At 46.0% G+C, this 122,004-nt stretch overlaps 3 protein-coding genes and 2 pseudogenes across 9 annotated transcripts; 3 read left to right on the top strand and 2 right to left on the bottom strand.

The window, feature by feature from the left end:
- The first annotated feature begins 9,302 nt into the window (after positions 1–9,302).
- Positions 9,303–95,117, top strand: THRAP3 (thyroid hormone receptor associated protein 3). Of its 2 annotated transcripts, none has more exons than XM_003937501.4 (12): positions 9,303–9,408; positions 42,271–42,373; positions 70,570–70,737; positions 74,648–75,550; positions 77,335–78,039; positions 80,269–80,441; positions 81,160–81,271; positions 82,708–82,792; positions 85,289–85,476; positions 90,766–90,964; positions 91,419–91,562; positions 93,553–95,117. In XM_003937501.4, the coding sequence occupies exons 3-12, from the start codon at positions 70,601–70,603 to the stop codon at positions 93,772–93,774; spliced, it is 2,868 nt and encodes a 955-aa protein (XP_003937550.2). In that variant the 5' UTR covers positions 9,303–9,408; positions 42,271–42,373; positions 70,570–70,600; the 3' UTR covers positions 93,775–95,117. The 2 variants fall into 2 exon arrangements, with proteins under 2 accessions (XP_003937550.2, XP_010346382.2); XM_010348080.3 differs by having other exon boundaries at positions 91,422–91,562.
- On the bottom strand, positions 31,324–43,207 carry LOC104652848 (elongin-B pseudogene; annotated as a pseudogene).
- On the top strand, positions 50,262–51,133 carry LOC104652835 (small ribosomal subunit protein uS5 pseudogene; annotated as a pseudogene).
- A 71-nt stretch (positions 95,118–95,188) lies between the features above and the next one.
- SH3D21 (SH3 domain containing 21) lies at positions 95,189–111,473 on the top strand. 4 transcript variants are annotated; one of them, XM_010348077.3, is made up of 16 exons: positions 95,189–96,196; positions 96,369–96,526; positions 96,610–96,673; positions 96,939–97,057; positions 97,286–97,376; positions 97,544–97,599; positions 97,692–97,737; positions 97,882–97,982; positions 98,161–98,247; positions 98,908–98,950; positions 109,367–109,460; positions 109,553–109,605; positions 109,734–109,828; positions 109,967–111,075; positions 111,165–111,228; positions 111,305–111,473. In XM_010348077.3, exons 1-16 carry the CDS (start codon positions 96,193–96,195, stop codon positions 111,371–111,373), a joined length of 2,253 nt encoding a protein of 750 aa, XP_010346379.3. In that variant the 5' UTR covers positions 95,189–96,192; the 3' UTR covers positions 111,374–111,473. The 4 variants fall into 4 exon arrangements, with proteins under 4 accessions (XP_010346379.3, XP_010346380.1, XP_010346381.1 ...); XM_010348078.2 differs by having other exon boundaries at positions 96,369–96,445; XM_010348079.3 differs by lacking the exon at positions 95,189–96,196 and adding an exon at positions 96,209–96,244.
- A 792-nt stretch (positions 111,474–112,265) lies between these two features.
- On the bottom strand, positions 112,266–113,906 carry EVA1B (eva-1 homolog B). 3 transcript variants are annotated; one of them, XM_003937502.3, is made up of 3 exons: positions 113,672–113,906; positions 113,195–113,291; positions 112,266–112,950 (listed from the first exon to the last, which is right to left on the bottom strand). In XM_003937502.3, exons 2-3 carry the CDS (start codon positions 113,259–113,261, stop codon positions 112,514–112,516), a joined length of 504 nt encoding a protein of 167 aa, XP_003937551.1. In that variant the 5' UTR covers positions 113,262–113,291; positions 113,672–113,906; the 3' UTR covers positions 112,266–112,513. The 3 variants fall into 3 exon arrangements, with proteins under 3 accessions (XP_003937551.1, XP_010346378.1, XP_010346377.1); XM_010348076.3 differs by having other exon boundaries at positions 113,195–113,326; positions 113,672–113,905; XM_010348075.3 differs by having other exon boundaries at positions 113,195–113,373; positions 113,672–113,905.
- Positions 113,907–122,004: the final 8,098 nt, after the last annotated feature.

The raw sequence follows: 122,004 nt of genomic DNA on the forward strand, positions 1-122,004 counted from the left end.
GGCAGTGGTTCCCAAATTCATCTGTGTGTTGGAATCACCTGAGTCAACTTCAGAAACATAGTGATGCCCGTGATCCATCCAGAGACTGTAATTTGCTTGGTTTGAGATGTGGTATAAGTGTTGGAATTTTATTTCATTTTATTTATTATTTTTTTTTGAGACGGAGTTTCGCTCTTGTTACCCAGGCTGGAGTGCAATGGCGCGATCTCGGCTCACCGCAACCTCCGCCTCCTGGGTTCAGGCAATTCTCCTGCCTCAGCCTCCTGAGTAGCTGGGATCACAGGCATGCGCCACTATGCCCAGCTAATTTTTTGTATTTTTAGTAGAGACGGGGTTTCACCATGTTGACCAGGTTGGTCTCGATCTCTCGACCTTGTGATCCACCCGCCTCGGCCTCCCAAAGTGCTGGGATTACAGGCTTGAGCCACCGCGCCCGGCCTAGTGTTGGAATTTTAAAAACATCTTGAGATGGGCTGGGTGTGGTGGCACATGCTGGCACTCCAGAGGGCCAAGGAAGGAGGACTGCTTGAACCGAGGAGTTTGAAACCAGCCTGGACAACAAAGTGAGATCCTGTCTCTACAAAAACATTTAAAAGCTGAGCATAGTGGTATGCTCCTATAATCCTAACCCTTTGGGAGACTAAGGCAGGAGGATCACTTGAGCCCAGATTGAGCTCAGGAGTTTGAGACCAGCCTGGGAAGCATAGGGAGACTCTGTCTCTATTAAAAAAAAAAAAAAAAAAAAAAAAAAATGGTGGGACGTGGTGGCTCAAGCCTGTAATCCCAGCACTTTGGGAGGCCGAGGCGGGTGGATCACGAGGTCAAGAGATCAAGACCATCCTGGTCAACATGGTGAAACCCCTTCTCTACTAAAAATACAAAAAATTAGCTAGGCATGGTGGCACGTGCCTGTAATCCCAGCTACTCAGGAGGCTGAGGCAGGAGAATTGCCTGAACCCAGGAGGCAGAGGTTGCAGTGAGCTGAAATCGCGCCATTGCACTCCAGCCTGGGTAACAAGAGTGAAACTCCGCGTCAAAAAAAAAAAAAAAAATTAGCTGGGCATGGTGGCATGTGCCTGTGGTCCTAGCTATTTGGGAGCCTGAGAGGTCGAGGCTGCAGTGAATTGTGACCACATCACTGTACTCCAGCCTAGATGACAAAGTGAGATTGTGTCTTGGAAAGAAAAAAAAAATCAAAGTCTGGCGCGGTGGCGCACGTCTGTAATCCCAGCACTTTGGGAGGCCAAGGCGGGTGAATCACGAGGTCAAGAGATCGAGACCATCCTGGCCAACATGGTGAAACCCCGTATCTACTAAAAATACAAAAATTAGCTAGGTGTGGTGGTGTGTGCCTGTAGTTCCAGCTACTCAGGAGGCTGAGGCAGGAGAATTGCTTGAACCCGGGAGGCAGAGGTTGCAGTGAGCCGAGATTGCGCCACTGCACTCCAGCCTGGCGCCTGGCGACACAGCGAGACTAATGTCTCAAAAAAAAAAAAAAGAAAAAAATCATAAATTAGCAGAGCTTGGTGGTGCATGCCCGTACTATCAGCTACTGGGGGGACTAAGGTGGGAGGATCTCTTGAACTAAGGAGGTGGAGGCTGCAGTTAGCCATGTTCATACTACTTCATTAAAGCTGGGGTAACAGAGCCAGATCCTGTCTCAAAACAAGCAACAAAAAAGCAAACATCCTGAGATGATTCCAATACCCAAACAAGATTGGGAACCACTAGACTAGAGTATTCTTGAGGGCAGATGCTCACTGTCTGGTGAGGGAGTAACCATTTTCTGCTCAACCTTAGCAATAAGGGGCCGCTCTTGCCAATGAGCAACAGCAAACAAGGCACTGTTCCCTTGACTAGAATATTTGGTTTGCTTCTGGAAAGCAGAGATGGAGGTGAAGCTCTTGGTTAGTCTGAGCAATAACAAAGGTAATTGCTCCTGTCTGCCACAGGTGGCCCTTTCAAGCGCAGAGGGTCAGATAATTCTGCTGGTTCCAGTCTCTACTGATTTCCCTTCCTGTCCTGAGAGCCTCTTGTACACAAGAGATAGCTCTAACAGCTCCTCTCTTAGTCATGACTTCAGTGTAGAAGAAACCCAACCCAAACGAACTCATTTATTGGCTCAAGGCATGGAAAAGTCCATAGGGGCTGCTAATATCAGGCATGGCTGAATCCAAGAGTTTAACTGGTATATCCTGGGTGTGGTGACATGTGCCTGTAATCTCAGCTACTCAGGAGGCTAAGGCAGGAGAATTGCTTGAACCTGGAGGGCGGAGGTTGCAGGGAGCTGAGATTGTGCCACTGTACTTCAGCCTGGGTGACAGAGCGAGACTCTGTCTCAAAAAAAAAAAAAAAACCGAGGCCGGGCGCGGTGGCTCAAGCCTGTAATCCCAGCACTTTGGGAGGCCGAGGCGGGTGGATCACGAGGTCGAGAGATCAAGACCATCCTGGTCAACATGGTGAAACCCCGTCTCTACTAAAAGTGCAAAAAATTAGCTGGGCATGGTGGCACGTGCCTGTAATCCCAGCTACTCAGGAGGCTGAGGCAGGAGAATTGCCTGAGCCCAGGAGGCGGAGGTTGCAGTGAGCCGAGATCGCGCCATTGCACTCCAGCCTGGGTAACAAGGGCGAAACTCCGTCTCAAAAAAAAAAAAAAAAAAAAAAACCTGGGCATTGTGGTGCATGCCTGTGGTCCCAGCTACTTTGGGGGCTAAGGTGGAAGGATCGTTTGAGCCCAGGAGGTCAAGGCTGCAGTAAGATGTGATTGCACCACTGCACTCCAGCCTGGAGGACAGAACCAGATCTTGTCTCAGAAACAAATAAATAGGCTGGGCTCGCTGGCTCATGACTGTAATCCCAGCACTTTGGGAGGCCGAGGTGGGTGGATCATGAGGTCAGGAGATTGAGACCATCTTGGCTAACATGGCGAAACCCTGTCTTCACTAAAAATACAAAAAAAATTTAGCTGGGTGTGGTGGCACGCGCCTATAGTCCCAGCTACTAGAGAGGCTGAGGCAGGAGAATCGCTTGAACCCAGGAGGTGGAGGTTGCAAGCCGAGATTGTGCCACTGCACTCCAGCCTGGGTGACAGAGTGAGACTATGTCTCAAAAAACAAACAAACAAACAAAAACAAATAAGTAAATAAAAATGTAAAAACAGGCTGGGTGCCGTAGCTCACACCTGCAATCCCAGCACTTTGGGAGGCCAAGATGGGCAGATCACCTGAGGTCGGGAGTTCAAGACAAGTTTGACCAACAAGGAGAACCCCGTCTCTACCTAAAATACAAAATTAGCCGGGCATGGTGGTGCATGCCTGTAATCCCAGCTACTCAGGAGGGTAAGGCAGGAGAATCACTTGAACCTGGGAGGCAGAGGCTGCAGTGAGCCAAGATTTCGCCATTGCACCCAGTCTGGGCAACAAGAGTAAAACTCTGTCTCGAAAAAAAAGTAAAACTAATCCTAGTTTCTGGCCATATGAAAACAGGAAATGGGCCAGAATTGGCCCATAGGTGGTTGTTCTCTGACCTCTATTCTGTGCTATCATAGCATACACCACATACTCTTCCTGCATTGCACTCATCCCATTAGTAATTACTTATGCATTCAATAGCCCTTTTTTTTTTTTGAGACAGAGTCTCACTCTGTCGCTAGGCACCAGGCTGGAGTGCAGTGGCACAATCTCGGCCCACTGCAACCTCCATCTCCCAGGTTCAAGCAGTTCTCCTGACTTAGCCTCCCAAGTTGCTGGGACTACAGGCGAGTGCCACCACACCCAGCTAATTTTTGTATTTTCTAGTAGAGACGGGGTTTCACATTGTTGGCCAGGATGGTCTTGATCTCTTGACCTCATAATCAGCCCGCCTCGGCCTCTCAAAGTGCTGGGATTACAGGCGTGAGCCACCGTGCCCGGCTGGTGATAGACTTCTTAATACAATCTCCCCAGTTGGAGGTAAGCTCTGTGAGAGAAGGGATCACATCTGATTTGTTAACTCTTTTTTTCCTGAGCATCATAATACAGGCCTGACCACCAAATGAATGAAGTGATACAGTTTTCTTTGCTTTCAGGGGAACTCAAAGCCTCGTGGAGAATGCAGACATACAAACAATTAACTACACACGTACCTAGGTAATACTGCATTGGAGGGAAGAAGAGTTCCGTTTCTGGCAGGATGAACTTGAGATACCAGTGGGAAATCAGGGTATGGTGGCTCCTATATATCTGGAATTAAGTGAGTTGAGTCTAAGATGTAGATAAGGGAATAAGATGCTTAAAAGAGATGTTAAAAGCTATCTGAGTATATCAGCTCATTCAAGGAGAGAGGTGACTCAGGGAGAGAGGCTGAATGAGGAGAGGAGAGAGCAGAGACTGGAAACTTGGGGTGAGTTTCTGGGCCAGGGAAGGGGCAGAGGTTGGAAGAGAGATTAGAAGAGATCCAAGATAGATCTTGTTTTATTGTGCTTTACAGATATGGCATTTATTTTTTTATAAACTGTGAGTCTGTGGCAACCCTTTGTCAAACATGTCTATTGGCACCATTTTTCCAATACAGTATTACCCAGGTACGTGTGTAGTTAATTGTTTGTATGTCTGCATTCTCCACGAGGCTTTGAGTTCCCCTGAAAGCAAAGAAAACTGCTCACTTTGTGTCCCTGTCACAGTTTGGTAATTCTTGCAGTACTTCAAACTTTTTCACTATTATTATATATTATGGTGATCAGTGACATTCCTATCACTTAACATCAGTTATGTTACTATTGTAATTGTTTGGAGATGCCACACACTGCACCCATATAAATGGTGAACTTAATAAATGTTGTGTACTGACTGCTCCACCAACTGGCCATTCCATTTCTCTCCTCCTTCAGCCTCCCTGTTCCTTGAGACACAGCAATATTAACATTAGGCCAATGAAGAACCTTACAATGGCCTCTAAGTGTTCAAGTAAAAGGGAGAGAGAGTTGCATATCTTTCACTTTAAATCAAAAGCTAGAAATGATTAAGCTTAGTGAAGAAGGCACATCAAAAGCCAGACAGGCAGAAAGCTAGTCCTCTTGTGCCAATCAGCCAAGTTGCGAATACAAAGAAAAAGTTCTTGAAAGACATTAGGCTGGGCACAGTGGCTCATGCCTGCAATGCCAGCATTTTGGGATGCCAAAGCGGGCAGATCACTTGAGGTCAGGAGTTCGAGACCAGCTTGGCCAATGTAGTGAAACCCATTTCTACTAAAAAAATAGAAAAATTAGCCAGGCACGGTGGTGGGTGCCTGTATCCCAGCTACTCGGGAGGCTGAGGCAGGAGAATTGCTTGAACTCAGGAGGTAGAGGCTGCAGTAAGCAGTGATCACATCCCTGTACTCCAGACTGGGCAAGACAGTGAGACTCTGTCTCAAAAAAAAAAAAAAAAAAAAATGCCAGGTGCAGTGGCTCATACCTGTAATCCGAGCACTTTGGGAGGCCAAGGCAGGTGGATCACGAGGTCAGGAGTTTGAAATCAGCCTGGCCGAAATGGTAAAACCCTGTCCCTACTAAAAAAACACAAAAATTAGCCGGGAGTGGTGGCAGGTGCCTATAATTCCAGCTACTCAGGAGGCTGAGGCAGGAGAATCGCTTGAACCTGGGAGGCAGTGAGCTGAGATCCCCCCACTGCACTCTGGCCTGGGTGACAGAGCAAGACTCCATCTCAAAAAAGAAAAAGAAAAAAAAAAAGTGCATCTCTAGGGAATAAATGAATGACAAGAAAGCAAAAGAGCCTTATTGCTGATATGGAGAAAGTTTTAGTAGAGAAAGTTTTAGTGACCTAGAAAGAAGTTCAGATCAGTCATTTGCATTCCCCTAAACAAAAGCCTAATCTAGAGCAAGGCTCCAATTCTTGTCAATTCCATGAAGATAGAAAGAATTGAGGAAGCTGCAGAAAAAAAGTTTCAAGCTAGCAGAGGTTGGTTCTGAGGTTTGAGGAAAGATGCCAGCTCCCTTACATAAAAGTACTAGGTAAAACAGCAAGTGCTGATGTAGAAACTGCAGCAAATTTTGCAGAAGATCTAGCTAAAATAATTGATGGAAGTGGCTAAACAACAGACTTTCTTTTTCTTTTTCTTTTTTTTGAGACAAAGTTTTGTTCTTGTTGTCCAGGCTGGAATGCAGTGGCGCCATCTCAGTTCACTGTAACCTCTGCCTCCCAGGTTCAAGCGATTCTCCTGCCTCAGCCTCCTGAGTAGCTGGGATTATAAGCGACCACACCATGCCTGGCTAGTTTTTTGTATTTTTAGTAGAGACAAGGTTTCATCATGTTGTCCAGGTTGGTCTTGAACTCCTGATCTCAGGTGGTACACCCGCCTCGGCCTCCCAAAGTGCAGGGATTACAGGCATGAACCACCACACCCAGCCTTGGTCTTGAACTTCTGAGCTCAGGTGATCCACCCGCCTTGGCCTCCAAAGTGCTGGGGATACAGGTGTAAGCCACCACACCAGGCTGACAGTTACCATTTTTAAGTAATATTCTTTTTTTTTTTCCCGGCCACACCCCTAGTAATATTCTTTATAAAAGTTTTTTTGGGGGGGCGACATAACACTAGTGCGTGCAATAGACTACAGTATAACGTAAACATACTATAACACTTTTATATCAACTGGGAAACTTTTACTAACTTTACTGCAATATTTGCTTTATTGTGGTGTTCTGGAACTGAACTTGTGATGTCTGAGATATACGTGTATTTCTTAAAAGGGGAACCAAAATTTATGTATTTTGGTATCCAGCTAGTTTACTACCGTGTTCCCAGTATTTTACATTGGGCATGGTATACGGTAGATACCTAGAAAAATCTTTGAATTTAAAATTAAATTGGCTGGGCGCCGTGGTTCACGCCTGTAATCCCAGCACTTTGTGAGGCCGAGGCAGGTGGATCACTTGAGGTCAGGAGTCTGAGACCAGCTTGGCCAACATGGTGGAAACTCCGTATCCACAAAAAGTACAAAAATTAGCCGGGTGGTGGCATATGCCTGTGAAATCAGCTACTCAGGAGACTGAGCCAGGATTATCACTTGAACTTGGGAGGCAGAGGTTGCAGTGAGCCGAGATTGCACCACTGCGCACCAACTTGGGTGACACAGGGAGACTCAAAAAAACAATTAAAAAGAAATAAATTAAATTAGAACGTTTTAAGAAGCACTACGCAGTACGTGGACCACAGGAAGTGCTCAGAGAAGGAAGAAAAGAGTAAGCAGTGTGGAAAAAATGCTGAAGTCACCGAGGGCAAGGGCTGATGTGACATAGTCTGCAACTTCAGTTGAGCCTTGCAGCATTTCTTTTTTTTTTTTTTTCTTTTTTGAGACGGAGTTTCGCTCTTGTTACCCAGGCTGGAGTGCAATGGCGCGATCTCGGCTCACTGCAACCTCCGCCTCCTGAGTTCAGGCAATTCTCCTGCCTCAGCCTCCTGAGTAGCTGGGATTACAGGCACGTGCCACTATGCCCAGCTAATTTTTTGTATTTTTTTTTTTTTTTTTTTTTTTTTTTGAGATGGAGTTTCGCTCTTGTTACCCAGGCTGGAGTGCAATGGCGCGATCTCGGCTCACCGCAACCTCCGCCTCCTGGGCTCAGGCAATTCTCCTGCCTCAGCCTCCTAAGTAGCTGGGATTACAGGCACGCGCCACCATGCCCAGCTAGTTTTTTGTATTTTTAGTAGAGACGGGGTTTCACCATGTTGACCAGGATGGTCTCGATCTCTTGACCTCGTGATCCACCCGCCTCAGCCTCCCAAAGTGCTGGGATTACAGGCTTGAGCCACCGCGCCCGGCTCAATTTTTTGTATTTTTAGTAGAGACGGGGTTTCACCATGTTGACCAGGATGGTCTCGATCTCTTGACCTCGTGATCCACCGGCCTCGGCCTCCCAAAGTGCTGAGATTACAGGCGTGAGCCACCACACCCGGCCCTTGCAGCTTTTCTCTCAGGAAGACCATTAGAATTCTTTATTCATTGATGTGTATTTTGTCTACTTTTCTTTGGGGTGCAGAAATCCAGCAACTCATCTCGGCTCTCAAAGAGCTCACAGTCTGGTGGGGAAGGCCCCGATACTTAGAACCTAAGATGCAAACTTACTGTGGGAACACAGACATAGGAGGAGCTAGTCAACTCTGAAAGTATCACAGGTGCAATAAAGTTGGGTCTTTTTTTTTTTTTTGAGACCGAGTTTCGCTCTTGTTACCCAGGCTGGAGTGCAATGGCACGATCTCGGCTCACCGCAACCTCCGCCTCCTGGGTTCAGGCAATTCTCCTGCCTCAGCCTCCTGAGTAGCTGGGATTACAGGCATGCGCCACTATGCCCAGCTGATTTTTTGTATTTTTAGTAGAGACGGGGTTTCACCATGTTGACCAGGATGGTCTCGATCTCTCGACCTCGTGATCCACCCGCCTCGGCCTCCCAAAGTGCTGGGATTACAGGCTTGAGCCACCGCGCCCGGCAAAGTTGGGTCTTAAATGTTCAAAGGCACTAGATCAGAATTCCAAAGGAAACCAGCCTGTGCAAAAGTGATAAACCCAGGATTCTCAAACTTGTAGGTGGATAAGAACCGGTTTAAAATGTAGATTCCAAGGATACCCTCCCCAGGAAACTTCTGGTTCAATACCCAAGTAGCACCCATTTTAGCAAACTTCCCAGGACGATAGTCAGAAAATCATAGTCATAGAAGGCGGGCGCGGGGAGCGGCGGCTTCTGGGTCTCCGAATGAGGTCACACTGTTAAAATTAAAAAACGAAACCAAACCAACCCTCCATTTGCGTTGCGCTTTCAGGGTGCTTGAGGGTTTCCTGTGCCTTTGTCGGAGCCTCGCAACAACGCAGTGGGTTGGAAATTATAAGTCTCATTTCACAGGGGAGGAAACAGGTTCAGAGAGGAGGGATAAATTTGCTCAAGGTCACAAAGCGGAAGGAGGTACCGCAGAGACCGAAGCTCTGAAGACTGGACTCCCAGCTCAGAGGCTTATTCGACGAGACAAGCTGGTCGGGAGTGGGTGGGGCTGAGACTCTCCCTCCAGGCTGGTTCCAAAATGGTGGGGGCAGTGGCGTCAGCAACGCCCCCGCCCCTTCCGTCCACCGCCCTCCTTCATCTCCAGGCCACCCAGGCGGGGGGAGGGGATGGACTCAAGCAACCCACGTGACTGCCGACAACCCAGCGCGTGACGCAAGGCGGCGGGACCAACGCTCGCCTTGTCTTGTGGGAAACGTAGTTCCTTTGGCAGCCAACTCGGCCGGGAGAGGCGGGCGTAGGACTACATTTTCCAGGAGGTCGCGGGTCTACGCCTTCGCCGCCGTCGGAGAGCGGAGACGCTGGGCGCGCTGTCGGGCGGGGGCGAGGTTCGGGCTGGTTGTGCCGTTGCGAGCTACAGCTGCGATCGCTGCGGTAGGCCCAGGTGAGTGAGCGCGTCTGATGGAAGTTAGGGCAAGTTAACCGGCTCCAGTGGTTTCTTCTCTTCTCTTTTTTCTTCAGCTGCTGGGTCAGGGGCTCGGGGAAGGCCTGGCGCGGGGTCGCTTCCCCGCGCTTACACCCTGGCCTCTTCCGAGCGGGCTCCGCTCTCTCCGGCTCCTCCCCCTCCCCGCCCTTCAGGGCTTCCCCTGGCCCGGGCCTAGCTCCGGAGGCTCTGGGTCGGCTTCTCTCCCGAGCAGCTCCTACGCCGCTTCTTCTTGCAGTCGGCCTGGGGGTGGCATCCACTCCCTACTCTGGGTAGTATGAACCCTATTATTTGGATTTATTTTCCCGGAACTCCTGAGTGCCCTTCCCCCCACCCAGTCCCCATTGGCCTGGTTCTGTCCTCTCCTAGGGCGCATGTGGCTGGCGCTCAGCAAATGTTAGTGCCGCTTCCGTTCTCTCCTGCCTGGTGGCCAAAAAAGGGACGGTCCAAATTTGTCTCCTACGGGAATATTAAAGTTCTCACTTTTTTCTTGGGCTGGAGCTGAGGCCGATTTTGCCTTCCAGTGGCAGTCGGCGTGAGTTCTGCTTACATGAGGCGACTTATTTTTGCTTCTCTTAGGACCTCACTAACTTTTATGAACTGTGTTCTTTTGTGGCTTTCCAAATCTTAGGGGTGGAGCATGGCGGCAGAAGCTGGCGAGCGGCAGTGTTCTACAGAAGTTGGAAGCCGTCAGTGGCAGTACCGTGTTTACTGGGAGTTTGTTAATTGCATTGAAGGGAAAGCTGCTGAGAGTATGGCAGGGCCTGGCAGAACAGACAGTGCAGCTTCTGTTGGGTGTATAACAGAAGTACCCTGAGGCCAGTCTGCCTGGGTTCAAATCTTGGTCCGCTATCTTTTGATCTTAGATCGAGTCTTCATTTCCAAGTGCCTCAGTTTTCTTATCACTAAAACAGTAGTAAATAACGGTGGCCCCTTTAAAGGGTTATTGTGGAGACTAAATGAGATAAAAATCACGTAGCCAGTGTTATAACTGTCATCGTTTATAGGATTTCTAGAGCGTGCGCCCAGAGAGAAAAGGCATGTGTCACAAGATGATTTTTTTCTCTTTCAGATGACCCTGCCTTTTTTCGTTTGTGGAAGTACTGTTGTAGTCTGTCCTGTTACTGTAGACAGCGTGACGTGTGTATTATGATATAGAAGCATGTTAAATAGCCAAAACTGGCTGCTGCCGTGAACAACTTGTAGAGCAAATCGGGCTTAGTTTGTTCTTTGCCGGGAGATGTATTTTGTGAACTAGTGTTCATATTTTTTTTTTTTTTTTTTGAGACGGAGTTTCGCTCTTGTTGCCCAGGCTGGAGTGCAATGGCGCGATCTCGGCTCACCGCAACCTCCGCCTCCTGGGTTCAGGCAATTCTCCTGCCTCAGCCTCCTGAGTAGCTGGGATTACAGGCACGTGCCACCATGTCCAGATATTTTTTTTGTATCTTTAGTAGAGACGGGGTTTCACCATGTTGACCAGAATGGTCTCGATCTCTTGACCTCGTGATCCACCCGCCTCAGCCTCCCAAAGTGCTGGGATTACAGGCTTGAGCCACCGCGCCCGGCCTAGTGTTCATATGTTAATGATACCAAAGTAAGTTCTACTGTAGCCATTTGGGTTTAATTGCATTTTGTAAGAGAGTTGTATTGAGGTTTCTGTAAGAAGTGATTTGATCAGAAACCTCTATGTCCAGTGTAATTCCATCTCTTTGTTTTTTTGTTTTTTTTTTGTTTGATTTGAGATGGAGTTTCGCTCGTTACCCAGGCTGGAGTGCAATGGTGCGATCTTGGCTCACCGCAACCTCCGCCTCCTGGGTTCAGGCAATTCTCCTGCCTCAGCCTCCTGAGTAGCTGGGATTACAGGCACGCACCACCATGCCCAGTTAGTTTTTTGTATTTTTAGTAGAGGCGGGGTTTCACCATGTTGACCAGGATGGTCTCGATCTCTTGACCTCGTGATCCACCCGCCTCGGCCTCCCAAAGTGCTGGGATTACTGGCTTAAGCCACTGCACCCGGCCCATCTCTTTGTTTTTTTTTTTTTTTGAGACGGAGTTTCGCTCTTGTTACCCAGGCTGGAGTGCAATAGCACGATCTCGGCTCACTGCAGCCTCCTCCTGGGTTCAGGCAATTCTCCTGCCTCAGCCTCCTGAGTAGCTGAGATTACAGACATGTGCCACCATGCCCAGCTACTTTTTTTTTTTTTTGTATTTTTAGTAGAGATGGGGTTTCACCATGTTGACCAGGATGGTCTCGATCTCTTGACCTCGTGATCCACCCGCCTCGGCCTCCCAAAGTGCTGGGATTATAGGCTTGAGCCACCGCGCCCGGCCATCTCTGTTTTTTAAACTTTTTAGCACCAGAGAAAGATCTCCAGTTTTGGAGATTGATGTTAGTTTTGCAGACTAGGTACAGTTCAGTTTTAGCAGTGGTGGTGATAGTAGTAGTACCACCTTTGTGTATTTATGTAATACCAAGTATATAGGTACTTTTGAATTTGGTTTAGCTTGTAAAATATGGATTACAAAAAAAGCGATCTATTTTGTTCTGAGGAATTGGAGGGAGGAAGCTTGGAATATTTCTAAGATTAGCACAGAGCTGGGGAATGATGATGACTGGGAGGGCACACAGACATACAATTTATTATTTTTAGAAAGGATAGTCCTAATCACTAAGCATTTCAGGGTGCTACCCTGTTTCTGTAGGACATAGTGACATCCTGAATGGAAGGAAGTGTGGTTAATGCTATTCTCTCAAATACAGGGTTTTAGTGGATTTTTTTTTCACACATTCATTCCATAAACATCTACGATCTGTTCACTGTTTGACTCTAGTTCATTGGGTAATTTATTCAACAACTAGTGCTTGAAAGCCTATCATTTACCAGCTCCTGTTGTGGGCCTTTGAATATATTGGGGTGTGGTGACAGATGAGGTCTTGGCTTTTGGAAACTTAACAGGATTGTTGAGGGTGGACACAAAAGGTAAGCAAATGAACTACAAATTGAGAAAAGTAACATAGAGGTGTCAGTTTCAGGACTCTTGACAGACACTGAAAAGGGGGAGACCTAAGGGTGGTCAGTGAAGTTTGTTTGGGGAGAGTGAGGAGTCAGTTTGTAGGATGTCAAGGAGAGAGTATTCAGGTAGAGGAAACAGCACTTGCCCAAACAGGCAGATGGGAAGAATTTAGTGTGCTTTCAGAACTGAAAGGAGGCGGATTGTGTTTGACACTTAGGAGAGTGATTACAGATGAGTTGGAGAGAGAAGGTTATTAGGGAAGCCATTGAAGCCTTCTGATGGGTAGGAAGGATTGCCCTCTTTTTTCTGTCTAATATATACACATATATACATAAGTAAAATTAATTACAACATGTGTTGAATAGTACACATGAAGGAAGGAGGAAGGAAGGGATTTAAAGGGTGATTTATGTTTTAAAATCATTTCATGGAAGTATAGGAAATGGATTGTGAAGTTATGTTAAGAGGCTGAAGATGGTAGTTACCTGACAGCAAGGGTATAGAGATGGAACAGCAAGAAGCAGCAGAGATTGGAGAGTAAGTAGATTTAATAGTCTCTGTAGGCTGCAGTGAACCATGATCATGCTAATTCATGCCAGCCTGGGCAACAGAGTGATACCTGAACTCAAAACAAGTAAACATATTCTCCATGGCAGGACATTCTTTTTCTGTGTGTGTGAGATGGAGTCTCACTCTGTCACTAGGCTGAGGTGCAGTGGAGCAATCTCTGCTCACTCTGTCACCAGGCTGGCTTGCTAGTGTATTAGTCTCAGCTCACTGCAACCTCTGTCTCCTGAGTTCAAGCGATTCTCATGTGTCAGCCTCCCAAGTAACTGAGATTACAGGCACGCACCACCACAATCAGCTAATTTTTGTATTTTTAGTAGAGATGGGGTTTCACCATCTTGACTAGGGTGGTTTTGATCTCATCTCCTGACCTTATGATCCGCCTGCCTCCGTTTCCCAAAGTGCTGGGATTACAGGTGTGACCCACCGCACCCAGCCTTTTTTTTCTTTCTTTCTTTCTTTCTTTCTTTTTTTTTTTTTAAACAAGACGGGGTTTCACCATGTTGGTCAGGCTGGTCTTGAACTCCCGACCTCAGGTGATCCGCCTCTAAAGTGCTTGGATTACAGCCGTGAGCCACTACACCCGGCCTCTTTTTTTTTTTTTTTTTCCGTTCTGTTCCCCAGGCTGTAGTGCAGTGGCATGATCTCAGCTCACTGTGACCTCTCTCTCCTGGGTTCAAGTGATTTTCCTGTCTCAGCCTCCTGAGTAGCTGGGATTACGCTACTATGTGCCTGGCCTCTTTCTTTTTTTTTTTTTTTTTTTTGGAGGCAAGTCTCCCTCTGTTGCCCAGACTGGAGTGGAGTGGCACTATCTTGGCTCACTGCAACCTCACCTCCCGGGATCAAGCAATCCTCCCTGCCTCAGCCTTCTGAGTAGCTAGGATTACAGCCGCCTGCCACCATGCCTGGCTAATTTTTGTATTTTTTAGTAGAGACAAGGTTTTGCCAGGTTGGCCAGGCAGGTCTTGAACTCCAGACCTCAGGTGCTCTGCCTGCCTTGGCCTCCTAAAGTGCTGGGATTACAGGTGTGAGCCACTGCACCCAACCTGGGAGCAGGACATTCTTAATCTATGGTCTGTGGACTCCAGGGAGCCCTTGAATTCTAAAGTTTTTGTGATTGGGGGTGCATTTTTCTGAAGGAAAGTGTGTTCACCTTCTGCCATATTCATTAGAGTTTCAAAGAAGGTTAAGAACCACTGCTATAGATCCTATAATGCAGCTTTATAATTCATAAAAATGTACGCTGGGCATGGTGGCTCATGTTTATAATCCCAGCAGTTCCAGAGGCTAAGGCAGGAGGATCCCTTGTGCCCAGGAGTTCAAGGTAACAGTGAGCTATGATTGCACCACTACCCTTCAGCCTGGGTGATAGCCAGACCTTGGCTCTAAGAAAAAAGGTAGTTGCTCAAGGCTTACCAAGGCAGTAAGAGACACGGTTGGCCTTTCTAAAAGATTGACTTCATTAGTTTTTCAAGGGAACTAATTTTTTTTGAGGATAGATAGTATATTTTAATGATGTGCTATAGAAATCTTACTTTTTTTTTTTTTTTTGTCTATGAGATAGGGGCTGGTTTTGCTTATAGTAAAGAAGCTGAAATTTGGTGAGCCCAATTTAACAAGTAATCATTTCCTAATATTTTCTTCCATTGAATTTTGTTTACAGTATGTATTTTAGGTGCTCCAGAAATGGAACATTTTAAGTGTGCTTTCCTAAAATGATTAAGAGTGTCATATGTATACTCATGCCTTTAGTAGCGTATTTTCAGGTAATAGTGTTTTTTGGAAGTGTAGAGTGTGCTTTCTGCCACAGAGTTGAGTTCTACCACTGAAAGAAGCATGTATTTAGGTAGATGTTTTCAGCCTCTGCCTAAAAAGTTTTAGGGACTAAATCCAATCTGCAGATATATTTTCTTTGGCTCATACAGTGTTATAAATTTGAATTAGTTGTTAACATTTAAAAGAGATTTTGTGTAAAAATCTGGATTCAGGTTTTGAAAAATAAGATCTGGCAGCTATGAACCTGCTTTTCTGCATTGCAGCAAATATCTTTTATAGCTGGGGCGTGTCATCTCGTTTGCCCTAGACCCTACCGACAGTGACATGTGGCCCTGACATGGAGCAGGGTGTCAGTTGGTATTTACTATTTTGTATGTTTATATTACTAGTCTATTTTACATCTTTATATTACCTGTTCTGGATATATGATAGAAGTCTCTGATACCCCCATTCAAAGTCACCTTGCTGTTTTACATCACCAGTTACCATTTTTTCTGTCTTGGTACTTTATTTCCTTCCTTTGTTCTTTTAAAAAAAAAAAAAAGTTTAGGAAACGTTAAAAGATGGAGTTGAAGCAATGGAGGGGAACCCCCAAAACACTGAATTATGTTGTTTTCACACTGAAGAAACCCAGACTTTTGGAAAGCATAGAGGCATTGGTCTGACCCTTGCCTGTACCTTCTTTAGCTGGTATGTGTTCAGTGTCCTCACTTTTGTTCTGCTTGGTTTGCTTTATAGCATTTGGAATGTTGTCACTGCATAGCTTGGCCTGTCTCAGAAGATAGAATGCCACGAAGAATTGTCTAATGTCTCATAAGACTTTTGACCCTTGTCCTGAGACATAACAACTAAGGTTATTTTATTTTTTTAAAAATAATGTACACAACTATGAAGTCCATTGCATTGTTTTCAGTAATGCCATGATTTGTGTGTGTGTGTGTGTGTGTGTGTGTGTGTGTGAGGTTAACAACTCAATTTCCTTTTTCTCTGTGTTAGTAAAAAGAATGGCATAAATAAAGGATTGACAGAGGAATGCATAGAGGTGACACTATTGTAAAGTTAAGGAGGAATTTTCTTTACTCAAGGGCTCTCCTTTACATCAGGGGTTCATAAAAGATGGTCCCAGTTTATCTAAAGAATATGACCTAGAGGCCGGGCGCGTTGGCTCACGCCTGTAATCCAGCACTTTGGGAGGTGGGCGGATCACGAGGTCAGGAGATTGAGATCATCTTGGCTAGCACAGTGAAACCCTGTCTCTACTAAAAATACAAAAATGAGCTGGGCATGGTAGCGTGCACCTGTAGTCCCAGCTACTTGGGAGGCTGAGGCAGGAGAATCACTTGAACACGGGAGGCGGAGGTTGCAGTGAGCTGAGATTGTGCCACTGAGCTCTAGCCTGGGTGACAGAGTGAGACTCTGACTCAAAAAAAAAAAAAGTATATGTCCTGGAATTTTTTGACTAATTCCTTTGGCTTGCAAGACTATTGGCTATCAGAAAAAAACTTTTAAAATGAAGGTGATTGCCGGGCGCGGTGGCTCAAGCCTGTAATCCCAGCACTTTGGGAGGCCGAGGCAGGTGGATCACGAGGTCGAGAGATCGAGACCATCCTGGTCAACATGGTGAAACCCCGTCTCTACTAAAAATACAGAAAACTAGCTGGGCATGGTGGCGCGTGCCTGTAATCCCAGCTACTTAGGAGGCTGAGGCAGGAGAATTGCCTGAGCCCAGGAGGCGGAGGTTGCGGTGAGCCGAGATCGCGCCATTGCACTCCAGCCTGGGTAACAAGAGCAAAAACTCTTGTCTCAAAAATAAATAAATAAATAAATAAATAAAAAATAAAATAAAGGTGATTGGGGAATTGGTCAGATTCCATTGTTGGGTTGCCCAACAGAAGAAGAGAACTCCACTTTGGGAGGCCAAGGCAGGTGGATCACCTGAAGTCAGGAGTTCAGGACCCGCCTGGCCACCATGGTGAAACCCCATCTCTAATAAAAATAGAAGAAAATTGCCGGGCGCGGTGGCTCAAGCCTGTAATCCCAGCACTTTGGGAGGCTGGGGCGGGTGGATCACGAGGTCAAGAGATCGAGACCATTCTGGTCAACATGGTGAAACCCCGTCTCTACTAAAGATACAAAAAAAATAGCTGGACATGGTGGCACGTGCCTGTAATCCCAGCTACTCAGGAGGCTGAGGCAGGAGAATTGCCTGAACCCAGGAGGCGGAGGTTGCGGTGAGCCGAGATCGCTCCATTGCACTCCAGCCTGGGTAACAAGAGCGAAACTTCGTCTCAAAAAAAAAAAAAAAAAAAAAAAGAAGAAAATTAGTTGTGTGTGGTGGTGCACACCTGTAATTCCAGTTATTCAGGAGGCTGAGGCAGGAGAATCAACGTGAACTTGGGAGGCGAGGTTGCAGTGAGCTGAGTTCCTGCCACTGTACTTCAGCCTGGGCAATAAGAGTGTGTCTCAAAAATCAAAACAAAACAAAACATTATTAGTGGCAGGGTACAGTGGCTCATGCCTGTAATCTAATTCTAACACATTGGAAGACTGAGGTGGGTGGATCACTTGAGGTTAGGAGTTTGAAACTAGCCTGACTAACATGGTGAAACCCCGTCTCTATTAAAAATACAAAAATTAAACAGTCATGGTGGTGTGTGCCTGCAGTCCCAGCTACTCAGGGGACTGAGGCAGGAGAATGACTTATCACTTGAATCCAGGAGGTGGAGGTTGCAGTAAGCTGAGATTGTGCTACTGCACTCCATCCTGGGCAACAGAGATGACCCCGTGTCAAAAAAAAAAAAAAGAAAAAAAAAATGAAAAATTTCAGTATAAGAAATTCTTGTCTGGGGGATAAGATGACCCTTTACGTAGCTTTGCTTTATATACTCATGTAAGTTCTTAATACTTAAGTGTTAAGGAGTTGCTGTATCATATTGCTTTGGCAGTTTGGATATGTCTTTGTACACATGTATCTGTTGTACTTTTTTTCTTTTTTAGATGGAGTTTCACTCTTGTTACCCAGGCTGGAATGCAATGGCGTGATCTCGACTCACCGCAACCTCCGCCTCCTGGGTTCAGGCAACTCTCCTGCCTCAGCCTCCTGAGTAGCTGGGATTACAGGCATGCGCCACCATGCCCAGCTAATATTTTTGTATTTTTAGTAGAGACGGGGTTTCACCATGTTGACCAGGATGGTCTCGATCTCTTTATCTTCGTGATCCACCCGCCTCGGCCTCCCAAAGTGCTGGGATTACAGGATTGAGCCACTGTGCCCGGCCTTGTACTTTTTTTTTTTTTACAGTGTTCTGAAAGAGGCCTTTCTTGACTTCTCTGTAACAGTACTCCTCTTCAAAAACTGTTATGTTTCTCTCCCCAACCCTGCATTATTACCAGATAACATTTATTTTAATCTATTTTGTTTCATCCTTTACCTCTTCAGAGAGTAATCAGGGATTTGTTTGATACGGTGTTGAATTCAATCCCTACCTAGAACATTCAGTCAAGTAAAAGAGGCATAGTAAATATTGAAAAAGGGATGAGTTAATGTGGAAATAACTGACTTGGTGGCAATCTCTGAAAGTGCTTTAAGTCCTAGTTCACTCAAGATTCTGTTAAGTTAGTAGTGGAAAAGAATTTGTGCGGTGGTAGGTGAGTAAATTGCCAAGGGACACGAGGTCCGGAGTGATGGAAATAGTCTCTAATTTGGTTGTGGTGGTGGTTACTCAAACTGTATCCTTTTTTTTTTTTTAAAGACAAAATCTCTCTCTGTTCAGGCTGAAGTGATTCAATGTGGTCTTGGCTCACTGCACCCTCTGTCTCCCAGGTTCAGGTGGGCAGGTACCACCACACCCAGTTAATTTTTGTATTTTTTTTTTTTTTTTGAGACGGAGTTTCGCTCTTGTTAACCCAGGCTGGAGTGCAATGGCACGATCTCGGCTCACCGCAACCTCCGCCTCCTGGGTTCAGGCAATTCTCCTGCCTCAGCCTCCTGAGTAGCTGGGATTACAGGCACACGCCACCATGCCCAGCTAATTTTTTGTATTTTTAGTAGAGACGGGGTTTTACCATGTTGACCAGGATGGTCTCGATCTCTTGACCTCGTGATCCACCCACCTCGGCCTCCCAAAGTGCTGGGATTACAGGCTTGAGCCACCGCGCCCGGCCTAGTTTTTGTATTTTTAGTAGCAGGATTTCCCCCATGTTGGCCAGGCTGGTCTTGGACTCCTGACCTCAGGTGATCTGCCCGCCTTGACCTTCCAAAGTGCTGGGATTATGGGTGTGAGCCACGGCACCTGGCCATTGAATTGTGCTGGAATTATAGGTGTGAGCTACCACACCCAGCCAGCATTTTATTTTTAAAAAGGTAAAACTGATAAGCCCCCTAATACTATGCTACCCCTACTCCTGGGTTTATTAAAGGAGAGCACACATTTTATGAAACCCTTGGAAGGGGCAGGGAAGTGTCTTGACTTTTTTTTCTTCCCTGCTCACAAACAGATGGTGGTTGAAAAAATTCAGGCGTTACAGAAATAGGTAATGTAGAAAGTAAAAATTTCTCATAATGTCAGGCCAGTGTTTAGATATATAGAAGAGATTTTTACTGTTTTGGTTTGTCATATGTATATATATTTTTTCCTTTGGTACTAGGTGAAGGTGTTTCTGAATAGTAATGGTAAATAGGAACCATGGAAGAGAAACCATGGTTAAATATTAAACCATAATATTTAGCATCTTGCTTCAGAAGAAACTAAATTGTAAAAGCCTGTTCTGACATTCTTTTTTTCTTTGGAAATTTAGAAGGTGACATTCTTGGGTTAATGGTGAATGTTTTATCTTACTCATAATGTAGAACCTTGCTTGACTCTTCTCTTCTTTTATTTGTCTTTTTTTGGGGGGTGGGTAGGTCAAGTTTTTTATTTCAGGGAAAGGGCAGGGGAGGGGAGCTCAGTCTTTCTTGGCAGCAGCTTTCCTCATGTCGGCCAGGACATTGCTTAGCTCCTCCCACTTACTCTTGGCTCACATGTGTGTCTCCACCCTTTTCTTGATGAGCTTGAGGACATGTTTGTCCTTGGAGACCTTAAGTAACTCCATGGCGCTCTGCTTGTATGGGGCAAAGCCACACCTCCCGGATTATGTCCCGCATGAAGTTGGTGTGTTTGTTTGGTTAGATGCCTGTGGTGGCAGCTGTGCCTGGGCTTGCTCGAGTTCTTGGTTGCCTTGTGACCCTTATTGAGGCCCACGGCCATAGAGTATCGAAGAGCCATGGCTGCTGCTCTCCAATGGCAGCTGTGTCCTTTTTTTTTTTTTTTTTTTTTTGATATGGAGTCGCCCTCTGTCACCCAGTCTGGATGGAGTGCAGTGGTACAATCTCAGCCTCTGTGGCTGGCCCATATTTTCTTTTTCTATGAAGATTTTGACACCATAGGTTTTTGTATGTGGAAACAAGAACATGGGTTATTTGTTAGCTATTTGGAAAAGGAAGGTATTCATAAGAAGTTAAATCTGAAAGGACAATGGGAAACACTCAGAACTCTCAACCCACGGCAGTTGGGAAGAACAAAGGATATCAAAAGGCAATATTTTAAGGTAGTGAAGGAAGGATGGTGTAATTATTCAATAAATGGTTCTAGAAAAATTGGTTGACCATTTTGAAAATTAGATTATTAAAAAAAAAAAGAAAATTAGATTATTGGGGCTGGGTGAGGTGGCTCACGCCTGTAAGCCCAACACTTTGGGAGGCCGAGGCAGGCGGATCGTCTGAGGTCGGGAGTTCAAGACCAGCTTGACTAACATGGAGAAACTTTGTCTGTAATAAAAGTATAAAACTAGTGGCCGGGCTTGGTGGCTCAAGCCTGTAATCCCAGCACTTTGGGAGGCCGAGGCGGGTGGATCACAAGGTCGAGAGATCGAGACCAACCTGGTCAACATGGTGAAACCCCGTCTCTACTAAAAATACAAAAAATTAGCTGGGCATGGTGGCACGTGCCTATAATCCCAGCTACTCAGGAGGCTGAGGCAGGAGAATTGCCTGAACCCAGGAGGCGGAGGTTGCGGTGAGCCGAGATCGCGCCATTGCACTCCAGCCTGGGTAACAAGAGTGAAACTCCGTCTCAAAAAAAAAAAAAAAAAAAAAAAAGTATAAAACTTAGCTGGGCGTGGTGGCTCTTGCCTGTAATCCCAGCTACTTGTGAGTCTAAGGCAGGAGAAGCCGGGCTCGGTGGCTCAAGCCTGTAATCCCAGCACTTTGGGAGGCCGAGGCGGGTGGATCACGAGGTCGAGAGATCGAGACCATCTTGGTCAACATAGTGAAACCCCGTCTCTACTAAAAATACAAAAAACTAGCTGGGCGTGGTGGCGCGTGCCTGTAATCCCAGCTACTTAGGAGGCTGAGGCAGGAGAATTGCCTGAACCCAGGAGGCGGAGGTTGCGGTGAGCCGAGATGGCGCCATTGCACTCCAGCCTGGGTAACAAGAGCGAAACTCCGTCTCAAAAAAAAAAAAAAAAAAAAAAGGCAGGAGAATTGGTTGAACACAGGAGGCGGAGGTCATCATGAGCTGAGATCGCACCACTGCACTCCAGCCTGGGCAACAAGAGCGAAACTCCGTCTCCAAAAAAAAAAAAAAAAAAAAAAGATGGTTATTGTTACTGAAGGTTTGAGGAAATTCTCAAACTGCTGGTAGCAATATAAATTGCTGTAGCCTTTTCTAGAGGACAGTAGTATGTATCTGTACTTTGAGGAACATACCTTAAGGATTTCCTGTTGGACAGGTCCTTAAAGATAAGAATAATCACAGTATTATTTATGTAAGTGAAAAATTGATAGCAACCTAAGTGTATGCCACCATGGGACTGCTTATGGTACATTTATATAGCTGAATGCTAGGTAGAAAAGAGATGTAGCCTGGAAAGTCTTTTTTATTGACATTATACAGTGAGTTAAAAAAAAAAGTCCAGGCTCATGCCTGTAATCCAAACACTTTGGAGGCCAAGGCAGGCGGATCACCTGAGGCGAGGCGTTCAAGACCAGCCTGACCAATATGGTGAAATCCCGTCTTGTAAAAAAATAAATAAATAAATAAATAACCTTTATGTCAGTCAGGTGCTGTGGCTCACACCTGTAATCCTAGCACTTTGGGAGGCCAAGATGGGCAGATTGCCTGAGCTCTGGAGTTTGAGTCTCTACAAAAGTACAAAAAAATAAAAAATAAAAATCAGGCAGATGTGGTGGTGGGCGCCTGTAATCTTAGCTACTTGGGAGGCTGAGGCAGGAGAATTGCTTGAACCTGGAAGGTGGAGGTTGAAGTGGGTCAAGACCGTGCCACTGTACTCCAGCCTGGACAACTAAGTGAAATTCTGTCTCAAAAAAAAAAACCAAAAAAAAAAAAAAACAACTGCCAAAACCTTTATGTTGGCTGAGTGCAGTGGCTCACTCCTATAATCCCAGCACTTTGGGAGGCCAAGGCAGGCTGATCACGTGGTCAGGAGTTCGAGATCAGCCTGGCCAACACGGTGAAACCCTGTCTCTACTAAAAATACAAAAATTAGCTGGACGTGGTGACAGATGCCTATAGTCCCAGTTACTCTGGAGGCTGAGGCAGGAAAACCGCTTGAACTCATTAGGTGGAGGTTGCAGTGAGCCAAGACTGTACTGCTGCACTCCAGCCTGGGTGACAGAGTGAGACTTTGTCTCAAAAAAAAAGAAAAAACCCTTTATGTCAGGGTTTTGAGACCTGCCTGGTGAGCATGGTGAAACCCTGTCTTACTAAAAATACGAAAAATAAGCTGGGCGTGGTAGCAGGCGTCTGTAGTCCCAGCTACTCAGGAGACTGAGACAGGAGAATCACTTTAACCTGAGAAGCAGAGGTTGCAGTTAGCCAAGATGGTGCCTCTGCACTCCAGCCTGGGTGAAAGAGTGAGATTCTTTTGCAAAAACAAAAAACAAAACCAGGTTTGATGTGATGGATCACGCCTGTAATCCCAGCACTGTGGGAGGCTGAGGCAGGCGGATCACCTGAGGTTAGGAGTTCGAGACCAGCCTGGCGAACATGGTGAAACCTCGTCTCTATTAAAAATACAAAAGTTAGCCAGATATGATGTCCGGGCTCCTGCAATCCCAGCTGCTGGGGAAGTGGAGGCAGGAGAATTGCTTGAACCTGGGAGTTGGAGATTGCAGTAAGCCGAGATGGTGGCACTGCGCTCCAGCCTGGGTGACAAAATGAGACTGTCAGAGAAAAAAAAAAAAGAAAAATCAACAACTAGGTAGGAACTGGATTCTTTCCTTTTCTTTTTCTTTTTGTTTTCTTTAGTCTTGATTTGTTGCTTAGGCCTCAGAGCAGTGGCATGATCATAGCTCACTGTAGCCTCGAACTCTGGAGCACCAAGTGATCTTCCTGCATCAGACTCCTGAGTAACTGGGACTGCAGGTGTGTACTACCATGCAAGGCGATTTTTCAGATTTTTTCTGGAGACAGGGTCTTGTTTTGTTGCCCAGGATAGTCTTAAACTCCTGGCCTCCAGCCATCTGCCCACCTCAGCTTCCTCAAAGTACTGGGATTATAGGGGTGAAACATTGTGCCCCGCCTGAACTAGAATTTAGATTGATGTAAGCACCACATTTGATGTTACTTGATTTTTCTGTTTGTGGGAAATTGGGAAATTAGGCATTAACTGCTTGCCTATGAGTGTTACACGTTTATTGGAATGGAAATATGTGGCGTGAAAAATCTTTTTTGATTGGTGTCGTTTTTAGATTTCCTATCCAGATTTTTTTTTTTTAGGGGTAGACTAATTTATTGCTTAGATTGGGGTTTCAAGTGTTATCTTCAGGATACTGGGTATTTATGATGAGTGAGCTAAAGCTTGTTTAGTGTCTATTTTGGGGGATGTGGTAGGCAGATCTCTTCCCACTGGTTCGTGTTATTACAGCTGTTGTGATGATCTCATTGAATGTAGCTAAAATGGACTTTTAGTCAGCAACACTTTTGGATTTAGTGTAATAAGCTGGCTTTTTTTTTTTTTTTTTTTTTTTTTTTTTTTTTTTGAGACAAGGTCTCACTTTATTGCCTAGGCTGGAATGCAGAGGTGCAGTCACAGCATACTGCAGCTCCTTGAATTTCTGGGCTCCAGAGGTGACTCCTGAGTGATCCTTCCACTTCAGCTTCACAAGTAGCTGGGACTATAGGTGCATGCCACCATGCCCGGCTGTTTTTTATTTTTTGTAGAGACAGGGTCTTTCTGTGTTGCCAGGCTGGTCTATTTTTTTTCCCTTTTTTATAGAGATGGGGTTTCACCATGGCCAGGATGGTCTTGATCTCTTGACCTAGTGATTCACCTGCCTTGGTCTCCCAAAGTGCTGGGATTACAGATGTGAGCCACTGCGCCCGGCCTTACTAATTTTTTATATTTTTTCAAACAGTCTCACTGTGTCACCCAGGCTGGAGTGCAATGGTGTGGTCTCAGCTCACTGCAACGTCCGCCTCCCAGGTTCAAGCGATTCTCCTGCCTCAGCCTCCAGAATAGCTAGGATTACAGGTGTGGGCTACCACACCTGGCTAATTTGTATAATTTTAGTAGGGACAGGGTTTCACTGTGTTGGCCAGGCTGGTCTTGAACTTTTGACCTCATGATCCACCTGCCTCGGCCTCCTACCCAAAGTGCTGGGATTACAGGCATGAGCCATAGCCCCCGGCCTGGTCTTTTTTTTTTTTTTTTTTTTTTTTTTGAGACGGAGTTTCGCTCTTGTTACCCAGGCTGGAGTGCAATGGCGCGATCTCGGCTCACCGCAACCTCTGCCTCCTGGGTTCAGGCAGTTCTCCTGCCTCAGCCTCCTGAGTAGCTGGGACTACAGGCACACACCACCATGCCCAGCTAATGTTTTGTATTTTTAGTAGAGACAGGGTTTCACCGTGTTGACCAGGATGGTCTCGATCTCTCGACCTCGTGATCCACCTGCCTTGGCCTCCCAAAGTGCTGGGATTACAGGCTTGAGCCACCACGCCCGACCAGTGCTGGGATTACAGGCTTGAGCCACCGCGCCCGGCCTGGTCTTTTTTTTTTTTTTTGAGGCAGAGTCTTGCTCTGTCACCCAGGCGGGAGTGCAGTGGTGCGATTTCAGCTCACTGCAACAGCCACCCCTGAGTTCTAGCAATTCTCCTTCACCCTCTCAAGTAGCTGGGATTACAGGTTTCTGCCACCATGCCCAGTTAATTTTTATATTTTTAGTAGAGATGACTTTTCACCATGTTGCCCAGACTGGTCTGGAATGCCTGTGCTCAAGTAATCCTCCCACCTTGGCCTCCCAAAATTCTGGGTTTACAGGCATGAGCCACCTTACATAGCCAAACTGGCTTTTGCATTTCTTCATCCCTGTAAGGCCTTTGTTTCTCTGGTTCTGGGTAACTTAATCACTCTGCATCAAGTGTATTATTCTAGAAGGGATGGCAACATCTTTGATTTATTTTTTCCTTTTAACATTTTATTATGAAAGATTTTAGGCATACAAAAAGTTGACCAGTTGTACAGTACAGTGAGACCTATATATCTGTCACCTAGATTTTACATTTGTTAGCATTTGCTTAATTGTCTTGTCACTTCTTTCCACGAATCAATTCATTTTACAATTTTTGTGGCAAAATATGTATAACATACAATTCTATCATCTTAACCATTTGTTTTTGTGGATATGTTTCACATTTTATTTACATTTTAAGACTAACTTAGTTCTCAAAATCACATACCCCTATACATGATTTTTTTGGTTGTTGTTAACTTCACATAAACACATGGTTTGTTACACACAGAATATAAACAAATATTTACCATGTCTGTTACATGTAACACATAAGAACAGCTTGTTACAGAAATTAATCAGCCCTCCTATATTAAGGTTCTCCAGAGGGACTGAGATGCACGTGTGTGTGTGTGTGTGTGTGTGTGTGTGTGTATGTATGGGAGTTTATTAGGGAGAATTGCCTCTCACGATAACAAGGTGAAGTTCCTTGATGGACTGTCTGCAAGCTGGGGAAAGAGAGAAGCTGGTTTCGTGGCTCAGTCCAAGTCCAAAAGCCTCAAAACCAGGAAGCCAACAGTGCAGCCCTCAGTTTGAGGTGAAAGGCCTGAGAGCCCCTGCGAGGCCTCTAGTGCAAGTCCTAGAGTCCAAAGGCTGAAGAACCTGGAGTTTGATGTGTAAGGGCAGGAGAGGAAGCCAAGCATCTGGCACAGCATGAGAGAGTGAGCACGCTCAGCAAGCAGTCTGCTTATCCCTCTTCCGCCTGCTTTGTTTAGCTGTGCTTGGAGCTGATTGAATGGTACACCATCCACATTGAGGGTCCTGCTGAACATGTAGACTAGTTCCTCTCACAGTCCACTCACTCACATGTCAGGCTTCTCTGGCACCACCCTCACAGACATACCCAGGAACAGTGCCTCAGCAGCCATCTAGCCATCCCTCTGTCCAGTCGACACTTAATATTAACCATCACAACCCTCACCATTTTATTGATGTAAATGCAGGTATCAAGATAATTCTGGACATATTTTGGATTTTTGTTTTTGTTTTTTAATATTTTTTTGTAACATATTTTGGATGCTACTAAAAGCACCTGCACCACTTCAGAAATTAACATAATTTGTGATAATATTCATTGTACCTGCTACTTTAAACAGTTTTGTCTGCAGCTCTTTTACTAAGCAAAATGGATAAAGCATGCCATTTCTGTTTTTACTCAAGATTTTTACTTTTCAGAAATACATTCCGCTGCCATCTCATACTTCTAGCCATGCTTTCATCTTGTAAACCTGAATTCTGTCTCCAGGTTTATGTTTAAATGACAGTGCCCTAACAAGAGAAAAAAAAAATTGTGCTGTATTTTTCCCATTACCTGAAAACATTATATATATATACATATATATATATATATGTATATATATATACACACACACACCCCACCACACATATATAATGTATACTACGTTTATATAAATAACATATATATGAAATATATTCTTGCAAATGTCCAGGTCATGTTTATAAGCAGAAATTCTTTTACTTTATGTGGGTATTTTGCATTGTGATATTTAATTAAAACATTAACATGAGTAGAAAGTTGACTTAAGTTTAAAATTCGCTGTATTTTTCTTTCTTTTTTTTTTTTTTTTTTTTGAGATGGAATCTTGCTCTCTCGCCCAGGTGGGAATGCACTGGTGCTATCTCGGCTCACTGCAGTCTCTAATCTCTGCCTCCTGGGTTCAAGTGATTTTCCTGCCTCAGCCTCCAGAGTAGCTAGGAGTACAGGCACCCACCATCATGCCCAGCTAATTTTAATATTTTTAGTGGAGACGGGGTTTCACCATGTTGGCCACGCTGGCCTGGAACTCCAGACCTCAGGCAATCCGTCCACCTCAGCCTCCCAGAGTGCTGGAATTATAGGCGTGAGCCACTGCAGCTGGCCAAGATATGCTAAAATTAATTGTCATGGTTTTACTTCTGGTGGCTGTGGAAGCTGCTTATTTTCTTTGGATGTCATTAGATGTCTTAGCTCTTAAAGTACAACTTTAATGCTGTAGGGATTTTGCCATTTTGCTAACATTGATATGCTCCATGCATCCACCAGTCCACTGGAATTATTTATTCCATTCATAATAATTTTTGTTATAAACCTAATTGATGGAGCTTCTGGGTATTTAGGTCTACATTCTACTTTGAGGTTATATATTCTGCTTTCATTTTTTGTTTGTTCATTTGTTTTTGTTGTTTTGTTGTTGTTGTTGTTGTTGTTTTGAGACAGAGTCTTGTTCTGTTGCCAGGCTGGAGTGCAGTGGTGCAATCTCAGTTCACTGCAACCTCTGCCTCCCGGGTTTAAGCAATTCTCCTGTCTCAGCCTCCGGAGTAACTGGGACTACAGGTGCACGCCACCACTCCCAGCTAATTTTTGTACTTTTTAAATAGAGACGGGGTTTCACCATGTTAGCCAGGATGGTCTTGATCTCTTGACCTCATGATCTGCCCACCTCGGCCTCCCAAAGTGCTGAGATTACAGGCGTGAGCCACCGCGCCCGGCCCATTTATTTGTTTTTTGAGACAAGTTCTCAACTGTCACACAGGCTGGGTCGCAGTGGCATGAACATAGTTCATTGCAGCTTCAAACTCCTGGGCCCAAATGATCCTCCCGCTTCAGCCTCTGGAATAGCTGGGACCACAGGTGTGTGCCATGATACCTGGTTGATTTTATGTTTTGTAGAGACCGAGTCTTTCCATGTTTCCCTGGCTGATCTTGAACTCCTGGGCTCAAGCTATCTTCCTACCTCAGCCTCTCAGAGTGCTAGGATTATAGGTGCAAGCCATCTGTTTTGATTTTCTAAGGCATATAGATGGATTTGTCAATCTTTACCTTTATGGTTTATACTTATAAAATTTTGTTTGAAGCCCGGTGTGGTGGCTTACGCTTGTAATCCCAGCACTGAGGCTGAGTTGGGCAGACCACCTGAGTTCAGGAGTTTGAAACCAGCCTAATCAACATCGGGAAGCCCCGTCTACTGAAAATACAAAATTAGCCGGATGTGGTGTTACATGCCTATAATCTCGGCTACTTGGGAGGCTGAGCCAGGACAAGCACTTGAACCTGGGAGGTGGAAGTTGCAGTGAGCTGAGATCGCGCCATTGCACTCCAGCCGGGGCAACAAGGACGAAACTCCATCTGAAAAAAAAAAAAATTGTTTGAAATCCTTCCTCACCCTGAATTCATAACAGATATTCTCCTCTATTTTTTTCTAAAAAGTTAAAGCTTTTGACAGTTAGTGTTTATTTTTTTAATTTCTTATTTTATTTTGAGACCATCTAGGCGTGGTGGCTTGCACATGTAATCCCACCACTTTGGGAGGCTGAGGCAGGAGGATTGCTATTATCATGCCACTGTACTCCAGCATAGGTGACAGTAAGACCCCATCTCAAAAACAAAAACAGAAGGCTGATTGTGGTAAGCTGTTAACGTTGCTTATAAATGCTTTGGAAATGTGTTTTGTGAGGAACTGTCGAGTGACCAGAAGGCCTTGGGATTAATGTTTTGTGGGAAGGAAGAAGGGTTGCCATTTGTTAATGGTGTTTGTAATTGCTACTGAATTAATATCAGCTGCAAAGCAGCTGCTAATTTATTTTCTAGAACTAGGAGAATCAGATAAGATGGACGTTTTAGATAGGCATGTTTTTAATTTTCTTTTTTTTTTTTTTTTTTTGAGACAGAGTTTCGCTCTTGTTACCCAGGCTGGAGTGCAATGGCGCGATCTCGGCTCACCACAACCTCCGCCTCCTGGGTTCAGGCAATTCTCCTGCCTCAGCCTCCTGAGTAGCTGGGATTACAGGCACGCACCACCATGCCCAGCTATTTTTTTTTGTATTTTTAGTAGAGACGGGGTTTCACCATGTTGACCAGGATGGTCTCGATCTCTTGACCTTGTGATCCACCCGCCTCGGCCTCCCAAAGTGCTGGGATTACAGGCTTGAGCCACCGCGCCCGGCCGCATGTTTTTAATTTTCTAAAGATTTCCAAAATTGGTAAGATTATTTCTAATTAGGAAGTTTGGTTGAAAATAAGTTTCTGAACTCTCAAATCTAGTATCTACTTCCAATTTGTGATTAAAAAAAGAAATCTTCAAAGGTTGAATGTGGTGGCTTCATGGATTCTCTAGCATGAGCAGACTAATGTATCCAAAACTGAATTCAAACTTTCATCTAAATTATTTATACTTTCTTCTTAGCTTTGCTATACTTAGTGTTAGACTGATTTCTTAGTTTTGAAACCTTGATTCCTTTTCTCTTTGTCACTTCTAAGTCTAGTCAGTTATTTGTTGAATGCCATATATGTGTAAAGCAGTTTCAGATTTCACTCCTGTGAGTTGTCATTTCTCTTGCCTTTGGATGCCTAGTTAGGAAAGCTCCTTTCTCATTTCTTTTTTTTTTTTTTTTTTTTTTTTTTTGAGATGGAGTTTCGCTCTTGTTACCCAGGCTGGAGTGCAATGGCGCCATCTCGGCTCACCGCAACCTCCGCCTCCTGGGTTCAGGCAATTCTCCTGCCTCAGCCTCCTGAGTAGCTGGGATTACAGGCACGTGCCACCATGCCCAGCTAATTTTTTATATTTATAGTAGAGACGGGGTTTCACCATGTTGACCAGGATGGTCTCGATCTCTTGACCTTGTGATCCACCTGCCTCAGCCTCCCAAAGTGCTGGGATTACAGGCTTGAGCCACCGCGCCCGGCCTCTCATTTCTAACTATACAAATTTTTTGTGTTCTTTAAGAGCCAGGTTAACTACTGAGTCTTCCTCTTGAAACCTTACTTTGTTCCTCTAGTTGTAAGTGGCCTTTGCCACTGTACCTCTCTAGTGATGCTCAATTCCGGCATGTATTATATATATCTCTGTGTGTGATGCCCCTCCCCAATCTTTTTTTTTTTTTTTCTTTGAGACTGAGTCTTGCTCTGTTGCCCAGGTTGGAGTGCAGTGGCGTGATCTTGGCTCACTGCAACCTCCACCTCCTGGGTTCTTGCAGTCAGCCTCCTGAGTAGCTGGGACTACAGGTGCACGCCGCCACACCCGGCTAATTTTTTTGTATTTTAGTAGAAACTCGAACTCCTGAGCTCAGGCAGTCTGCCTGACTCAGCCTCCCAAAGTGCTAGGATTATAGGCGTGAGCCACCATGCCTGGCCTCCAGCTAGGATTTTAAAAATATTTTTCTGCCTCTTCCCTGCCCCAACCAAGAGCACATATCTTTCAGTCAGTAACAATTTTGAATAAGATTATAGCGCATCTGATAATAAGTGGTAATGTGAGTACATACTTGTGTTTACAGTCGTTTTGAGTACTTTCCATGTATTAACCATTTAATTCCCTGTAATCCTAGGGAAAGGTTGATTACAGTCTGCATATTACAGATGGAAGTGAGGCAAAGAATGATGAAATCAGATCCAGGATTGCACAGCTAATAAAGGGGGTAGAGCTGGATTCAGTCCCAGAGTCTGGTTCTAGAGCATGTAAATCTTTGTCCCTTTTCTTTCATTTTTTTTTTCCTAGACTGACCAAGATTTGTCCCTTTTTTCATTGAACTCCAAGGCAACTGGGGCAGGCAGACTGGTGCATTAAAGGATAAACAATATTATATCTGAAAATTTCAAGCATGGTATATAGGAATATGTATAGAGTGTCATTGAAGAAAAGTGGAGTGATTTTGGCTAATTGCAACCGCTGCCTCCTGGGTTCAAGTGATTCTCCTGCCTAAGCCTCCTGAGTAGCTGGGACTACAGGTACATACCACCACGCCCAGCTAATTTTTGTGTTTTAGTAGAGATGACATTTCACCATGTTTGCCAGGCTTGTCCCAAACTCCTGATCTCAAGTTACCTCTTTGCCTTGGTGTCCTAAAGTGCTGGGATTACAGATGTGAGCCACCTCCCCCAGCCTTTTTCTTTCTCTTTCTTTCTTTGACTCCCAAATCTCTTTTATTGGGGGAAATGGGCCTTTTGGGAGTCCTCACTGCACGCCTTGTTCATTGGCACTGCTTCTTGAGTCCTGCAACTTCATCACATCGGGCAGCTCTGGTGGGCTGGAGAACAGCTCGATGCACAGGGCCTCAAAAGTGTCATCTGCCTGGAAGGCCAACCCCACACTTGCTGGGGGCTGTGGCTGTGCTGTTTGACTGGCGAAGCCACACTTGCCCATTGCCTTGCCATCATCCAAAGAGTTGGTCGTTCTTGTACAGCTGCTGCTTGTCAGGTGGCCGCTTGGGAATGCCCTCGATGATGCACTTCAGCTCGAATCTGATGCTGGACGCCTTGGTGTCTGTGAAGATGGTGGTCTTGTGGCACTGGACGTGAGGAACATATCCTGGGGGCGGTGGGCTGGTGTGAGGGTGAAGCCTGGGCCCCACCTTGTGGCCCAGCTGCCTCTGGCCCAGCCTGCAGCCTTTTTCTTTTTTAGAAATAAATAAAGTTGGCCTGGCATGATGGCTCATGCCTGTAATCCCGTACTTTGGGAAGCTGAGGCGGGTGGATCACAAGGTCAGGAGATCGAGACCATCCTGGCCAACACAGTGAAACCCCCATCTCTACTAAAAATACAGAAAAATTAGCTGGGTATGGTATCACACACCTGTAGTCCCAGCTACTCAGGAAGCTGATGCAGGAGAATTGCTTGAATGGAAGTGGAGGTTGTAGTGTGCTGAGTGAGATCCAGCCACTGCACTCCAGCCTTGGCAACAGGGCAAGACTCTGCCTCAAAATAAATAAATAAATAAATAACATTACAGGCATCACACTGCATATTTATTAAAATTGTATCAATGGTTCTTTATTTTTAAAATTTTTCTAATTTTCTGAAAAAATTGTTTGATAACATACATTGTTCACATTGTATCTTTTGCAAAAATACTGAGGTCTTCGGTTTTCTCAGTGGCCTTAGTATTTTTTTGGTTTTGTTTTTTTTCGAGTTGGAATCTAGCTTTGTCGACCAGGCTGGAGTGCAGTGGTGCGATCTTGGCTCACTGCAATCCCTGCCTCCTGGATTCAGGCTCTTTTCCTGCCTCAGCTTCCTGAGTAACTGGGATTACAAGTGTGGATCATCATACCCCACTAATTTTTTTGTTATGTTTAGTGAAGATGTGGTTTCGCCATGTTGGCCAGGCTGGTCTTGAACTCTTGACCTCACATGATCCACCCGCCTTACCCTTCCAAAGCCTTAAAAATTAACTTTTAATTGACAAGTAAAATGGTATATATTTATGATATGCAACATGATGTTTTTGAAATATATGTACATTGTGGAATGATTAAATCTAGCTAGTCAAGATATGCATTACCTCATTTTTTTTTGTGGTGAGAACACTTGAAATGTCTCAGCGATCTTCAGATAAAGAAGTTATCTGAAGATAACTTCCGATAATTATTATTAACTGTAGTTACCATGTTGCCCAACTTATTGCTTTTAATTGAAACTTTGTATCCTGTAACCAACATCTCCTACCTTCATCTTTTATTTTTCCTTTTTTTTTTTGAGATGGAGTCTTCCTCTGTTGCCCAGGCTGTAGGACAGTGGTGCAGTCTTAGCTCACTGCAACGTCTGCCTCCTGGGTTCAGGTAGTATTCCTGCCTCTGCCTTCCAAGTAGCTGAGATTATACGTATGTGCTACCACACCCAGCTAATTGTTGTATTTTTAGTAGAGATGGATTCACCATGTTGGCCAAGCCAGTCTTGAACTTCTGACCTCAGGTGATCCGCCCACCTTGGCCTCCCAAAGTGCTGGGATTACAGATAAGACTATGCCTAGTCTCCTTCATCTTTTAGGTTTTTTTTTTTTTTTTTTTTTTTCCAATTCTTTTCTGTCAGGCTTTCATTTTTGTTAATCTCCTCAGTTGTTAACTGGTCTGACCCTGCCATATCTTTATTTATTTATTTTTTTTTTGAGACGGAGTTTCGCTCTTGTTACCCAGGCTGGAGTGCAATGGCGCGATCTCGGCTCACCGCAACCTCCGCCTTCTGGGCTCAGGCAATTCTCCTGCCTCAGCCTCCTAAGTAGCTGGGATTACAGGCACGCACCACCATGCCCAGCTAACTTTTTGTATTTTTAGTAGAGACGTGGTTTCACCTTGTTGACCAGGATGGTCTCGATCTCTCGACCTCATGATCCACCCGCCTTGGCCTCCCAAAGTGCTGGGATTACAGGCTTGAGCCACCGCGCCCGGCCCAACCCTGCCATATCTTTATTTGTTGGTGGCTTTGACTGTGTTTTGAAAACTTTTTTGAGACAGGGTCTTGCTCCATTGCCCACCCCGGCGTATAGTAATGGAATCATAGCTCACTGCAGTGTCAAATTTTTGTAGAGATGGGGGTTTTGCTTTGTTGCCCAGGCTGATGTTGAACTCCTGGCCTCAAGTTTTCCTTCCGCCTTGACCTTCCAAAAATGTTGGATTGCAGGCCTGAACCATCACACCCAGCCTCCGCCTCTTTTTTTTTTTTTTTTTTTTTTTTTTTTTTGAGATGGCGTCTTTCTGTGTCTCCCAGGCTGGAGTGTAGTGGTGAGATCTCAGCTCCCTCCAACCTCCGACTCCCAGGTTCAAACAATTCTCCTGCCTTAGATTCGTGAGTATCCAGGACTGCAGATACGTATATGCTACTGCCTCCCTGGTTCAAGCAGTTCTTCTGCCTCAGACTCCTGAGTAGCCAGTACTATAGGTACATGCCACAACGCCAGCTAATTTTTTGTATTTTTAGTGGAGACAGGGTTTCATCATGTTGGCCAGGCTGGTCTTGAACTCCTGACCCCAGGTGAGCCACCGCACCTGGCCTGGATGTTCTTAATGTCACTGAACTGTACATATAAAACTGTTTAAAATAGTCAATTGTATGTTATATTTTACTGTGGAGTGGGGAACTGTGTAAGTCAGTCATATTCATTCACTCGTTTTTATCTAGACACTGGAGATAGAAAAAGGAATTAGATCTGGTACCTGCCCTCAAGGAGTACTTTAGTAATAGTGCATGACTGCTGGTTTTCAAGGAAATAGAGGCTCAAGTGGTAAGGAAATGCTGGTAGCTTATGCAAGTTTTGTAATGTGATAAAAAGATAAGTTCTGGGAAAGTAGTTATGAGTTCTTGACCATTCAGTCTGATCTGCTGGGCGGGGAGAACTCAGATGAGAAAGTTACTTTGCCCCAACATCTCTGCACAGCCTGAGACTGAGTTTAAAAACCACTGGTCTAGGTAGAAGCATTCAGGTTCATCAGTTGGCGTGTTTGATCCCTCTCTCCCTCTATCCCTCTCTCCCTCTCTCCCTCTGCCTCTCCCTCTCTTCCTCTCTCTCTCTCTCTCTCTCTCTCTCTCTCTCTCTCTCTCTCTCTCCTCTCTCTCTCTCTCTCTCTGTGTAGTGTTGAGAAACGAGGCACAGAATGATAGGGTTATTTAGGGGGCAGACTCATTCAACTTGGAATCAGACATAGGCTTGGGTTTGTTGCTGAAAAAGCATACAGCTCTTTTTACCGGGTTTTTTTTTTTTTTTTTTATGAGGTGGAGTCTCACTCTGTCGCCCAGGCTAGAGTGCAATGGCGCGATCTCTGCTCACTGCAGCCTGCAACTCCCAGGTTCAATATCGAACAACTGCACTCCAGCCTGGGAAATAAGACAAGAGTACTATTCTCCTGTCTCAGCCTCTTGAGTAGCTGGGATTACAGGCACATGTTGTGATGCCCAGCTAATTTTTTGTATTTTAAGAGATGGGGTTTCACTGTGTTTCCCAGGCTGGTCTCAAACTCCTGAACTCAAGCAATCCACCCGCCTCGGCCTTCCAAAGTGCTAGAATTACAGTTGTGAGTCACCATGCCCGTCCTTCTTATTACAGGTTTTGTAGATGGAATTAGTGTCTTACATTCTAAGTTTGCCATAAGGCTAAATTCTTAATTCTCATGAGAATGTAGTTGTTTAATGGCCACGTGTCTACTCATACCAGCTTGTTGAAGTCTTACCTTTTCACTGTCCTTTTGATACGGGCTCAATTAACAATATTTATTGAGTAGTCCTTTGTGCCAGGCAGTTTTTCAAGAACCGTACACATATATTATCCAGTGTTCAACAACACTGTGAAGTAGGAACAGTTTTACAGATAAGGGACCACAGATGGTGAGATTAACTTATCTAGGGTCTCACAACTAGTAGTTGGTGGAGTTGGGAATCAAACCTAGGCTTCAGAGCCAGATGTGCTCATATTATTTATTGAGCATCTGCTTTGGAAAATACTTTGGGATGACTACTGACTTTCATTTGCCTTACTCTGAATTGCTGGGCATAAATACTAAAAAATATCCGTTTCTACCAGTTGGGAGCCTTATAGTTTTGAGAATTACTGTTCATTAGGGTTTATTTATTTATTTTTTGAGATGGAGTTTTGCTCTTATTGCCCAGGCTGGAGTGCAGTGGCACAATATCGGCTCACTGCAACCTCCACCTCCTGGGTTCAAGTGATTCTCTTGCCTCAGCCTCCAAGCAGCTGGGATTACAGGCACCCACCACCGCACCTGGCTAATTTTGTGTTTTTAGTAGAGACAGGGTTTCACCATGTTTGGTCAGGCTGATCTCAAACGCCTGACCTCAAGTGATCCACCTGCCTCAGCCCCCTGAAGTATGGAATTACAGGTGTGAGCTACCGTGCCCAGCCAGCGTTTATTCTTAATGGCCGTCTGCACTAAATGCATGTTAGACAAATTATGAAGAAAGGGGGTTGGCAGCCTTTCTCTCCAAAGGATCAGATGCTTTAGGCTTTGCTGCCCAAGAGACAAAGTTGAGGCTACTATGTGGGCACTTACATGACAAGAGCGAAAACAAATTTGCACAAAGTTTTTATTAGTAGAATTCAAAATATAATGATGAGGCCGGGCATGCTGCCTCACACCTGTAATCGCAACACTTTGGGAGGCCGAGGCAGGCAGATCCCCTGAGGTCAGTTCGAGACCAGCCTGGCCGATGTGGCGAAACCCCATCTCTCCTAAAAACATTTTAAAAATTAAAGCCAGGCATGGTGGTTCAAGCCTATAATCCCAGAACTTTGGGAGGCCGAGGAGGGTAGATCACCTGAGGTCAGGAGTTCAAGACTACTCTGACCAACAAGGTGAAACCCCATCTCTATAAAAATTAAAAAATAATTAGGGCCGGGTGCGATGGCTCAAGCCTGTAATCCCAGCACTTTGGGAGGCCGAGGCAGGTGGATCACGAGGTCAAGAGATCGAGACCATCCTGGTCAACATGGTGAAACCCCGTCTCTACTAAAAATACAAAAAATTAGCTGGGCATGGTGGCACGTGCCTGTAATCCCAGCTACTCAGGAGGCTGAGGCAGGAGAATTGCCTGAACCCAGGAGGAGGAGGTTGCGGTGAGCCGAGATCGCGCCATTGCACTCCAGCCTAGGTAACAATAGCAAAACTCCGTCTCAAAAAAAAATAATAATAATTAAAAAATAATTAAAAAATAAAGAAATTAGCTATGCATAGTGGTGCATGCCTGTAATTGGAAGACTGAGGCACAAGAACTTGGAGGGCAGAGGTTTGCACGGAACCAAGACTGCGCCACTGCATGCCAGCCTGGGTGACAGTGAGATTCTGTCTCAAATTGTGTGTGTGTGTGTGTGTGTGTGTATCTAAATACAAGTAATGAGTTCAATTGTTATAATAACAAGTCTAAAAGAATGGAATTCTGATTTTGGGGAGTACAGTTTCACTTATTTGGGGCTCAAAGTTAGCATTGCCTTTCAAAATTGGTGGCAAATACTTACGTGTTAATGCTGATCTACAGCAAAATTTTATGTATGTCATCTTTGAAAATATCTTTTCACACAGATAGGTACTGCCAAATACTTATATTAATCAATGAGCATGTGATTTTAATTCAACAGATTTATCTTTTGGAAGGCACAGAAGTGTGTTAGATTCCTTTTTCTTTTATTAGATTCTTGATATTTGTCTTTTAGCATACCATAACATTGCCGATAAATTGCTTCCAACTGAAGATTACATGGAAGCTCCTTAGTTGCACAGTTAGACGGATTTTGAAATATGGAGATTTACTTTTACACATACATTCATTGAGGTTGGAAATATGCTGGAACTATAGTTTGAGGTCAGAAAATGTATCTGCTTCATATGTATATGGGAATGGAGATGCCACTTCTTGTTCAACTTTTGACAGTATGAGAAGTAAATAAAGTTATTTGACATTTCTTAAAATTTAAACACTTACTGTCATTAGTATTATTTTATCACAGTATGTGTTTCCCATACAAGAGTTGTTTTGACTTCTAATTTTATTTCTTTGAGACAGAGTGTCCTTCTGTCACATAGTCTAGAGTGCAGTGGTGAGATCATAGCTCACTGCAACTTCGAACTCCTGGACTTAAGAGAGCCTCCTGCCCCAGAATCCTGAATAGCTGAGACCACAGGTGTACACCATTGAGTGAGGCTAATTTTTTTTTCTTTCAGTTTTTGTAGAGATGGGTCTTGCTGTGTTAACTAGGCAGGTCTCAAACATCTGACGTCAAGCTGTTGTCCCACCTCGGTCTCCCAAAGTGTCGTGAGCTACTGTGCCAGGTCCTTGTAATTTTAAATTGAATTCGTTAAGAATCATCAAGTCTGCAGCAAAAGCTAATTTTCAAAGCTATTTGGTGTCCACAATAATAATAGTGGTTAAGGGTGGTTTTTCTTGTTCAGAAAAATTTCATACTCAGCCTTGAGCTTTTCAAAAAATACAGTTTTCCTCCTTCTGATTCATCCAGCTGCCATATAGTAAGGCAAGTCAGGGTATTCACCTTCTTTTTCTTATCATTGCACTCCAGCCTAGGTGACAGACCATGTCTCAAGAAAAAAAAATCTGCAAAGAAACTGCTAAATAACTATATTTTCACAATGTTTGTAAATTTTTCCAACTAAGTCCTTTTCTTCTCCGCACATATTTTTACCATCATTTGCTTTCCCATAAGTTGGGAATCTTGTGATGAGTGCTTAGTTTGGTGGTATCATTGTATGTTGTATTCTTGGCATATCTGTGGTGTCATTTCATAATAATCACAAGGATATGCCATCAAATTCAATAGCAAAACTATCCATACTTCACACTGTGCCTTAAAAGGGTAACATCAAAGTTTACTTTTCTTGTTTTGATATGATGGTTATGCACAGATAATTAAAAATAATAATAAAATGTGGGTCGGGCACAATGGCTTACGCCTGTAATCCCAATACATTGGGAGGCCGAGGCAGGTGGATCACGAGGTCGGGCATTTGAGACCACCCTGGCCAACGTAGTGAAACCCGGTCTCTACGAAAAAAATACAAAAAATTAGCTGGATGTGGTGGCCGACGCCTGTAATCCCAGCTACTTGGAAAGCTGAGGCAGGAGAATTGCTTGGACCTGGGAGGCGGAGGTTGCAGTGAACTGAGATCGCACCACTGCACTCCAGGCCAGGCAACAGTGTGAGACTCAGATAGATAGGCAGACAGACAGACAGACAGATAGAGATACTGCCCTCATTATCCAGAGGAAAATCAAAGCCCTTAATGATGCCTTTCAAGGCCCTGTTCATTCAGCCATGTTTCTGACCTGATCTACCAACAGTCCCCTTGGTAACTTTTTGCATTGCAGACATTCTTATTTTTGTTTCTTCCTCAGACAGCCAGGCATGTTTCCTCCCCAGCGTCTTTGCATTTGCTGTTCCCTCAGATAAGGCCCAGTTATACTCTTTTTCTTCCAGTCTCTGCTCAGCTGTCTCATTAGAGAGGCCTTCCCTCAATACTTGATATAAAATTGTATAACTCTTACTCCTCCATGTACCCCCATCCACTCCCTAGAATGTCAGTTCCAGGCATAAAGGGACTTTTAAACCATTGAACCTCCAGTTCCTGGAATAGTGCCTGGCGTGTAGTCAGTACGTAATAAATTATTTGTTGAACAAGTGGACAATTAGTAATGTGTAGAAGGGAAGAGGGTCTATTGTGGAGTCTCCTTGCTAATACACTGTTGTTTGGCCAAAGGAAAGGTTCAGAAGATAGAGGGTGACAAGTGTGCTTGTGCCTGGCCAGGTAACATGCAGGACAGGCTCCATCGGAGGAGGGCAACTGTGGTGGCAGGGGTGACTCAGAGTTTTAGGTGTCTCTTCGCTGTCACAGAGAACTAAAGGCCAGAGCCTCAGATCTGCTTCTTTACTCGTCGCAACAATGGGAAATTGAAGATTTGTTGGAGTGATAAAATTCTTGCCAATATCCAAGAAGAGGTTAATTAATAGGAAGGAAATATGATGGAGTAATAAAATGGGAGATTTAGGCCGAGCATGGTGGCCCATGCCTGTAATCCCAGTATTTTGGGAGGCCGAGGCAGGTGAATCACGAGGTCAGGAGTTTGAGACCAGCCTGGCTAACGTGGTGAAACCTGTCTCTACTAAAAATACAAAAAAAAAAAAAAAAAAAAAAAATCAGCTGGCCGTGGTGGTGGGCATCTGTATTCCCAACTACTCGGAAGGCTGAGGCAGGAGAATTGCTTGAACCTGAAAGGCAGAGGTTGCAGTGAGCCGAGATCACGCCACTGCATTCCAGTCCAGGTGACTGCATGAGACTGCATCTCAAAAATAAATAAATAAAATGAAATGGGAGATTTGTGTGTGTGTGTACTTTTGACATCTGGTTAGAATTGGATGGATGTATTGGAGTAGACTGTTTTTTAATTCAGTATGTTAGAGCAGTTTTTAATTTTAAAATTTAGCATGTAAGAGCAGTTTTCAGTCCTGTAGCAGTCATGGGATTTCCCTCACTAGCTTGGCAGAGCTGACTGATGTGATCCCCTTGTGCTTCTGGAGTGAAGAATTGAGGGAAAGAAGTTTTGGCTAATGTAACCTAGGATGAATTAGAAGAATAAATAGTGAGAATACATGAAAAAGTATTTTGAATGAATTTTTGAAAGTGCTGATTTATACTTAAATCAACTATGTAAGTACATGTCAATATTAATTTGGCAAAGGGTCTGAATACGAGCCTTATCTGGATAAAACAGTCTTATCCTTTTAACAATTTTTTAAGATTTTTTTTTTTGGCTCTTTGTGATGTTATTACCTTTGATATAGGTGAAGAATTTATTGCTTAGGTATTTGGTTTACACGGTAAAAGCACATGTCAGTGTTAGGTATTTATAGAGTTTACAGCCTAATGAGAGAGTGTAAGGAGAGACATGTCCGGGGTAACACAAAAGGCAGTAACTAACCCAGCCTAGTAGATCCAGGGACAGCTTGCTATGGAGGGAAGGAGATCCTCATAGGAATGAGTAAGTTTGGCAAAAGAGAAGGAGGCATTCTAGTCTGAGGATTCTGCATGTCTAAGGAGTTAGGAGGCCATAGCTTAAGAAGTACACTGCTTTCTTCCTAGCTAAGTAGGCAAGGATTCAGCCGTGTGTAAACTGCAGGGTTCAGAGAAAGCTAAGGTGGACAGCCTGCCCTGACTTGATTGAGGGAATGCTGAGAAAGTGGGAGGAAAAAAAGATAAATGTTGAGACTTCATCTCTTCAGATTATTTGGATCTTTTTTTTTTTTTTTTTTTTTTTTTTTTGAGACGGAGTTTCGCTCTTGTTACCCAGGCTGGAGTGCAATGGCGTGATCTCGGCTCACTGCAACCTCCGCCTCCCGGGTTCAGGCAATTCTCCTGCCTCAGCCTCCTGAGTAGCTGGGATTACAGGCACGTACCACCATGCCCAGCTAGTTTTTTGTATTTTTGGTAGAGACGGGGTTTCGCCATGTTGACCAGGATGGTCTCGATCTCTCGACCTCGTGATCCACCCGCCTCGGCCTCCCAAAGTGCTGGGATTACAGACTTGAGCCACCGCCCCCGGCCAGATTATTTGGATCTTATGTGCCTTCTTTATTTTTTTTCCAGACGGAATTTTGCTCTTGTTGCCCAGGCTGGAGTGCAATGGCACGATCTCAGCTCACTGCAACCTCCGCCTCCTGGGTTCAGGCAATTCTCCTGCCTCAGCCTCCTGAGTAGCTGGGATTACAGGCATGCGCCACCATGCCCAGCTAATTTTTTTTGTATTTTTAGTAGAGACGGGGTTTCACCATGTTGACCAGGATGGTCTCGATCTGTTGACCTCGTGATCCACCCGCCTCAGCCTCCCAAAGTGCTGGGATTACAGGCGTGAGCCACCGTGCCCGGCCTAATTTTTTATTTTTATTAGAGACAGGGTTTCACCATGTTGGCCAGGCTGCTCTTGAACTCCTGACCTCAGGTGATCCACCTGCCTCGCCTCTCAAAATGCTGAGATTACAGGCATGAGCCATTGTACTTGGCCTTTCTTTATAGTAATATGAATAACAACAAGGCTTTGATAAACCAGAGGTGAGGACATCTAATTACTTACATGAGCTTGCTGGTCTTGGAACTTGGCTTTCCTATTTGTTTTGGAAAACGCTCTACACAGCTATTTGATGTATGATCATGTTCATAGGTCTGGGAGTATTTAGACAACTGGAGCAGAAATGTGCTTTTATGGGTGGGTATGGGGAGTTATTTTATCTTGAAATGCATTTTAAAAAATCATTTTAGCATACCTCTGTTCGTTTCTTTCTTATTTCGAACATCTGATTCTTCTCAGGTTCACCAGGTTGAGGTTTATGGAGATTGTAAATTAGTCTTGCATAATGAAAACCTTAGCCCTTGAAATACTGCCAATGAAAGTATCAGGTTACAGGAAGGAAGGTTTTTGCTTTCCATACTGTAGAAGGTTGGATGGATGAAAACATGTCAGACAGAGGCAGACCATCTCATACTTTGAGAGAATAGCTTGGGACCACTTGGAGTAAAGCTGAGGGCTAAAGTAGGGTTTGTATTTATAGATTTCAAGCATCAGTAACAGAATCTGCATTCGGGTAGCCATTTTCTCACTACTTATTTTCTCTCATTTCAGAAGTGTATCCTGACTTGTAAATTGAAGAAGCCAGTGGTGCTGCAGGTGTTATTTTGGGGTAGTGTCTGGGATCCAGTGCAAGTCGAACCATTGTTCAAATAAGGTAAATGCATGGTGGTAAAAGAAACTAATAACTTCACTAATTTATAAAACCCGTCTTATGTTAAGAATTGATTATTTTGAGACCAGCCTGTACAACATGGTGAAATCCTATCTCTACAAATAATTAAAAAAATTAACCAGGCATGGTGGCATGCATCTGTGGTTCCAGCTACTTGGGAGGCTGAGGCAGGAGGATAGCTTGAGCTCAGACTGCAGTGTACCATGTTCATGCTACTACACTCCAGCCTGGGTGACCGTATCTCAAAAAAAAAAAAAAAAAAAGGAAAAAGAACTGATTATCCAGAAGCTTCTTTAATGGAAATTCTGGGTTCTTATGAAACAGTATTTGTTTGAAAAAGGTTGTCTATAAACTTGACATCTGTAATCACTGTTAATATTTTGGGGAGCAGTCCCTTTACATGTTTATGTTGCTTGTATGTATATGTGTTTAATCAAAATTGGGGGCCGAGTGTGATGGCTCACAGCACTTTGGGAGGCCAAGGTGGGTGATCACCTGAGGTCAGGAATTAAAGACTAGCCTGGCCAACATAGTGAAACCCTATCTCTACTAAAAATACAAAATTAGTGGGGCGTGGTGATGCATGCCTGTAATCTAGCTACTTGGGAGGCTGAGGCAGGAGAATCACTTGAACATCACAGAAGGTAGAGGTTACAGTGAGCCGAGATTGGGCCACTGCCCTCCAGCCTGGGCAACAGAGCGAGACCCTGTCTCAGAAAAACAAAAACAAACAAAACTTTTGTGCATGTAGACATAGCAGGCTATCGGTTCCTTAAGGCTTTTGATGAAAAACAGCAGTCCCTCCCCACTCGCCATCCCAGTCATTAGAAGCAGTTATTTTAAACTCTGCTGTTCCTTTTGGTATATCTCTCTCAGTAATAAACTGCTTTTGCTTGACGGTGTTTGTTATTATTTATTAACTTCACTTCTTAGATAGTGGTAGTTTCTGGTAGGCTTACCTGAGAACCTCACATGCCAACATTAATTGTGACTCTGGTTATAATGTAATTTTAGTCATGGTAGTATCATGGTTTACAATATTATTATGATTACATAGAGCTTATTCACAGCCCATTTTATATGTTATATTTACTTTTCCTTTCTTGTACAACTGTTTGTTTTCTGTTTCTAATAGTCATCTTTTTGTCTATTTTGCTTAGTTTCTATGTCTTTATCAGTAATTTCTCTCTAAACGCTAACCGGAAGTGTAAATCTTGCTCAATACATTTAAGCATTTTTTTGGCTGTATTATAAATTGTATCTTGGGCCTAGCCCAGTAACTCACACCTGTAAGCCTAGCACTTTGGGAGGCTGAGGAGGGCAGATCACTTGAGGCCAGGAGTTCGAGACCAGCTTGGCAAACATGGTGAAACCCCATCTCTACTAAAAATGCAAAATTATCTGGGTGTGGTGGTGGACATCTGTAATCCCAGCTACTCGGGAGGCTGAGGCAGGAGAATCACTTGAACCCGAGAGGCAGAGGCTGCAGTAAGCCCAGATCACACCACTGCCCTCCAGTCTGGGCAACAGAGCAAGACTCCATCTCAAAAATATAAATAAAATTAGATAAGTTTTATCTTGGAGATACCATCTGATCTGCTTCATTCTATCTGTGTGCTCTAGGCTCTTACGCCTGGGCCATTATTATGATGATTTTGCCTACTCCTTTGGACTGGATCCTGTTATCTTTTCCCATTTCTTTCTCTTTCTCTTTTTTTCTCATTTCTTTTTCTTTCTTGATTGAGTCCCTTGTTTTACAGAATAACCTATTTTTTTTAGCTTCCTGAGAAAAGAATACTGAAAAGGTAGGTTTTTTAGAAATTACATGTTTCAAAACGCATTTGTTCTGCCCTCATACTGATTATTGGTTTGACCAGGTAAATAGAATTCTAGTTTGGAAACAATTTTCCTTTGGAATCTAAAAATGCTGCTATATTGTCTTTGGCTTCTACTGTTGGTGAGATGTCAGTTGCCTTTGCATATTACTTGCATATAATCTGAAACTTTTAGACCTTTTTGTCCAAAAGTATTCTGAAATTTCATAATGATGTTACTGGTATGGCTGTTTCCAGCCAGTGTGCTGACCACTCAGTGGACTGAAACTTCAGTTAAAAATAAATAAATAAATAAATAAATAAATAAATAAATTCTTGGCCAGGCCTGGTGGCTCATGCCTGTAATCCCAGCACTTTGGGAGGCTGAGGCAGGCTGATCATGAGGTTTGGCGTTCAAGACCAGCCTGGCCAACATAGTGAAAACCCATCTCTACTAAAAATACGAAAATCAGTCAGGCATGGTGGTATGCGCCTGTAATCCCAGCTACTTAGGAGGCTGAGGCAGGAGAATTGTTTGAACACAGGAGGCAGAGGTTGCAGTGAGTCGAAATTGTGCCACTGCACTCCAACTTGGATGACAGAGGGAGACTGTCTCAAAAAAAAAAAAAAATCCTTAGTAACTGTTTACTGTTATCTCTACTTAAACATTATGCTTCTGTTTTTGTGTTTGTTTTTTGTTTTGTTTTGTTTTTGAGAAGGAGTCTTGCTCCATCACCCAGGATGGAGGGAAGTCCTGTGATCTCAGCTCACTGCACCCTCTGCTTGCCAGGTTCAAGTAATTCTCCTGCCTCAGCCTCCTGAGTAGCTGCGATTACAGGTGCTCACCACCACACCCAGCTAATTTTTGTATTTTTATTAGACATTGGGTTTCACCATGTTGGGTAGGCTGGTCTCTTAACTCCTGACGTCAGATGATCTGCCCACCTCCCAAAGTATTAGGATTACAGATGTGAGCGGCTGCCCCCGGCCTGTTTTTGTTTTTCTTTCTTTTCTTTTTTTTTCTTTTTTCTTTTTTTTTTTGAGACAGAGTCTGGCTCTGTTGCCCAGGCTAGAGTTCGGTGGTATGATCTAGGCTCACTGCAACCTCCACCTCCCACATTCAAGTGATTCTCCTGCCTCAGCCTCTCGAGTAGCTGGGACTATAGGCAGGTGCCACCATGCCCTGCTAATTTTTATATTTAGAGTAGAGACAGGGTTTCACCATGTTGGCCAGGCAGAACTCCTGACCTGAGGTGATCTGCCTGCTTCTGTTTCCCAAAGTGCTGGGATTACAGGAATGAGCCACCATGCCTGGCCTGGTTTTGATTTTTTCTAAATTTACTCAGTCAGTAGGTGCTTGAGTGCTTGTTTTTTGTAATAGGGATACCAGTAGTAAGCAAGACAGAATCCTTGTTCTTTTTTTTTTTTCCATGAGATGGAGTCTTGCTCTGTCGCCCAGTCTGGAGTGTAGTGGTGGGGTCTCTGCTTACTGCAACCTCTACCTCCTGTGTTCAAGCAGTTATTCTGCTTCAGCCTCCTGATTAGCTGGGATTACAGGCACGTACCATCATGCCTGGCTGAGTTGTGTATTATTAGTAGAGACGGGGTTTCACCGTATTGGCCAGGCTGTTTGTGTTTTGTTTTGTTTTGTTTTTTATTTTTTTTTATTTTTGAGATGGAGTTTCGCTCTTGTTACCCAGGCTGGAGTGCAATGGCGCGATCTTGGCTCACCGCAACCTCCGCTTCCTGGGTTCAAGCAATTTTCCTGCCTCAGCCTCCTGAGTAGCTGGGATTACAGGCACGCACCACCATGCCCAGCTAATTTTTTGTATTTTTAGTAGAGACGGGGTTTCACCATGTTGATCAGGATGGTCTCGATCTGTTGACCTCGTGATCCACCCGCCTCGGCCTCCCAAAGTGCTGGGATTACAGGCTTGAGCCACCGTGCCCGGCCTGGCCAGGCTGTTTTTGAACTCCTGACCTCATGATCCACCCACCTTGGCTTCCCAAAGTGCTGGGATTACAGGCGTGAGCCACTGCACCCAGCCAGGATCCTTGCTCTTGGAGTGTTTAACATTCTAGTTGGGGGATACAGACAAGACTATTTCAGGTTTTCCTAAGTGCTGGGAAAGGAATAGGACTGTAAGATAACTTAGGGGAGGTTTCGTAGATGTTTGCTAAAGGAAGACTCTTCCTTTCAAGTAGGCGACGAGCTGAGATCTGAAGGATGAGAAACGGGTCAGCCACACAGTGAGTGAGGCCAAGGAAGAATATTCATGTTGAAGGAGCAGCAAGTGTAAAGGTGCTTAGATGAACATCTGGCTTGTTCAAAAACAGAAAACTGTTTTTGGCCGGGACAGAGAGACTGAATGAGGGAGGGAGTGGTTTGAGATGATGCCAGAGAAGTAGGCAGGGGCCGAATAATTTAGAATCCTTTGAGTATGGCTGGCTAGAGCTTTCATATATACATCTGAGAAGTTGAATCTTGTTTCTTTTAAAAAACCAAATACAAGATGTTCTGGGAAAAACGAGAGCCATTTCTGTAGGCATACATGTGCTTTTCCAGAAAGAAATCCCAGAGAGAGGAGCTGCACTGATCACATGTATCTGGACTAAGTTCTGCTTGAGTGTGTGGATCTGCCTGAGGTGGAGTTGGCGTCTCTATATAGATAGCTTTGAGTAGTATTTTATTTTGTTTTGTTTTATTTTTTGAGACATAGTCTGTCTCTGTTGCCCAGGCTGGAGTGCAGTGATATGATCTCTATTCACTGAAACCTCTGCCTCCCAGGTTCAAGCAGTTCTCTGCCTCAGACTCCCGAGTAACTGGGATTATAGTTGCCTGTCACTACGCCTGGCTAATATTTTGTTTTTTTAGTAGAGACAGGGTTTCACCATCTTGGCCAGGCTGGTCTTGAACTCCTGACCTCATGATCCACCTGCCTTGGCCTCCCACAGTGTTGGGATTATAGGCATAAGCCACCACACCTGGCCAAGTAGTGTTTTTTGTTTTTTTTTTTTGTTTTTTTTTTTTTTTTGGAGACAGAGTTTTGCTCTTGTTACCCAGGCTGGAGTGCAATGGCACGATCTCGGCTCACCGCAACCTCCACCTCCTGGGTTCAGGCAGTTCTCCTGCCTCAGCCTCCTGAGTAGCTGGGATTACAGGCACGTGTCACCATGCCCAGCTAATTTTTTGTATTTTTAGTAGAGACGGCGTTTCACCATGTTGACCAGGATGGTCTCGATCTCTCGACCTCGTGATCCACCCGCCTCGGCCTCCCAAAGTGCTGGGATTACAGGCTTGAGCCACCGCGTCCGGCCCAAGTAGTGTTTTAAATAATTTTAAATGGAAGCAACAGGTCGAGTTCTCTTTGATTTTTTTTTTTTCTTTTTTGTAGATTTAGATGATTTGATCCAAAATGGTAGTAGATCTTTAAATTATTTTTGATCTCTTACATAGATGTTGTTTTTGTATTTAAGACATCTCAGCCTGCTTCCCTAAACTCATGTGGAGAGACATGAGGTAGTCACTGCAATGGGAAAGGCTTAGTGGGTAGTGACTAGAAATGGCAAATATAAATGACAAATCTAAAAGTGACTGGACAGTACTAGATTGGGTTCTCAATTTGATAAAATTGAGAAGATAAAGATCAAAGATAAAATCATTGTTCTCAAGGACAGTGCTGTCCAATAGAAGTAGAATGTGAGCCATATGTAATTTAATATTTGTTAGTAATCACATTTTAAAAAATGATGAAATAATTTTTTTTTGAGACCAAGTCTCAGTCTGTCACCCAGATTGGAGTGCAGTACGATCACAGCTCACTGCAACCTCTGACTCCCAGATTTCAGCAGTTCTCCTGCCTCAGCCTCCCTTTTGAGTAGCTGGGATTACAGATATGCACCACCACGCCCAGCTAATTTTTTTTTTTTTTTTTTTTTTGAAAGGGAGTCTTGCATTGTCACCTGGGCTCGAGTACAATGGCATGATCTCGGCTCACTGCAACCTCCGCCTCCCAGGTTCACACGATTCTCCAGTCTCAGCCTCCTGAGTAGCTGGGATTACAGGCGCACACCACCACACTTGGCTAGTTTTTTTGTACTTTTAGTAGAGACGGGGTTTCACTATGTTGGGCAGAATGGTCTTGAACTCCCTCATGATCTGCCCGCCTCGGCCTCCCAAATTGCTGGGATTACAGTCATGAGCCACTGCATCTGGCCTGCTCATTTTTGTATTTGTAATAGAGATGGGGTTTCATCATGCTGGCCAGGATGGTCTCAATCTCCTGACCTCATGATCTGCCTGCCTCTGCCTCCCAAAATGCTGCGATTACAGGTGTGAGCCACCGTGCCTGGCCAATGAAATACATTTTAACATGATATGTTTTATATGATTCAGTGTATTCAATACATTATCATTTCAATACCTAACTGATATAAAGAATAGTTAGTGAGATATTTGACTTTCTGCTTATACCAAGCCTTAGAAATCCCATGTTTATTTCATACCTGTAGCTGATCTTGATTCAGATCAGCCACATTTCATGTGTTCAGTCTACATGTGTATTGGATGGTACAGTTGTAAGAGTTCATATTTCTGAAGGAACAGATAAATGAGTATGATTAAGTTATTGAATAATGGCTTGCCATATTCCAAACATAATACAAAACAGTGATATACTGACAGAAAACAAAATACATCTAACACATACTTTTTTTTCTCCTCTAAACCTCCATGTTATCATCTTTGGGAGGATGATTTGATCTTAAAAAGACCAGTGTCTGTGCCGGGCACAGTGGCTCAAGCCTGTAATCCCAGCACTTTGGGAGGCCGAGGCGGGTGGATCACAAGGTCAAGAGATCGAGACCATCCTGGTCAACGTGGTGAAACCCTGTCTCTATTAAAAAAAAAAAATACAAAAATTAGCTGGGCATGGTGGCACGTGCCTGTAATCCCAGCTACTCAGGAGGCTGAGGCAGGAGAATTGCCTGAACCCAGGAGGCGGAGGTTGCGGTGAGCCGAGATCGCGCCATTGCACTCCAGCCTGGTAACAAGAGCGAAACTCCGTCTCAAAAAACAAAACAAAACAAAACACCAGTGTCTGTAAAAGCTGTCAGATAATTTATTTCTTCTACTATAGTTCTATACAGGCTTTACGTAGAACTCTTTGGAAACAGTGGATGTCAGTATGGAGGTGATCTGCAAAGAATGTCATGGCCCATTGGTTCTGAATCTTTTTCTAGGTTTTTCAATTAGAGTCTTGATGGATGGACATTTTTTTAAAAGTTCTGTAGGTGATTACAGTACATACCAGTGTTTAGCCCAAGGCTTTAATAGTAATACTTCCATTTTATTTTATTATTTTTTTTTGGAGGCTCTGTTGCCAAAGCTGGAGTGCAGTGACTTGATCACAGCTCACTGCAACCTCAATCTCCCAGGCTCAGGTGATCATCCTGCTTCATCCTTCTGAGTAGTTGAGACCATAGGCACATGCCGCCATGCCCAGTTAATTTTTGCATTTCTTGTAGAGTTGAGGTCTCACTATGTTGCCCAGCCTGGTCTCTAACTTCTAGGTTCAGTCAGTCCACTCGCCGTGAGCTCCCAAAGTGCTAGGATTTCAGGGGTGAGCCAATGCACCTGGCCAATAATTCCTTTTTTTTTTTTTTTTTAAATGTTGTTGCCCAGGCTAGAGTGCAGTGTAACCTCTGCCTCCTGGGTTCAAGCAATTCTCCTGCCTCAGCCTCCCGAGTAGCTGGGATTACAGGCACGAGCCACCATGCCCAGCTGATTTTTTGTATTTTTAGTAGAGACAGGGTTTCACCATGTTGACCAGGATGGTCTCGATCTCTCGACCTCGTGATCCACCCGCCTCGGCCTCCCAAAGTGCTGGGATTACAGGCTTGAGCCACCGCGCCCGGCTAGTTCAATTTTTAAAAATAGTTGTGTCATGTTTGGCAGCTTAATTTAGCTTAAAAAAGATTTATCACTTCTCTGATAAAACACCAAATGGCAGGGTGGGGGTGGGGGGTGGGGGCAGGGCCAGAGGCCCTGGGGGCCCTGGGGTGGGGAACTGTGGTGGCTTCTGTGGAGGTTTTGGCAGTGGCATCCAGGGCCGGGGTTGAGGCCGTGGAGCTCTCAGAGGCAAGGCCAAGGATAAGGAGTGGATGTGTGTCACCAAGTTGGGCCACCTGGTCAACTTGAAGATCAGGTCCCTGGAGGGGATCTGTCTCTTCTCTCTGCCCATCAAGGAATCTGAGATCATTGACTTTTTCCTGGGGGCCTCTCTCAAGGATGAGGTTTTGAGGATTATGCCGGTGCGGAAGCAGACCTGTGCTGGCCAGTGTACCAGGTTCAAGGCGTTTGTTGCTGTTGGGAACTACAATGACCATATCGGTCTGGGTGTTACATGTTCCAAGGAGGTGGCCACTGCCATCCATGGGTCCATCATCCTGGCCAAACTCTCACTCCATTGTCCTCGTGTGCAGAGGCTACTAGGGGAACAGATCAGCAAGCCCCACACCATCCCTTGCAAGGTGACAGGCCACTGTGGCTCTGTGCTGGTGTGCCTCTTCTCCACGCCCAGGGGCACTGGCATCATCTCAGCACCTGTGCCCAAGAAGCTGCTCATGATGGCTGGTATTGATAACTGCTACACCTCAGCTAGGGGCTGCACTGCCACCCTGGGCAACTTCACCAAGGCCACCTTTGATGCCATCTCTAAGACTTAGAGCTACCTGACCCCCGACCTCTGGAAGGAGATTATGTTTACCAAGTCTCCCTATCAGGAATTCACTGACCACCTTGTCAAGACCCACACCAGTCTCCATGCAGAGGACCCAAGCTCCATCTGTGACTACAACATAGGGTTTTTATACAAGAAAAATAAAGTGAATTAACCCTGCAAAAAAAAAAAAAAAAAAAAAAAAAGATGTATCATAATAAGAGCTAGAAGGAAACCACAGGTTGTTAGTTAGTATAGATTATAGTGTCTTTATTAAGTTAAGAAAGCTGAGAATTTCTCTAAGGAATGAGAAGAAAATATTCCCCAATGGTAACACATACTCATTTAAAATGGGGATTAAAATTGCTTCTACCCTCCCTAAGAGACATAGGAGAGGAGCCCCTGGGGTGAATTGAAGATTTTTTTTTAAGCCGCCAGCTGTACTCTTCATTTTTTTTTCTGCTATGATTAATTGCATAGATGATTCTGAGCTTTATAGACACCATTGAATGAATTCTCAGAGGAGCATCTCAAGTTGCCTACGCTGGGGATATTTTGATGAAAAAGTTCTAAATGAACTTTTAGCTTGCTGTTGATTTTTCCTGCAAACATTCAGCATCAAAGAGATTTGTCTTTCAGAGGTGAATGTGGCCATTTGAATTGTCTTTTCTGATAGTATGACCTTTCCTTCTAGCACACCTCTTCAGTGTGACACATGCTAATTTAACCAGTAAAAATATAAAATGCTGTATTGCTGTCTAGGAAGATATCTGATTACTTATTACTTGTAGGCAAGTATTAAGTAAGAAATAGTAAGAAAATAGAATCCGTTATGAAATCTGTTTACTCCAAGGGAAGTTCCTAAATACCTCCCTCCAACCACTTTGGTTCCGTGGCTAAATATAGCTTAAGATGTTTACTCACATGTTATATGTCAAGTACTTTGTATGTACTTCCTTAATTCTCACAGCAGTTCTGTAAGTGGTAGGTCACATTTGGAAGAAGGAGAGAATAAGTATTTTGTCCAGGAAAGGGTGGCAGAGCCAAGATGGAACCCAGTTCATTTTTGCTGCCAAAGCCTCTACTTATTGCAGAACCTGGCCCAGTATTATAAAGTGGCTTGTCCAGAGACTCTTCTTACTGCAGAACCTTGCCCAGTATTATAAAGTAACTTGTCCATTTAGGACTGAGCATTTTAGATTGATAATTTGCTTTAGTATATGTCCTCACCTAACATCCACCTTAATGCACCTCTTGAAGTAATATTGCATTATGGGCATATGGACAACCTGAATGGAACATGGATTCTAGTCTCAACTTAATTACTTACTGTCTGTTGAGATTATGCAGAGATTTGGTCTTAACTGTGAAATGTGGGTAACATTACCCTTATCTTTTTTTAAAATCTGTTTGAGAATAGTTGAAGATTTATTGAAAATTGTGAAGATATATGGAGTTTCTGTATTTGCTAGAGCTGCTATAATAAAGTACCACAAATGGGAGGTTTCAGCAACAGCAGTTTTATTGTCTCACAGTTCTGGAGGCTAGAAATTCAAAATAAAGATGTCGGCAGGATTGGTTCTTCCAGAGAGCTATGACAGAAGGATCTGTTCCAGGCCTCTCTCCTTGGCTTCTAGAGGGCCAGTCTTTTCCCTGTGTCTCTGTTGTCTTCACCCTACAAGGTTCCAAATTTCCCCTTTTTATAAGCATCATATACCTCAGTAAAGACTCTTAACTCCAAACGAGGTTACATTCTGAGGTACCAGGGGTTAGGACTTCCGATATATGATTTGGATGGGCAGATAGGTCACAACTGGACCCGTAACAGTTCCTATGTACCCCATGCCACTTCCACTCTAATTAACATCTTACATTAGTATGGTATATTTGTCACAATTAATGAACCAGTATGAAACATTATTATTAGCTAAAGTGTCATCCTTTTTAGCACATAAGAAAACTGTAGTTCAAAGAGAAGCAACTTGGAAAAGATCTTACTACTAGTGATCTTTTCAACTTTACTCTGGTGCTTTTTACACTGTTAACCAATGCAAACGAAAACCTCCAAAGTCCCATTATGAACCTGAAAAGATTAAAAAATAATTTTCTACTTAGGTACAGCAAGACAGGAAACTTATTTAGTTTTTCTGCACAGGAAATTTACTAGTTTTTCTAGTGCACATGCCATGCGTGGCATGGTAAGTGTTCAATAAATCTTGATAAGATGAACAGATGAATGCTCTTGGTATTTTTTGGGCCATATTTTTGAAGCATAGACTCCAGTCTTAATAACTGTAAAGTATAGTAATTGTGAAATCTGCTTTAATGAGAAAGCAAAAATTATTTTTATTTTTTTATTTTACTTAAATTCCAGGATACATGTGCAGAACATGCAGGTTTGTTACATAGGTATACGTGTGCCATGGTGGTTTGCTGCACCTATCAATTTGTCATCTAGGTTTTAACCCCTGCATGCATTAGCTGTTTGTCCTAATGCTCTCCCTTCCCTTGCTCCCTACCCCCCCAAAAATTATTTTTACAGTTGTGAAATGGTCCAGACTTCGTGGCTCACGCCTGTAATCTAGCTCTTTGGGAAGATGAGGCAGGCAGATCATTTGAGGTCAGGAGTTCGAGACTGACTTGGCCAAGATGGTGAGACCTCCATCTCTACTAAAAATACAAAGATTAGCCAGGCATGATGACTCGCACCTGTAATCCCAGCTACTCGGAAGGCTCAGATAGAATTGCTTGAACCCGGGAGGCAGAGGTTGCAGTGAGCTGAGATTGCGTCACTGCACTTCAGCCTGGGGTACGTCTAAAAAAAAAAAAAAAAAAAAAAAAAAAAAAACTTTAGCCAAGCATGGTGGCACACCTGTAGTCCCAGTTACTCAGGAGGCTGAGGTAGGATTGCTTGAGCCCAGGAGGCAGAGGTTGCAGTGACCTGAAATTGAGCTACTGCACTCCAGCTTGGGCAACAGAGCCAGACTCTGTCTCAAAAAACAACAACAGGCCGGGCGCGGTGGCTCAAGCCTGTAATCCCAGCACTTTGGGAGGCCGAGGCGGGTGGATCACAAGGTTGAGAGATCGAGACCATCCTGGTCAACATGGTGAAACCCCGTCTCTACTAAAAGTGCAAAAAAATTAGCTGGGCATGGTGGCACGTGCCTGTAATCCCAGCTACTCAGGAGGCTGAGGCAGGAGAATTGCCTGACCCCAGGAGGCGGAGGTTGCGGTGAGCCGAGATCGCGCCATTGCACTCCAGCCTGGGTAACAAGGGCGAAACTCCGTCTCAAAAAAAAAAAAAAAAAACAACAAAAATTTCAGTTCCTGTGTGGAAATCAGCCTTGAGATAATCAGCGCCCCTCTGGCTGCTGTATTTTGTGGCCCATGGAAAAATACATTTCTCATGAATTTTCTCCACCTCTTCACGTTACTTGGAAGTAATGTGGTCCTGTTCCTTTAAAAAGTAAATGATGGAAGGAGTGGAGTTTGCCATATGATAGGAGCAGAAACTAATTCACTTGCTGAGAAGAGGGAAGGAAATGTGATCTCTTGCTGGTTCTGATGGAAAGAAGCCAGCAGCACAATGTCCCTCACCCCAGTATGATTCTGTAGCTGAGCTCTGGCTAGCTCTGGAACCTCTCATTTCCAAGTGAGGTTGGTGCTACCTGAATTTGGATTGTTGTCTTAAATGCAAGTGATAAGTTTAAGTACAGTCAGAAGGTAAGTGAGCAAGTTTTTGGACAGTTGATACCGATTTTCAGGCAGATTGGCTTGTTTAAAAAAAAAGAGTAGATTATATCAATCAAATAATTTTTTTTTTTTTTTTTTTTTTGAGACAGAGTTTCGCTCTTCTTACCCAGGCTGGAGTGCAATGGCGCGATCTCGGCTCACCGCAACCTCCGCCTCCTGGGCTCAGGCAATTCTCCTGCCTCAGCCTCCTAAGTAGCTGGGATTACAGGCACGCGCCACCACGCCCAGCTAGTTTTTTGTATTTTTAGTAGAGACGGGGTTTCACCATGTTGACCAGGATGGTCTCGATCTCTCGACCTCGTGATCCACCCGCCTCAGCCTCCCAAAGTACTGGGATTACAGGCTTGAGCCACCGCGCCCGGCCTTTTTTTTTTTTAATCAAATAATTTCTACAGTTAATTTCAAAGGTGATGGAATGACAGTGTATGTGTTTGTATGGGTAGGGGGTGATTCTCCTTTAAAAGCAGAGTTTTTTTTTACTACCTAATTCAAGTTTTTTAGGACATGGCTGAAGTAGTAAAAAGAAATGTCCCGCCGGGCGCGGTGGCTCAAGCCTGTAATCCCAGCACTTTGGGAGGCCGAGGCGGGTGGATCACGAGGTCAAGGGATCGAGACCATCCTGGTCAACATGGTGAAACCCCGTCTCTACTAAAAATACAAAAAAGTAGCTGGGCATGGTGGCGTGTGCCTGTAATCCCAGCTACTCGGGAGGCTGAGACAGGAGAATTGCCTGAACCCAGGAGGCGGAGGTTGCGGTGAGCCGAGATCGCGCCATTGCACTCCAGCCTGGGTAACAAGAGTGAAACTCTGTCTCAAAAAAAAAAAAAAAAAAAAGAAATTTCCCACTCTATTCATGCATAACTTTTACGTGTTGTCGTTGTTGTTGTTGTTTTTGTCAGTGATAGAGCTGCTCCAAATAATCGTTTTACTGGTAAAAAATAGAGGTAAAAACACATGCCCCAAATAAGGGTTTGCGGTTTATTCAGTAGGAGCCCTGGTTTTGATAAATTTCTCTCATTTAGGGAGCCTTAACACTTGTTTGGCAGTGGTTATGTTTTTTCAGCTTTTTACCTACTAGTGGCAGCGAGAACGATCAGTCCCACCCAATTACAGGGGTAGTGATACTTTGTGGGGAGAAGAAAGCAGTTAGTAATGGCCAAACAGGAGTCCAGAGAAGCATCTTTCATTATTTATTAACCGATACTTGGGCTTGAAAGGAGGTAAGTCAAGAAGAGGTAGGATGGGCTCCCTCCCGGATAGATGGGAGCCCATATTCCCCATACCCACTCACAGAATAGGGTCATCTGGGGGCTTTCAGAGACTGAGCTCTGTCCGAACAGGTTTGTTTTACAACTGGGAGTCCAAAACATCCAAAGTGAATAGCAGTACTGTTAGAAAGAAATTACCCTATGCTGGGTGCATTGGCTCACACCTAGTAATCCCAGCATTTTGGGAGGCCGAGGCAGGTGGATCACTTGAGGTCAGGGGTGAAATCCCATCTCTATGAAAAATAAAAAAATTAGCTGGGTGTGGTCGCATGCAGCTGTGATCCCAGCTACTTGGGAGGCTGAGGCAGGAGAATCACGTGAACCCAAGAGGTGAAGGTTGAGCTGAGCAGTGTGTCACTGCACTACAGCCTGGACAACAGAGTAAGACTCCGTCTCAAAAACAAAAAAAGAAAAGAAAAAGAGAAAAGAAAGGAATTATCCTTTTTCTCACATTAAAGGTAACAGAAAAAGCATCATTTTTTTTCTTTGCAGTTTAGTATGAATTTTCTGAGAGACAGATGACTTAATGTACTTGTTTATCATCCCAAGAAAGACTAGAAAAGGAAGAACAGAGATTGAGTTTTTGGAGGACTTGGAATTGAACCTCCATAGATAAGAGCTGGTCCAGTATTTATCACATTGGCAATATTATGCCAGGCTTGCCATTCCTTAATTGCTTATACTTTAAACTACTTCAGAGCTTATTCTTGAGGAAACTTTTTTTGTTTTTAAGTATAGACCTTTCTTTCTCTGTTGCCCAGGCTGGAGTGCAGTGACACAGTGATAGCTTAGTAGCCTTGAACTCCTGGGCGCAAGTAGGTGGGACTATAGACACAAACTACCGTGGCCAGGAGGGAAACTTCTTAATGGCTACTTAGAAAAGTAATCCATGTGTTCAACATTAGTTTTTTTTGTTTTTTGTTTTTTTGAGACAGAGTCTCTATCTGTTGCCCAGGCTGGAGTGCAGTGGAATGATCTCAGCTCACTGCAACCTCCGTCTTCCAGGTTCAGGTGATTCTCTTGCCTCAGCCTCCTGAGTCGCTGGGACTGTAGGTGCCCGCCACCACGCCCAGCTAATTTTTGAATTTTGTAGAGGTGGGATTTCACCATGTTGGCCAGGCTGGTCTTGAACTCCTGACCTCAGGCGATCCCCCTGCCTCGGCCTCCCAAAGTGCTGGGATTACAGGCATGAGCCACTGCACCTGGTTGCAGACTTTTACTGTATTTTTATTTTATTGTTTTGGTTTTTTTTTGAGACAGGGTCTTGCTCTATCACCCAGGCTGGGTCTCAGTAGCGTAATCACAGTTCACTGCAGCCTTGACTTCCTGGGCTTAAGCAATCCTCCTGCCTCAGCCTCTTCAGCCTCTTGAGTAGCTGGGACTACAGGAGTTCACCACCACACCCAGCTAATTTTTTTTTTTTTTGGAGACAAGAGTCTCATTCTGTCACCCAGGCTGGAGTATGATGGCAATCTCGGATCACTACAATCTCTGCCTTCCAGGTTCAAACAGTTCTCCTTCGTCAGCCTCTCAAGTAGCTGGAATTATAGTAGTATGCTACCACACCCAGCTAATTTTTGTATTTTTAATAGAGACGGGGTTTTACCACATTGGCCAGGCTGGCTACCCCTTGGATTCACCCCGTTTGGCCTCCCAAAGTGCTGGGGTTACAGGCGTGAGCCACTGTGCCTGGCCCTGGCTAATTTTTTTATTTATTTATTTTTTTTTGTAGAGATAGGGTCTTGCCATGTTGTCCAGGCTGGTTTTGAACTTCTGGGTTCCAGCAAGCCTACTTCCTTAGCCTTCCAAAGTGCTAGGATTACAAATTCGAGTCACCACACCCAGCTGATATCTTAAAAAAAAAAAAAATTTTTTTTTTTTTTTTTTTTTGAGGTGGAGTCTTTTTTTGTCGAGCTGGAGTGCAGTGGCATGATCTTGGCTCACTGCAACCTCCACCTCCTGGGTTCAAGCAATTCTTTTGCCTCAGCCTCCTGAGTAGCTGGGATTATAGGTGCGAGCCACCACGCCTGGCTAATTTTTTGTGTTTTTAGTAGAAATGGGGTTTCACTATGTTGGCCAGGCTGGTCCGCCTCGGCCTCCCAAAGTGCTGGGATTACAGGTGTGAGTCACCGCACCTGGCCTATCTTTAAAAATTTTTTTTTTTTTTGAAACGGAGTTTCACTCTTGTTATCCAGGCTGGAGTGCAATGGTGCGACCTCGGCTCACCGCAGCCTCCGTCTCCTGGGTTCAAGCAATTCTCCTGCCTCAGCCTCCTGAGTAGCTGGGATTACAGGCACGCGCCACCATGCCCAGCTAATTTTTGTATTTTTGGTAGAGACGGGGTTTCACCATGTTGACCAGGATGGTCTCGATCTCTTGACCTTGTGATCCACCACCCGCCTCGGCCTCCCAAAGTGCTGGGATTACAGGCTTGAGCCACCGCGCCTGGCCTTTAAAATTTTTAAACAGTGAAATAACCATTCTCCCCAGAGGAACATCACTGCTGCTTTTTAGGAGAGTACCCAGTGTACATGTGGATATTCTTTTCTATAAATTTAAGACCTTAGAATTGAAATTAGTATTTACTGATTTACTTTACTTAATAACTTGAGAGCCACTTAATAGCAGAGTACTTGTCATAAAGGGGTCTCTGATTTGATTTCTTCAGGGATGGGGTGGAGTATGAAGCATTGGCAAAGTATTAATCTAGAGACACCATAGCTGCCCTCTATTCTGTTTCTGTCTCTGTTTTACTCAGGAGAAGATGATCTCCAGAGAAAAGAATAAAATAGTAAACATGTTTCATATTTCACCTGAGCTCTGCTTTCCTCCAGTAACTGTCCAGAGGCATTCAGAGCACAAGTCAGGCCCGTTGCTTTGTCTAAAACACTTTATGGGTGGTGTTATTTATTTCTTGGTATTTTTGGCTGTCTCATCTCTATCAGCATATGGCTTGTTCATCAAGAATTTCTACTTCTTCCCTTTAGTTACTGTTGAAAGCGTGGCTCTCTTGACTGGATTTTTTTTTTTTTTTTTTTTTTGTGACAGAGTTTCACTCTTGTTACCCAGGCTGGAGTGCAATGGTGTGATCTCGGCTCACCACAACCTCCGCCTCCTGGGTTCAGGCAATTCTCCTGCCTCAGCCTCCTGAGTAGCTGGGATTACAGACACGCGCCACCATGCCCAGCTAATTTTTTGTATTTTTAGTAGAGACGGCGTTTCACCATGTTGACCAGGATGGTCTTGATCTCATGACCTCGTGATCCACCCGCCTCGGCCTCCCAAAGTGCTGCGATTACAGGCTTGAGCCACCTCGCCCGGCTTGACTGGATTTTGATGGCAATGAAGTTTTGTTGCAATGTAACACTAGTAAATGAAGTGTGTCTCCCTAATGATGAGATCAGTTTGGTCTTCTGTGCCTTCGAATGACATGTAGAAGGGATGAGAGTGATGTCAATTTCTAGGTTAGCAGAGCTGTGATACATAATTTTATTCTTGGGCTTTATTGTTAATATTTGATAAACTGATTTTTAAAATTATTGTTCCTACTTATGTGGTGAAGAGAATGGAGGTTGAAGAGGAAGTGTAAAAGAGCATGTTTATTCATTTAGCAAGTACAAAATGTCCACTCTGGCTAAGCACTGTGCAAAGCACTGAAGATAAAATGGAGAACAAATCAGATGTGGTTTCTGGTTCATTTTGTGGCCTCCTGGGTTTGGTATCCTGAATTGTTAAACTTATTTGGTTAACTCTTCTGTGTTACCTGTTACCTCAGAGTCATCAAATGTAGCGTCATCTAATCTGGAAAAGTATGCTGTCTTCTCAGCAGAGTAAAGACTCAGTCCTGAGGCCTGGTTGAGGGATAAGGGGGTGCAGGCTTACATGGGGTCAGTTCTCAGGAACTTTTCCCATTCTTTTAAGATGGGAAAATCTCAGTAGACACAAATCAATAAAATCCAACACCCTCTTATTATAAAAATAGTCAACAAAGTAGAAAATTTCCTCAATATGATAAAGGGCATCTATGAAAATTTACAGCTAACATCATAGTTAAAGGTGCAAGGCTGAATGCTTTCTTGTTAAGATGGGGAGCCAAGACAAGGCTGTCTACTGTCACCATTTTACTTACCATTGTACCAGACGTTCTAGACAGAGCAGTTAGGAAGAAAATGAAACACCAGGCATCTAAATTGATAAACAGGTAAAATCATCTCTTTTTGCAGATGGTATAATCTTAAGTAGAAAAACCTAAGGATTCCACCAAAAACCCATTAGAGCTAATAAATGAATTTAGGAAGGTTGCAGGATACAAGATCAATATACAAAATGAGACCAGGCATGATGGCTCACACCTGTAATCCCAGCACTTTGGGAAACTGAGGCAGCAGATCATTTGAGGTCAGGAGTTTGAGACCATCCTGGCCAACATGGCAAAACCTCATCTCTACTTTTTAGTAGAGTAAAAAAAAATATTAGCTGGGCGTGGTGGTGTGCGCCTGTGATCCCAGCTACTGGGGAGGCTGAGGCAGGAGAATTGATTGAACCCAGTAGGCAGAGGTTGCAGTGAGCCGACATCGCACCACTGCACTCCAGCCTGGGCGAAAGAGCAAGACACCACACACACGCATGCACGCACACAATACCTATCTACACACACAAAAAATAAGAAATGAGCTATATTTCTGTACAATAGCAATGAACAGTAAGAAAATGAAATTAAGTGAAAATGAATCGTAATAGCATCACAGTAATATATTTTGTTAAATTTATATTTTGTTACTATATTTTATTAGCCAGGAATAAATTTAACAAAAGCCATTATAAAACTTGTATTCAGAAAACTGTGAAGTATTGTGGAAAGACATTTCTTTTTTTTTTTTGAGACGGAGTTTCACTCTTTGACAAGGGTGCCAGGACAATTCAGTGGGAAAGAATAGTCTTTTTTTTTTTTTTTTTTTTTTTTTCCGAGGTGGAGTTTCACTCTTGTTGCCCAGGCTGGAGTGCAGTGGCACAATAAGAATAATCTTTTCAACAAATGGTACTAAGACATCTAGATAGCCACATGCAAAAGAATCAAGTTGGACCAGATGTGGTGGCTCATACCTGTAATCCCAATACTTTCCAGAGGCCTAGTTGAGTGGATTCCTTGAGCCCAGGAGTTTGAGACTGGTCTGGACAACATAGGGAGATCCCGTCCCAGCTACTCAGGAGGCTGAGGTGGGCGGATCACTTGAACCTAGGAGGTTGAGGCTACAGTGAGTTAAGATTGCAGTACTATACTCCAGCCTGAGTGACAAAATGAAATCCTATCTCTAAATAAATAAAAGTTGGACCCTTATTTCACATTTCACAAAAATTAAATCATAATGGATCATAGACCTACATAGAACTAAAACTAGAAAACCCTTACAAGAAAACCCTTTGTGACCTTGGGTTAGGCAAAACCTGCTCAAACATGACACACAAAGTACAAGCAACAAAAGAAAAATAAGAGTTCAGCTGGGCGCAGTGGCTCACGCCTATAATCCCAGCACTCGAGGAGACCAAGGTGGGTGGATCATGAGTTCGAGACCACCCTGACCAACATGGTGAAACCAAACTAAAAATACAAAAATTAGCTGGGTGTGGTGGCATGTGCCTGTAATCCCAGCCACTCAGGAGGCTGAGGCAGGAGAATCACTTGAACCTAGGAGGTAGAGGTTGCAGTGAGCCAAGATCATACCATTGCACTCCAGCCTGGGTAATAGAGGGAGACTCCATCTCAAAAAATAAAAATAAAAAATAAAAATAAAAAAGTGAAAAGAAACCCTACAAAATGGAAGAAAATGTTTGCAAGTCATACATCCAACAAGGGACTTGTATCCACTTTTTTTGTTTTATTTTTTATTTATTTTTTTTAGATGACGTCTTGCTCTGTCGTCAGGCTGGAGTGCAGTGGCCTGATCTTGGCTCACTTTAACCTCCACCTGCGGGGTTCAAGCGATTCCCCTGCCTCAGCTTCCCAAGTAGCTGGGACTGTAGGCGCTCACCGTCACACCCGGGTAATTTTTTGTGTTTTAGTAGAGGCAGGGTTTCACCATATTGGCCAGGATGGTCCTGATCTCCTGACCTTGTGATCTGCCTGCCTCAGCCTCCCAAAGTGCTGGGATTACAGGCATGAGCCACCATACCTGGCCTTATTTCTATTGTTTGAGACGGAATTGCATGCTTATTGCCCAGGCTGGAGTGCAATGGCATGGTTTTGGCTCACTGCAACTTCCCCTCCCGGGTTCAAGTGATTCTCCTGCCTCAGTCTCCCAACTAGCTGGGAGATTACAGGCACCTGCCACCATGCCTGGCTAATTTTTGTATTTGTAGTAGAGATAGGGTTTCACCATGTTGGTCAGGCTGGTCTTGAACTCATGACCTCAAGTGACCTGCCTGCCTCGATCTCCCAAAGTGCTGAGATTACAGGCATGAGCCACCGCGCCCAGCTGGTCTCAGTTTTGACAAAGGTGGAAAACCAAATGAATCCTTGCATTTATGGTCAACTGTATTTTTTGTTTTTGTTTTTTTCTGAGATGGAGTTTCGCTCTGTCACCCAGGCTGGAGTGCAATGGTGCAATCTTGGCTCACTGCAATGTCTGCCTCCTGGGTTCAAGTGATTCTCCTGCCTCAGCCTCCTGAGTACCTGGGATTACAGGTGCCTGCCACAACACCCAGGCATTTATTTATTTATTTTATTTTATTTTTATTATTTTTATTTATTTATTTTTTGAGACAGAGTTTTGCTCTTGTTACCCAGGCTGGAGTGCAATGGCGCGATCTCGGCTCACTGCAACCTCTGCCTCCTGGGTTCAGGCGATTCTCCTGCCTCAGCCTCCTGAGTAGCTGGGATTACCGGCATGCGCCACCATGCCCAGCTAATTTTTTGTATTTTTAGTAGAGACGTGGTTTCACCTTGTTGACCAGGATGGTCTCAATCTCTTGACCTTGTGATCCACCCGCCTCGGCCTCCCAGAGTGCTGGGATTACAGGCTTGAGCCACCGCGCCCGGCCTTATTTATTTTTTTTAGTAGAGATGAGGTTTTGCCAGGTTGGCCAGGCTGGTCTCAAACTCTTGACCTCAGGTGATCTGCCCGCCTCCCAAAGTCCTAAAATTACAGGCATGAGTCACTGTGCCAGGTCAATGGATTTTGACCATAAATGTAAGGATTAAATTTTTTTTTTTTCTTTTTGAGACGGAGTTTCGCTCTTGTTACCCAGGCTGAAGTGCAATGATGCGATCTCGGCTCACCACAACCTCCGCCTCCTGGGTTCTGGCAATTCTCCTGCCTCGGCCTCCTGAGTAGCTGGGATTACAAGCATGCGCCACCATGCCCAGCTAATTTTTTTTTTGTATTTTTAGTAGAGACGGGGTTTCACCGTGTTGACCAGGATAGTCTTGATCTCTTGACCTCGTGATCCACCCGCCTCGGCCTCCCAAAGTGCTGGGATTACAGGCTTGAGCCACCGCGCCCGGCCTAGGATTAATTTTTTTTTTAATACAATTGTGGTTTTTTTTTTTTTTTTTTTTTTTTTGCGACGGAGTTTCGCTCTTGTTACCCAGGCTGGAGTGCAATGGCGCAATCTCGGCTCACTGCAACCTCTGCCTCCTGGGTTCAGGCAATTCTCCTGCCTCAGCCTCCTGAGTAGCTGGGATTACAGGCACACGCCACCATGCCCAGCTAATTTTTGTATTTTTAGTAGAGACGGGGTTTCACTATGTTGACCAGAATGGTCTCGATCTCTTGACCTCGTGATCCACCTGCCTCTGCCTCCCAAAGTGCTGGGATTACAGGCTTGAGCCACCGCGCCCGGCCTACAATTGTGTTTTAAGTAAAACATGTCTGTCCTTCCAAGGACCATTGATCTGCTTGCTAATTAATTAGATAAGTAGTTTGAGTCAAGAAGGCTTGGGCTTTTGAAAAGGATGATGAGTTTGTGCTGCTCTTTCAAGTGGCTCTGCAGAACAGTTTGAAAATAAATTCTTTTCTCCAAGTGACAGAAATATATCTGAAGTGATTTCAAAAGGTGGTTTGAAATTCTGTACTTGAATTTTAAATAAAAAGGGGAGTAGAAATAGAGCAGTAGTTACATAAATGCAAGATGGTGGAGGATATTTTGCAGCTGAAAAATCATTTCTGGAAAAGGACTTAAAGGCTTAGTAACTCCGAGCTCACTCTGAATCAACATGTGATATGATTTCCAAAAAGAAATCTTGGGATAGTGTCTAGGAAGTTCTTTATTAGACCTCATTTGGAAAATTGCATTAAATTCAATGTGTCCACTGAGGAAGGACAAACTGGAATCAGTTGTGGGACAAACATGGTAATACGTGGTTATGAAACCATGTCGTCTGAGGAATGTTAGGAAGTGGGGGGTATTCAGATCATACATGCCAGGCCCTTAAGTAGGAGTTTTTGAACTAGATCCTGTATTTCAGCATCCTTAACATGCTAGGCACAGCTAGATAGTAAGTATTGATTGATACTTGTTTAGGTGTTGGATTCATTTATAATGCTGTTGTTGTAGGGATATGGCTACCTCACCTACAATAATTGTGAGAGCTTTTTAACCCCAAATAGTTGTATTTGAGTGAACATGTTTTTATCTGAGGCACATTTTATGTACATGAGTTATATCCCTGTTCCACTACAGTTCTTAGGGACTGAACTTTTTCATAATATTTTAAGTGAAACTGCATCTCCAGGAAGAGAAAATATTAATGAGAAAGCAAAACTTTCTTTTGCATGAATTTTAGTTGGAACAGAAACCAAATGTTAGGTACTTGTAACATGTAAATGGTGCTAAATTGATTTCCAAGGTGATATTTGTCTGCCCCACTTCCCGTGAATATTTTTTGAGCATGGCATGGAAGAAATGTTAGACATGAAACAAGGTATGTGTAATCACAGTGAAGTTGAAAGGTCTTTAAAATCGATCTGAGAGTTCTATATGAGTTACCAACAAAGATGGAAATGATTTTGGTAATTTGGGTGGCTTTAGTGTTGATTGTCTCCATACTAAAATGTGTATGTGTGTGTGTTTATTATATTTTTGTTTTGTTTTGTTTTGAGAAGGAGTTTCACTCTTGTTGCCCAGGCTGGAGTGCAGTGGCATGATCTTGACTCACCACAACCTTCGCCTCCCGGGTTCAAGTGATTATTCTGCCTCAGCCTCCCGAGTAGCTGGGATTACAGACATATGCCACCATGCGTGGCTAATTTTGTATTTTCAGTAGAGATGGGGTTTCTTCATGTTGATTAGGCTGGTCTCAAACTCCAGCCTCAAGTGATCTGCCCTCCTTGGCCTCCTAAAGTGCTGGGATTACAGGTGTGAGCCACTGCGCCTGGGCTTTTTTTTTTTTTTTTTTTTTTGGAGACAGAGTTTTGCTCTGTCACCTTGGCATGGCACGAGCTCAACTCACTGAAACTTCCTCCTCCCAGGTTCAAGGGATTCTTCTGCCTCAGCCTCCTGAGTAGCTAGGATTACAGGTGCGCACCGCCATGCTCAGCTAATTTTTTTTTTTTTTTTTTTTTTTTTTTTTAAAGTAGAGACAGGGTTTCACCATGTTGGTCAGCTTGGTCTCAAACTCCTGACCTCGTGATCCACCCGCCTTGGCCTCCCAAAGTACTTGAATTATAAGCGTGAGCCACTGCGCCTGGCCAAGCATATATGTTTTTAATACATTTATGTATATTGAGAGAAGACCTTCCTACTATTTTTTTTTTTTTTTTTTTTTTGGAGATCGAGTTTCACTCGTTACCCAGGCTGGAGTGCAATGGCGCGATCTCGGCTCACCGCAACCTCCGCCTCCTGGGTTCAAGCAATTCTCCTGCCTCAGCTTTCCGTGTAGCTGGGACTACAGGCGTGCACCACCATGCCCAGCTAATTTTTTTATTTTGAGTAGAGACGGGGTTTCACCATGTCGACCAGGATAGTTTCGATCTCTTGACCTCGTGATCCACCTGCCTCGGCCTCCCTAAGTGCTAGGATTACAGGTGTGAGCCACCACGCCCGGCTGACCCTCCTACTTTTCGGACATTTCTCTTCCTCTTTTTACGTGGTCTCTCTTCATCTTCAGGGGACAGCTTAAATGCCATCTCTTGATCATCTTATTTAAGTAAGTCATTATTCGCATTTCATTGTTTGCCAACTCTGACCAGAATTTATAATTATACTTTTGCTTGCTTATTATCTAGCTGAACCTCTAGATCAGTCGTCCCCAAACTTTTTACACAGGGGGCCAGTTCACTGTCCCTCAGACGGTTGGAGGGCCGCCACATACTGTGCTCCTCTCACTGACCACCAATGAAAGAGGTACCCCTTCCTGAAGTGCGGCGGGGAGGGGGGCCGCAGTTTGGGGACGCCTGCTCTAGATAATAAACTCCATGAAGGCAAGGATAGCACCTGTTTTAATTTGTCAGTGGTTATCTACTATCTAGGGTCTTCCTGAATGACTTAAGTGATTCATTTAGTTATTTGCTGGCATAATTTTCATCTGATATTACCCCACTTAATTTACAAGGTATATAATTATTTTAAAAATTAGTTTTGGCTAGGCAGAGTGCTGTATGCCTATAATTCCAGCCCTTTGGGAGGCTGAGCTGGGAGAATCACTTGAAGCCAGGAGTTTGAGACCAGCCTGGGCAACATAGTGAGACCCCTCCTTCTCTACAAAAAAATGAATTAGCTGGGCATTGGGCACGTTGGTGCATGTCTGTGGTCCCAGCTATTTGGGAGACTGAGGTGGGAGAATTGCTTGAGCCTTGGAGGTCCAGGCTACAGTGAGCCATGATTATGCTACTAGCATTGCAGACCCTGTCTCAAAAATAAAAATTTAAAAATGGCCAGACGTGGTGGCTCCTGCCTGTAATCCCAGCAGTGCTTTGGGGCGGATCACCTGAGGTCAGGAGTTGGAGACCAGCCTGGCCAACATGGTGAAACCTTGTCTTTACTAAAAATACAAAAATTAGCTAGGCATGGTGGGGTGCCTGTAGTCCCATCTACTTCGGAGGATGAGGCAGGACAGTCACTTGAACCTGGGAGACAGAGGTTGCAGTGAGTTGAGATCATGCCATTGCACTCCAGCCTGGGCAACAAGAGTGAAACTCCATCTCAAAAAAAAAAAAAAAAGGTAATAATTAAATACATAAATAAAATAATTAGTTTCAATTTACATTAAAGAGGAAGCTCTGGCAATAGGAGTTGGAGGGTGTCACAATATTGTAGCTCTTGAGTACACTTGTCAGTTCCAGTAAGCTTAATATGTGCAGAAGTGTTAAGTTTGGCTTTGTATTTACATGGCAGCTTTTCTTCATCTTAATGAAAATTAGCTTCTTAGTTTTCTAGTTTGAGTGTTGAAATGAGTGTTTCCTTTTCCACTATCTTGTTGCCTTTTTTTTTTTTCTTTGAAAGTCTGTTAATATCCACCTGTTGTGGAAGTCATCTAGATGGATTTTTATTTCTGACCCAAGTTAAAATAGAAAGTTAGACAGTCTGTTACTAGGCAGACATAGATAGATATCCCTGAACTTGTGACAGAAATAAAGGTCTCCATTTGACAAGATTGAACTCAGAGAATCTCAAAATAATGCTTAAGACCAACCACAAAAACAAAATGTATTTTAAATATTTTCATTGTAAATTATTTGTTTACACCTCCACCTCCCACTCCTGAATAACTTATTTCTTTATTCTGACTTTATATAGTGACACTACTGCCAAAAATCAGCTCCAAATTGAAATATCTTTGAGCTTGCAACAGTGTGATTGTTTTGGCAAGATTAAAACTGTAGGTTTTTGACATCCTCATTTAGCAGTCTTTTACTCATTACTTTTTGTCTCTGACTTCCTGTTGGTTTCTCAGTCCTCCTCTAAATTATGTTGCTAAGATTTTGATTGTTTCCCCTGTGAGCTGGAGCTATAGCAGCTTCCTAGGCTTTTTGTCTTTCAGGAAGTTCTCGAAATTCAAGTGTTTAATTTGAATATATCAGAAATAAATACCACCTTTCAGTTTATGTATATTTTGTTAGCTTTACCAGATTGTAAACTCAGTAAGGGTAGACACTTGGCATTTATTTGTTCCACAAGTTTGTTAATACTCTTTGTATGCCAGACACGGCTCTTGACAGGCAATATAACGTAGTGGTTAAATATGCCAACAGTGAGGCTGGGCATGGTGGCTCATGCATGTAATCCCAGTACTTTGGGAGGCTGAGGAGTGAGGATCCTTTGAGCTTAGAAGTTTGAGACCAGCCTGGGCAACATAGGGAGACCCCCATCTGAATGAATGAATGAATGAGCGAGCTGATCATGGTTTGGATTTTGGATCCAGATCCAGTCTTGCCACTTAAAGCTATATGACTTTGGGCAAGTTAATTACCTTCTCTATGTCTCAGTATTTTTTTTTTTTTTTTTTTTTTTTTTTTGAGATGGAGTTTCACTCTTGTTACCCAGGCTGGAGTGCAATGGCGCGATCTCGGCTCACCGCAACCTCCGCCTCCTGGGTTCAGGCAATTCTCCTGCCTAAGCTTCCTGAGTAGCTGGGATTACAGGCACATGCCACCATGCCCAGCTAATTTTTTTTTGTATTTTTAGTAGAGACGGGGTTTCACCATGTTGACCAGGATGGTCTCGATCTCTTGACCTCGTGATCCACCCGCCTCGGCCTCCCAAAGTGCTGGGATTACAGGCGTGAGCCACCGTGCCCGGCCTGTCTCAGTATTTTATCTGTAAAATGGAATATAATAATGTCCTCCTCAAGGATAAAATGAATTAATAAAAACACTGGTTAAGCATTTATTATTCTGGGTGTTGGGTATATAGCATTAAATAAGAAAGATGAGGTTGCTGCGGCTATAGAGCTTACATTCTTATTAAAGACAGAATAACAAACGAGATAGTTTCACATACTGAATTTTGTTCTGAAGAAACAGATAAGGTATGTACCAGACCTAGAAAATGACTGTGTGGCTACTTTTGATTGGGTCATCAGGGCAGACCTCTAAGAAGATAGCTTTTCAGCTGAGATCTTCAAATTCTGAGAGGTAGGAGGGGAGAAATAATTGTTTATTATTTTCCCTTCCCAGAGAAGAGGCAGCATCACTTAACAGAATCTTGCTAGGCAGCAAAGTGTGATAGAATAAGTCCTGGAGTTTTGGCCTGGTTTGGCTATTAACAAGCATTGTGATCTTTTGACAGATTTCTTACTCTTACTGTCTTCAATAGATGTGTACTTTGGCACCTAAAAGTTTTTGCTGCTCAGAACATGTCCAAGGCGCTGATAGAGTATAGAGGAGAAGTGCACTTTGTAGACTAGGTGTTAACTTCTCAGGGCAACTTAGAGGCTCTCTTCTTTCCTGGAGGGGCAGAAAAGGAAAAAGATTTGTTTCTTGGTGGGAAAATTACCCTGAAAGAAAGTCGACTCTTTTCTAATAAAGAGCAGGAACAAAGTGTTGGTTCTTTTTTTTTGAGACAGAGTTTCGCTCTTGTTACCCAGGCTGGAGTGCAATGGCGCGATCTTGGCTCACCGCAACCTCCGCCTCCTGGGTTCAGGCAATTCTCCTGCCTCAGCCTCCCGAGTAGCTGGGATTACAGGCACACACCACCATGCCCAGCTACAAAGTGTTGGTTCTTTACTTATGACTAGATGTGCCACACACTCTATATAACTAAGATAAATTGCATGGGGTTTCTTCTGCTAGAACTGGAAAACCTGTCTCACATCTCAGTACTTTTTAATTAACAGCTGACTTAGTCTCAAAGCTTCTTTGCTTATTGAGAGAAAGAAGACCATATGCACCAAAATTAATAAACACCCTCATTCTTGATGATCTTTTGTATTACCCAGTTAGGGTTTCATGTCAGGTTTTCCATTTGCTGCTGTGGTTTGATCTGTTTGGAATTTCTACTACTAAGAAATTCCTTTTGATGAAACAGCAGAGTGGTTTTTAAAAATCAGTCATTTCATCTTTTTTTTTAAATGGTATTTTCTGTTTTTAAAATTTATTTTATTTTAAAAAGTTGTGTTTTTTTTTTTTTGAGAGGTGGGGGAATCTCCCTGTGTTGCTTAGGCTGGTCTCAAAATCCTGGTCTCAAGCCATTCACACCTTAGCCTCTTGAGTAGCTGAGACTACCACACCCAGCTAATTTAAAAATTTTTTACTTCGTAGACACAAAGTATTGCTGTGTTGCCTAGGCTAGTCTTGAACACCTGGACTCAAGCAGTCCTCCCACCTTGGCCTCACTATGCACTGGCATTTCAGGCGTGAGCCACCGTGCTCAGCCGCTTTCTCTCTCTCTCTTTTTTTTTTTTTTTTTTTTTTTTGAGATAGGGTATTGCTCTTTCCCCCAGAGCTGCAGTGCACTGGTGCAGTCTCAGCTCATTGTAACTTTGCAATCTGTCCTATCGTAGCCTCTCAAAATAGCTAGGACTATGGGCACACACCACCATGCCAGGCTAATTTAAAAAAAAATTTTTTTATAGATAATGGGGTCTTCTTATGTTGCCCAGATTAAAAGAAATTGCGTTTCTAAAACATCCAAAGAGGTTCACAGCAAAGCAACTCACTCATTTGTTCTAATGCATTTTCTAACATTAGGTGTAATTGAAAAGTTATCCTCTCTTCAGAGATGTCAAAAACAAACAAATCCAAGTCTGGATCTCGCTCTTCTCGCTCAAGATCTGCATCAAGATCTCGTTCTCGTTCATTTTCGAAGTCTCGGTCCCGAAGCCGATCTGTCTCTCGTTCAAGGAAGCGCAGGCTGAGGTAAGGGGGTGTGACTTTGTATATTGAGATAATCATTGCATCAGTTGATGTGGATGTTTGAAGATCTTTTGTTAAGACTTTCTGTGAGTGTCAAATGGACTGGGGGGTTGGCTTGAGGTGCAGGGTTGGGCTATAAGATATTCCAGGTCTCTTTAAACTACAAATTGAGATCAGCTTTGATTGCCATGCTGATTGCCTGATTCCTTTCCTCTGCCAGCACGTAGTATTTCCCATCTGCTTTGGAAGAAAGAACATTTTATTTTTATTTGAGCTGCTTGCTTCAAATCTCTGTAGCTGATTATTTTTCACCAAAATATTTTTGAAGTCTTCAACCAAAGTTTATTTGCATCATAGCAAAGGATACCTAAGAGGATTAATAATATGAACAACATGGCAAAGAAAAGAAGCTTCAACCCACTAAAATAATTAAACTTTTAGAAACTTACCTGGAGTCATTTGTATACAATGTGCCAATTACTAACAAGCTGCATCTGTTTAGTAAATGTATCTTAAATCTTTTTAAAAATCACTGTCGTAAGCATCACTTTATCTTACTAAATACGAGAACAGTTTTTTAAAAAAATTTATTGCCAGTATTTCCTAATTCAGTCAGTTTTCACACCTTCAGGTGGATTTCCCTATTTTAATTATGTCTTGGAATAGGATGCTAAACCTCCAGCGTCTTTCCTCTTTTGATGTGTTGTGAGTTGGATTTTTCACTCTTTAAAAGTGTTTTAACTTTCTTTTGTGGATAGATAAGAAGCTTTCAGTAGATACAAGTTTCTGTATGTGAGTTTGGGAAATATTGGTGTATTTAAATACTAAAGGGGGATCTTTGTACATTTTCATTTTTTTTCTCAGCAGTAAATTAGCAAGGAGATGGTTTTTCATGTTTGACACTTGGAACCACTGCTGTTTATATCAGATGAGTATCTACAATCCTTGTCTTAGATGAATTGATTATGAAATTTAAAATTAATCTCAACAGAAGTCAGTGATTAAACTTTTACTCCGGGTGACTTCCAGAGCCCTGTAGTACTTCTAAGGAGTCTATTAAACAAATGATTGGTGGTTTTGTTTTTTTTTTCCATTTAACAAAAACAAGGTAGATATTAAATGGAATCTGTGAGAAGCCAGCCAGAAAACGTAGGTATGCATAAATATTGAAAAGGGAAACCCGGCTAAATTTATCTACCTCAGGAAATTGCTTTTTTTTTTTTTTTTTTTTTTTTTGGGTGGTGGGGAAAGACAGAGTTTTGCTCTTGTTGCCCAGAATGCAATGGCACAATCTCGGCTCACCACAGCCTCTGCCTCCCTGGTTCAAGCAATTCTCCTGCCTCAGCCTCCCTAGAAGCGGGATTACAGGCAGGTGCCACCACACCCAGCTAATTTTGTATTTTCAGTAGAGACTGGGTTTTTCCATGTTGGTCAGGCTGGTCTCAGGAAATTGCTTTTAAAAACCATGGGACAAGCAAGACTCTTAGTAACTCCTACCCTGGACCCAGAATCTTGATTTAGGCAGTTTAAACTTCAGTTTTAGCTCATTTGGTTATGAAAATGCCTTTTAAAAATTTAATCTAGTAACTAGTAGAAACTAAATAATTGGTTCAAAACCAAGAGGCTCTGCTGAGAAACAGAGAGACAGAATTGAATTGTCAAAACTGAGAGACAAAATTGAATTGAAAAACGTTAACCAACTCTGAAGTATTTATGACAGCTGGAATTTTGGGCTTTTCTCCTTGTTCTGCAAATCATTTGGCACTTGCTCACTGACTTGGCAAATGAGGAAAAATATTTTAGGCAGGCAGTGTGTGCTGGGGTAGATCTAGGGACACTTTACATGCTATCATATACCTAGAAGAGACTGTTGTTCTGGAGGAATTTCTCCACTAGAAAGTATTGCTTTTATACTTGATTGTGGTCTGACTTCTCTTTTTTAGAAACAGATACATTTGCCACTGGATGTTCAATTTTTATTTCTGGCTTATCTGTTTCATGGTTTTTTCTTTTGTTTTCCCTCTCCTGCAAGGAAAGTATCTATCCAGAGAGTTTGAGAAACCATGCCTTTAAATTAACTAACTGCTGAGTTCTACAGAATTGGAGAAAATTGATTATTTCCTTGTATTTCACAGACTGTATCCTTTTAAATGACATCTCTTAAATAACTTCATTTGCAATCTGCAGAGACTCACTTTCCTGCATCTGTGCAATGACTGCAAGTTTTGGATGCAGTGTGCCCAGGGCCCTCACTAGTAATTGGTAACAGAAGCAGCAGTAGCCTATGAGGATGGGAACATGAATTAAACCCTCCTTAGTGCTGGTGGTGGATTCCTCAAGCATAGCCCTTTAATCGGGTCATATTCACTTTCATAATCTGCATCTGCCTCTCCTTTCTTTTCTTATATTGTTACTGTTTTCAAATGAAAAATGTAGAAGGTAAGTTTTTTTTTACTTGTACTTAATTACAATAACAACCAGCAGTAAGATATATCTTTGCCAGTTGCTGTTATTTATGGTATAGATTAAAAAATCTGAGTACAGTGGGCAATGAGTAGTGGAAAACCAATCCCACTTTATCTTTAGATTAAATTGAATGTACGTTTCTTCTTAAAAATGCTGTTTTGTTTAGTTGTTAAATCCTGAAAAATCTTGGCGTGTTTGCTAAATGGAGTTATTTTTAAAAACAGATAAAAAACACATCTGTTTCCCAGTAAGGCCCTTATATGAGAAGGCCTGCTAACTGAAGAGTTTTTATTTTATATGTAAAGAAAATATTACTTGAAATAGTTTTTTAGTAAATTTTACTTATTTCTAGCCAGCTGCTTAGGAGTTATGGTTAATGTTAATGTCTATATCATAGTAGACAGAGAAAGTGGTATCCAAGAACTCCAATGGATTTTTACACCAACGTACATGATTTCTGGCTTTTTGATGGAAACAAAGCTCCTCATCATTGACAAGCCTGACGCCCATGAATGTACAGTTTTTTACCAAGTTAGATTACTATTTAGTTCCTGTGGTTCTGATATACCTTGCTATACCAGAGTTCTATATTGTTAAATGGAGAAGAATGCAACACTAGTCTTCTGTACACACTGGTATGGGGGTGTTTTTTAGTTACTCTTTGCTAACTTTGTGTGTGCCTGGGTGTCTTATGGTCAGATGGTGGCCTCTTGTGGCCCCTAGGTAAGATCATGTAGTTCAGCCACAGAAATGTGACTTAAGTAGTGAGACCATTTCCAGGTCCCCAATTTAAAAAAACAATATTTTATGCTTTCCTTGTGTGATTTTAGTAAGTTCTTTTAAGCTTTGAACAGATGGATTCTCTAAGTTTTCTTTGGTGTATACTTGTTGTAATTTTACTTTTACAACCCCAGGTCTTAGTGGTATCTAAGAAATTTGTCCCGCACAAGAGGGAGAGAGCTGACTAGGATAGAGTGTGGAGTGTGACCACAGTGTAGGAAAGGGTCAGAGTACCTGTCTGGGTACCACAGCTTGCAGTTTTTTTCCCCCTCACTTCCAATGACCTGGAGCCCCATTAAAATCCCCGTGCCTGTGAAACTGTAAGCAGTTACCATATTAAAATGGTCTTTGTTTAGTTTACTACCTTAAAACAGTTGGTATTTTCCCAGTCACTGTAGAAGTGCACCTCCATTTTAAATGTGCTGCAATATGAATGAAGTGAACCTGTGTTTCATCACTTATTAAAATTATTCTTACCTATGTTTTTGTACTTAGTAAGGGCCATAAATAGTGGGATTAAATATTTGTTTTTGCCCTTTCTTTGAAAACAAAATAAAGTGAATGACACATCAGGGCAGGGATTTCAGAAGAGATTTTTGTTGAATAAAAATGCTTTTCAAAAATTCAAATTCAAACATTTGTCTCTTTCCTTTCCATTCCATTCCAGTTCTAGGTCTCGTTCCAGATCGTATTCTCCAGCTCATAACAGAGAAAGAAACCACCCAAGAGTATATCAGAATCGGGATTTTCGAGGTCACAACAGAGGCTATAGACGGCCCTATTATTTTCGTGGGCGCAACAGAGGCTTTTATCCATGGGGCCAGTATAACCGAGGAGGCTATGGAAATTACCGCTCAAATTGGCAGAATTACCGGCAAGCATACAGTCCTCGTCGAGGCCGCTCAAGATCCCGGTCCCCAAAGAGAAGGTCCCCTTCACCAAGGTCCAGGAGCCATTCTAGAAACTCTGATAAGTCGTCCTCTGACCGGTCAAGGCGCTCCTCATCCTCCCGTTCTTCCTCCAACCATAGCCGAGTTGAATCTTCTAAGCGCAAGTCTGCAAAGGAGAAAAAGTCCTCTTCTAAGGATAGCCGGCCCTCTCAGGCTGCCGGGGATAACCAGGGAGATGAGACCAAGGAGCAGGCATTCTCTGGAGGCACCTCTCAAGATACAAAAGCATCTGAGAGCTCAAAGCCATGGCCAGATGCCACCTACGGCACTGGTTCTGCATCCCGGGCCTCAGCAGTTTCTGAGCTGAGTCCTCGGGAGCGAAGCCCAGCTCTCAAAAGCCCCCTCCAGTCTGTGGTGGTGAGGCGGCGGTCACCCCGTCCTAGCCCGGTGCCAAAACCTAGTCCTCCACTTTCCAGCACATCCCAGATGGGCTCATCTCTGCCGAGTGGTGCTGGGTATCAGTCTGGGACACACCAAGGTCAGTTCGACCATGGTTCTGGGTCCCTGAGTCCATCCAAAAAGAGCCCTGTGGGTAAGAGTCCACCATCTACTGGTTCCACATATGGCTCATCTCAGAAGGAGGAGAGTGCTGCTCCAGGAGGAGCAGCCTATACAAAGAGGCAAGTATCTCATTTCCCCTGCCTGGTGGTTTTTATCTCACTAGCTGGCAGTTTAATTGGAATGTGATCTAAGTTAGAACTCTGATTAATGGTAAAAGGTAATCCCTATTTCCTAAACTTTTCATTGGTAAACATTAAAAACATCACCCAAGGAAACCTTTAGGTTAACTCTAGCTTTCCTACCTTCCTGAATTTGTATTGCAGCATAAACTTTCTTTAGACTGCTCTGCAATGATGTTTTCATATTTAAAATTTGCCTTGGATTCTACCAGTGTAAGCCAAAGAACAGTAGAGATTTGTGGGTCAGCTATCAAAAAAAATACATATTATATATATGGTCTTTGCCAAAATGAATGGCCATTGGAGCTCTTAGACCCTCTAGCACCCACCATCTACTATGTTCGATCTGCATCAGCCCATCCTGGTGAAGAGCTGCACCCTCAATACCCTCCAGTTGAGGAGACTGAGCAGAATGGGAAAGGCCAAGGCTTAGTCCAGGAAGGCCTTATTTTAAAACCACAAGGTGGGTGTATGTCCCAGTAGAAGCCAACACGGCTGCGTGTTAGGAGAGGACATGACAGTGCTTCCGTCTTTCTCCCCTGGGGGACACGGTGAGTTGGAATGTGAATCTTTCTTTGTATGGTTGGATGGATTGGGATGGCAGAGAGGTTACAGGGAAATTGCATTGGAACCAGGTTGTGGTCAAGAGGGACTAACCCAGCAAGTGGTTTCCCCCACTTTTTTTTTCTTTTATCATATTTAGCATACTTTTTGATCCCTTGGTTCTTCTTGGCTATATTAATGCAACTTTGACTTGATTGGAGTTTCTGCATTAATGGTACAGATGAGATGTTTTGAATCTGTACTTGCCTTCAGTAATTCAATTTTATTTATTTTAATAGGTTTTTGGGGAATAGGTGGTGTTTGGTTACATGGATAAGTTCTCTAATGGTGATTTCTGAGATTTTGGTGCACCCGTCACCCAAGCATTGTACACTATACCCAATGTGTAGCTTTTTATCCCTTGCCCCCTCCCATCCTTCCCCCTGTGTCCCCAGAGTTCATTGTATCATTCTTATACCTTTGGCTCCTCATAGTTTAGCTCCCAAGCAAGTCTATTTTAAAGTGTAAGTTTTGTTCCATGCGAAAACTGTGAATCTCCTTAGAAGACTTGAGCATGAGCTCTGCTTTTCCATAAGAAAGAAAATGATGATTTTTGCTACTGTCACCCTCTCCCCCATTAACATGTATTTTGTTTTTATTTGTGTTCACAGTATATTTCATATTTAGATCTTCTAGGTGACTTGAAGCAAATTTGAAGTCTCTTTTTAGACTTGTATTTCCAAATGTGAGTTGTATAAAAGCAAAACAGTCCAAGGTTGAACATTCTATGTTACCTTTGCTGAAAGCAGATTTTAAGTGACTGAGTGAAGGTTGGGTAAGACCTTAGTTTTTTTTTGCCCTAGATCACATTACAGGTAAGTAGGTTTTTGTTTTTGTTTTGTTTTTTAGTATCATAAGAATAACTTCTGCTGTTCTCTTTGGTTGCTTTTGTAAGACACAACTCCATGGATCATACATTTTTCTCTTAATTGCCAAGTTCCTAGAACTGCGAATGGCAGTTTTTCAGAAATTACTAGGAAGTAGCCACATAGAAAGTCCTTTGGTAATACTGGAATCCACAAGACATGTTTTTTTCAGAGAATCAAAAATGGTAAGGCACTATTTTAGAGCAAATTGCTTAAGAAGCCTCTTGTGTGTCTCTTTTGTGTTTTTATAACTAGATATCTAGAAGAGCAGAAGACAGAGAATGGAAAAGATAAGGAACAGAAACAAACAAATACCGATAAAGAAAAAATAAAAGAGAAAGGGAGCTTCTCTGACACAGGCTTGGGTGATGGAAAAATGAAATCTGATTCTTTTGCTCCCAAAACTGATTCTGAGAAGCCTTTTCGGGGCAGTCAGTCTCCCAAAAGGTATAAGCTCCGAGATGACTTTGAGAAGAAGATGGCTGACTTCCACAAGGAGGAGATGGATGATCAAGATAAGGACAAAGCTAAGGGAAGGAAGGAATCTGAGTTTGATGATGAACCCAAATTTATGTCTAAAGTCATAGGTGCAAACAAAAACCAGGAGGAGGAAAAGTCAGGCAAATGGGAGGGCCTGGTATATGCACCTCCAGGGAAGGAAAAGCAGAGGAAAACAGAGGAGTTGGAGGAGGAGTCATTCTCAGAGAGATCCAAAAAGGAGGATCGTGGCAAGAGAACCGAAGGTGGGCACAGGGGCTTTGTGCCTGAGAAGAATTTCCGAGTGACTGCTTACAAAGCAGTCCAGGACAAAAGCTCATCACCTCCCCCAAGAAAGACCTCTGAGAGCCGAGACAAGCTGGGAGCGAAAGGAGATTTTTCCACAGGGAAGTCTTCCTTTTCCATTACTCGAGAGGCACAGGTCAATGTCCGGATGGACTCTTTTGATGAGGACCTTGCACGGTGAGATGTACTCCTTGATCCTCATCACTTTAGTGGTCTAAATGGTGTGTACTAGCCCTTCTCCCTGAGAACATTCTGCTGTATTCCGCCTCCCAGCCTGCTGTCTTAAGCTTCAGTGGTGATACTTTCGTATCCAGCTGTGTATATTGGAGAGTATGTATCACTAAGTGATTGTGTGTTTTGAGGGGGGCAGTATCCCTGGGGTGATGGAGTATCTCTTCATTCCTTAGTGACTGGCTTACTCTCTGTTCATCACTGCACCACCCCCCCCCCCCCCCCCCCCCCAGCCAAGACTGTTTCTTGTCTTTAAGATAGCTTTTACCTATAAAGCCATCCTAGATCCATTCCTAGCTGGGTCACCAAAGTCTGTAGTACAGACCTTCCCCATCAAATAACTTGGCAATTTTATTGTATTTTATTTTATTTTCAAGAGGGAGTCTCTCTCTGTTACCCAGGCTGGAGTGATCTCAGCAGTGTGATCTCAGCTCACTGTAGCCTCTGTCTCCCGGGTTCAAACGATTCTCCTGCCTCAGCCTCATGAGTAGCTGGGATTACATGTGTCTGCCACGGCACCTGGCTACTTTTATTTTTAGTAGAGACTGGGTTTTGCCATGTTGGCCAGGCTGGTCTCGCATTCCTGACTTGAGGTCAGGATCTGCCCACCTTGGCCTCCTAACGTGCTGGGATTACAGGCATGAGCCACTGTGCCTGACCACAATTTTAGAGTTAAGTAACAATACATCAATCCCCTCTCCCCTAAACTTTAGGAAAGAGTGGGAGGCCAATACCGACTGGTTTTTTAACTTGGTATAAACCACTCAGCCAGCTGGAAGTCTGCTTGAACAGCATTCCAGCCACACCCCACTCCCACTTCATGACAGTCACCTCCTTGAATGGCCTTGGCTGATTGTGCTAGCTGATCTTTGTACTCATTGATTGAGATGGACTCTCGAACTCCTGTCCTCAACTGATCCTCTCTCCTTGGCCTCCCTTAGTGTTGAGATTACAGGTATGAGCCACTGTGCCCACCTGTAGGTTTTTTTTTTTTTTTTTTTTGAGATGGAGTCTTCCTGGAGTGCAGTGGTAAAATCTCAGCTCACTGCAACTTCTACCTCTTGGGATCAAGCGATTCTCCTGCCTCAGCCTCCCAAATAGCTGGGATTACAGGCACTTCACCACCACCACTATGCCCAGCTAATTTTTTTGTACTTTTTTTTTTTTTTTTTTTTTTGAGACGGGGTTTTGCTCTTGTTACCCAGGCTGGAGTGCAATGGCGCGATCTCGGCTCACCGCAACCTCCGCCTCCCGGGTTCAGGCAATTCTCCTGCCTCAGCCTCCTGAGTAGCTGGGATTACAGGCACACGCCACCATGCCCAGCTAATTTTTAGTATTTTTAGTAGAGACGGGGTTTCACCATGTTGACCAGGATGGTCTCGATCTCTTGACCTCGTGATCCACCCGCCTTGGCCTCCCAAAGTGCTGGGATTACAGGCTTGAGCCACCGCGCCCGGCCTTTTTTTTTTTTTTTTTTTTTTTTTTTTTGAGACGGAGTTTCGCTCTTGTTACCCAGGCTGGAGTGCAATGGCACGATCTCGGCTCACCGCAACCTCCGCCTCCTGGGTTCAGGCAATTCTCCTGCCTCAGCCTCCTGAGTAGCTGGGATTACAGGCACGCACCACCATGCCCAGCTAGGGTTTTGTATTTTTAGTAAAGATGGGGTTTCACCATGTTGACTGGGATGGTCTCCATCTCTTGACCTTGTGATCCACCCGCCTCGGCCTCCCAGAGTGCTGGGATTACAGGCTTGAGCCACCACGCCCGGCCTTTTTTTAGTAGACACGGGGTTTCACTGTCTTGACCCGGATGGTCTCGATCTCTTGACCTTGTGATTTGCCTGCCTTGGCCTCCCAAAGTGCTGGAATTACAGGCGTGTGCCACCGCGCCCAGCTGTTGATCTTTTAAAATACTTTCTCATTTGTGGTGTGTGTTAAAACTAGCAATGACTGAGGTTTAACACTTCACCTTACTTGAAGATTTCAGTAAAAAAGGAAGAGAGAGATTTAGGATACTCTTTTCCATAGTTACAGTGCATTGAGTTTACTTGGAATTTTGGTAGGAAGAGAAAAAGTTTGTGGGTAGATTTAAAACTGTTTGAAGAAGTATTTTTATGGTTTTAATGTTCTTTCTGTATATTATGTTCTAAATGGGCCTCCTGTATTTCTTTTTCAGACCCAGTGGCTTATTGGCTCAGGAACGCAAGCTTTGCCGAGATCTAGTCCATAGCAACAAAAAGGAACAGGAGTTTCGTTCCATTTTCCAGCACATACAGTCAGCTCAGTCTCAGCGTAGCCCCTCAGAACTGTTTGCCCAACATATAGTGACCATTGTTCACCATGTTAAAGGTGAGTTCAGACCCTGGCCTACTTCAGGCTTGTGTTCCACACTTAGCAGAAGGATGAGTGGGTGGATAACGAGTTTTGGGGGCCCTGTTAAAGGGCCCGTTTAAAGGGCCTTGGAAGCTACGGGTCGGCTTGAAGGAAATTCCTTTCAGGAAGCAGTTTCCATGTTTTAATTGCAGACCTCAACATTTAGAAATGCTAGTAACCTGTGACTATGAGAATAGGTTAAATCCTTGTGATTTAAAATGGTTGAAAACTTAGAGGCCAATAGCAAAATGAGTCTTCTAGCATCTTTGCCTTCTCCCCTCTAAGTGATATCTTAGGGATCTTGTGGTGTTAATTTCTTCCTCAAGGTATTTTATCATCCCCCTGAGCAATGGGTTAGGCAGGTTAGGGAATGGCTAAGAGAAGTGATGGAGAAAGCTGGGTTGGGCCACTTGGAGGTTCTGTCTGAATTTAAACTCAAGCAAGAGTTGGTGCTGTGCTTCCGAGGGAAATAAGCCTCAAGTTTCTGTGTTCTCAGTCATGGGAGCTACGGTAGGGATCTAGTCCCCAGCATGGGACTGTGTTTGAACCAGCCATTTTTCCTTCCTCTTCTCAGTATGTTTGTTGTGTGGGTTTAACTACTTTATTTGCATCTCTGTGGTTCCCAATTCCTGCAAAAGAGTTGAACATTGTGTCTCCCTTTGCTAACATAATGTGTTTCTTTTAATACCAACAGAGCATCACTTTGGGTCCTCAGGAATGACATTACATGAACGCTTTACTAAATACCTAAAGAGAGGAACTGAGCAGGAGGCAGCCAAAAACAAGAAAAGCCCAGAGATACACAGGTAAGGACCTGAGCCTTACACTGAACATTGTAATAAAAGACTGTATCAGACATTAAACTCATCTTGTTAAATTCTGCTGCTAATGCACTTTTAATACAAAATTTAGGGAAACATCCTTAAGACTCTAGGAGAACTGTAGACATTTATATTTGAGAGTGTATAGGACATGCTTGGGACAACAGTCTCTCACATTGGACCTGAGGAAAATAGCTCTCTTGACGTAGATTAACTCGTATTCCTGGGAGCTGGCAAATGTTACCTGAAATTACTGTGAGTTTCTATAGGTAGAGTAAATGCTAGTTTCTTTTCTTTTTTTTTTTTTTTCTTTTTTGAGATGAAGTCTTGCTCTGTTTCCCAGGCTGGAGTGCTATGGCATAATCTCAGCTTACTGCAACCTCTGCCTCCCAGATGCAAGCAATTTTCATGCCTCAGCCTCGCAAGTAGCTAGGATTACAGACCTGTACCATCACACCTAGCTAATTTTTGTATTTTTAGTAGAGACAGGGTTTCACCATGTTGGCCAGGCTGGTCTCAAACTCCCAGCCTCAGGTGATCTGCCCACCTTGGCCTCCCAAAGTGCTGGGATTACAGACGTGAACCACTGCATGACGGCCTAATGCTTGTTTCTTTAAGCAAACCCTTATGTTAATATTTCATGGTAGTTCAAACTTAACATGAGTAGTTGGATTTTTTTGGAAGAATTTGCCTGGCTGGAGGTGGGAGTTGGTAGGATTATGTCAGAGGATTGTAAAGCCCAGCAGGTTTAAAGACTATTCCATTTGGTTGTGGGAGTCTGTTTACTAGATAGGGGCTAGAAACAGAGTTGGCCTTGTGTATGTGTGTGTGTGTGTGTGTGTTTGTTTTGAGATGGAGTCTCACTCTGTTGCACCGACTGGAGTACGGTGGTGCAATCTCGGCTCACTGTAACCTCCGCTGCCCAGGTTCAAGTGATCCTCCTGCCTCAACCTCCTGAGTAGCCAGGATTACAGGTGCCTGCCACTGTGCCTGCTAATTTTTGTTGTTTTTATTAAAGACGGGGTTTCACCATGTTGGCCAGGCTGGTCTTGAACTCCTGGCCTTGTGATTCACCCGCCTCAGCCTCCCAAAGTGCTGGGATTATAGATGTGAGCCACTGCGCCCAGCCAGTTGGCCTTATTTTTAAGACTGTGGGTGAGTCCATCTTTCTGTGTGTAGCAAAACTGGGAGAGAAGAAAAACCTCTAACTTCGGTTACACTTTGGGAACTTGGGCCTGTTTGTGTGCATGTCTGCCTATGGGAAAGTATAAGATAAGTAAAGAGTATAAGTAATACATACGTCATGAAACATAAGGAAAAGGAATACCTGTCAATCTGTTGCCCAGCTTAGGAGCTAGAATATTACCTGTATCATATTCACACAATGGAATACTATATTGTTTTTTTATTTTGAATTTTAGGAGAATAGACATTTCCCCCAGTACATTCAGAAAACATGGTTTGGCTCATGATGAAATGAAAAGTCCCCGGGAACCTGGCTACAAGGTGAACTGTTGATTTGATCAGTAATTCCAACAAAATGAGTGCGTTGGGCATGAACTTGACAGAAATGTGTTTGTTTAAATTACTCTCTACTTAAGTTTGTGTTTTTCTTTTAAGGATGGGCATAATTCTAAAAATGAACTACAAAGGGTTAATTTTTATTAAATGTATCAACAACCTTTGTGAAGTGGTTAGAATATGGTAAATGACCCCAAAGTCTATTGAGGTGAGCTTGAGAAAAAAAAGAGAGGAGTTTTGGAACAAGTGCCCATGATGAGAGAAGAAACTTTTTGTGATATTTTTCTGCTTGTAAGTATTATCAAATCAACTGTATACATGCACTATTTCCAACCATGATTTCAAAAAGACATGCATGTCAGAGAAGAGTAAAATATTCATGTCTTAAGTAGACTGTTTTTAAACAGCTGGTCCAGTATTTTTTTTTTAACATTGTACCATATCTATCATCTGTCAATTACTGTTACTTTATAGCTAAACATTACTTTGACGGCCCAGCTACATTTGCAGTGATGTGCACGTAAACACTGTTATTAAGAGGTTAAAACTTGTAAACAATCTTTTACTGTGAAATAACCAAATTGGGCTTTTAAAAATCTTAGTATTTATTGATCTTCGTTCACATATACAGTTGAAATTTAAAATTACAGATGGTTATTCCAATGCTGCTGAAACCTTTTCTAAAAATACTAATTTTCAAGTTTTCCAAACGAATTTGTCTTGTTGGTTGAATGTGATGAGAGGTGCCTTGGGCAGTCTCTCTTCTCTCCCATCCCTCTTTCCTCCTCCGAGTATCCCTTCTTCAGCTTGGCACTAGCCATGTCAAACCCAAGGTTTTCTTTTGAAACACCAGAAGAGATCTTGTCCTCCATGCCCCAAAAAGCCAGCTCATTGGAGGTGTTACCCCTGGGAACAGTGTTGCATTTGTCTTTTTTTGCTCTTTGGAGGATGCAGAGGCCCAGTTTCCTCAGTTAGGAAACAAATTAAGTGATAAAACAATAAACCGCCAGCTGCGGTGGCTCACGCCTGTAATCCCAGCACTTTGGGAGGCCGAGGCAGGTGGATCACCTGAGGTCGGGAGTTCAAGACCAGCCTGACCTATGTGGTGAAGCCTCATCTATACTTAAAAATACAAAATTAGCTGGTCATGGTGGTACATGCCTGTAATCCCAGCTACTTGGGAGGCTGAGGCAGTAGAATCACTTGAACCCGGGAGGTGGAAGTTGCAACGAGCAGAGATCACAGCATTGCACTCTAGCCTAGGCAAGAAGAGCGGAACTCTGTCTCAAAAAAGAACACAAACAAAAACAATAAACCTAGTCTCTGCTACTCCTGCTGTTAGTTACGATTAAAGTTTATTAGTTCATATAATCAAACCATTAATGCAGAGTGAACTGCATTTCTTCCTCCCTGAGTTACCTCCATGAGACAAATCCTAGAGTGGGGTGTCCCTGGAACTACCATGCATCTTTGCCCCCACTGAGTTTCCCAGGAATTGTTGAAAGCCTTTGCTGCAGTGGTCCAGGCAGGTGTGTTGTTGCTGCTGCAAAGCATACCTTCATAGCTGAACTGCTTAGGAGGCTAGCAGAGAAGTTTTTTCCTTTCTTTCTTTCTTATAAACGTTGACCTTGTTCTACCAGTTTATGAATTCCCCATAGTTTTTGATATTCCCTTTCTAAGAAACTTTTCAGTTTTGAAGGCTGCTTAAGTCTTCCATTGTCTTTCTTTGGAATCAGTATTCAGAGATAATTCCAAATGGAGGATGAGCCATGGGTGGATACTACAAGTATAGGTAGGAGAAGGTGAGCATTTCTACTCTTAGTGGTGGAAGCCTCAGCCAGCCTAACCACCTACTTTCCAGATCTAATTTTAGCCTTCCAACTTTTTTTTTTTGAGACAGGGTCTCACTCTGTTAGCCAGGATGGAGTGCAGTGGCACGATCTCAGCTCATTGCAACCTCTGCCTCGTGGGTCTAAGTGATTCTTCTACTTCAGCCTTCCTTGTAGCTGGGATTACAGGCGTGTGCCACCTCGCTTGGCTAATTTTTCTATTTTTAGTTGAGTATGGGGTTTTACCTTCTTGCCCATGCTGGTCTTGAACTCCTAAACTCAAGTGATCCGCCTGCCTTGGCCTTCCAGAGTGTTGAGATTACAGGCGTGAGCCATTGTGCCTGGCCAGCCTTCTCAACTTCTAAACTAGCCAGAGTCATTACTGGGCCAGAAAGGAAATAGAGCGAAATCAATGCATAGCATTTTCGGAAGCCCATCACCATTATTTTGGAGAACTAGCTTGGGTTCTGTGTTACTTACGAAGTAACTTCTGTGGGACATCCTGCATCCCTCCCAAGCTTTGCTGAGATGCCTCACATTACCCAGTGCTTCCTCTGCACCCCTCCATTGGAGTAAAAACCACAGTTTGTGGGATGGTTGAGTTGACAGCTCTGAATCCCAGAAACCTTAATTTTGACTTGTCTTTTGATAGGCTGAGGGAAAATACAAAGATGATCCTGTTGATCTCCGCCTTGATATTGAACGTCGTAAAAAACATAAGGAGAGAGATCTTAAAAGAGGTAAATCGAGAGAATCAGTGGATTCCCGAGACTCCAGCCACTCAAGGGAAAGGTCAGCTGAGAAAACAGAGAAAACTCATAAAGGATCAAAGAAGCAGAAGTACGTAAGCCCCTGTCTGTCACCTGTTTCAGACTCTTGAGTCTCTTGTCTGCCCCATTTGGGCTACACACCAGAACTTTCAAATCAGAGGAGTTTAGGGTTAGTAATTATAGCAGCCTGTTTCTTCTTTTAATCCATGTAAATGTCAAGTAGGGTCCCTAGTTTGAAGACAGAATTTCTATGTCAAAATAGTGTGATCTTTGTCCAAAGAAGGCCTCATGAGAAAAGTTGATCTTAAACTGACCATAGAGATGGTGTGGAGAATCATTATAATCATTTGAGAATTCGTTTTGCAGTTTTAGATGTGCCTTTTTTCATCATGGATTTTCATGGGGAGGTTGTATTTTAGAAATGGCTCACAGTCAGGCCGGGCGCGGTGGCTCACGCCTGTAATCCCAGCACTTTGGGAGGCTGAGACAGGTGGATCACGAGGTCAAGAGATCGAGACCATCCTGGTCAACATGGTGAAACCCCATCTCTACTAAAAAAAAAAAAAAAATACAAAAATTAGCTGGGCATGGTGGTGTACGCCTGTAGTCCCAGCTACTCTGGAGGCTGAGGCAGGAGAATTGCCTGAACCCAGGAGACGGAGGTTGTGGTGAGCCGAGATTGCGCCATTGCACTCCAGCCTGGGTAACAAGAGCGAAACTCCATCTCAAAAAAAAGAAAAGAAATGGCTCACAGTCATTGTCAAGTAATAAAACTGTTGAGTCAAAGAAACAGGGGAGAACTAGATAGGACATGATTGTTGATCTTAAGTGCTTTTTAAACTAGTTTTATAGACAGTTCCAAGAGAGGTGTTCCAAGTACTTCTTAAACAAAGGTAGCATTGTTGAACTTTGTTGAGCAACATTCATGGCTATGTCCTGATGTTTCTGTTTACGTTTTTTTTTTTTTTTTTTGATACGGAGTTTCACTCTTGTTACCCAGGCTGGAGTGCAATGGCACGGTCTCGGCTCACCACAACCTCCGCCTCCTTGGTTCAGGCAATTCTCCTGCCTCAGCCTCCTGAGTAGCTGGGATTACAGGCACGCACCACCATGCCCAGCTAATTTTTTGTATTTTTAGTAGAGACGGAGTTTCACTATGTTGACCAGGATGGTCTCGATCTCTTGACCTCGTGATTCACCCGCCTCGGCCTCCCAAAGTGCTGGGATTACAGGCTTGAGCCACCGCGCCCGGCCTTTTTAAGTTTTGAACATTCCATGACTTTTTAATTGCGTGTCACTAAAAGTAGTATAGTTGAAGCCCCAGATCTTCTGGTAAGAAGCAACACTTCTGCTGATTCTGAACTTCAGCTGGCAAGCATTTTTTTTTCTTTTTTTTTTTTTTTTTTTTTTTGAGATGGAGTTTCGCTCTTGTTGCCCAGGCTGGAGTGCAATGGTGCGATCTCGGCTCACCGCAACCTCCGCCTCCTGGGTTCAGGCAATTCTCCTGCCTCAGCCTCCTGAGTAGCTGGGATTACAGGCACGCACCACCATGCCCAGCTAATTTTTTGTATTTTTAGTAGAGACAGGGTTTCACCATGTTGACCAGGATGGTCTCGATCTCTTGACCTCGTGATCCACCTGCCTCGGCCTCCCAAAGTGCTGGGATTACAGGCTTGAGGCACCGCGCCCGGCCTCTTTCTTTTTTTTTGAGACAGAGCCTGGCATTGTCGACAGGGTTGGAGTGCAGTGGCACAGTCTTGGTTCACTACAACCTTCACCTCTTGAGTTCCAGCAATTTTCCTGCCTCAGCCTCCCCAGAAGCTGGGATTACAACACTCACCACTATGCCCAGCTAACTTTTTTGTATTTTTAGTAGAGATGCAGTTTCACCATGTTGGCCAGGCTGGTCTCGAACTCTTGACTTTGTGATTCTCTCGCCGAGGCCTTCCAAGATGCTGGGATTACAGGTGTGAAACACCTCACCTGGCTGCATTTTTATATCAATTTTCTGATAACCCTTTGAGAAAAGTTGAACAGTTGGTGTGATATCCATTTTGCCCGTTTGAAAGATAAGCCAAGCTAAGAATGATGTGCCTTAAGATCACAAGTATCAGCTGACATCAAATGCAGATCTTTTGTTCTACTTTGTCTCCCATTCCAGTGTGTTACTTGTGCATTAGGATTCCTGGCAGCTTTCAGGGCTACCTGTAGATAAAGAACTTGCTCATCATTAGCAGGGAATGAAGGTGATGATACAATAGTCCAAGGCCGCCACTTAGAAGTGGAACATGATGGCCATGTGGGGTGGCTCATGCCTCTAATCCCAGCACTTTTAGAGGGTGAGGCGGGTGGATCACGAGGTCAGGAATTCGAGACCATCCTGACCAACATGGTGAAAACATGTCTCTACTAAAAGTTTAAAAAATTAGCCGGGCATGGTGGCATGTACCTGTAATCCCAGCTACTCAGGAGGCTGAGGCAGAGGAATTGCATGAACCCAGGAGGCAGAGGTTGCAGTGAGCCGAGGTCATGCCACTGCACTCCAGCCTGGGCAATAGAGAGAGACTGTCTCACAAAAAAAAAAAAAAAAAAAAAAAGGAAGTGGAACATGAACTCCTCAAGTAGAGTTGAGTCTGGATAACTAACTCTTGATTTCCTTTTCCTGGAACACATGCCTACCTCTGACTTGCTATGTGACTTTGAATGAGTCCCCTGCAAACCCCAGTATTCTGTGATTTTTTTTTTTTTTTTTTTTTGGAGACAATCTCGCTTTGTCACCCAGGCTGGAGTGCAGTGGCACAATCATAGCTCATGGCATCCTCAAACTTCTTGGTTCAAGTGATCCAGCCTCCCACTAGGTTGAGCTAGGACCACAGGTGTACACCACAATGCCCAGCTAATTTTTAAATTTTTTTTCGTAGAGACACAGGCTCGTTATGTTTCCCATGCTCTTCTTGAACTCTTGGCCTCAAGTGATTCCCACCCGCTTCCTTGGCCTCCCGAAGCACTGGGATTACAGGCATGAGCCACTATACCTGGCCCTTACTGTGATAGGGTCTTGCTCTGTCCTCCAGGCTGGAGTGCAGTGGTGTGATCACTAGCCTACTACAGCTTTGACCTCCTGGGCTCAAGTGATCCTCCCACCTCAGCCTCCCAAGCAGCTGGGACTACAGGTGTGCACCATCATGCCCAGCTAATTTTGTATTTCTTATAGAGTTAAAGTTTTGCCATGTTGCCCAGGCTGGTCTAGAACTCCTGGGCTCAAGTAACCTGCCTGCCTTGGCCTCCCAAAAAAAATGCTGGGATTTCAGGCATGAACCACTGTGCCCATCCAGAACTCTTTTTTTTTTCTTGAGATGAAGTCTTGCTCTGTCACCCAGGCTGGAATGCAATGGCACAGTCTTGGCTCACTGCAACTTCTGCCTCCTGGGTTTAAGCAATTCTCCTGCCTCAGCCTCCTTGGTAGCTGGGATTACAGGTGTGCACCACCACACCCAGCTAATTTTTTGTATTTTTAGTAGCGACAGGGTTTCACCATTTTGGCCAGGCTGGTCTCAAACTCCTGACCTTGTGGTCCACCTGCCTTGGGCTTCCAAAGTGCTAGGATTACAGGTGCGAGCCACCGCATCTGGCCCAGAACTCTTTTTTACATAACTGACTTACCTAGGTCACACAGCTAAAAAGAGACAATGCTGGCCAGGCGTGGTGGCTCACCTCAACTTTAGGAGGTTGAGGTGGGTGGATCATGAGGTCAGGATATCAAGACTGTTCTGGACAACATGGTGAAACCCTGTCTGTACTAAAAATACAAAAATTAGCTGGGCATTGTGGCGTGTGCCTATAGTCCCAGCTACTCAGGAGGCTGAGGCAGGAGAATCACTTAAACCCAGGAGGTGGAGGTTGCAGTGAGCCAAGATCACACCACTGCACTCCAGCCTGGTGACAGAGCGAGACTCCATCTCAAAAGAAGAACGCCAAGACTCAAATTTGAGGCCTTTTGAGAATCTTTTTTTTTTCCCCCTGAGACGGAGTCTCGCTCTGTCACCCAGGCTGGAGTGCAGTGGTATGATCTCGGCTCAGTGCAACCTCTGCCTCCTGAGTTCAAGTGATTCTCCTGCTTCAGGCTTCTGAGTAACTGGGATTATAGGTGCTTGCGACCATGGCCATCTAATTTTTGAATTTTTAGTAGAGATGGGCTTTCACCATGTTGGCCAGGCTGGTCTCGAAATCCTGACCTCAAGTGATCCAGCTGCCTTGGCCTTCCAAAGTTCTGGGATTATAGGAGTAGTGAGCCACTATGCCTCACCCGAGTGTCTTCTTTTTGAAAACCTCTTGAAATAGCATGGATATTTAGTGGGGTCAGAGTTGAAGGTACATGAATCCTATGATGGTAATTTACATTTCCCCTTTGAGTCAGTGTGTGTCGGTGAGGATCAGGGAGCATGGTGCCTTTCATAATGGAAGAATGATGAATGATAGGTTACTGACATTTGGCTGGCTCTGCTACTCCTCTACTCTTGGGAGCCTGGCCTTGCTGCCTCCCAGAGGCATTCAGTAACTACTGTCACATGGCAGGGCTGGTACTGACCTTAGTATAAAGATAGTGACTCATTGTATTAAGTTAATTTGCCCTAGTCTGTAATTTCTCCTAGATGAAGGAAAGGGAAGGGAAATAATTCTGGGATAGTTATGCCAGATCCTAGGCTTAGTGACACAACCTGTTTGAGCTCAGTGGGAGGTGATATGTGAAGTCGTGGTGTAATTAGTCAGAGGTAGGTTGGAATTAGGATTCTGCTCAGCTTGCTCACCTGAGTCTCCTACCTGTAAAATGGGAGTAATAATGCTGAGTGTTACTGCCCTTTACTGCATGCCAGTTACATTGGTGTAAAGTGTTTAAACACGTTGTTTATTTAGAGAATCCTATAAGCCAGGTAGCATTCCTATAAGAAATAAAAGTAATAGAAAGCACTAACAAATGTTAATATACAAAGCCTCTGGCCCAGTACAGGATACATCAGAGCTCTCAGTTTCGTGGTAGTTTCCTTCTCTCTTACTAATTCATGCCTGTATCTTAGACTGAGCTACTAGAGGCCATGGATTGTGGTATGTTCCTGCTCCTGTGTATGTCACATGTTTATCACAGTCTCAGACATAGTTGTGTCACTGAACATGACTCACAGAATTGAGAGGAAGTATCTTGGGTGGGTAGGTTGGGGGTGAACTGGTTTTATAAAGTTACTCATCGTCAGTTTCTTTATCACTAGCACATTTCTGATTGTTGTGTGCTTATCCATGAGGCTCCAGCCAACCAGTGTCTCCTAGAAGATGATTGATTACCCTGGCACTTCTCTTTGCACAGGAAGCACCGGAGAGCAAGAGACAGGTCAAGATCCTCCTCCTCTTCCTCCCAGTCATCTCACTCCTACAAAGCAGAGGAATACACTGAAGAGACAGAGGAAAGAGAGGAGAGCACCACAGGCTTTGACAAATCAAGACTGGGGACCAAAGACTTTGTGGGTCCAAGTGAAAGAGGAGGTGGCAGAGCTCGAGGAACCTTTGTAAGACCCTCCCGTCTCCCCTTTTCTCTAAGCCCATTGCTTCTGTCAGTTCTGATTATGTTTCATCAGAATATCAGTTTTGTTGCCTCTGACATAAGTAATCCAACCCAAAGACCCTGGAATCTTTGGTTCTCCTTCCCACATTTCCTGGCCTTTCCATTTTTAGTTACTTTTCTGTTCGTAATCACTTAGCTAGACAGCCTCACAGCTTCAGAACTTCCCCACTTACCTTGACTCCTGCTGTTTGTAGGGAGGCTGTTGGGGCAGGTTTATCCTCTCTATAGGCTACAGACTTGAGATGAGAAAGGAAATGGCTGGAAATCAAATGCCCAGTATATGTCTGGAAGATAGCTGCCTATTCCATGCCAGAAAAGCATTTGAACAGAAAGCAGGGAGGTTTGTTTCCATTCCTGGCATGATCCTTTGTTCCTTTTTTCCTCATTTATTGCAATAGCAGTTTCGAGCCAGAGGAAGAGGCTGGGGCAGAGGCAGCTACTCTGGGAACAATAACAACAACAGCAACAACGATTTTCAAAAAAGAAACCGGGAAGAGGAGTGGGACCCAGAGTACACACCCAAAAGCAAGAAATATTACTTGGTATGTGTCTGGAATAACCAGGAAGGAGAGTCAGAGGGTCTTTGACACACACAGTAGCTGCTACCAGCCCTTTATTGGTTTGTCCAAAACTGCAATTAAATGTATGTGCAGGAATAGTGCACTGGGGCATGTGTACTTGCATAGTGCTAACTAGATGGGTGTCCTCTAGAGAGGCAGTTATGGTCTCTTGATCTGTTGAAGATGTTTATGGATTCCAAGATAAGCAAGAAGCATTGGTCTTGCCTTTTTAGTTTGTGAACTTGTTTTACTCCTCACCCACCACCAACCTCCGCCTCCCCCATTCCTGTGGATAGAGCCATAACCCTTTGCTGTTGCTGCTGTCCCTCTCTGCCACTCCTTCATGCAAGAATGACAACGACAGCTCAGGATCTCTTTGAGGAAAGGGATGTCTCATCTAGGCTGTTGATCATTCGCATGCACTCTGGGCCTCCCTCAGATTAGGACTTTATAGGCTGTAGTGCTGGCCATGAGTGAGCTCTCTTGGCCTTGGTATGTAACAACAGGCTAAGATCCAAGCAGGTGTGGCTGTGAGGGTTATATCCAGGGTACAGGAGCAACTGAATCTCCATCACTTGCCGGAATGACTGGAATGGGTCTGTATTGTCAGTTGGACAGCTAGGAAACAGGTTGTATGTGGATGGCTGTGCATGCCCACCGTCCCTTTTTTAGGTTTGCTGCTGCTGGAAGCTGCTTTGAGGCTACTAGAGGGCCTTTGAACTTACCTCTGGGAATTGTAGTTGGTTGGGCCAAGGTTAGGTGCTGGAGTGGGACTGCTGTAGGGGAAGGATTAAAGGCCTCCCGTGCCCCCATCTGCTACCTGAAAGAGCATTGCCAGCCTGATTCATTTAGTGTGAACAAGTAGCAATAGTCAGAAGAAGGTGACACTTCTGCTGAGCTGAGCTCCAAAATCCTAAGGCCCTAGCTTGTGTGGGGGATGGTTTAGACCCTGAAGTCATGAGGCTGATGAGGTAATGACTGCTGGTTTTCAAAATGCTTTCTTATATTGATTGAATTCCTCCTTCTGTCTCATGAGATTGTCAGAGCAAGGATTGTTTGAAATGTAGGTTAATGCTTTCATTGAACTAAGTGGAAAAAAAAAAAAAAGAATGTCACACTGCCTCCTTGTATAAAACAGGGGAGATGAAAAATGAGTGTGTGAAGGTGGAGGGTTAGGAAGAGCCCCAGTATTGGAGTCTGAGCATTTGGAGTGCAGTGGCGCAATTTTGACTCACTGCTACCTCTGCCTCCTGGGTTCAAGCAATTCTCCTGCCTCAGCCTCCCGAGTAGCTGGGACTACAGGTGCATGAGGTAACATATATATATATTAGTAGAGACCGGGTTTCACTGTGTTGCCCAGGCTGGTCTCAATCTCCTGAGCGCAGGCAGTCTGCCCGCCTTGGCCTCCCGAAGTGCTAGGATTATAGGTGTGAGCCACTGCGCCTGGCCACGTTGCCTCCTTTCTTAGCTGTTGTGAACAACCCAGTTCACATGGAGTTTCATGTTTTGTTGTGATTGGCTCTCACACCTATCCTTTGAGAGAGGATACAGTAAATCATATGGAGTTGCTTAAGGTTCCTAAGTTGTTTCCTCATTTGCAGAGTGGGAGGTGATAATGATAGGGTAGATACGAGGATTAAATGAGATAGTATATAAATGTCTTACTTCAGTGCTCAGTGAATTTTTTATTTTCCTTAAACTATTGAGGGTAATGCTCAGTGAATCATCCTTGTCATCATCATAATGGCCAAGCTGGTACTTTAGAATTCCTAAATCACCCAACTGATAATCTCGTGGATCTGAACCACAGGCATTTTTGGAGTGGGGACAGCGAGACGTGCAGAAAAGGAGCAAAAGGATGGGTTAGGCTACAGGTTCTTTTAGAAAAGGCACATTTGAGTGGGTGCGGAGAAGAGAGCTCTGGCCACATCTTGTTCACTCTGGCACTGATGGCAGTTTTCTTTCCCCTCAGCATGATGACCGTGAAGGTGAAGGCAGTGAGAAGTGGGTGAGCCGGGGCCGGGGCCGAGGAGCCTTTCCTCGGGGTCGGGGCCGGTTCATGTTCCGGAAATCAAGTACCAGCCCCAAATGGGCCCATGACAAGTTCAGTGGGGAGGAAGGGGAGATTGAAGACGACGAGAGCGGGACAGAGAACCGAGAAGAGAAGGACAATTTACAGCCCACAACCGAGTAGGGGCCACTCGTGACTGGATTCCTGCCCAGGGGAGAGAGGCGCTGGGAAGATGGCTGGCGAGGAGCGAGACAGAGGAACCTCAAGCAGATTCTGAAACTCCTGCCCCCACCCCCCACCAGCCATGCAGATTGTACCACCACAGAAGGCATCCCTGGCGCTGCCTCCCACTGGACAGAGGAGGCTGGCCATGGAGCCTGGGGGTCAGGCCCAGCTCTTGAGCAGAACACAATGCATTGGGCTTTAGCTGTTTTTCTCATTTGTTGTTGGTGTGTGGGGTGGGGGCAGGGGTAGGGTGGGAGAGCAATGCTTGGATTTTTGTTTTCCTATTAGAAACCAACAGTTTTGTTCTTAATTTCATTTCATTTCGAGCTAAGAGGACTAATTTGATAATTTTAAATCTCTTCTCCCCTGTCCTGATTTTAAAAGCCCCGCTTTTTTTATTTTCTTTTTTTAGGCATATGTAGTAATATTAGAAACATTTAATTTGGGAAACTTTGATTCTTAAAAGCGAAAACAAAGCATGTGAATAAACTTTGAAGTGTTCACCTCAGTTTGGGACCAAACTGCCTGGATCTTTGTAAAAACCAGTTTTGTATGTCAAGGAGGAGTTTAAGGCCTTTTCGACCACCTTGTGTTCCCCTTTTCTGCGCAGCCATGTATCACGTGGAGTTGCTCCTAACCACACCTCACGTGCCCTGTTTCCTGGTACCTTCTGGGCTGGACTTCATTCTCCACCAGCAGCTCCAGTATCCCAAACTTTCTAGTCCTGCTGATCCTCCCAGCACCGGGGTGGAAACTGGAGGGCAATGTCTGGTCTGTTTTTTAAGAAACTTAGGAATTCTATTATCTTTACAAATATAAGATGAGAAAATAATTTTTTCAATATTTTTTATTAATCTTTTTATAAAATGAAAAGAAACTCCTATGATCAATTAAGGAAGGTGGTTATGGCTGGGTGGTTCATGGGGTTTTTTTGGGTTTCTTTGGTTAGTTTTTTCTTTTTTGTCTTTTTAACCTTAAGCTGTTTTAAGTTGAAGCATTTTCAGATGTTTGGGGGGAAACATCCTCTTAAAATGGGCCCTTGTGCTTGCCTTCTGGGGAGGCGGTCCTGAGCAGGTGAATCATAAGGCATTTATGCATATGTTATATGCAGACTGCACCCACCTCTTCCCCCCAGCCTTTGCCTCTTGGGTTGTTGTGCTGCTTTCCCCTTACTTTGCTACATTTCTATAGTTAAGTTGGTTTTACTTGAATGATTCATGTTTAGGGGGAAAATGAAAATCTCCCTTAAAATTTGTTTCAACTCCTCCTGCAAATAAAATAAATGAAGTGGCAGATGTAAATGGGCTCTGTTCATTGTCACCCTGAGGGAGACAGAGTGTGTCTGTGTCTGTGTCTGTGTTGGGGGTGGTGGATAACCTCCCACAGCAGTTTCAGGAAACCTGAAAGATGAAGGGCCTGTGGGGCTGGGTGCAGGCTGCTGCTCAGCCCTGTCCTGAGGCATCCCAGACAGACAGTCGTTCCTGGGAGGAGCTTCAGTCCCACCCCAGTCGTTTTGCTTCATTGTGTACCTTGGACACCCCAGGAGAAATGTTTTCCACTGGTGTCATAGGCAAGGACTTTGGCTTCCTCCGTGGTGGGGCAGGGGTCAAGGGATGTGGTTAGTTAGTAGTTCTACCTAAAAGAGCCTATCCCACATGTTACTGGCCTTAGGTGGGTCCTAACCAGACGCCTGCCGGCCGGGGGCTCAACTATGAGCAGAAACGTTGGAAGCTCGTAAAGTTCACTCTCCTTGCCTGACTCCCAGGGAGAATCTGGAGGGGTTTTCTGAAACCAAACTAGACCTCTGTGGCCCCAAAGCAGGGGTCTTTGCTGTCTTCTTCCTATATAGGGGTAGAGGGTGGATATGGGGCCAGAGAGGAGGATGCCTTGTAGGAAAGCAAACCTATTGCTGGTACAAGGGCAGCTATCTCCTTCACTCAGGGCCGGTTTAGAGCGGTTGCTACCTGCTGGTGGGGGCCCCACCCTGGTATGTGCCTCTCCCCACCTTTTCCCCTGAAGCTAAAAGCTTGAGAGCTGGGAGAAGGTGGGCCTGGGAAGGCTGCAAATTGCAGCTGGGAGCCTCCGGGCAAAAGCTGAGCGAAAGCGGCTGGCCTAAAATTTAGGTGGGCGGGAAGAGCCTGCCATGGAGCTGTGACTGCTCCACAGGCCAGAGACCCTGGAGTCCTCACCCCGGGGTCGGGGGCCTAACCTGCTGAGCTGGGCCGCCCCCTCTCCACACCCACTCCCAGCGCCTGGCCCGACCTATCGGCTGGCGGCTACGCCTCCTTTGCCCCACGCTTTCCGTCGCACCCTGCGTGAGCCCAGTATTCGGCCGCCAGCAGGAGCTGCCAGGCTGTGGAGGGTGCCCCGGAAGCTATGGGTAAGTGCGGAGGGTTTGAGGTGGCTTCCCTTTGCAACCGTGGACACGGTAAGAGCCCACACCACCCCGACTCCCCCTGCCCTCTACGGTGCCTGGGGACACGCCCGCCCTGGCCAGGTTGCCAGGCCTGGGCCTTTCTGAGACGGGCGCCGGCCCTGTCCTGCGCCCGCAGAGGTCCTGGTCCTGGCCGGATACCGCGCGCAGAAGAAGGACGAGCTGAGTCTGGCGCCCGGGGACGTGGTCCGGCAGGTGGGCTGGGGGCCGGCGCGGGGCTGGCTTCACCGAGAGCTGGGGGACCGCCAGGGCCTTTTCCCTGAGCGCCTGGTGCAGGTGAGGCCGAGCCAGGGGCGGGCGGGGGTCTCAGCGCGCGCCTCCCAAGAGCTGAGAGCGCCCTCCCGGTGCTTCATTCTCAGGAGATCCCAGAGACCCTGCGGGGCTCCGGAGAGGCGCAGAGACCGCGCTGCGCGCGCCGCGGAAGTAAGCGCAAGGGTCGGGGCCAGGGCCGTTGGGCGGGCGTGAGGAATCCATGCGACCCCGGCGCCTCCAGCTCTTGGCGACGGGGGCGTATCTGGGCGGGGCCTCAGGGCCGCTCTGCAGCCTGTGATTGGTTCTTGAGTACAATGCTCCGCCCTGGGGCGGGGTTGGGGGGGTACCAAAGGCTGCTCGCACGCCTCCAGAGCTTCCCCCAGCTCCGCGTACTGGGGCATCCGGCTCGAGTTCCCCCACGCTTGTCCGGTGCTAGGTCATCCTGCCAAATACCCGGGCCCCCAAAGATGGTGCAAAGTGAACTTCAACTACAGCCCAGAGCAGGCGGACGAGCTGAAGCTGCAAGCTGGGGAGATCGTAGAAATGATAAAGGAGGTGAGGGGTGAGATGATGGGACCATTTGGGGGAATATGATGGAACACGTCTCCCGAGTGAGCGGGTTGGGAGGTGAGGGTGTGTACGGTGGGAATGGTGATGGCGCAGACACGGAGAAGCACGGGAGTGAGGGAGGAGGGGGCCCTTGGGCAGAACCAAGGGTGGAGGATTATCCTAGAGACCCTTGGGGCAGAACCAGATGCCCCTGCGTCCTCCCCCCCTCCCCAGATTGAGGACGGCTGGTGGCTGGGGAAGAAGAACGGGCAGCTGGGAGCCTTCCCATCCAACTTTGTGGAATTGCTGGACACTGGGCCCCCAAGTGAGACCTCGACCCTGTGACCCTGTGACTCCCTGGGACCAGACTGCACTCTCCAATGACCCTCCAGTGGCATGAGCCACATATCCTGACCCTGTAACCCCTTTGACCCTCTCCCATGACCTAACCTGTGAATTAGCACCCTCCCTAACCTCACTGTCCCCCACCAGGCCTTGATAACCCAGACATGCCTTCAGTCAGCCCTGAATCCCAGCGGCCTCCCAAGGTAAGTTGTCTCAGAGTGGGCATAGAGGTGGTAAGATTCTCTTGGGGTGGTTGAAGGCTCATATGGTTCCTCCCTGCCCCTTCCCCCACTAGCTGAGCAGCCTGACCTATGACAGCCCTCCAGACTACCTGCAGACAGGTGAGCACCCAGCCAAAGGGTCCCCCAGCCCTCAGCCACTCCCAAGGTTGGGACTTGGGGGGCCAGTTAGGCTGATGGAGGCAGGGGCTGCTGACAAATGCAGGAGGCTTGGCTACAGAGGACAGTGGACTGACCTCTTCCCAGTCTCCCACCCTGAGGCCTACAGAGTCCTGTTTGACTACCAGCCTGAGGCCCCAGATGAGTTGGCGCTGCGGAGGGGCGATGTGGTGAAAGTACTAAGCAAGGTGTGAGAAGAACAGGGTAGGGAGGGCCCAGGGAAGAGGGTGTTGGGATGGGTGGACCTGCATATGTACCCCCGAGTCTAAAATAAATGTTGAAATTGTATCTATAAGAAGGAGTGGGACCCCAGAAAGGACGTTGGGGGACCTGGCTTACCTCTCTACCGGCATGTTTCTTTCCCAGACCACAGAGGATAAGGGCTGGTGGGTAGGAGAATGTCAAGGACGAAGAGGAGTTTTTCCAGACAACTTCGTACTCCCATCACCCCCAGTAAGTACAGAGCCAAGTACAGGTGGCAGGGACAAGAGCGAGACTCCGTCTCAGAAAAAAAAAAGAAAAAAAGAATAAAGTTTGGGAATGGGACCCAAACGTAAACACAAAATTTATTTATGTTTCATATACACCTTAAACCATAGCCTTAGGGTAGTTTTATGTAGTGTTTTTAATAATTTTGTGCATGAAACAAAGTTTTGACTGAGACCCAACACGTAAGTTAGGTCGGGTGTGGAATTTTCCACTTGAGGCATAATGTTGGCACTCACAAAGTTTCAGAGTTTGGAGCATTTTGGATTTTGGGGGTTTTTTTGAGATGGAGTCTCGCTCTATCACCCAGGCTGGAGTGCAATGGCAGGATCGCCGCTCACTGCAACCTCCGACTCCCAGGTTCAAGCAACTCTCCTGCCTCAGCCTCCCGACTACCTGGGTTACAGATGCATGCCACCATGTCCAGCTAATTTTTGTATTTTTAGTAGAGACGGGATTTTTGCCATGTTGACCAGGCTCCTCTAAAACTCCTGACCTCAAGTGATTCTCTGTCCTCGGCCTCCCAAAGTGCTGGGATTATAGGTGTGAGCCACCACACCCAGCCTGCATTTTGGATTTCTGATTTTTAGATTAGGGATGCTCAACCTATGCTTCTTTTCTGCATAGATCAAGAAGCTGGTCCCACGGAAAATGGTATCTCGGGAATCAGGTGCGTGCCTGGGGAGCCTGGGATTGGGGAGTGTTCTCTCGGAGACCCACTAGTCCAGTTGCCCATAAACACCCACAGCACCCCAGTGGTCCAGTACTCCCCCATAGGAGTCCCCTCACCTGTGGGTCAAGAGCTGAGTAGGAATGTATGTGAATCAATGTGTGGGTCAATTGGTGTGTGTGTTAATATGTCAGTGTTTCTCTGTGTGTCTTGAGAATGTGGCTGTTGATGGGTATAGATTTGTTTCATTTTGAAGGAATCGTATGAATCTTTGTACGCATATGAGGCTATATGTTCACGTGTCTTATGTGTCAGTGAATAGCTCTGTGTATCTGTGGGGATGCCTTTTTATTTATCATTTAATATTTGACACATCAAAAATATATATAACACATATGCTATACAATTTAACACCCCTGGGCTGGGCACAGTGGCTCACACCCATAATCCTAGCACTTTGGGAGGCCCAGGCAGGTGGATTACCTGAGGTCAGGAGTTCAAGACCAGCCTGGCCAACATGGTGAAACTTCATCTCTACTAAAAATACAAAAATTAGCCGGGTGTGGTGGCGCATGCCTGTAAACCCAGCTACTCAGGAGGCTGAAGCAGGAGAATCACTTCAACCAGGGAGGGGGACGTTGTAGTGAGCTGAGATTGTGCCACTATATTCCAGCCTAGGTGACAGGGCGACACTCTGTCTCAAAAAAAAAAAAAAACCACCCATGAGCACCCACAGTATGTCACGCAAACCTAAGGACTAGAACATTGCCTATATTTGTGTCCTCCTCCTCTTTCCCATTCTGCCACTTCCCTCACCCCAGAGGTAATCACTGTCTTAAATTTTATGTTTATGAGGCCGGGCGCGGTGGCTCATGCCTGTAATCCCAACACTTTGGGAGGCCGAGGCAGGTGGATCACGAGGTCAAGAGATCGAGACCATCCTGGTCAACATGGTGAAACCCTGTCTCTACTAAAAATACAAAACATTAGCTGGGCATGGTTGCGCGTGCCTGTAATCCCAGCTACTCAGGAGGCTGAGGCAGGAGAATTGCCTGAACCCAGGAGGCGGAGGTTGCAGTGAGCCGAGATCGCGCCATTGCACTCCAGCCTGGGTAACAAAAGCGAAACTCTGTCTCAAAAAAAAAAAAATTATCAATCTTATCCTTAATGGTTAGCGGGTTTCTTGTTTAAGAAATCATTCCCCACCAGGCACGTTGGCTCATGCCTTTAATCCCAGCACTTTGGAAGGCTGAGGTGGGCAGATCCCTTGAGGTCAGGAGTTAGAGACCAGCCTGGACAACATGGAGAAACCCAGTCTTTAAGTACAAAAAAAAAAAAAATAGCTAGGCATTAAAATGTTGCTTTTCATATTAGTGCTTTTATCCATGTAGTAGTGATTTTTTTTTTTTTTTTTTTTTTTTTTTTTTTTTGAGACGGAGTTTCGCTCTTGTTACCCAGGCTGGAGTGCAATGGCGCGATCTCGGCTCACCGCAACCTCCGCCTCCTGGGTTCAGGCAATTCTCCTGCCTCAGCCTCCTGAGTAGCTGGGATTACAGGCACACGCCACCATGCCCAGCTAATTTTTTTGTATTGTTAGTAGAGACGGGGTTTCACCATGTTGACCAGGATGGTCTCGATCTCTTGACCTTGTGATCCACCCGCCTCGGCCTCCCAAAGTGCTGGGATTACAGGCTTGAGCCACCGTGCCCGGCCCATGTAGTAGTGATTTTAATGAGTGATACAATTATACCCTTTTCCCTATGGACAATCAGTTATTCCAGCATTGTTTATCATTTTCTACATGTGAGTTTATACAATTTTGGGGTTTGTTTGTTTTTTAGAGACAGAGTCTCGCTCTGTCGCCCAGGCTGGAGTGCAGTGGCATGATCTCAGCTCACTGCAACCTCCACCTCCTCAATTCACCTACCTCAGCCTCCAGAGTAGATGGGACTAGAAACACACATCGCCATGCCCAGCTAATTACTTTTGTATTTTAGTAGAGACAAGGTTTCACTATGTTACCCAGGCTAGTCTCGAACTCCTGAGCTCAGGCAATCCACCTGCCTTGGCCTCCCAAAGTGTTTGGATTACAGGCATGAGCCACTGTGCCTGGCCAGGGGTTTTTTTTGAGAAAGGGTCACTAGGTCTTTGTTACCCAGGTTGGAGTGCAGTGGCGATTGTAGCTCATCACAGCTTCAACCCCCTGGGCTTAAGTGATTCTTCTACCTCAGCCTCTTGAGTAGCTGGGACTATAGGCAAAAGCTAGCATGTGCAGCTAATCTTTTAGTTTTTTGCAGAGACGGAGTCTTGCCGTGTTGCCCAGGCTGGTCTTGAACTCCTGGGCTCAAGCAGTTCTCCTGTCTTGGCCTCCCAAAGTGCTGGGATTAGAGGCATGAGCCATGGTGACTGGCTTAGTTTTATACATAAAACTATAATTTTCATGAGGTTTATTCCTAGATATCTCAGAGTTTTGTGTCTTTAAAAACATAGACATTCTTCTGTTTATTGCAGGAAGTAGAAATGCACTGTTTTTTGTATAAACTCTGATTATTGGCCAGGTGCAGTGGCTTACAGCTGTAATCCCAGGACTTTGGAAAGCTGAGGTGGGTGGATCATGAGATCAGGAGTTCGAGACCAGTCTGGCCAACATGGTGAAACCCCATCTCTACTAAAAATACAAAAGTGAGCCAGGCATGGTAGCGGCCGTCTGTAATCCCAGCTACGCAGGAGGCTGAGGCAGAGAACTGCTTGAACCTGGGAGGCAGAGGTTGGAGTGAGCCGAGATCACATCACTGCACTACAGCCTGGACAACAGAGCAAGACTGTCTCAAAAAAAAAAAAAAATCCAGCCGGGCGCAGTGGCTCACGCCTGTAATCCCAGCAATTTGGGAGGCCAAGGCGGGTGAATCATGAGGTCAAGAGATCGAGACCATCCTGGCCAACATGGTGAAACCCCGTCTCTACTAAAAATACAAAAAATTAGCCAGACATGGTAATACGTGCCTGTAATCTCAGCTACTTGGGAGGCTGAGGCAGGAGAATCACTTGAACCTAGGAGGTGGAGGTTGCGGTGAACCGAGAATGCGCCATTGCACTCCAGTCTGGGCAACAAGAGCAAAATTCCGTCTCAAAAAAAAAAAAAAACTGATTATTTCTAGTAATTTATTTATAGATTGTTTTTTTTTCTTTGAAAAGGAGTTTCCTTCTTCATTGCCCAGGCTGGAGTGCAATGGTTCAATTTTGGCTTACTGCAGCCTCTGCCTCCCAGGTTCAAGTGATTCTCCTGTTTCAGCCTCCCGAGTAGCTGGGATTACAGGCATGTGCCACCACACCCTGCTAATTTTGTATTTTTTAGTAGAGACAGGGTTTCTCCATGTTGGTCAGGCTAGTCTCCTCCAACTCCTGACCCAGCCTCAGGTGACCCACCCACCTCGGCCTCCCAAAGTGCTGGGATTACAGGTGTGAGCCACAGTGCCTGCCCTTCATTTGTGAATTCTTATAAGTTTTCTGTGAAGACAGACATTTGTGAATCGTAATTTTGTTCATTCTCTTCACTCCCACCTTTTAATTTCATTTTATTAATGTATTATAATAATTGGGATCTCATACAATAGAAGAATTGAATAGAAGTAGTGAGGGTGAACATCATTGTCATGTTCCTGATTTTGAATCTAGTTTTCCCTTTTTTTCTTTTGAGACAGTCTCATTCTGTCACCTAGGCTGGAATGCAGTGGCACAGTCTTGGCTCACTGCAACCTCTGCCTACTGGGTTCAAGCAGTTATCCTGCCTCTGCCGCCAGAGTAGCTGGGACTACAGGTGTGCACTACCACATCTGGCTAAATTTTTTTTTTTTTTTTTTTTTTTTTTTGTATTTTTAGTAGAGACGGGGGTTTCACCATGTTGGCCAGGCTGGTCTCAAACTTCTGGCCTCAAGTGATTTGCCCGCCTCAGCCTCCCAAAGTGTTGGGGTTACAGCTATGAGTCACTGTGCCTGGCCTAGTTTTTCCTTTTATTTCAGAGTCTCTGTAGCCAGGCTGGAGTGCAGTGACGTGATCTTGGCTCACTGCAACCTCTGCCTCCCAAGTTCAGGCGATTCTCCTGCCTCAGCCTCCCGAGTAGCTGGGACTATAGGTGCCTGCCATCACGCCCAGCTAATTGTCGTATTATTTCTAGTAGAGACGGGGTTTCATCATGTTGGCCAGGATGGTCTCAATCTCCTGACCTCGTGATCTGCCCACCTTGGCCTCCTAAAGTCCTGAGATTACAAGCGTGAGCCACTGCGCCTGGCCCAGTTTTCCCTTTTAACAATGATGTTTGCCTAGGCTGTTTGTAGACATCTTTTTGTCAGGCTGAGTAAGGTTCTGTTTCTGTTTTACTTAGAATTTTTTTTTGTTGTTGTTGTTGTTGTTTTGAGACGGAGTTTCGCTCTTGTTACCCAGGCTGGAGTGCAATGGCGCGATCTCGGCTCACCGCAACCTCCGCCTCCTGGGTTCAGGCAATTCTCCTGCCTCAGCCTCCTGAGTAGCTGGGATTACAGGCACGCACCACCATGCCCAGCTAATTTTTTGTATTTTTAGTAGAGACGGGGTTTCACCATGTTGACCAGGATGGTCTCGATCTCTCGACCTCGTGATCCACCCGCCTCGGCCTCCCAAAGTGCTGGGATTACAGGCTTGAGCCACCGCGCTCGGCTCTAGTTTTTCTTAAGATTTAAACAACTTCGAGGAGGAGGAGGAGGAGGAGGATTAAAAAAAAAGATTTAAACAGCTTCTTCAATTTCTTTAGTAGTTAGAGAAAAGTCAGGGTAAAATTCTTGAATCAGTTGTGGAGTTACATGTTTTTAATTATCTACTTTATCTAAATTTTCTACGCTTATTTTTTTTTTTTGTCTTTTTTTGTTTTTTTTTTTTCCTTTTTGTGGAGAATGAGGTCTCGCTATATTGCCCAGGCAGGTCTTGAACTCCTGGGCTCAAGCTATCCTCCTGCCTCTGCCTCCCTAAGAGCTGGGATTACAGGCGTGAGCCACAGCGCCCGGCTTATCTAAATTTTCTAATTATTTGCATAAAGTTGTTCATAATATACTCTTTTGAAGAGATAGGGTCTTGTTCTATTGCCCAAGCTAGAGTGTGGTGGCACAATCAGAGCTCACTGCAGCCTCAAACCCTGGGCTCAAGTGATCCTCCCACCTCAACCTCCCAAGTAGCTAGGACTATGGGTGTGTACCACCATACCTGGCTAGTTTTTATTTTTATTTTTATTTTTTGAAAGATGGGGTTTCTCCATGATGGCGAGGCTGGTCTTGAACTCCTGACTTCAGGTGATTCACTCACCTCGGTCTCCCAAAGTGCTAGGATTACAGGCGTGAGCCACCATGCCCGGTGTAGTTTTAAAATTTATTGTAGAGAAAAGGTCTTGCTATGTTGCCCAGGCTGATCTTGAACTCCTGTGCTCAAATGATCCTCCTCCCTTGGCCTCCCAAAATACTGGGATTACAGATGTGAGCCCCTTTACTCAGTTCTTTTTGTTATCTTTTTAATGAAAGTGTCCTAGTGGGTATGAAGTGGTATCTCATTGTGGTTTTGATTTGCATTTCTCTGATGGCTAATGAAGCTGAGCATATTTTCATGTGCTTATTTCTTTTTTTTGGTCTTGTGCCGGTGTCATGTGCCTATTTCTTTTGGATAAATGTCTATTTGGATCCTTTGCCCATTTAAAAAATTGGATTATTTGTCTTTTTACTATTGAGTTAGAAGAGTTTTGTATATATTCTAGATAAAAGTCCCTCATCACATATATGCATATTTGCATTATTTTGTCCCATTCTCCTTTTTTTTTTTAAATTAATTACTTCTTAAAAATGTATTTATTTATTTATTTTATTGTCTTTTTTTTTTTTTTTGAGACAGAGTCTCGTTCTGTCGCCAGGCTGGAGTGCAGTGGTGTGATCTCAGCTCACTCCAACCTCTGCCTCCCTGATTCAAATGATTCTCCTGCCCCAGCCTCCTGAGTAGCTGGGACTACAGGCATACACCACCACACCTGGCTAATTTTTTGTATTTTAGTAGAGTCGAGGTTTCACAATGTTGACCAGGATGGTCTTGGTCTCCTGACCTCATGATTCGCCCTCCTCAGCCTCCCAAAGTGCTGGGATTACAGGCCTGAGCCACTTTGCCCTGTCTAATTTTTTTTTTTTTTTTTTTTTTTTTTTTTTTTTGAGACGGAGTTTCGCTCTTGTTACCCAGGCTGGAGTGCAATGGCGCGATCTCGGCTCACCACAACCTCCGCCTCCTGGGCTCAGGCAATTCTCCTGCCTCAGCCTCCTGAGTAGCTAGTTACAGGCACGTGCCACCATGCCCAGCTAATTTTTTTGTATTTTTAATAGAGACGGGGTTTCACCATGTTGACCAGGATGGTCTCGATCTCTCGACCTTGTGATCCACCTGCCTCGGCCTCCCAAAGTGCTGGGATTACAGGCTTGAGCCACAGCGCCCGGCCTTTTTTTTTTTTTTTTTTTTTTTTTTTGAGATGGAGTCTCACTCTGTTGCCCAGGCTGGTGCGCAGTGGTGAGATCTCGGCTCAGTGCAAGCTCCGCCTCCCTGGTTCAAGCAGTTTTCCTGCCTCAGCCTTCCAAGTAGCTGGGATGACAGGCACCCGCCACCATACCGCCTAATTTTTGTATTTTTAGTAGAGATGGGGTTTTGCCATGTTGGCCAGGTGGTCTCAAACTCCTGACCTCAGGTGATCCTCCTACCTTGGCCTCCCAGAAGTGCTGGGATTACAGGTGTGAGACTGCGTCCAGCCTGTTGGATCATTTTTGTCTAGCTTCATAGTTGCCTTGTGAGGAGAGGATTTGTCCACCACCTTATTCAGCTAGAGCCAAGCCCCATTTCTGTGATGCCTCTGTCCTAACCTTGCTCTCATGCTTTTCATTCCTTGTCTCACTGCACCTCTAGTTTACGAGCTCTCTCTCTAGCCTTTGGGCTCTGTTTACTCTGCTCTGTAACCTGTACAGGTAACATAAGCAATACACATGTAAATAAATGGATTTATGTTGCTTTTTTTTTTTTTTTTTTTTGAGACGGAGTTTTGCTCTTGTTACCCAGGCTGGAGTGCAATGGCACAATCTCGGCTCACCGCAACCTCCGCCTCTTGGGTTCAGGCAATTCTCCTGCCTCAGCCTCCTAAGTAGCTGGGATTACAGGCACGCGCCGCCATGCCCAGCTAATTTTTTGTATTTTTAGTAGAGACGGGGTTTCACCATGTTGACCAGGATGGTCTCGATCTCTTTTTTTTTTTTTTTTTTTTTTTTTTTTTGAGACGGAGTTTCGCTTTTGTTACCCAGGCTGGAGTGCAATGGCGCGATCTCGGCTCACCACAACCTCCGCCTCCTGGGTTCAGGCAATTCTCCTGCCTCAGCCTCCTGAGTAGCTGGGATTACAGGCACGCGCCGCCATGCCCAGCTAATTTTTTGTATTTTTAGTAGAGACGGGGTTTCACCATGTTGACCAGGTTGGTCTCGACCTCTCGACCTTGTGATCCACCCGCCTCGGCCTCCCAAAGTGCTGGGATTACAGGCTTGAGCCACCGCGCCCGGCCTGGTCTCGATCTCTTGACCTCGTGATTCACCCGCCTCGGCCTCCCAAAGTGCTGGGATTACAGGCTTGAGCCACCGTGCCCGGCCATGTTGCATTTTTTTTAAGAATGCTGTTTTTCATCTCTAGTAGTTCAGTTCACTGGTTTTTTTTTTGTTTGTTTGTTTGTTTGTTTGTTTTTTTGAGACGGAGTTTCGCTCTTGTTACCCAGGCTGGAGTGCAATGGCGCGATCTCGGCTCACCGCAACCTCCGCCTCCTGGGCTCAGGCAATTCTCCTGCCTCAGCCTCCTAAGTAGCTGGGATTACAGGCATGCACCACCACGCCCAGCTAGTTTTTTGTATTTTTAGTAGAGACGAGGTTTCACCATGTTGACCAGGATGGTCTCAATCTCTTGACCTCGTGATCCACCCGCCTCGGCCTCCCAAAGTGCTGGGATTACAGGCTTGAGCCACCGCGCCTGGCCTCAGTTCACTGTTTTGATAATTTTCCGTATCTGCCCAGTTATTCCTGATGGTCTTTTGTTGCATGCACATCCTGAATTTCTTCCAATATTTTATACATAGCTATGCGGTGTTCTCTACCTGACAGTTCCACTATCTGTTGTGTGTTGTCTCTGCTGACTCCCATTCTTGGTGATCTGCCTCTGGCATGTTTCATGATCTTTGTTTATGAGCTGATAGCTGGATTTTAATCTGTGGAACTCGTGCAGGCCCTAGTAGAAGACTTCTTCCAGTGAGAGTTTGCTTTTGTTGTTGTTTTCTGAGATGAAGTCTCGCTCTGTTGCCCCTGCTGGAGGCCAGTGGTATGATCTCAGCTCACTGCAACTTCCTCCTCCCGGGTTCAAGTGATTCTTATGCTTCAGCCTCCCGAGGAACTGGGATTACAGGTGCACACCACCATGCCCAACTAATTTTTGTATTTTTAGTAGAAATGAGGTTTCACCATGTTGGCCAGGCTGGTCTCAAACTCCTGACCTCAGGTGATCCACTTGTCTCAGCCTCCCAAAGTAGTGGGATTACAGGCATCAGCCACGACACCTGGCCGAGAATTTGCTTTTACTTCTGCCTGTAGCCAGAGAACACAACTCACCAGAGGCTGCTTCGGCCCTCCTGAAGAAAGGTGGCCCTGCTGTGTGGTAGTGAGCTTTGGGCCTGTGGTGAGCTGAGGGAGCAGAGCCCAGGGCCCTGGCTTCACATCACAGGCCCCCAGGCTTAGTAGCTACATAGCAAAGCTGCCCTCCCTCTGCCTTTCTGGCTTCAGCTCTTTTTCTCTCTGTCTTTTTTTGAGACAGAGTTTCACTCTTGTTGCCCAGGCTGGAGTGCAATGGCGTGATTCGGCTCACTGCAACCTCCGCCTCTCAGGTTCAACCGATTCTCCTGCCTCAGCCCCTCAAGTAGCTGGGATTGCAAGTGTGCACCACAATGCTCAGCTAATTTTTGTAGTTTTAGTAGAGACAGAGTTTCACCATGTTGCCCATGCTGGTCTTGAACTCCTGACCTCAGGTGATCTGCCCACCTCAGCCTCCCAAAGTGCTGGGATTACAGGTGTGAGCCACTGCACCCGGCCCTTCTGCCTAGTCTTGTCAGTCACACTTAACTCTCTAACACAGTATGTATTTTACTCGTTTTATTTATGTCTGCTTCCCCGGTAGAACATGAACTCCACCTGACTGCTGTGGGAGGAACACACGCTGGGTGGGGTGGGTACAGCCTAAACCCAGGTAAAGGTGGCGGTGACCTGATCTAGAGCACTTAGTGGTGGAGATGGTGACAAGTGACTGGATTCAGGAAATACTTGGACAATAGCATGGACAGGATTTGCTGATGGTTTGGATGTGCCTCATAAGGAAATAAAGGGAGTCATTTGTCATCCAAGCAAGTGGGTAAATGAGCCAGATGGGGACCATGGGGAAAGGGGTAGATTCAAGGGGCCATGGGGTCGGGAAGCAGGAGATTGGTTTGGGATATGTTAAGCGTGTGATGCCCATCAGCGCTCCAACTGTAAATATTGAGAGGGAAGTTGGATATGAGTCTGGAGTTCAGGAAAGAATCAGCTAGAGATGAAAATGTGGGAGTCATTGTCTTGTTGATGATAATTAAACCCATAAGACTGGGTGAGATCTCTTAGGGAGTAAATGAGAGAGAAGATAAAGAATTCTGAGGGTGGGCCGGGCGCCGTGGCTCACACCTGTAATCTCAGCACTTTGGGAGGCTGAAGCAGGCTGATCACTTGAGGTCAGGAGTTCAAGACCAGCCTGTCCAACATAGTGAAACCCCTTCTCTACTAAAAATACAAAAATTAGCCAGGCGCCGTGGCATGTGCCTATAATCCCAGCTACTTGGGAGGTTGAGGCAGGAGAATCCCTTGAACCTGGGAGGCGGAGGTTGTAGTGAGCCAAGATCTTGCCTTTGCACTCCAGCCTGGGTGACAGAGTGAGACTCAGTCTCAAAAAAAAAAAAAAAAAAAAAAAATGGAATTCTGAGGGTGGACTGAAAGGGGGAAGGTTGTTGCCACAGTCCAGAAATGAGATGAAGTCTGAGCCAGGGAAGAGCCATGGGTGCTCAGAGGGACAGGTTTTAGAAAGTTTAGATTAAAAACCTGCCAGGACATGAGCCATCTCCCCTACAGAGCCTTCTCTGAAAACTGTCTGCTGAGTGTCCTTCTGGGGTACTCCCACAGTTTCCTATGCATGAGGGTGGTCAGCGTCCCAGGAGGCAGAGTCAACCAAGAGCCATCTCCTGCCCATAGTCCCCTGCACACAGCACAAGACAGGGTCAGTGACTGTTAGATGGATGAATGCTCCATGCCTCTCTCTTCCCAGCTCCTATTAAGGAACCAAAAAAGTTGATGTCCAGAGCATCCCTCCCTACAGTCAAGAAGTTAGCAGCAGCCCCCACTGGGCCCAGCAAAGCCAGGTAAGGAGCAGGACGGGGTTGGGGGAAGGAGGGAAGAAGGAAATGTCCCTCCCTGTGCCCCACGCCCAGGGCCTGATGAAGATGTGTTCCAGGATGTCTCGGACACCCAGCAGGGACAGTCAGAAGCTCACCTCCCAAGACTCAGGTGGGGGCTGCCCTCCTCCCGTGTGGGGAGGCCTGGAGGACAGGAGTAGGGTGGCATGCTGAGGGACAGAGGTGGGAGAAGACGGAGGGTCAGAGTAGGCTTGGGTCCTTGAAGTTCTGCTCTCTTAGGTCCCAGTGGCAGCTTCCAAAATAGAGCTTCGGGCCACACAGGCCGAAAGCGATCCAAAACCCAGACTCCCCAGCAACTCTCTGTGTCCAGTCAGGTGAGGAGCAAGAGGCATGGGAGAGTGGGGGTGCTGGGCAGAGGCTGGTTCCCAGCTGTGGTGTGCATGGGTGAAGCATCCCAGGCCATGGGGAACCAGACTCAACCTCAGCTGAGACTTCACCTCCCATCACGGCAGGAGGAAGAGCAGAGCAGCCCAGCAAAGGCCCCCGCTGTGAAGAGAACCCCCGTGCTGGACAAGACCGTCACCCTAGAGAGGCCCCCAGCTGTGGAGAAGGCCCCCGGCTCCAAGAAGGCCCCAGCTCCTGACAGAGTCCCCTCCCCAGAGAAGACCCTCACTCCAGGGGATAAGGCCTCTATCCCAGAGAACTCCACCTTGGGAATGATGCCGGCTCCTGACAAAATCCCCACCTCAGAGAAGACGGTGACTCTGGAGGAAAAGACCTCTGTCCCAGAGAACTCCATCCCAGAGAAGACTCCAACTGTGGACAGACCCTCCATTCCAGAAAGGGTCTTTTCCATGGAAGAGGCTCCTGCCCCAGAAGTCCCACCTATGGATAAAGTCCTTGATCCAAAGATGGACCCTCTGGGGGATGAGGCCCCCACCCTAGAAAAGATCTTGACCCCAGAGCTTTCTGAAGAGGTGTCCACCAGTGATGACACTCAGTGCTATCACTTCTTTCCGGAGGAAGGCCTGCAGAAGGTCAAGTCCTTTGTAGCCAAAGAGGCTCAATCCCAGGAGAAGGCCAGCATGCCAGTGGCACCCCCACTGCAGCCTCCTTCCTCAGAGAGGTGCCTGGGAGAGATGAAATGCCCCCTAGTTAGAGGGGACAGCTCCCGACCCCAGGCTGAGTTGAAGTCTGGGCCAACATCCAGGCCTGCCCTAGAGAAGCCCCCGACCCAGGAAGAGGCTACAACCCTTCTAGAGGGTGTACCTTCCAAAGACCAGAGGACTCCTGAAGAGGAGGCGCCCCCCAATGAGGAGAGGCTTCTGAGAGAGGAGGTGCTCCCCAAAGAGGGAGTGGCTTCCAAAGAGGAGGTGCCCCCAAAAGAGGTGCTCCCCAAAGAGGAAGTGGCTCCAAAAGAGGAGGTGCCCCCTATTGAAGGAATCTTTGTCCAAAAAACACGTCCTATCAAGCCCCCTCCAGACTCCCAAAAGACGCTCACGCTCCCGACCCCGGTCCCACAAAACGCGGAAAGCAAGAATGAGGGAGTCGATGTAACGACGCTGAAGGGGGAGGTGGAATCTCTAAGGAGGGCGCTGGAGCTGATGGGGGTGCAGCTGGAGTGAGTTGGCAGCGGTGGGGTGTGGAAGGGAGGGTCCCCCCAGCCCTCACCTGCCCAGCCCCTCACCTCCGCCTCGACTCGGCCTGCAGGAAAAAGCTGACGGACCTCTGGGAGGAGCTGAAGAGCGAGAAGGAGAAGCGCCAGAGGCTGGAGGTGAGGGGCGCGTCCCGGGGGGAGGGGGCTGGCAGCGGGTCGCCCCTGACAAAGTCTCCACCCCACTCCCGACCAGGTCCAGCTGATGCAGGGGACTCAGAAGTGCCAGGCCCAGCGCATCACCCACGCACAGACGCAGACCTGAGGGCGGGCCTGGGAAGCGACCGCGGCCGGACCTGGCTGGGGCCACCCACGTTCTTGCACACGACTTTGGGAAACACGAGAAAGTAAACTCTGCCTCGCAAGGCTTGGTCTGGTCGCTGGGGGCGGGGCCTGCGCGGGGACAGGGCCTGGGCCTCCGCATTCCGGGCAGTCTGTGCGGGGCACATCTGGCCAACATGTGGCTCCCATTACGGTTCCCAAGGCCTGCACGCAGCTATTTTTATCCACCGGATGGTGAGGGGCGGGGGAGGGTGTCTCCTTCGGACGCCAGCAGCGCGCTGGAGAAATGGCGGGCAGGAGGGGCCCCGGCGGGGTCGGGCTGTGTCGCCCGGCCTGGATTCCGGAATCCAGCTGTGCGCCGGGGAGGAGCCGGCTGGCCTTCTCGCGAGCTCGGACCCCTCCCAGCTGGCCTCCGGGTCCGCTCAGAGGGACTCCTGCCCTCTCGCTTGAACGCACCTCGGCGCAGACGTGAAGTCCAGCGCCCAGCCCAAGCACGCATGATTACACCGGGGCTAATAGCATCTTAGCCTCGAGGTCAGGGTCCCGGGGCCTGGTGTGTGTGTGTCATAGGAATGTATGAACCCAGGGCACCGTGGGGACGGGGCGACGTGTGCCCAGGCGCTTGCCGGTAAGGAATGCGTGTGCACTGCTCTGTGTGTGCGGCTGGGTGCAGACCTGTGGGCTTCGGCCCTTCTGCTGGCTGTGGAGTGAACGCGGGCATGTGTGCTGTGTCTTCAGACGGGTGAGGGTGGGGGTGCAGCCAGGGAAAAGAGGTCAAGCGGGGCCTCAGCCCTGGGACCCCGGCGTGGCAGGAGCCTGGGGTCCGCAGGAAGCAGGAGTAACAGAGGGAGAGACTGAGTCACTGAGAATGCAGCTTTCTTTCATTTGGTCACTTTATCTCTTGATCGTACCCCAGAGAGGGAGTGGGGACCCTGCATCCTGCCTCCTCCCCCGCCCCCGGGGTCTTTTGGCAGGACTGGGGCAGGGAGCCTCTCGGGGTGGCGATCCACGCCCAGTAGCACCGGAGAGCCGTGGGGGCCAAGGCAGTCCGAAGGTCTGGGGCAGCTCTGTGCTCCTGTGCAGTCCGGCACCCCCAGCGCCTTGCAGCTGGAGCCGGGGCCCATCAGTAATAGTGCATGCGGCTCAGGGAGCCCGCGCCTGTGGCCGTGGGGCTGGGCCCCAGCGTGCCTGTGCCCAGCAGGTCCGGCTGCCCGGTGCGCCAGATCTCCCGCAGGATCCGCTCGCGCTCCTCCAGCCGCTGCGCCCGCTCCAGCTCCTCCGCCGACGTGAAGACGTTGACGCTGAGGGGCCCGTCGGGCTCCGCGGACAGCTCGGGGCCCGGCAGCGTGTCTTCCGGACCCAGCCGCGTCACCGTGTCCTCCTCGTCTTCGTCGTCGTCCTCGGGCTCCAGGGTGCTGCCGCGGGGGTCCCGGCGCTGAGCTGGGCCCCGGGGCCGCGGGCGCGGCGCCCACGAGATGCTGATGACGAGCAGGCAGAGGGTGAGCAGCAGGCCGAAGCAGACGCCCAGCACGAAGTAGAGGCCGAAGCTCTCGGGGTTGGCTGCGAGGCACAGGGTGGGGGTCACAGAGGGGCCCGGGCGGGTAGGGGGCGTCCCACTTGGAAAAGACCCCAGGTTCTAGGTCTGGGGGCAAGGCCTGTAACCCCCACTCGAAGGGCATGAGGGAACCGCCAGCGGGCAAGGGGGCGGGAGCGGGGCGGAGGGGACGGGCGAGGCGCTGGGGAGGGCAGGGGATGGTAGGCAGGGAAGGGTCCAGGTCCCCGGTCTTCCGGCGCCCGCCCTCACCGCGGATGTGTGCGTAGGCAGCCAGGCTGTTGCTGAGCAACTCCATGTCCCTTCGTGGGGCATCCATGCTGTTCTGGGGGACAGCTCCCCTGCCACCCTTCGAGGTCAGCAAAGTCAGATCCTCCTCCCAGCCTGGAGCCGACACCGACCCCTTCTGCGGGCAGCTCCAAGGTTTCACCCTGGAGAGAGCGCTTCCCTAACTTCGAGGCGGCCCCGGGCCCTGCCGGGGTGGGGGGCACCCCTCTCCCAAGTGCGGATGCCCCTCCAGCCCGGGGAGCGGCCGCCGGGGGCTGCGGGAGGCCCCGCCCCCTTGTGGGGTCCCCAGCGGAGACCGAGTTCCGCAGTCCCAGGGCGGGTTGGAGGATGGGGACGCGGAGCCTCCTCCACTCCCCAGCCAGGCTCCGGGAAGGGAAGCCGCCTCCCTCCCCGCCCCGCCGCCCCACGGGTACCCACCGGCCCGGGGCCGGGCCCACTCACCTTCAGCACCCCGCTTCCCGGCTGCCCAGCCCCTGCGCGTCCCGTGGCCGCATACACTGGCCCCCGCCCCCGCCCACTCCGGCCCCTCCGCCCCTCCGGCCTCGCTGGGCTCCCAGGCCGCGGCAGCGCGGGCGGGACACGGGCCGAGGGACCAGCCGGCGGAAAGTTTCCTCCGAGGAAAGAGGAGGGACGGGACTGGACGGGACGGGGCGGGGCGGGCGGGGAGGCGGGGAGGAAAAGGGCCGGGAGAGGAAGGGGAGAGGAGCGGGCAGCCGGGAGGAGGGAGAGCCAGGCCTGCGGGCCGTCCGTCCCCCACAGGAAACCGCCGGGGGAGGCCGCGGCTGGGACCCGCCCCCGGGCCACTAACAACAACAGTGAGGCTGGAGCTCTGCCTGCGCGCGCGGGCCCGGGGGCTAAACCCTGGACAGGTTCTTTCCCTTACTCCGCCTAACAACCCTGCGACGTGGTACGATTATCCCCACTTCGCAGATAAAATAAACGGAGTCATGGAGAGATTGAATGACTTTACCAAACCGTCAGAATTTGAACCTACTGCTCTCTGACCCTAAAGCCTGAGCTCGAAACCACCGCTCCCCCTCCTAGGAGGCCCCAGCCGGAGAAGACCGCTTCTCTTCCCCAGACCCACGCCAGCGTGTAAGGGAGGGGACTGTCCACCCCTCCTCCCAGGCCCCAGGCTTGAATGTGTCCCCTGGCTGAGCTCTGGCCTGGTCACGCAGGGTTAATGATTGTTGGGCTGCAGCTCTGAGCCAGGCCCCGGCCAGCAGCCTTGCAGACCCCAGCTCAGGGCCTCTGTGCCTGCGAGCTCCTGCACTCTTGTGCACCAAGCAGCTTGTGGTGGCTTGTGGCGGATCCCACCCCATTCCGTCCCCTCCCACCCCATCGTGCTCCCCACCTCCCACCCCAAGGCTAAACCTGCCTGTGCTCACACAGGCATTTCCCACCTGGGCTTGTGCATGCAGTGTGGTGTGTGATCAGTGTGTGTGGCTGGGGGCTTCTTTCTGCCCTGCCTCCCCGGGGCCCCCCATCGTGGGCCTCCCCTCCCTTGCTGAAGCTAGGATGAGGGGGAGGCTGCCTTGGCGGGAGCCTTGGAGAGGAGGAGGGAAGGAAGGGGGAGAGGAAATTGCAGACATAGCTGAAGAGGCTGCCTGAGGCCTGTGGGCCAGCGACCCTCTCCCTGTCCCGGCTGCAGACCCCTACTCCCCCAGTCCCAAGACTGGGTTCAAGTAGAGGGCAGATCTAGGTGGAGGAGGACTAGGACTGACTCCCATGTGGATGGAAAAGGGACTCCTGGGTGTCTTTGTGACTGTTTGGTCTGTTCTGAGAGAGCATGGTGGTATTTTTGCCCACATCCATATATTTGCATATTAATGTGGTGTATTAGTATTGTTGTGGGGGGTGGGTATGTGTGTGTCAATCTGTGCAGCTACTGGTCAGCAAACACTGTGTATGTCTAGTACTTCTTAGTCTAGACCACAGCATCTGTGGATTTAAACAACTTTGGATCAAAAATATTCAAAACCAACATTACATCTACACTGAACATGTACAAGCTTTTTTTCTTATTATTTCCTAAACAATAGATATATTTTTTTCTTTGAGACAGGGTCTTACTCTGTTGCCCAGGCTGGAGTACAAAGGTGCTATCCCAGCTCATCACAACTTCCACTTCCTGGGCTCAAGAGATCCTCCCTTTTCATTCTCCCAAGTAGCTGGGAGGGACCACAGGTCCCTCAATATGCACCACCACACCTGGCTAATTTTTGTAGAGATGGGGTTTTGCCATGTTGCCCAGGCTGGTCTTGAAGTCCTGGGCTCAAGTGATCCACCCACCTTAGCCTCCCAAAGTGAGGGGATTACAAGCGTGAGTCATCACACCAGCCAATAGTATATTTTCATAGCAGTTACATTGTATTAGATATAAGTAATCAAGAGATGATTTAAAGTATATGGAGGATGTGTGTAGGTTACATGCAAATACTGAACCATTTTATTTTACCTCAGGGACTTGAGGATCCTCAGAAGGGAGGTCATGGAGCCAATCCCCTGAGGATACCGAAGGACAGCTCTAACGTGGATTTAACAAGAAACAGAACAGACACAAATCTTTGCCCTCTCGGAGCTGACACTAAATTGGAGAAAAAATAGAAGATAATCTCAGATGCTTCTAAGTGCTCAGGGGATGACAGGATAGGGTAATGTGATGAACAACACCTGAGGGTGGCTCGTACAGGGACATCCACAGTGAGACCTGAATAGGGGGCAGCCGTGTCGGGATCTGGGACGAGTGTCTGAGCAGGATCAAGGGCAGGAGTAAGAGCGTGTTTGAGATACCTCCCTCCAAGGGCAGAGAGCCATGCAGATGGTGTGTGGGTGCAAGGGAGAGTGGCAGAGGCTGCCCATGCAGGGGCTCGCTGGCCTTGGAGCTTGGTTCGTGGTGGTGGTGGTGTTTGGAGACAGAATTTTGCTCTTGTTGCCCAGGCTGGAGTGCAATGGCACGATGTCAGCTTACCACAACCTCCACCTCCTGGGTTCACGTGATTCTCCTGCCTCAGCCTCCTGAGTAGCTGGGATTACAGGCATGTGCCACCACGCCTGACTAATTTTGTATTTTTAGTAGAGATGAAGTTTCTCCATGTTGGTCAGGCTGGTCTCAAACTCCTGACCTCAGGTAGTCCGCCTGCCTCGGCCTCCCAAAGTGCTGGGATTACAGGGGTGAGCTACTGTGCCCAGCCAGGAGCTTGGTTTTTCGTGTAAGTGTGGTAGGGAGCCCCTGGAGCGTTGATCAGGGGAGTGGCATGGTCCCCTGACACACTTTGGAAAGATCTCTGTGGTGGCTCAGTGTAGGGTGGGCCACTGTTGGCAAGAAGGGGAGCAGGGAGGGCAGTGAGAGCAAGGCTGGTGGAGGGGTGAGAGGGCTCAGACTCAGGTGGTGTTCCGAAGGGAGTTCCTGCCCTGGACTTGGACGTGAGGGAGAGAGTTCAGAGGAACACCTTGATACTGGGGCTGGGGCACCTGAGGAAAGTCCACAGGGGGAAGCAGTTTTGGGGGGAGTCGGTTTCACTGTAGATAGGTTAGGTGTGAGAATGCCCATTAGATATCTGGGTGCAGGTGTTGGCAAGGCAAGTGGAGCCCCCAGGAGTCTGGCTGGAAAAGATATTTGAGAGTCCTCACCATATAAGATGGATTTACCACCCCAGGATTGGGGGAGGCTGACCACCTGGGGCAAGTGGGCAGAGAGAGAAGGGTCTGGAGCTCAAGCCCTGGACGCCTCCTGGAGATGAAGTCGGCAAGGAGAAACCAGCGAGGCGGGAGGAGAACCAGGCCAGAACAGGGACATGACCGAGTGTGTGTGATCGGGCTGAGAGGTAAAGACAATGCCAGAATTTGTCCACTGCCTTGGGCGAGATTTGAAGACCGTCAGCAATATTGAGTTTCTGTGGGTTGTATTCTTATATCTTCAAGGGATGTATGTTACTGACCGTTTGCACAGGTAGCTTATTTATGTGCAGGATTGCTGGGAGTGCGCGAGCATGTTCAGTGTCTGCCATCCACGGGAATATAGGTGTGTGTGTGTCTGACCACGTGTGTTGTGTGCCTCAGTGCTTCAGTTCGTGTGGCACATACCTGTCCTGTCTCTGTGAGGTCCACAGGCATGCTTCTCTATGTGCAGTCTGAAATTTTTGATCTTTTCTGTCAAGCTGTTTCCTGGCATCTCTGTGCTATGCAGCTCTCTGTATCTCTGTCTGCAGGCTAAAGTGTGTTTGTGTCTGAGTTGGCATGTGACATAAGTGTTTGGAGTGGGTCAGACGTGACTCAGCCCTAGTGAAGCAGGATAAGGGTTCAGATGGTTGCTGGTGCCTACAGGGAGAGGGACGCCCGTTAACCAGAGTGCTGTCTTCTCCAGGAGCAAGCCAGGCCCCTGTGGCCAAGCCGGGCCGGGTGAGAGAAGCGGCAGCCTTGCCCTGAGGAGTTTTGAGAAGCCATTCTCTTGGGGGCCCTGGGGAAGGTGCCTGAAACCTTTGGCCAGTGTGGCTGTCCCCATGGTCCACATGCCCTTCCCGCCTCCTGCTGAGCTGCTTGACTGCTTGCTGCTCCCAGCCCACCAGCCTGTCCATGGTCTGTGCAGCCACCGGCTTCGAATCTCTCTGCAGGTCTGTCACCTGCTAGATTGGCTCTCATCCCAACCATCCACCTGCCCATCTCCTCCCTACCTCCTCGCTGCCTGTCTGCCCAGGACGTCCCTGCTGTCTGCTCACCGCCTGCTCGTTGACTGCTTCCCTGGCCTCCTGTCTGCCTGTGAGACTGGAGATGTGTCACCTTGGAAAGCACGGAGAGCGCTCCTAAAAGGAAGCACAGGAAGGACAGGCCTTGACGGAAGGTCACGGGGCTGAGGGATCCAGCGCCGATGGGAGGGCACTTGGGAGTGCCAGCGTCTTCCGGGCCTGGTGCAAACCCAAGCACAGCTCTGCTCCTGGCCCCAGTGGCCAAACTGAAGGCTGGCCCTGGCTATTCTACTGTTGACATGGGTCTCACCCCACCACAGGGATAGGTCTTGGATGGAGGGAGGACGGGCACTCACCAGGAGCCTCCTGAGTCCTTTGAGTGTCCCCACACCCCCAGGACCCAGGAAAGCTGCTGCAAAGAGGGTACTGGCAGGAATTTGCTAAATGAACAATAGGCCCGGTGTGGTGGCTCATACCTGTAATCCCAGCACTTTGGGAGGCTGAGGTGGGCAGATCACTTAAGTCCAGGAGTTTGAGACCAGCCTGGGCAACATGGCAAAACCCTGGTTCTACAGAAAACTACAAAAATTAGCTGGGCACAGTGGCGCACACCTTTGTTCCTGCTGCTCAGGAACATAGGAGATCCTCAGGTAGGAGGATCGCTTCAGCCCAGGAGATGGAGGCTACAGTGAGCCATGATCATGCCACTATACTCCAGCCTGGATGACAGAGCAAAACCCTGTCTCAAAACAAACAAAACAACAACAACACCGAGAAAACAATAACAGGGACAATTTCCAACACCTGGCACTCTGCCAAATGCTGTGCATGCTCTGAGCCTTGCATCTTCCTAGTGACCCTGTGCAGTTTGTAGCATGGCCCCCATTTGCCAAGAGAGAAGCGAGGTGAAGCAGTGCCTGTGGAATCACATGGCTGCAGGTGGTGGGGCCCGGAGGGGACCTCAGAGCCCACACTCTCCACCGCTTTCCACCAGGCGACAATAGGCCATGGTTCTCTACCCCTCAGACCCAAAGCTCCCTTTTCACAATGCTTGCTATTGCTCCCTTTATGCTCCTGAAATGAAATTTACAGCTAATATGCCAACCTTAACATCTAATTAAAAATCATACAATTGGCCGGGCGTGGGGTGGCTCACGCCTGTAATCCCAGCACTTTGGGAGGCCAAGGCGGGTGGATCACGAGGTCAAGAGATCGAGACCATCCTGGTCAACATGGTGAAACCCCGTCTCTACTAAAAATACAAAAATCAGCTGGGCATGGTGGTGCTCAGGAGGCTGAGGCAGGAGAATTGCCTGAACCCATGAGGCGGAGGTTGCGGTGAGCCAAGATCGCGCCATTGCACTCCAGCCTGGGTAACAAGAGCGAAACTCTGTCTCAAAAAAAAAAAAAAAAAAAAAAATCATACAATTATTTTGTCCTTATTAATATATAAGAAATAAAAGGTAATGATAATGTGTTTGTGAAGTGGCCGATTGCTGGGGAGGTCACGGCTGTGTGTGCAAACTGATACCAGAGTGTGGTGGTGTCAGGGTCTGAAACCATGAACTCTTGGTAAAGTTCTCAACTAAAGTGCACGTTTCCTCCTCTTTACACAGTAGTTGCATTTCTGGAAAATCCAGTGTGTACTAGAATGCATGCCGTCTGTGTTTATATGTAAAATGGAGTTAGAACCTTGGCTCTGGGAATTAAAAACAAGCCTTTCACTTATGTTGTGCAGGATGTAGAATCTGCCTTTCTTGCAGGGCTGTCTGGCATCCCTGGCACCACCCTTGTAACTGCCAGTCATTGTGATGACCGGTCCCCTCATTCCCTTCCTCCACAGTGGCCACAACAGGAAAGATTCCTGCCCTGGTTCAGGAGCTCAGTGTTGGAAGCGGGGAGACGGGCATGAGCAATAATTGGATATATGTCAGGTTGTGATGAGCACAATGAAAAAAAATGACCAGGTGGACAGGTGAGGGAAGGCCTCTCTGAGGAGGCGGCATTTTGAGCAGACACCTAAATGAGTGAGGGAGCCACAGAAATACCTGGGGGAGGAGCCTTCCAGAAAGAATAACCAGTGCAGAGGCGGTGCGGTGGAAGCATGTGTGGCTTGTTCAGGATCAGGAGGCCCAAGCAGCAGGCAGAGTGAGGGGTGAGGGGCTGGGCAGGTGGGGAAGTGGCTGGGTGTGCAGCCTCACTGTGTTGAGCTTTATAAGCCACATAGAGCTTTGGATTTTCTCTGGCATGGAGAGGAAGCCATCGGAGGGTTGTAAACAGAAGATGGACAAGGGACACAATTGTTTTTTTTTTTTTTTTTTTTTTTTTTAATTCTTTTCTTTTGAACCTAGTTTTAGCTGAACAGTTGGGGTTTTTAAAGGCTCCCTCTGGCTACCGCATGGTGCCTGCACTGTGGTGGGGAAGAGTGGGAGACCAGGAGGCCAGAAATGGGGGCTTACGGTGGTTGCCATGGAGCTGTGACAAGTGGTCACATTCTGCCCATGTTCTGAAAGGGCCAGCTGACAGGAGCAGCAGTGGATTGGACATGCGGCGTGAGAGAGGATGAGAGGGAGGGAGGGAAGGAGGGATGCAGGGACAGAGAAAGTCAAGGCCAACCTGGCTTTAGAGCCTGAACAATAGAGCCACCAAGACCATTCCTCACTCCCTTTCCCACTTCCGCTAGCTTGACAGCTTGTTTGGCTCTTCCCAGGGACACTGGAGACCAGGGTGGCTAAGGGGGATGTCAGCTTCTCAGTTCTCATTTCGTTTGACATTTCAGGAGCACATGAGTGGTCAGTGTGACCGCACTGGTGTGACCCATCCTTCTGGTACTTTCCCCTTCCTTTGCTGCCACAGGGCTCACAATAAAAACCTGTGAAGGAACCAGCAATCCAAGAAGTTGGATTTTTTTTTTCTTTTTAAATTGACTGACTCACAACCAAGGAATTTAGATCGATACACCAAACTGTTCAGGAGTGCCAGGGTGTAACCAGGCCCAGACCCAGGTGCTGAGGAGGTAAAGGTGAGCAAGGCAAAGCCTCTGCCTGCAGGGAACTTGCTGTCTTGTGTTTTGCTGAATGTAAGCGTGACACGTGTAGGCGCCCAGGAGGTCTGTGCCCTGAACAGAGGCTACATGGGCGGCGGGACAGGCGTGAGGCTGAACATGGAGACAAGGTCCAGAGCTGAGAGTGGCAATGGCGGGCTGGGAGCGGGAGCACCTCCCAGCAGAGCATCCAGGATGGGTCAGGCATGGGTCAAATGTAATGGGCAAAATCTGTGGACAGCTGGCTGCTGTGGAGGTGTGGAGCTGTGAGGTGCACTGCAGACGAGCAGAGCCTTCTCACATCTTGAGGAGTGCTCCTCTTGCTCTGAGGACCCTTGATTGGGAAGGGGCTCTGCCTGCACAGATCTTTTGCCTTGTGTGGCCTGGCCGTGGGCTCCTGGACACAGAAGTGGGTCTGTGTGGGTGCTGTGGTATGCCGGGGGAGGGGCCAGCCTGCCTCTAGCTTCATTGCTAGAATGAAGTGCAATCCGCAAAGTCTAAATTTAGGCAGAGGAAGGAAGGAAAGAAGAAAGGAAGGAAGGAAGCCCTTGGCTTCCTATTGAGGGGAGGGAGGGGGAGGGTAGAACAGGAAGAGGCCTGGCTCTTGATAGGTCCAGTTTGGCTCCTCCCTGGGACACTGGAGACCAGCAGTACACTGATAGAATACATACACTGAAGATACAGCAGACCGTGTAGTACAAAAATGTCTTTTTTTTTTTTTTTGAGATGCAGTCTCACTCTATCACCCGGGCTGGAGTGTAGTGGTGCGATCTCAGCTCACTGTAACCTCCGCCACCCGGTTCAAGCGATTCTTCTGCCTCAGCCTCCCGAGTAAATGGGATTACAGGCGCCTGCCACCACGCCCAGCTAATTGGTTTTTGTATTTTTAGTAGAGACAGGGTTTCACCATGTTGGCCAGGCTGGTCTCAAACTCCTGACCTTGTGATTCGCCCCCTCAGCCTCCCAAAGTGCTGGGATTACAGGTGGAGCCACCACTCCCAGCCAAGAATGTCTTTTTCTTTTTTTTTTGAGACGGAGTTTTGCTC

The sequence above is a fragment of the Saimiri boliviensis genome, chromosome 11 (assembly GCF_048565385.1).
Source record: "Saimiri boliviensis isolate mSaiBol1 chromosome 11, mSaiBol1.pri, whole genome shotgun sequence".
Classification (NCBI taxonomy): Eukaryota; Metazoa; Chordata; class Mammalia; order Primates; family Cebidae; genus Saimiri; species Saimiri boliviensis.

Excerpts from the sequence above, each read along its gene's own strand:
- THRAP3 (XM_003937501.4), top strand. The coding sequence starts at position 70,601 with ATGTCAAAAACAAACAAATCCAAGTCTGGATCTCGCTCTTCTCGCTCA. Across the intron at positions 78,040-80,268 it reads TTTGATGAGGACCTTGCACG|ACCCAGTGGCTTATTGGCTC; the intron begins GTGAGATGTACT and ends TTTCTTTTTCAG. Across the intron at positions 81,272-82,707 it reads AAAAGCCCAGAGATACACAG|GAGAATAGACATTTCCCCCA; the intron begins GTAAGGACCTGA and ends TTTGAATTTTAG.
- SH3D21 (XM_010348077.3), top strand. Across the intron at positions 109,461-109,552 it reads ACTGGGCCCAGCAAAGCCAG|GATGTCTCGGACACCCAGCA; the intron begins GTAAGGAGCAGG and ends GATGTGTTCCAG. Across the intron at positions 109,829-109,966 it reads AACTCTCTGTGTCCAGTCAG|GAGGAAGAGCAGAGCAGCCC; the intron begins GTGAGGAGCAAG and ends CCATCACGGCAG.
- EVA1B (XM_003937502.3), bottom strand. The coding sequence starts at position 113,261 with ATGGATGCCCCACGAAGGGACATGGAGTTGCTCAGCAACAGCCTGGCT. Across the intron at positions 112,951-113,194 it reads TGCCTACGCACACATCCGCG|CCAACCCCGAGAGCTTCGGC; the intron begins GTGAGGGCGGGC and ends TGTGCCTCGCAG.